Source organism: Rhododendron vialii, chromosome 2a (genome assembly GCF_030253575.1).
Source record: "Rhododendron vialii isolate Sample 1 chromosome 2a, ASM3025357v1".
Lineage (NCBI taxonomy): Eukaryota > Viridiplantae > Streptophyta > Magnoliopsida > Ericales > Ericaceae > Rhododendron > Rhododendron vialii.
The window spans coordinates 18,117,595-18,259,072 of NC_080558.1; the positions used below are offsets into that span (position 1 = coordinate 18,117,595).

Sequence of the window (141,478 nt, forward strand, 5' to 3'; positions counted from 1 at the left end):
TCTATCAGAGTTAAACCCACAAGTTCTAGGGCTGTAAACGAATTGAATCGAGCCGAACCCTGTTAAGTTCGGCTCGAGATCGTTAAGGTATGAGTTCGGCTCGAGTTCGATTCGAGCCTGAACAACTTGGCTCGAGTTCGGCTCGTTAAAATTTTTCAAGGCTCGGGTTCGGCTCGGTTGGGTTCGTTAAGATACTAGTCTGGCTCGAGTTTGGCTCGGATTCGGCTCGGGTTCGATTCGAACTTGAACATCTTGGCTCGAGTTTGGCTCGTTAAACTCAAATGAATCGAGCCGAGCCGAATCTAAGCTCGAATGGAGCTCGTCAAGACTCAGGTTTGATTCGGCTCAGCTCATTAAACTCAAGCGAACCCAAACTCTCTCATTGATCGTATAGAATTTGGGAGAAAAATAAGTATTGAATTATATATACAACCTTAAAAATTTTCACATTTACAAATAGATCCCTATTGAATTATTAGTTAAATTTAAGTATAGGTTCGCGAACCTAACCGAGCCGAATACCGTTAGGCTCAGGTTCGGCTCATTTACGGAACGAGCTTAGAATTGAGGTTTAGGTTCAGTTCGTTTAGCAGACGAATCGAACTCGAACGAGCTCTTACCGAACCGAGCCTCGAACAGTTCGCGAATGGCTCAGTTCATTTACGGCCCTAACAAGTTCGTTGTACTTACTGTGCAACTACACAAGCACTCAATCAATTGTTCCAATACCCTTTCGGTGTCTTATCAATTTCTATTCTTTTATTAATTTCCTTTTGGATACAGCACGAGAACAAGAACACAAGACTTAGCAATTACACAATAACATCAAAGGATTGCATAGTTCAGAGTAAGGTGAAAATTATTCCACAAATGAAGATCGATAGATGAATGAAAGACTGAAAGAGGATAATGCAAGAGCTAGTTGCACAGACAAAGGAATATTGGGGGAATAGGGCCATGGCCAACCCCAGGTCCTTAAAGACACATAAACATGTATCCTACAATTCTTAATACACTAAACTAGAAACTTAACCAAAAACTTCAACAAATCTTCCACACTTTAAACTATTTTAAATACTTTAAGTACGATTTCTATATTTTATCCAGATTTTTTGTCTTAAAAATCATGTCATTTTTTGAATTGAAAGTGTTCTTAAGTTTACAAGGCTCATTAAATGGCTGGCCTCTTTAGTTTTTTTCTTTCAAGACGATAGAATATTGTTAATGTGTTAGTATTTAATTTGTTAAATTACTGCGATAATCAACCTCTTGTTCATAGGAGTTGAACCCTACACCTTTGGAGGCTTGGAACGCTACAAAACCATTGAGCCGAACGCCCAAACCCCAAGGTTGTAGGCCTCTTTAGTTAGTCTAGTAGGAATTCTTGTTGGTCCTTTTGCTTTTAGAAGATGTAGATCCTTACGATGGTAACACTCACCTAAGGCCTCAAGGGCCCCAAGGGTTCATACTTCATACTATATATGGAATGGACGGCCCAATTAACAAATTGGCTCAAAAGTACCCAATCATTACAAATGATTAGAAACTACTATTTGCCAAATCCTCTCCAGTAATTGTCCGAAACAGTTGTTGGAGGTATCTTACAAATGTAGATCCCACAAGGATATTCTTGCCGGTAAGACTATGTTGTATTGTGAGAAAAATGTGGACTGATAGGAATAGTAATTGGAGAGGATCCCATCCCTTCATAATTATAGGCCGAGTTGACTTCGAGAGAGAAAAGTTTTATTCAAAAAGGACTTGTTTCGCAAATTGTTGGGGCAAATTTTCTAAGAACAACGTGTTTATTAATAAACACTAACAAGATGTTTTCTAATTCTAAAGAATTATTAATCAATTGGGTTTAGTTCAGTTGGTCACTCTTGTACATTCCTCATTTAGAGGTCAAGGAGTGAAATTTTGGCAAAAGGCAAGAATCGATAACTTTTTCCCTTAGAAGGGCTCTTCTTTGCTTTCTTTGTTTCTCCCCTTTGATGGACTCATTTCTCGTATTGGTTGAGTTGTTGGGCTTCATTATCTTGTTAACTCTCATCCCATGGTCTGTATTTTGTATTATATATAAATGATGTAAATGATCAGAAGATTTATTTTCGGACATGAATGAAATAAAAAGTTGTTATTTCACTCTTAATGTTACCAAAATGAAGATAGAAACTAAAATTCAACAATAAAATCAGAGAGCATAGTCTTCAAACTTACGTATCCAATGATGTTTGAGTATTCAGGTGAATGAAAGCTACTATTCCGCCGGCCGCATACAATCTCTAATAGTAGTATCCCGAAACTATAGACATCGGATTTGATAGAAAACAAGCCTTCCATTGCATACTCAGGAGCCATATAACCGCTGCATTTAGAAAATAATATGCAAAATCCAAGTGAAAATTTATGTAGTGAAATCAGTAAGCCTTCGTATGTAAAAAAAAAAAAAAAAAACTTTAACTTACTATGTGCCAACAACTCGGCTTGTACTTGCTTCATTTTCGTTTCTCCCAAACATTTTGGCCATACCAAAATCAGAGATTTTTGGATTCATTTCTTCATCCAGCAAAATATTACTAGCTTTTAAATCTCTATGAATTATCCGAAGTCTTGAATCCCGGTGAAGATAAAGGAGTCCACGTGCAATCCCTTCAATAATTGTATAGCGCTTTCTCCAGTCTAATTCTGCTTGCCTAGTCTGATCTGTCAAAATTGGTAGAGCTTAATTACATCTCATATTTGGGACCTGTTTGGGAGGCAGAATGTGCATTGTGATTGTGCATTTTCCTACTTTTTTTGTTTGGGAGTGTAGTGTGAGAATGGATTCTCGATCTCACAATGCATTATGAAAACTACACTTTAGAGGCACAATCTGAGAACTAATTAGATTTTTCATTCTCATTTTGGATTATCTTCCTCAATTTATAATCTATTTTGGGCATTTATCCTTAAATGACCGATTCATAATCTATTTTGAATATTATCCTCCCGAACACTACTCTGTTGCAAAATTTATTATGCTCTCCCAAACACTCTACCATATTCATAATTTATTCTGGCCACAATCCAAAATCAATAACTCACAATCCAAAATGAAAAATGCAAAAATAATTCGGTTCCCAAACGGACCCTTAGGATTAACAAGGAAAAAAGAAGAAGAAAAGATCATGGTGAAATTAACTAACCAAAGAGGAATTTATCCAAGCTTTTGTTAGGCATGTATTCATAGAGCAACATTCTTTCTTCACCCTCTATGCAGCAGCCTACAATCCTGACTAGATTTATGTGCTGCAGTTTTTTAATTAAAATGATCTCATTTTTGAACTCCTCCAAACCTTGTCCTGACTTCCTTGAAAGCCTCTTCACTGCAACTATTTCTTCTCTCCCTGATAGTTTTCCCTGCAAAAATAAAAAAACTCATACAAGCAGGGTTTTTTTTGTCATAAAAAGTTGGTAGTTTTATTTTTATTTTTATAATTCTCAACATAGGAAACTTTTTTAATTAGAATATTGATTTTGATGGCAAGGGTGTTTGGCACGTCGAATAAATTAATCCTAGGACCGAAAAAATTTACCTTGTAGACAGGGCCAAATCCTCCTTGTCCGAGCTTGTTTTCATCAGAAAAGTTGTTAGTAGCAGCGGCTACATAACTAAAGCTGTATAGCGATAACTCTTGTCCATTTCCTTGCTGCCCTCCAATTCCAAGCTCGTTCGACCCTGAAAAATCCGTCGAATATTCTCTACTTCTTGAGCCGATTGTTGGGATCCGATTGCTTGAAATTCTACGTTTTGAGTTTGTTTTGAACCTCCAAAGTATCCAAATAGATACGCTAATGAAGAATATTCCTATCACCGCGAGTAAAATTATCAACAGCTTGGAAATCTTTCTTTTGTTACCTATAAATTTGGAGAGGAACAGGAACAATGTTAGAAACAAAATCTACCGCTAGAATCCATGATCGGAGATTTCATAGTTTACTTTTCTCAAATTTTTCCATCTAAGAAAAAATACGTAAGTTCTAAAAATTTAAAAGATTTTCTGAAATTACACTAACAGCAATTAAAATTCAAAATTCGACCTAATTCGGAATGAGCGACGCGAATGTATAGATCGTTTCCGCCATCAACAAAGCGCTGCATGTCGACCAAATCCCCGCTCCACACCATGCAATTGATTCCGCTAACAAACGCATACGCGTGACACGAACAATTCTTCAAACAATTCTGTCTGCATTCATCGATTTTCTCTACCATCACCAAGCTCGCGAAATCCGGTAACTTCGCCCCCTCGATCTTCAAAAACCCGTCTACCGGTTCCCCCTCCGCCACCCCAATTTCACTACTAATATTTTCACACCCTAAGTTCGTCCTTCTAACACACCCACCTGACCAATTTTCTCCCTCCCATTCACTCTCATACTTAGGTACAAACCCTTTTAGGCAGCTGCATATGGGTTTTCCCATCACATTACACATCCCATATGCACCACACCTATTGTACACTTCGCAATCGTTACTCGGCTGCAATTGCACAGTGCTCCATTTGCTTGTACCTTCATCCCATCTCAACTGCTCTTCAATCCCATCCGGACGTATTCGAAACCTCGTTAGATCAGAGGCGTTCGGCAATGTGTATGTGAAATAGAACGTACCGCTGTTTTCCTTAATAAGCTTAAAACCGTATGAATAGAGAGTCCTCATCGTTGGAACGCCAGTGAAAATTATTCCATTCCAGTGGCCGCTTCTCCAATGCCGATTTAAACCGTCCCATATCACTATCTGTGGCGACCCACGTGGATCGATCCCCATTGAGTATTTTCCAATCGAAGGATCATCTTCACTTTTCCAAGAAGTGAAAACACCCTCATCCAATTGGACATCGATGTAGACTTTCATATCAGGGAGAAACGTATCTGTTGGATCATCAAAACTCTGCCAAATGGCCTTTCCTTGATCACCGATGATTTCACTGCCCGAGAGAATTAGGTTCCCAGTGTCCATGAGAATCGCGGTGGAAGTTGAATTCCCTGGTACAGCCCGGAATTTCGTAGACCAGATTTGATTCCCATATCCATCTCGAACCATTAGATTACCGGCGTTTCCAACTGTTAAAATTCCAAACTCGCTCGAAATGGGACTCTCTCTGTTTGCCACCCAAACAACTGATTGAATTTCAGTTTCATTATACCAAATTCCAACGTACCGGGATACCGAATTCCCAGGACTAAAGAAACCAAGCACAAATTTTTGGCTTGGAGAGGTAATTGTTTCACCATCTCTAATAATCTGGCCCTGTGTTATACTGTTAGCCCCATAACAGAACAATGAAAAATAATAGAAAACAGAAATCAAAGAGTAGAAAAATACACTGTTATGGGTACTTCTGGGTCTAATTCCCATTTTTCCCAAACACTGGATTTCTAGACATTTCATCTGGAAAACATAAATGAATTTGAAGGGGGCATCATTTTCAGTGAATTTAATTCAAAGACTAAAAAAATAACCTGGATTTCGTGTTGAAGATTCTTACTCCGTTTGACTAGCCCCACTTTGTCATTGTTGTCTTGTCTCTTATTTAAAAAGGAAAATGATATTGACACTCCAAAAATTGATGGAGGCACTCCAAAAAAACAAAGGAAAAAACCAATAGAAACAAAATGAGAGGCTGACTTTGATGGGTCCAGAAAAGAATACTGGTTCTCATATGTTATTAGCATAGTCTGAAAGCATTTAATTTTTCAAATGTAGGTGGAAATAATATTTACTGAATTTGGAAGAAAAGCAAATGAATATAAATGCAGGGCAGCTCAGTGTAATCTGTAGCACTTGGAGATAGATATCAATTTAATTTTGGTTGATTTTAGGTCAGATTGTCTTTGCAAGTTTAGTTGACTTGGCATTTATGACGTGATGATGCCAGCTAACGTGAATAATGAGCTGGAACAATAAATTCATTTGTACCTAACTTTATGATGGAGGTTAGTAGTAAATGGGAAATTCCAGTTAGATCATTGTAATAGTTGATCTCCTTTAGTGGTTCAATGTGACATTGACATTTCGATGGCCATGAACCCTTTCAAACTAAGGAAATGATGATTGACTACTTGTTTTTAAAATCACTAAAGTCTGTTCACACAGACAATGCATACACTGATTCCGCACTGATTTTAATGTGGGGTCTACTATAAGTCCCACAGAAACGATCCGAGTGATTCATTAAATGTAAAATATTTTTTCAAAAGCTCTCTCGATAAACCAGCTCAATTCGATATCTATAGGTGCTCGATCCAATCATTTAACTTTTCATACACCTATATGTGTCAGATTGAGCTGATTTTTTGCAAGTGCCTTTGAAAAAATATTTTACATTTAATGAACGATTTGAATTGTTTGTGTGGGACCCGTGGTGGGTCTCATATTGAAATATGTGCAGAATCTGTGCGTGGATTGTCAATGTCAATAGCACATTTGGTTTAGAATATGGCAAGAAATTCATTAATATAATGAACTTCCAGCGAACCCACTGGTGCAGCTATTTTCTTGATAATTTGGATCAGCTTACGCGCAGCCCGACTATTGGTCTACTAGCGGGAGGCTCCAAATAAAGTTAGAGCAAAATTATGTATGAGCCGGTGCAGCGATGACGCAATACGACTATACAGATAACATGTTGCATACAAGACAAGCAAAGTCGGCATCCTTGGGGTGATCTCGTCCAATAGACGCACCACCGAAGAATGACAAGGCACCGCCTAGAAGGGAAAATGCATGTCATCTGAAGAAGAAAAACTGCAAACGGTGGTTTCACTTGCAGCAACTTGCTCCGTAAAATCGAATAGATCAAACAACAACCAAGCGCCGGGCACCCTACGTAGATAAGCGGTCTTTCTGTTGGAGTGTCCGATCTGTGGACTCTCAACCTTCCTCCATGGGAATCTTTTGTTGAATACTACCTCTCAACTTTTGGCAAAAAAAACCTGATAATCTGAAGATAATTACTACATACTAGTCACAAATTTAAGTGGAGATAGGTCTTACAACTGAAATGGTCTCAAAGGAAAAATAACAAAAAGGATTAACTCCTAACATTCACCATAAGAAGGTGAAAGAAGAACATTTTATTTTTACAAAGGACTCAACAATAAACGTTTCTTAATGAAGAGAATTGGCACGCCACATAACATAATTTGATCTGCTGTTATTACAATCACTTAGATTTTGCTGGTTTTTTCATCCACACTCCCTGTTCGTCACGCGGGGAAAATGTGAGCTTTGGGCATCTTACTTTCTCCAAGTAAATCAACTTCGGAAACTGTTCCATCAATTCCTCCCTCCAACCCATCTCTAAGTTGTTCAAGAACTTAAGCCGCAAAATCTCAACTGTCCACTCCTCCTTTTCTTGAACACAATATTTACCTAACTCCCGTAGTGTCCCTCCCTGGATATAAAGTTTCTTCAGTTTGTTATCCATTAGCCATTTGGGTGCATCAATATTAGGGAAACACTGAAGATCCAGTTTCTCCAGTTGTTGGAAGTTCTGGGCTTGCATCTGTGTTTGTCTTCAATGTAGAAGTCTTTCTGAAACAATTAGTTGGTACGTCCAGTGTACGCCAATTGCATCACTTCATGGTGGATGGTGTTGCCCTTGAATCTGCTTCATTATCAGCATTGCTACTTTCCCTGATATTAACCCCATTGGCTGGATTCTGGGTATCCGCACCGCCAGAATTCTGTTCGGTAGATTCTATAGCTGGTGTTATTTCACTGAGATTTTTCGCCATAGAATTGTTTTCTGATTTCTCCTGTGAATCTCCTCCCCATTCTATTGTTAGTGTGAGAAGCTTCTTTAATCAGTTGAGATCCCTTAGCTGAGAATCTCAAGGGAAGTCTTTCCGGCCAGTGAAAATGCTCAATTTCCTCAACTTTGGCAAGTCTGCCAAATCTTCAAGGGTACAAGAGTCTTTTTCTTTCCCCTCCAAATTCTCAACAACAAACCCCTTAAGAACTTCAAGTTCTAAGAGAGTGGAAATCTCCTTGGGCATGTTAACTAGCAAATAGCACTCTGACATGTCCAAGTGTGTCAAACTCTTAAGCAAGCCGATCTCTCCAGGAATTTTTTCAAGATTGGGACAGGCGCTGATATCCAATATCGTGATATTCATGAGGTTTGAAACAGAAGTAGGAAGATCCATAATTTGTGAAATTCTTTGGAGGCTTAGAAACATGAGATGCTTCATGTTTTTCAAGCCTTTTAGGAATTTGGTGTCCTCAACTTCAATATGGTGCCTTTGGGAGGTCTGCCACCTTCCCAAACAAAGAAGGTTGCTATTCTTCATCATTGCAAACAGCTCGGGCTTTTCAAAATCAAGAATTTTATGATCAACGTTGAACAACATGTGAACATTATCCATACCCTCTCCCTTCAGCTTTTCTCCCGCTAATAAGCATACACGGTAAGAAGAGGAGAAATTACCAGTATGTTTCCCCCCTGCATCAAAATCAAAAATTTAGCCCTTCTAGCAAGCGCAATCACGCAGCATGAACAAAAGGATTCATTTGGCATTTGTTAACCAAACAATCCGAAGTGCGCTTTTCAGAAATGGGCTCAATGAAGCCCTTTGCCATAAGCTCACTAAATACGTCGTTTGCCAATTCCTCTGCTGTTTTTTCAGTACCCTTAACTGGAGCCACAAAACCCTCTCCAGTCCACCAATAGAACATGAACGTCTTCTTTATGATCTCTTTTTCCGGGAAAGCAGAAAAACACAACAAACAAACCTTTTGTTTGTCACCGAGGCCAGCGTAAAGTGCCTTGAAATCTTGGAACTCAGAGCTGCGTGCAAGCATTTCATTCTTGCATAAATTGGGCAATTTGTTCAGAATTTTGCTCGCATGTGTCGCATTCCGTTTGTAGGATCACTGTGTGTAGAATCATTAGGACGATGGTTTCCATGGGGATCAGATTCAGAAGGGGAGCAAGGCTTGGGCTTGGATGGGATTTTTTGCTTTAGTTTCGTGACTTTCTTCTTCAATTCAATGAGATCTTCTTGAACATATGCTTCGATGGGACCCTCTGTGGGTCTATATATGCTGTGTTTGACCAAATCATCAAGGCTTTTGAATGTTTTGGAGGCCTCTTCGATTTGTTTGCGAATGTCAGGTCCATCCTTCAGATCAGCATAGGTCTTCTTCACATGGACGATATCTTTACCTATTTTATCAAATAACTGAAAAGTATGGTTCCTGTCGTCATTGCTTTCTAGAGGAGCTGGAGTGGTGTTGGACATGGTGGTGGAGGTGGTGATGGTGGCGGCGGCGGCAATATTAATAGGAAAGCAACAGAGGCTACCAGTGGCCTTTTGAACTTCCATGTTTTGCTTGGAATTAGCAGCATCAGTAGGGATAGAAGACGCTGATGATGAATGGCCATTCACTGATATGGTTAAATAAATTCGGAAGATAATATTATCACTGAAAATCCATCGAGACGTAATTTTATATATATATATATATATATATATATATATATATATATATATATATATATATATATATATATATATATATTTATACAGTCCGTCTCCCGTAAGGACCACCTCATTTTAATAAAATGTGGACCTCCCTTTCCCGATTGAATTTCGATAATCCGAACCGCTCAATGTGTTCAGAACGTGATTTTTAGGGTACCCGCGAGAAATCAGCAAAAAAAATGACCGGGAAGGGCTTCATCCGAGCAGTTTTTGTTTGTTTTTTTATCGAATGGTTCAAACAAAAACTGCTCGGATGAAGCCCTTTCCGGTCATTTTTTTTGCCGATTTCAAGTGAATACCCTTAAAATCACGTTCTGAACACATTGAGCGACTCGGATCATCAAAATTCGATCGGAAAATAGGAAAAATGAGGAGGTCCGCATTTTAACTAAAATAAGGACTCCCTCATTTGAGTCTCTCTCTCTCTCTCTCTCTCTCTCTCTCTCTATATATATATATATATATATATATATATATCTCACCAATATCAACCACTAGATACAGGTTAGGGTGCGGTGGGAACCGAAAAAAAAAAGGAAAAAAATTAGGATATTTTTATCCAGAAAGTTATTTCACTACATGTGGACATCATGTCGTGTTTGAATTATGTCATTTGGGTTTCGTGCCATTTCGATTAGTGTCATTAGCTCAACCAGTCAACCTGCTTAAAATCGTGTCAGTTATGGATTGATGTTGATAACATATTAACTAAAAATATTTAAAAGATTACCATAAAAACATACAGGTAACAATGATACACAAAACAACTTGTTTAATCGAAAAATTCACGCACTTTTCAACACCATCATAATCACATAAATCATAAAACTGACAAAACTAATTAACCAACAATTTATAGTCAAATTACATTTAAAAAATAGCTTAAGTCACGACTAGATATAAGTCTCAAAACCAATTATGTGCTTGCGAATTTTATCTAAAACGGTACAAGTGCACCAGAAACTATGTAATAAGCCTAAAAAAAATTGAAAACTAAAAGAACTTGCGTCAAATACTGAAAAAATAACTCCAATCAGAACAAAAGATGACATGTTGTGTCATTTCAGGTAAATGGGTCGACACAGACAATTAAACGGCTATCTTGGTCCTCCCGAGTTACACGAGTCCCAACCCGTTTTCATTCCTTTTAATTCTTTGTGTTTTTGAGTCGTATCATGTTCGTGTTTGTGCCAAAAGTATTCGACTCAAACCCTCAAAGTTTGTGGTTGGGTTCCTTGCATTCGAAATTCGCACCCCTAGGCCCTAACTTCATTCTTGCAGGATCGCGGCCCTATACGTCTATATACGAATTCTATAGCTGTCAAGAGTAGCAAGGGTTTCGCCTAGTAGTCAAAGCCTGAGACTTAGGAGTTCGCTCCCTCCTAAGGTATCAGGTTCGAAACCTCTTAGGTGTTATCAACTCCTCCGAGGCGAGGCCATACAGAGCTTTACCCTAGCTTTAAATTGGTATCCCCGTAAGTGAGCAGTGGGATTGGTCCTTCGGGATTAGTCGAGGTGTGCGTAACCTGGTCCAGACGCTTGAGTTATAAAAAAAAAAAGTAGCAACCACATACTATACACACACATGCATAAGCTAAACACCAATGGAGGAGGAGGCAAAAATATTGATATCAGACAATTAACTACATCGAGTACCTCTGTTCTTGAAAACAACAATAATAACAGTTAAATGACTCTGGCAGGCTCGATATCACAAAGTCCAATGTCCAATGGGACAGTTACTTCTAGAATCCAATGATACTAAACTAGTTTCTCTGGCATCATAGGTCTAGGATTCTCGGAGTCTGTGGTTTGTGTAGATTATAATTATCTTGGTTCTAGATTTCTCAACTCTGTTAGTATAACATCAAACTCATAGTGTGAAATTAGACCAGCTACTAAACGATCACATATTCGGTTATCGGCAACCTCAAACTTGAAGGCATATTGTACGAAAGTGGAGTTTTTAATGAGGGAAAATGTCGGTTCAAAAAAAGAAGAGGGAAAATGCCAAAGAGAGGAGGGTGGAAATGGTTAATTGGAGAGAAAAAACACTCATGAGAGTGGAGGAAATTTCCCAGCCAGTGGCCAAACGCATAAATACAACAGGAGCCATAGAAACGGTGGAGAAGACGGCTGTAAACACAGAGGGAAAGCAGGAGTAAAGTGGCAATAATATCCAAGTAAAATTTGCAGATTTGATACTTGAGAGCCCCAAGCAATGGGATTCGCAGATTCATTTTTAAGCCGTGGATAATAATTTTGATACATGGTATTATAGCGGAGCCCGTTCCACTCCCACATTTTATAAAATTCACAATCCACACCCCACGATGACAGACCAGCAAAAATGCTGCACTATGATAGAACCCAAAAAGTTGCCACACGTAACAGACCTCAAACACGGCTGCACGTGAGGAGGGATGTTAAGAAAAGGATGAGGGGTGAGAGAGAGGGGAGAAAATTGGAAAATATATTATAGCTAGGAGTTTATGAGGGAAATAAAAATCATTGAGCACTAGCTATACATTGAAAATTTAAAGTCAAAATTAAGTTGTAGCTAAAATTAAGAATTGAAAGAACAATAGGTCGGGATATTTGTGATATGATATGTCAGTAGTTATTTTCCAGATGAGAGAGAGAGAGAGAGAGAGAGAGAGTAATGGAAAAAACGTGCCAAAGCTTTGGAGTTTTTTTTCGAAAGTGGATCAATTAGTTCTTTGATTTACAAAAATGCCACCGAGTTTTTGGGTTATTTTAGTTTTTGGGCCTTTATTTGCATGTTAGGCCTTTTTTGCATGTTGAATGGACTTCTTTTTTTTATAGTATTGGGTTAAAAAAGAATCCTAGTAGAACACAAATACTAAAAAAATTAGAGTGCCCCAAAAATTGGACATTTTTAAGATACCCAAGGCCCAGGCCTCTTAGGGTTGGGCCGGCCCTGAGTAAAAATTCATATTATTGTGTCTCTTTTTTTAATGTTTTTGATTGTGTAAATTCGCTCCCGCTATGCGAAAATCCTAGCTCCGTCAGCGTCAACCGATCGAATAGGTGATGTATTGCTTCGTGCTAACATGATTGCATACCAAAAACAGATTTTTTTCCGAAGCATTAACAATGAAACTCTCATGCAAAGCTTACATTTGTAACTCTCTTGACGAGTTGTTGGTTTTGTTGGTATTTTATTTCCATTGGAATAAGTTTTTATCGTCATATTCTCTCTCTCTCTCTCTCTCTCTCTCTCTCTCTCTCTCTCTCTCTGAAATGTTTTATCGCGCCCCACTGCATACCAGACAAGTTTTTGAAACACGTCGACTTTGATAAAAACAATAGGCAAGGAATTGGCCTAGAGGTTGGCCGTGGCCCTCACATGTCGACTAGTGCTTTGATTAGAACATGTCGACAGTATTTCCACGTTGCGTGCTCATTTGGTACAGTTGTTCTTGTGTTTAAGAAGGTTGAAAACTTGAAATTAAGATTCACTTGGGTTTACTGGAAGTTATGCATAATCGTTAATTTCAGGACTTCGAAATTAGTTGAAGTGCGCACAAATTTGTCCAAATATTCTGTTATAAAAAATTTATAAAGAAGCTAATTACTATAAGCTAGCTCCACGTGAAGCATACTGACATAGAATCATTAATTGTGGAGTTTCATTACGACAAGATAATTCAAAAAATCATAAGATAACCGAAGTGGCGAAACATGAGCTATATGAAAAAAAAAATCCTTAAGAGGCAAGTTTAACGGGAGGGAAGAAGCGTATGTAATTGGGGAATATTTGGGGAGTAATTGGGTGTCCGTAGAATGTCAGATGAGCTTTGGGGCTGGAGTTACTAAGGTAATTCTGACCATTGAATTGGAATTGAAAGATTCTCTGGCCAATTCCCTATGGATTGGAGAGGAGCTGGCTCGGTATGAATCCAGGGTGTAGTGCAGCCAATGGTGAAACCAAGAATTAATTGATTCTTGCCCTGGGCTAACCAAAATTTTTTTTTAGTGGGCAAAACAATGTATAATATGCCTACAGACAATCTCTAAAAAATAAGCCTTGTAATCCATTCCATACAACGCGCATATTGCTAGCCCCATCATTCCATTGACCTCACATATTGTGAATGTCCAGATTGTAACGAGTGAGGATATTATATATATATTTCTTAAGAGTTAATTAATGCAGTGGTTTCTTTAACATGCACAACATGAAAAAAAATGCTCCCATGAAAACCCTTAGAAATCAACAAATCTCAAAAAACGCTACAAATAAATTTTTTTTTTTGCTATTACATTACTAATTTAAACCTAAAAGAGTAAATTGTAAGAACCAACATTTTAAGATTTAAACACATCAACTAGTGTTCTGCATCAACTAAAATAGTAAAAATTTAAGCACATCAATCAGTACTTTGCATTTAGAAATATAAGCTGCCGATTGGAAGAGGATTGAGACGGTACCTGCCATTCGTGAAATTATTTGTAGCTGCCAATTGAGGATTGAGACCTGATTGGGCTTAGGAGCTGTCAATTGGGAAAGGACTGAGGTTCCGTTCCAGAATACCTTTTTAAAAAATAAATACTTATTTTATATTTTCAAACTAAAAAATAATGTAAATGAAAAATAATTTTTGCGTAAGCACGTAATTTTTGAGTTTGAAATTGCTTTTTTAAAAAATAAGTATTTATTTTCCTTTCGGGAACGGGGCTGAGAAGGTTTAGAAGCTACCCGGTTGGGCTCAATGGAATGGTGGGTTGGGCTGAAAACAAAATAGGCGGGGCTAAAATTATTTGTACTGAAATTCTACATATATATACGGGACGGTTCAAGAGACACCCAAAAAAACACCTAAAAAAACATCCCAAATCCTAAACTCATAGTTTCCGATCAAATTTTTATGATCCGAACCGTTCAATGTGTGTAGAATGTGATTTTAAGGGTGCTCGCGATAAATTAACAAAAAAATGATAGGAAAAGGCTTGATTTGAGCAGTTTTTATTTGAACCGTTCAATAAAAAACTGTTCGAAACTGTTCAAATCAAGCCCGCCTCGGTCATTTTTTTTGCTGATTTCTACGGGTACCCTTAAAATCACGTTCTAATCACATTGAGCGGCTCAGATCATCAAAATATGATCGGAAACTATGAGGTATTTTTTTGGGTGTCTCCGGAACCGCCCCGATATATATATATATATACACACTCTTCGCGAGAGGAAAAGACTCTTCTTGAAACGAGTATTTTTATAATCTAGACCATTAATTGCTGAGATGCACTTCTGAAATGCTGCACTAGACCTATGTACTAACCACACACACTCGAAAAAAAACAGTGGCAATCTCGTAGTTTTCGGTCCAATCTAAGTTTAATTCTTGGGAGGAAAATGCGTCACACCCCATGACCATCCAACTGATAGATAATTGGTACCTTCCCATGCAATTTCTAGGAAAGAGAGAACCCTGTTTCACCCCCTGAAACTGCCATCAAAATCCATCACAAAAAACTGCCCTGTGGAACAAACCCTTTGGCCTCATATCTGTACCTTCGTTGGCAGTGGCACCACACCCCTACGACTCTTTCCTATTTAATCCCCTCATTCACCCAATTTTTAAGTCACCATCACCAAAATTCAATAGCAGATATTTCACTAGGCAATGGCATCATCATCAAGAAGTGGTGTGGAATTCAGGGACTTCTTCCCGTCGATGGTGGAGAAACTGGGCGCAGAAGGGTTCGTGGACGAGCTGTGCAACGGGTTCCGGCTGTTGATGGATTCGGAGAAGAGGGTGATCACTTTCGAGAGCTTGAAGAAGAATAGCGCGGCCGTGTTGGGGTTGAAGGGAATGGGTGACGAGGAGCTAATGTGCATGATGAAAGAAGGGGATTTGGATGGCGACGGGAGCTTGAATGAGATGGAGTTCTGTGTTCTCATGTTTAGACTTAGCCCTGACCTGATGAAAGGGTCGAGAATGTGGCTAGAGGAAGTTATGAAGAACAAGATGTTTTAGGCCCTTCTTTGTTTGACTTTTTTGCACAAGCTGCTCTGTTTCTGTGTTTTTTTTTTCTAGTTCTTGGAATGTGACCATTTGTTAGTTTTCTCTTTCAACGTTGGGGTATGAAGATCATTACTGCCAAACTAGATAAATTGGTTGTAGTCTTTATTTTCTTCACTTTTCTTTTCTTTTTGGCGAATCGAAAAAACGATGATGGTCGTGTTTGAATCGCAAGAATTTGGACTATTATCAAATCGTTGATTACATTTTCAGTGTATGTAGTTAGGGATGAGATAAAAAAATAAGATTTGTTGGTCGTCAGTGTGAAAATTAGTAATGGCATTGGAAGAGTCTCCTAGAGGAGTAAAATTTAATTGCGCTCATATAATTTCAGCACCGCAATTCTACATGACACAACGATGGACAAGTCACGACCGGCCATTTCAAAGTAGTCTAAACGTGTATGTTGATTGTAATGTTTGTATTTCGATCGATAACTTTAAAACACTTATCGATATTATCTTGTTAGTATAGTAGTAGTAGTAGTATTGCTTAAGAAAGCAAAACCTGATAGAAGATTTGACAATGGCATTTCTTTCAAGCTAGTCTAGGGAAAGACGCAATCCTAGGCGGAAAACTAATTAAATTTTGAAACTGATCCTCTACTTAAACTACACTTTTGAAATGGAATAGAAGGGATGTATACCTGTCTATGGGAGATTTTTCTAAAGCCATTTTTATGATCACTAAAAATTAAAACTGAAGATTGATCATGTGGGACAAGGCTCTTGTAACTCATAATGATGAATGAGAACCATTCATGTTAAAGGCCTCGTAGTGAGATATGGTTTTTTTACAAAAAACAAAAAAAAAAATGAGCTAAAGATGTGACTAAATCACAATAAAAAAAAAAAAAAGAGTGTATACTTATGATTTCACATGGATAAGCATTGAATTCAATAGACATTTCTCCATCCCTTTGGCCAGTTCTTTCACAGTTCTCTTTATTAAATCATAATTATATACATTTCTACATCCTTTGGCCAGTTCCTTTCGTCATGAAGAAATGAGCTGAAATGTATATATTTCCATCTCTTTGGCCGATTCACAGACGGACTTGTTGAACTGGCTAAAGGAATGGAGAAATGTATATAATTATGATTTAACATGGATAAGCATTGAATTCAATCCAATAAGTCTTTCTGGTATTCTGCCAATTAAGTTGAACCTGGGAAGTATTCAACGGGCTGTTGTCTAAATCAAGGCTTCTTTGCCGAAAAAAGACAAATCAACAAAAAGATTAATAATCAATAAAAATGAGAGTAATGTTCACCTTCATTTAGTGAGAGTGAATAAAATCGGACTCAAAATTTGGGTAAAAATTTTGAAGCCCCGTTCCAGAAACTTTCTTAAAAATAAGCAGCTTATTTCATATTTTCACACTCAAAAATAAAGTAAATGAAAAATAATTTTTCAATTTTTTTTGCATCGTATAAAAGATCTCATCAAGATTTTACAAATAAGATCCATATTGCATATTTTTATATTTTAATAAATTCATAATTTTTTAACTTGAAATTACCTTTTTAAAAAATAAAGACTTTTTGATGGTTCGAGAACGGAGCCTGAATCTCACTTCGGCCTTTAATAAGTACTAATAGGGATATGCTAAAATCAGCTTAAAGGCGGACCGTAGTGTTTGACACGCGCGTACTTCTCCATTGTTTGTCGTCAGCCACTAGTACACTCTGTCAAGTGATACTAATGTGCCTATCTTTAGGACTTAAATGACCTCAAACCCCTGCTCCCCTTCCTCTGGCATAAAATAGTACTGGGCCTATTTTAGTTTGACCAAAAATAACACTGTAATAATAAATAAAACAGTACGGGGGATGCAACCTTACATTAAGCACAGCCATTTTGAGGACAGAAAATTATTGCCCATAGCTCCACGTGACGGTGTTCCAAATCTTTTTCCACCACATGTTATGGGGTTTATACACAGTCTTAGACCCCACAAAAATGTATGGTTGGAAGGCTTGGGACATCACATGGCTAGCGGCGAATCCAGAATTTTGATCAGAGGGGGTCTGGTATAATAGACATGTATATTTTATCAGAATATACTTATTATATCATATAGTTTTTTTTTTCAATACATTAAATTCGTAAATTGAAATAACTTTAACCAAATGCAATTAAAATATTCCAATTATTTTATTTTTTGTTTAGACTACTTCAACAATCATGTGTTTCGTTTTTATTTATGATAGAAATTGGAAAATAAGAATGTAAAATAACTGATTCTTTATTAAATCAAACCAAAATTATTTAGATTATAAGTACCTACCTTTACATGAATAATTATCGCTAATATTCAAAAATATGTATATAAAAAAATTTAAAACTCAGAGTCGAGACCGGGGCTCCCGAGCCCCAATCTAGGTCCACCCCTGCACATGGCGATGCCCAGCAGCATTGATTAATTTTTCCATTTGAGAACCATCGCCAACAACAACCCACTTCGAATTCGACGTTTCCTTCCGTATGCCATATGTTTAATCATAATTATTTAGTTTATATTTCTAATTCTAATTAAAAAAATTAGTCAATTGAATTCGTTGGATAATCTTAAGTAACTTTTTTAGTTTTTGTTCAAAATTTATTCAGATTCCAAGATCATTAATTCTAATTGGAAAAACGAATAATTGAATGAAGTGCTAGCTTACAATTAATCAATTGAGTTAATTTTTTAAGAATAACTTTAAAAAATTATTTGACGGTTCAAATTATTTGTGTGACGATCCTGTGACGATTCGAATTTTTACATTGCCTACACAATAAATAATTGAATGGAGCACTTATGATTAATCGATGTTAATCAATTGAGTTAATTTTTGTTAAAAAATTGTTTGACATAGGAAAAGCAGTAATTTTTGTATCCAAGCCTTTTGATACCCGTTCACGCTAGTGATTAACTTATACATCACCACAAATTTTTTATTTTGTCCCTGTTCAATTTTTTTTCTCTTTTATTAGTTTTACGCCACATTTTTATGTGATATGGGTACGTCTCGACAAGAGGAATTGAAAAAGTAAAAATTTGTGACTTTGAGAAATATCCAAGAAAAAATTCAAAAGCTAATTTTTGAACTTTTTTTTGGATATTTCCCAATATACTTGGGCAAAAGTCATACGTAATTTTTAACTTTTTTGATTTTTATCGTCGAGACCAACCCATATCACATAAAAGTTTGACGTAAAAGTAAAAAATGACAAAAAATATTGAATAGAACAAAATCAAAAACTGCTTAAATTAATTAATAGCTTTAACATAGTTTGTCAAAAATATTACTTGGGGACCGATTGGATAAAAAGGTTTCTCCGGGATCTTCAGACTAGCCTTTGTCTTTTTCTCCTTAAAATAGAAAGCAAAATTTGGTGAAGTATAGTAAAGGGTATTCACTTTGTTTGGTTGAGATTTTAGAAAGTTACTGTATTTTTTAGAATTGAATGTTAATGAGTGGAGAGAGATAGAGAAAAAAAATTTATTAAAAATTGTGCCGAGAATAAAAGTTACTCTCAGAATGGTGAACCAAGCGGAGTGATTATCATTTCAAAAGGAAGAGGCATGAATGACTGTTTTTAAATAGACCGTAGTGTAGCCTTTCAAAAAAAAAAAAAAAGACCATTGTGTAGGGTGCCAGAGTACAGAGTACAGTGAAGACAGGACCACGTAGGCCTGTCAGTTTTGCCTTGGTTGGTGAGAAAGTTCGTTCTTTGGCTCTGTGCGGATAATAGCAAAATTATTTTTATTTTTTGAAAATATCAAATTTAATTCATAACAAGTTTGAAGATAATACAGACTTCATTAAAAACACAAAAATAAATTAAAATTATCAAGACTTCGACACAAATACTTTTTGCAAAAATAAGACCGAAAAAATTTTTAAATTAAAAATCAATGTAAATCCAAATAGTGGAAAATCTCAAGGACAAATTTTATTTTCTAATAATGTGACTTGCGATTTGGTTTTCGGATTCGTAGATCTAGACTTTGCGCCGCCTTACTGCAGATGCTAAACAGGGTCATTTTCGGAAAATCAGTTGATAAATACATCATCTCGCATATACAAATCGCACAGCAGATTTCTAGGGCTCAAACATCCCTCGCTGTCGATCCCTCGAACCCCAATTCGATCCGATCAAATCGCGTTCAGTCAATTAGGGTTTCGATATTTTCACTGATCGGGAGAGATGCCTCAGAGACACTCGAAGAACAACAACGACCTCGCTTTCTTCACGTATGACGAGAAGCGGAAGCTTGGGTACGGCACCCAGAAGGAGCGGCTGGGGAGGGACTCGATTAAGCCGTTCGACGCTTGTTGCCTCTGCTTGAAACCCTTGATTGACCCCATGTGTTGCCAGAAAGGCCACGTCTTTTGTAAAGAATGCATTCTCGAGTGCCTTTTGGCTCAGAAGAAAGACATTCAAAGGTACTGGTTTGCTGTGATTTTATTAAACCTGTCTTGCTTTGAAGTTAGCTTCTTGCATCTCTCCGTTATTTTGAAATTGTTTTTACATATCAAGTTGACTGACCGACTTCATCGATATTTTTTTTATTTTTATTTTTGGGGGGGTGGGGGGTGGTTTGCCTGACGAGCCGATAGGATGTTACTATGTTAGTTAAGTTAGATTGCTACAATGGGTATCGATGCTGTTCCATCAGCTCAGACCCAGAACCTCCCAGTACCTAATTTCTGGTACACGACCAACTGAGCTAGAAGCCCTGGTCACTTCATCGGGTTTTTTTTTTTGCCAGACAAGAGATAGAATGTTAGCATGTTAGTTAAGTTAGATTACTACAAGGGGTATCCATGTTGATCAGGTCGAACCCAGAACCTCCCGGTACCTAAGTAATAGTACACAACCAACTGAGCTAGAAGCCCTGGTCACTTCATCAGAGATGTGATTTTGTGTGGTGTCTGTGGATAATTTAATTTCGTGTTACGATAATGAATCAGTATTGGGTCCCACTCAGAGTTAACCGAAGGTATTGGCTGCTGAAAAAGCTATAGGTACCAACGCCCTCCGTAGGGAAATCGTACAGACGGCCGCGCCGGGCCGTCTCCGGCCATCCGGCCACCGGACGGCCGATCCAAAAATTCTATAAAAAAAAACGAGGGGCCCAACGCGGGAATCAACGGCATTCGATGTGTGTAGGGTGCTTGATCTAAACACCATTTTTTTCGTATATATAGCCCTAGGTGCTTGTCGCAAGTCACCCAGACACAAAGGAACCTCACGAAGCTAGATTATCGTAACCTTGGACGTTCCCGAGTGTAGCAGATAGTATCTCGCACCATGGTGAGTGTTCGATTGAGTGTATAGCTTACTAGGCTCGCGGGAACAAGCAATGCCGTCTTGTTTTCTGGTCTTGAATCATTTATTCGATCTGTCGACTAAGGGAGATGTCTCTCGTTTACGGATTCCCGCAATAGAGTGTCTTGATCGAACCTTGTGCATCTAGCCTTAGAAAACTAGATACGGACCAAAAGGTTCATTGCTCACTTACGTCATTTCGAGTATATACACGAAAAATAGGGTGTTTAGATCAAGCACCCTACACACATCGGATGCCGTTGATTCCCGCGTCGGGCCTCTCGTTTTTTTTTTTTTAGAATTTTTGGACGGTTCGGATCGGTCGTCCGGTGGCCGGAGACGGCCCGGCGCAGCCATCGGTACGATTTCCCTACAGAGGGCGTCAGTACCTATAGCAGGACACATGTCTGGCAAATAGTTATTTTGATGCAATGGTTAGTATTGTGATGGATTTTGCTTCAACTGCTTATAGGAAGAATTCTATAAATTTGTGCCTGCTTATTGGAAAAATTAGGAACTGTGAAGAATAGACTAGATGATGTAGTGCTATGGCTTGTCAGTTCAGGGTTTGCTAGTAAGGAAGCTTGCAAGATGGTTAGCATAAGTTTTCTTAAGTCTATTGGATAACTTTGGCTCATCTGTCAGTTCTATTATCAAATGGCGAGACGAGGATCAACAAATATGCTTTGGAGTAAATAAACAATACCTGGAGAGAGCTTCTTATGCTGTGCTTTCAGTAACTTTGCTAGAAACTAAGTGAGGAAAAGTGGAGTTTGATATGGTTGGGGCAGACAGCTGTGCCAAAAACCTAATAAAGATTGTTGTGTGAAACCTTATGCAACGAACTTTGACCAATTATTTTTGAATTATGCTTATTAGGAATGGTAGATGGTTGGATTTAGATAGTGGAGAGGAGACGGAGGTCGCAGACGACATTTCTGACCATAACCCACTTTATCTTTTATATTTACGTTTTGGTATATGTGGATATTTGAGAGAAGGTGTATATTGGATTTTAGTCGAGTTGAGTTTTGTGCCTAGTTTAGCAGTCAAGCTCTTAGTATGGTTCTCTGATTCTCTCAATCTCAATCAAAAAAGGGTAAATAAAATGACTAACAAGATGCCCAGCTCTCTATAACCAGGAAACACGTTGGTCGTATGCTGCCTTGATGCCTTTAATTTGATCCGCTAAGAAGATTAATGAGTATTATACGGTTGTATTTGCTTAGCCTTCAAATGGAGTTTCACGTTCAACTGCACCTCCCAATGGTGGACTGGTTTCTGCACCTGCTCCCTCTATTCTCCCCATAGATGATTCTCTGTCACCCAACAGTCCAGATTTCCTTCATCCTTCCGATAGTCCTTTCACTACGTTGGTTGTCATCATTAAAATCTATTGAACTATGCTATGTAGTCCCATGCTATGAATGGGCCTCTGGTCGCTAAAAGAACAAGTGGCCCTTTCTTCATGGCAATTTGCCCAAACCGATTATTCGTCTACCTTCAACTCCATAGGAGTTCTAGTTAACACCATGGTTCCCTCCTACTGAACCTGCTGCACTAAATAACGCACCAAGAGTTTGAAAGAGGCCTGGAAGAAACCGAAAAGCATATTTGGAGCATTATTCTCCCCATGAAAAATTGGCCTTAAACATGACCAAATGTGAAATGAACACACAACACAAAGGAAGCAAAAGCATTATGACTAAAATGACTCTCTCTCATACACATAACAGAACTCATGTGATACTTCTGAGTTCTGATTATAATTATCTTCAACATAAATATGACCAAGGTTAACATCTCCATACACACTTGGTGATGCCACCAGAGACTAATTGTGGGACTGTGCAGGATGTTCATTGGCATGGATTTTGGTGGCTGTGTATATGAGTCATATGATAAGACAATATTTATGAGTTAAAACCACTGATTAAAAGATTATTGTCTTAGGCAATATATTTGTTTGTTGATGTATGTGGTATCAGCATATTATGAAGAAAAGGTCATGGTTGTTAATTGTTACCACCTTTTACTCTATGGGTAAATGCTTTTATCTTGCTTGTGATATTTCTCACATGGTCTGTGGAAATGTAATTTGCTGCCCTTTAGATTCATTGAAGGATGTTTGAGGGCCGTTGTGCTGATTAATAATTGGGACTTATTTTGTGCTTTAAAATTACAATGACTGGATGATCTACTGCCTTTTCTGCAATCAAGAAATATTCATTGATACAAGGATTACAATAGTGATCTCAGAAGGATGTTTGCTGCACACCTTGAAATGTTACATAGGTCTACTCTTGGATGATTCATCAGAAATTTCGTTGAAAATGTGGAGCTGGAGAGACGAAATAACGTATTCTGCAAAGATTCTAACATGATTGCTGTTCTGTTTGAGGGGGAAAAATTTCCTTGACAATGTGGAGCTGGAGAGATGGAAATAACATATTCTGCAAGGATTCTGACATAATTACTGTTCTGTTAGATCAAAAAATTCACCCATTACCAATTCCATTGGTTGTGCCCAAACTTGTTAGTTGTTGGCTCTATGTTATTCTGACTTCTGTCTTCCCTGTACATGGTCAGTTACCCATGGAAATCCTAGTTGTGTACTCTGAACGAGATCTACTTATCAGACTCATATTTGCTCCAGACTAGTTGTAAAGAAAGAAGTCATGATGGAATCAATGTTCTCATGTTTCCTTCAATTTCGAGGGAAATTTATTTGTAGCTTAGCCATAGTACTTTTCAGTTAGTGGTGTCCTTTTGGTTTTTGTGTGTTCTGTTTTCCTTGAGTATTTGTGAACACCGCTCTGAAAAAATTGCGTTACAGGAAGCTAGCTGCGCATGTTGCTCAGCAGAAGCAAGAAAAAGAGGAGGAAGAAGAGAAGCTAATGCTACAGAAAGCCAGAGAGCTTGATGCGTTTGATCAACAAAACCACGGTGCGGTCCCTCAATACAGCGACAAGAACTACAACAAGGACAAGAATGGCTTCCATGGCGCAAACAGCGTCAAAACCACCTCTTATGAGGAAGAAGCACTCAGAACCATGAAAGCATTCTGGCTTCCCTCAGCCACCCCAGAAGCAACTGCCAAGGTGGAGGCCCCACCCTCCACAACAACCTGTCCAGAAGGCAAGGAGAATCTCAAGTTGAAAACTCTATTCCCAATCTACTTCACTGAAGATAGTTCTGAGGATAAGAAATCAAAGTCTCTTGAGAAGAGCTATATTTGCCCTAGTTGCAAGGTTACTCTTACAAATACACTGTCGCTTACGGCCCTAAGTTCTTGTGGTCATGTGTTTTGCAAGAAATGTGCAGATAAGTTTATGGCGGTTGATAAGGTTTGTTTGGTTTGCAACAAGGGATGTAAAGAGCGGCATTTGGTTCCATTGCAGAAAGGAGGGACAGGATTTGCAGGCCATGATGATCATTTGCTGGCGACGGATTTTAAGCATTTGGGTAGCGGCTCTGGGTTGGGGCTTGTGAGGCCTGCAATGAAGACATGAAATGGATACATAGTGGGTAATTACACTCTATTGTTGTACTGTGTTTTTCTTCCTTTTGACATGTTTTTGTTCTGTCTTGTGTGCTTTAGTCCAGTTTTAGTCGGACATGTTTATTGTGAGATCAGTGGAAGTACATCATGTTGTAATGGTAAGGTTTAAGCAGTTTTTTTTTTCCTTTCAAAACTTGAAATGAGGGGGAAAACTGCAATAAACCACACTCAGGGATCCTGTTGGGTGTTGTCCCCATCCGAGCTGTCCGTGCTCGGATTTCTTAGATTTCATCTCGGGCGAACAGAGCTCAACTGTCCAACCATGTATTGCTGAGAAGAAATCTGAGCCATCCATTCCCGAGCATGGACAGCTCGGATGGGAATCCCGTATTCGGCTATAGGAGCATATGGTGAGAATCGATCCCAGAAGCTCATCTTGGTAAAGGGAGCACTGGTTCATTTGGGCTTCCTTTTGTTTTCCTTAAAACTCAGGATTCGAAAACTCTCTTTCTGATCACATGAGAATGTTCACACCCATCTCAAGTCTCATTCTCATTCCATAAGAAATACGGCCGAAGGGTTTGTGTAGTGCTGCAAATGCACTATGGGGGGCAAGGCGCCCCAATTTGCTCAATCAAAAAAATTATTCCATTGTGATCTAAACCATTCAATTTGTAACACTGTAAATCATTTAGTAAAAAAAGTAATTAAATTGATCGGATATCATAAGTTCCTCGATCAAACAACAGCACTTCTACGAAAATGGATAGTCAGTGCAATTTAAAAAATGCATTGTGAAACAAATTATCTCAATTCTCTAGGTACCAATGTTTGATCAAATTAATTTTTGGTGCACATTTAATATTTGGCAACCGCTACAAGCTGAATGATTCGAATCATGATGATAAGAATTCGATTGAGCACACCGAGGTGCCTACACCTCTGTGGTGCATTGCCCGCACTACAAGAAATAAACATTGTGACATTCTTTAGAGTTAACGTTAAAATTTGACATCTTTGAGAATACACATTCCAACCTCTCTCTCTTTTGAGAAAACGAATTTGCCAAAATTCTAATGTATGCATTTTTATTCTTTTTGTTGTCGTTTTTAGGTGTTTACTTAACAAAGTTTTGGATTAGAATGTTGGTCACACCCAATAAAGTAATCAAAGTCACTTTTGGACCAAATTACACTCGAAAACATTTTTATTCTAACTAGTCAGGATAGACACTTACCCAAAAAAAAATACTCCGTATAGGATAGACGGTCGTTATTGTCTCCTGTTTTTCCCGTTGGTTCCGGGTTTTAGCTTGTTTAGACCCCCACAAGTTTAAGCAGTTTTTTTTTTTTTTGGTAAATTAACCACTTTATAGAGCAAACAAACAGAATATAACGAGTTTTCCAATACAAACTCTAAATTGGCTACCAACAAGGAGCCTTAACAAGGATATTAATGAGAACCAAAGCCTAAACACCGGCTAACAGAAAACAACAGAACTAGACAAAACGATAACCAGCTAGGAACTAAAAATCCTAAAATTTAAGCCCCAGATATCAGCCAGCAAACGGTTGAGTTTAAGCAATTTGTATGGGTTTATGCGTTATGATGTCATTATCATATCCTACTTACCTAATTAAAGACCTAAAAAAACATCCAACCTACCTAAACACCTGGCAGTTTCCTTAATTCGGCCTGTGACTAATTAATTGTACTTATAATACGGGCATTTGTATCTCGTCCTAATTGGTGTTGTGTTTGTTGTTGGTCTTTTTCAATACAATGATAGGGGTTGAAAATGGTGAAGGTGCTGCTGCCATAAAACGAGAACAAACATATTAGTCTAAGAGCATCCACAATGTAATAATCAAAACTAAAAGGTTGCTAAAGTTAGCAATATTTGTTCAAAAAAGTGTTCACATTGTAATAACCAAACTTAGAAACCTCTTAGCAACTCATTAAATTTTGACATTTGAATAACCAAACTTAACAAGTTTTACCAATAACCAAAACTCAATAACCAAATTCAAAACTAAAAAATTAAAAAAACACCTCACATTAGAATCGTCTCATCGAGACGAATAATTTGGTGTGGTCGGGTGCGTGATTGGAACTCGTTTGTAATTGGACATAGATGCATTGCGTATTGTGGGGGTTTTTTTTTATAGGGATACAAAAACAACCAATGTGGAGATCAAGTTTGTTAGGTTTGATTATGAACTAAATGAATAATCAAATGCTGACGTGACACATTTTGATTATCGATTTTGATTATTCCCATTGCGGATGCTCTAAAGTCCAAATGAAACAACTCCATAGGAGTTTTAGTCCAGTCTAACTTTTCTGTGATGTGTAGAGTCCATTAATAAAAATATTTTAGAGTCTAGAGTCCTTTAAATGAAAAAATTGCCTTTAATGAGACGAGTTTTGTTTGGCTAACACAAAAAATGTATTTTTCATTTAAATTGTCTTAAATGAGACAAGAGCCTTGTTTGGCTAACACAAAATATGTCTTTTTCGTGTTTTTTTGATCTTGTTGCACTTTCATAGGGTACCTTAGAGTTTTATGCACTTTCATATGATTTTAAGGTGCACTTTCTTATTATAGGGTTTTAGTAGTTTAGATATTTTTATAGGGTACCCTAGGATTTTAGGCACTTTCATATATAGGGCACCCTAGGGTTTTAGGCACTTTCATTGGGTACCCTAGGGTTTTAAGCACTTTCAATGCCAGTTAATGTTGGTCAACTTTGGTCAACACCAGCCAATGCCGGTCAACCTTGGTCAACGCTGGTCAATCTTGGGAGGGGTTTTTTGTAAATCCTGGACAGAATATCCTTTAGACTTTAGGGAAAAATATTTATGTCCTTATTATAACAAAAATCCTTAGAGTATGTCCTCCTACTTAATTTGTCCAAGAGAGATCGGATGCGGGGAACACCTCCAAATGCTTCGACCACGACGGCCGCTCCAAAAGAACCGGTAATGTCACCCTCCCTCCCTCCCCTATTTTGATTAGGATCTGGCTTCATAGGCGTCTAATTGGTGAATTTCAAACTCGGCCTTTCATCTCAACAATTAATATTGACGATCAATAGTCCAAATTGCAAAAGTATAATTTCAGTAAATCTAAACGATTAAAAACACTTTTGAACAACTGGAATTATGAGTCTCTCCGGTCCAAAATCCGGATTCAATAAACTTATTTTTACTTTACATTACCTGTGTGCACATCAATACTAGAATAGACTATTAAATTCTACTTCAGTAAAAAAAATTTGCACTGTACATATGACAATTACTCGTTGCAGGTGGTTCAGGCTTTGAATCAAGATGAAAAGTCCTTTGCTGATTGTGTAGAGCTTTTACTTTTATTTTCATCTTGTTTGTTTATTCATGTTAAGCGTTTTTGTAATAGGGTAGCTCATTCTTTGGCTAAGCGCTCCCTATTAAAGCATCCACATCACACTCGTTTCTTCTCATCTCACGCTATAGTAACGAGCCAAAGGATGAAAATGGCGCTGCATCATACTTGTGGAAATCGCATGAGAAATAACCTGAGCTACAGTTCCTCGCTCAAACACACGAGGAACTGTTCATTGGTTTTCCAATAAAATATAATTTATGTAAACTTGAATCAGTCGCAAATCTGAATTACCTGAAAGTCGCCGGAAAACTTGAAACATTCGGTGAAAGAGAGCTGAGACAGTGAACGACGGGCTGTAATTCGATTTTGGACTGTGGAAGTTTTAGGATTTCAACTGGTCGACTGAGAGAGAGGGGTTCAATCTTGGGGGTTGATCGGAAGATCAACGGAGAGGAGATTGTGGAAGTGGGTTTGGTTGCTGGTTAAATATCAGAGAGTAAATTACGCTATGTTGCCGATCAAAAAAAAAAAAAAAGTTACGCTATGCTTAGAACCTAAGGAAAAGAAAAGAAATGAAAGGAAAAGAAAATGGGCAGAAAATAAGAGAAAAATGGAAGGAAAAATTTACTATTTATTGAACTTGAAATTTTTATTTTATTTTCTCTTTCTCTTCTAACCAAACAATGAAGAGAATTTTTTTAAAATTTCCTCTTTTTCCTTTCTTTTCCATAAGTTCCAAAAGAGAGAATGGCAAAGACGATGAGTTTTTCTTTTTCTTTTCCATTTTGTATCCGTGAGTTAATGTGGTGGGTTCCATTGTTTTCTATTTTGCTGCCTCCTTTTTTTAGTGGTAGAAAATAAAGAAACAATTTTTAAAATAAGATATTTTTAATATGGAGAGGTTGATGCAATAAATATTTTAAAAGTGAATAACTAAAGTAATAAAGTGACTTTTTAATGTGTAATTTGATCCAAAGTGTAGAAAGCCTGATGCGAATGCTCTTAGGTGCTAGACCGGAGTATTGGGGAAGTCCTTGACACCGTGCAAGTCTTTTTTATTTTTCTTTTACCTGAAAATTATGCCTCAAAGGCTTTCATTGAAACAGAAAACAGCTCAAACGCTGAACAAGACCCGAGTCCGGAGCCCTAAGTTGGGTAGAAACCTTAACAGACGGGGTATCCATAGGGATTGAATAGAAATCTCTTAAATACAGTAGACCAAACCCTTAGCGGGCAACGAGCGGTCCGCGCATGCTCTTAGGTGCTTATATTGGAGCATTGGGGGAGTCCTTGGCACCGCGCAAGTCTCGCCCTTGATAATGTTGGGTCCTTGGACAGCATTTCTTCGCAATAAAATCAGTCGGGGAATGCTAGGTATAAAAAAAATTTATTCCGAAAACAGAAATCAATGGTTGAGAATCACTTTGATGATTATGTCATACACATAAAAGTGAATCTCAACTACTAGTTAATCTTTTCGGGATATTTTTGGGATAAATTTTTTTTGTCCCTAGCATTTCTGAAATCACTCCCTTCATCCGTGAAAAAAAAGAAGTCACCTTTATATATGCACTTCACATCAGACTTTCTTCTCTGACTCTATTCCATTATAATAGTCTCTCTTTGTACAATTTTTACATTTTTTTTGTTTACGGATATACTCACACAATCGTTGTGTATGTTATGTAACAAATTCTAACCGTTCAGATGTGTTTGAACGTTCTAGATTTTACAAAAACTCTTCCAATGCAAAGTTGAACTCTTCCAAGGAAAAGTTTGAACCAATCTTGACCATTTATTACAATAATGGACGGATTGAGATTGGTTGTGTTTAATGTTTTGCACAACCGTTGTGCATGTAGCATCTTTGGTTTGTTTAAATGTCTATTTCATTCTTGCTTGTAATCCTCTATTCCTACATTAATTAGGACTGTTTCATTCTCGTAATCCTCTATTCGTACATTAATTAGGAGATCAAATGAGACTTTTAAAATATTATCAAAATATTTACTTTTAGATTCTGAAAAAATCTATTAAAGCAATTTAATCCCTTTAGGCCCGTTCCAAAAACCTTTTTAAAAAATAAGCAGCTTATTTCACATTTTTAAACTCAAAAATAATGTAAATGAAAAATAATTTTTCAATTTTTTTTTGCATCGTATAAAAGATCTTATTGATTCAAACAAGATTCATACTGCATATTTTTAGATTTCAATAAGCCTATAATTTTTGAGCTTGAAATTGTCTTCTTAAAAAATAAAAACCTTTTTTCGTTTCTGAAAAGTATCAAACAGTAATAATAGCCTAAAGGGGTTTGCTCAAGTGGGCTTGAGAAAATTATTACTTAAGTGTTTATCCTTCATGATCGCATGTAGGATGCCAAATATTCTTGACCATGGGACTACTAGAGGTTTGTTCAATCATAAACTTCAAGGTCACAGAATTAATCGAGGTAAACGCAAGCTCAATCGGATATGGAGTTATAAAAATACTAATGAGTAATAATGCATTCACAATTGTACAGCTAACGGTTACAAACTATTCCACCGAATAAAAGAACAATAAACGACTTTTAACAAGTTACACAATTTGCAGAATAGCAAGGTTACAGCTGAGTTTGATGTAACCCAGTTTTTCGGGTTTTGCTCGTTATTATAGCTAGGGATGAATCCAAAATTTTGTGTTAGGGGATACACAAATTGGTAAGCTTACCCCATACGTCCATAATTCCTTAATTAATACAATTTATATCGATATGATAATAAATTGGTGACTATATGTGAAAGTATATATTACAATTTAGAGAAAGAGATACATTAGCACAAAAAAGATGGTGTGAAACTCTAAGAAAAAGATCAGACAAATATCATCATAAAAGAAAATCAAGAGTAGTTTTATTAGAACATTATCATAAATTTATTGGGTATAATTTAAATATTTAAGAATATTAATATTTATTTTACAAACTCGAGTGGGGGCACGTGCCCTTGCGGGACCCCGCTTGAGTTTGCCCCTGATTATAGCGTTCAAAGGGACGCGGCGAGAGAGATGAGGATCCCCTAATAAGACCCCATTCTTGTAAACTCTTTATTCTTTTTTGTTTTGTGAATTTTGTTTCCTTTTTTGAATTTTTGTTAGATTTGGATTGCTCAATGAGAGGAGGCTAAAACGTGCAAAATTATGACCAAAGGCAAATAAACTTAATTCACTAAAGAAGGAAAAAAAATCAAACATTAGTCCTTTTTTTTTTGGTCTAAAATATCGTCTTAAACAAACTCTTTTCAACGCCAGACCGTATTTTTAAATTTTTTTAATTCTTCTCGTCGAGATGCATGAATAATTTTGAAAATTATGTCGGAAAGCTCAACAAGAAACTACGACAATCAACTAACAATTTTTTAAGATAGCACAGGTCTTTTGCATATAACCAAACCCAGCCTTAAAAACTGACTTGTTTTTTAAATGGTTAAAAATTTGCTTAGGCGGATGAAGATGCTCTTTATACATCTTGTTTTCCCGGGCAATCATATCTCGAGAAAACTAAGGACGGGACCGACCATCTACCAACGGAGCGCCGGGAGATATATATATATATATATATACGAAAAAATATTGTATTTGAATCGAGCATCTATACATATCGAATACTGTTGATTCTCGTGTCGGACCACTCAAATTCTGTTTTTTAAATTTTTGAACGGCTCAAATCAAACATCCGATGGCCTGGACCCGGCGTGCCGTCGGTTGCCGATCGGTCTTCCCTTTTGTCCGTAGCATCCCTCATCATATCTGCTGCTGAGAAACGAAAATTGACCTGGTTGCGTAATCTTCTTTTCCTCTTTTACTTAAATTGACCTTTGGTATCGTTCGGTAATCTAAACTCCCATATTGACGTTCACATCCTTTTGTTTTTCCCACATTATAATATCTGCTAGGAGTAGTACTAAAAAATTAAGGCTAACACGTGGCACCTACTGGACCGTCACTACCACCGGGTCCCACCCTCCATTATTAATTACCCGCCAACCCTTTAGCCCCCCCAGAAAGCATCAATCAAAGCCAAATGCAACACCTCTCTCCCCCCATTATTCCCTATTAAAATATTGATTTAGAAAACCGATAAAGAAGAAAATGGTTTATTAGACATTGATTGAGATTACAGAGAGAGACAGAGAGAGAGAGAGAGAGACCTAATGGCGGGAGATGCGGTGAGGGAGGAGGAGGAGGAGGAGGAGGAGGAGGGAGAGAAGTTGTTGGAGGGGGTGACGGTGTTGGATTTCGACTTACTGTGCTCGACGGTGGCTATGCGGACCCAACAAGGGAAATGGAGGAAACTAGATGAATGCGAAGGAGATGTTGATAATAATAATAATAATGGTGGTGGTGAATTCGGGGGTGTTCTCAGGATGTGGGAAGGTGAAATCCTCGATTGCTTCGATGATCGACGCGTCGCTTTCCAATCCGCTTGGTAAAATCTCTCTCTCTCAATTTTTTTTATCGGGTCAGCTTTCGCGCACCTCGACAAATCTCACCGTCCGCTTGTGGGGAGTCCAATTAAAGCCGGCCGGAGCACGGCTTCATTTGGACTAGCCCAAAGGAGTTATAGCAGTTAAGAGATTTCGAATCTTGAAATCATCAGCAGTTAAGAGATTTCGAATCTTGAAATCTTAGGGATGAGCAAACCCTGAGATAAGGCATGATATTTGTAATACTACCGCTTAACCTTATGTTTGTACGATTGATTTCAACTGATATGTGGACCGTTCAGAAATTGTAAGTTTCGATTGCTGGAAATTCGCTTCCATTGGATTTGCAATCCGATAACTTGTCTGATCCGGCAAATCCGGCTTATAGAGTGAGGAGCATGTTCGGGGCGAAATATGCTTCTGGTGTAATCGGGGGCATATCTGTTTCCAACTTTTAGTGTAAATCATCGAAATGGGTTTTGACGGAAAATGATTTTAACACTACCCTCTTGTCCTTTGGCATTTTTTTTTTCATGAAATTACCGACTTACATTTTCTATAGAAAAAGTGACTCGAGGCAAGGGCAGTTTAGTAATTCATGTGAATATGGAGTGGTAATGGATAAAAGGGGTGTGTGGAAATTATTTTTCGTTAATATATTCACATGGTATTTATAATTGTGCCTCGTTTTGCAAGCCTTGTATATTTGTGTAATGTGTTGGTAGTTTTCATTATAATAAGATCCATGGGCGTGGTAACTGTTAGCGTAAGGTTTAGACTTTAGGCAAGCTTATTATAATTTGATATATCTAGTTTAGAATAAGTTTGCAAGTAGGCTCTTGCAGGAATTTCCACAAACATTTATACTCCGTCCAATAATAGGAGCTTAAAACTAGTATTTTGGTGGTCTGAAATGTTTTTAACAGAACATTGTTGTCTAGTCCTATTAATAGGGTTAGTTGATTAGTACTAGTTTGATACACAGGAACACAAAGAATTATATCTCATCTATTGATCGAAGTATGAATTTTTATTGTGAGGAAAACTAAACCAAATTACATTTTCAATAAGACGGTGAGAAGTGGATTCTTTTGAATTTTAATTTGCTAGAGCCCAAGGAGGAGGATTAGAAGCGACGGACCACAAGGGTTTGTAGCCTAGTGGGCCATCTCATGGCTCACTCCCACGGGGTTTGGGTGACCATGAGTCACGGGTTCGAGTTGTGCTAACGACGCTCTCTTGTACTTGGTCCTCCTGCGAAGCTTGGTTGTGGTTCACTAGTTCTTGGTGGGGCGGTAGTTGCTTTGACTCTTTGGCCCCTTCCGGAGCCCGCCGTGGGTATGGAGTCCCTATGGTCACGCTTAGGAGAGGGTTGCTATGCTCGGTCACCCTTCACCATTCTAGCTTAGCCAAAAAAAGAAAAAGGAGCGATGGGTGACAGCTAAGCTATTCGGCTAGCACTCGAATCGATAGACCACTGATCTCTTTCTCAGCCGATGGGGTGACATTCCTCTCATTTCTGAATCCCGCGAGGGACAAAAACTAACAATTACACTTGTCAGACAACTCAGCTCATTAACCGAAGGAAAGAGGGCTCAACCACCCCGCCATTCCTGACCCTTATCCTGAACCACCACCTCTTTAAGGGATTGATTTAACTGAGTGGCTTAAAAGCTCCTCTTTTCCTCGAGAAGCAATTAACAGTTGTGAAGTGGTTTGGCATCTCAAATTTTGTTTTCAATCCTAGTGGGACAAACTTGGGGAGAAAAAATTGGGGAGTGGGTTGTGTGCGAGAGGGAGGGGTGCCACCTAAAAGAGAGATACTAAACTTTTGATGAGGACTGCGGATTAAGAGTTTGGAAGATTTTGAGGGCTTACTACATTAGAATGTAGTAAGGTGAGATATCTCTTCAGAATATGTTTGCAAATTGCATACAAACAAACATTTAGGCTCAGTGAATATGGATGTGGATTTCAAGGAGAGGGATTTGACATTTATTCTTCTAAAACCCATCTTCCTATCCAGTTCCAAAATTTTATCCAAACCTCTTCATGTTTTCTGTTGATAAAACCCCTTCATTTTGGATTTCACAAATATCCAGACTGAGCATTCTGTTGATCACATGTTAACTGAGATTGTGCATTTGCAGTTGTCCATGCTATAGATTTGGAAAGAACATGGGACGAGCTGGTTTCGGTTCTTGTTTTGTTCAGGTATTTTTCCATGAGCAGTTGTTTTGTTCGGGTGTAAAAAGTAAAAACCGTTTTCCATATGATTTTAGTACCAGTGATTAGCGCCGTCCTCCTTTTGACATGATAGTTTGTGTATGAATTAGATGGAAAAAATGGATACTTTAATACATACGAGGAGTCAAGGACATGACTTGGCAATTTCTTTTTCCATTTGTTTTGTTTTGGAACTTTAAAGCCACATTTGGTTCTTGGAGTTGTAAAGGGGCGAAAATATACAAGAAAAATGTGAGAGGAACTACATATTTTTTTCTTACTTTTTTGTTAGGAAAATGAGAAGAAATTTTGTTGATAACTGAACTGGGCTAAGCCTTGTGTTCCAATGATGGTTTCATGTTCAATAAATCGATTTTTTTATAGACATTTGTAGAAATACCAATTTTTTTTTTTTGGGTAATTAAAGTTAGAAATACCATTTTTATTTAGCTCTACATAAAGTTTTAGTAAAAAAAGGGCAAGGGCAAACCTAGTGCACGAGGATCCCACCATTACGAGTTTTGGGGAAGGTTTGATGTACATAGCCTTACCCCTTGCAAGGAGGAGGTTTCCGCGACTCAAACCTGTGACCTCCAGGTCACAATGGAGCAACTTTACATAAAGTTTTAGTATGTAAAGTAATTTCATTTTCCGTTTCCCTTGATGTCCAATATCAGAACATAGGAGAAATACGCCCAGCACGTACAGAAATTCATGAATAATCTGTTTTTTAAGTTGGTATTCTCCCTCATTGGGGAAAAAAAAACAAGAAGAAGTTGGATTTCTCCGAATATCCTTAAGGCACATGATGATTCCCCTGTTAAAGTATCAAATTCTCAATCCATTTCAAACCAGTTTAAACTCTACTGATTTGATGAATATGCTTGTAATAGTCGGTGCTGCAAGACTGTGCGCATAAGTTACTAAAAATAATGTTTTCTCTGAAACAGAAAGGTAAAGGAGTACGTGTTAATCCCAAGAGCAGTTACAAAATTATTGTTAAGAACTGAGGAGAGTGATTTTTATTTATTTTTCCTTAAGTTATCCCTCTCTTTTGTGGCTTTGATTAAGTTTGATTTTTTCATTTTGAATCCATGCAGGGGATTGTGTACCTCATGCTTGCTGCCGTTGCACTTCTCAACTGTATAGCCTTTATTGTGACCAAGAGACATTTTTTCCTGTATTTGGGTGTTGCTTTTACCATATCAGTTGGAACATACCTTGGCTTTCACCGTACGCAGATCAGAAAAAAGTTCAACATCAGAGTATGCATCTCTATCCAAGGTTGCATTGATTATAGTTTGTCGGACTGCTATTGTTACACTTTGTCACTGATTGTACGCCGTTCGAATTGATTACTTCCAAAATACTTTTCCCTATGATTGTTTTACATTTGTATTTGCATTCTTTGTAACCTGTGTGTTGTCATATATGCATTGTAAAAGTACAACTACTGATCTCCAATTACGTAAATGTAATATTGTCTGGAGTCCAGGACCCTCAGACAGCCATTTTGACTCTGGTATTGGGCATTATCAAGGAATTGAATTTGCTCATTTGCATGTGGTGTATTCTTATTGAGATGAGTCTTTTCTATTTTTCCCTCATTAGTTAAAGTAATTAAGAAATCTAATCAATGACCATAAGCTTTTATTATCATATTTGGTTTATCCTGATATATCTGATTAATCAATAATACTGTTTTGCAGGATAGTGATAGTCCACTGGATGATTGTGTCTTCCATCTAATATGCCCTTGCTGCTCATTATCTCAGGTTTGTTTGAGACAAATCATTACATAGGAATTGAACATATGGTAAAAAGCAAATAAAGGGCTTCTTCAAATTGGTTTACATTTGCCAACATTTGTATCTTCCAAACTGTTTTGATTATATTCCTTGGGTAGTTAAGGTTATTGTGATCTGGATCAGGAAACTAGAACATTGGAAATGAACAATGTCCAAGATGGGACATGGCATGGTAGGGGTGACACAATATGCGTAGGTGGATATGGTGAAGGCAGCAAAGCATTCTTTGAGCTACACCCACCTCCTATTATTTCAACCAAGTCTGCTGATCCCGCCGTTGCACAAATATGTGGGGATCGTTCATGGACTTCAGAAGTCGGGCATTCTGCACCTTTGGCCTCACAATCCCAATAGCAGAGTTCCAAACAATGTTTGGGGTTCACAATATTCCTCCCCACAAGTAAGGAGTATAAAGAAGATTTCTTCCGCTGCGTTTGGATATTAGATTTGTCGAGCAATTTTTGGAAGGACGAGTAAAGGGTAAACGAAAGAGGCTAAATTTATTTCTCAGTTGGTGTATCTGTTTCCTTTCATTTGGTAGATGCCATTTTAGAATCCCTGATCCTAATCGTAGCCTTTAGTGTGCTGCCTTTGCAAAAGATCATGCAGTTATTCAAGTATGGGGGTGATTGGAAGACGCCCTGCTTGGTAATGTATATACAGTGTGCACCAATACTATGCTCGTGCATCATTGTTGTAATGTCTACTAGAGTTTGGAGTAGGGTTTGTCCTTTTAGTTTTTAAGGTTGGGATCCAGTAATTGAATGGTATTGACTTAATATGATCATGTGGTCTTCTGCTTGTCTTGAATTTCTAGTTCTCTGCAAATACTTTTCTGGAAGATAAATAGGCAAAGAAATTCAGTTGTTGCACTCTTTATAGACCTTGTTCGTATGTTAGCTTTGGGATAGCTATACAATTTCAGTTGTTGGTTGCTTTCTTTCTGGAGCTTAAAGGCAGCAGCTCTTTAGATTTACATAGGGCTATTATCTTGAATTTCTCAGGAGATTCGATTAGTTAATATGGGGGCCCTGCAGACTTGGGCTGAACAATAGGGTGCTAGTCTGTTCAGCCGAAGGGCACTGGGGTGGATGGCCGTCTTTAAGCTGGACCACTGTAACACGCAAGGCAATGCGAAGACACCCGTGCCCAGTGCGCGGAATTTCGGGCATGCTGCTACTACGCCGAGCAAAGTTGAATAAGATCCAAACTAGTATGAAAGGCCTGCATAGATGGCACCACATGAAAACCGGCGGGACAACTGAGCCACATTATAGTTGGCGCCAGCATGTTGATTTGGTTAATGTCATGGAAGGTGTCTTTTGGAAAATGGTTACTACTGATGTCACGGAACGTGAGCCAAGCACAAGCTTGCTTGGAGGCCAAGTGCGTTCCTAACTAATTCACACAAAGTGCAAAAAAGATGCTTTGTACTTCTATCTCCATGACTGAGTACTCTCCCTTCGAAGAAAGACTGACTTTGGTTCGGAGTGCCTACCGACCCAACTCCAGTTGGTAGGCAGTAAAGAGTAGATTGTAGTGTCGCAGGTTGATGAGAGGGAAACGCATCTGAATGCCACCTTCTATGCGGAGAGTGTCGGAAGACGACTACGTCTTCCCCGCAGTCAACGTGGTTAGTCAAAGAAAGATTGCCACTTTCTATTTCAGATCCAAACAGTTCAATCCACATTTGCGAGCTATTTGCGCTGCTATTGTAAAATTTGCTAAGAGCTCTACCGATCGAGAAGCTCTTCAGCATGGCAAGATGATTCTCATGCAGCTCACAAGCGGCCTATTTCCATTTGGTAGCGTGAGGAAAATGGAAGAAATGAACATTTGAAAGGGTTACAATTAGGGCCCGTTCCAGAACGTGAATAAGAACTTATTTTTTGTTCAATAATAAGGCTTGTTCCACAAAAATAAGAATAAGGTACTTATGTTTTCAAAATTTATATAAGTACCAAAGAGCGCCGGGGAGGGAAATCGTACCGACGGCCGCGCCGGGCCGTCTCCGGCCACCGGACGGCCGATCCGAGCCGTCCAAAAATTCTAAAAAAAAAAACCGAAGGGGCCAATGCGGGAATCAACGGCATCTGAGGTGTGTAGGATGCTTGATCCGAGCATCCCTTTTACACCGTCGGTACGATTTCCCTCCTCGGCGCCCATTACTCATAGCACAACTCCTTATTTTTTAAGAAGGCAATTTCAAGCTCAAAAATCATGTGCTTACGCAAATAATTTTCTTATCAATATAGATATTGTTTGATAGATCTCATTGAGATCTTTAATACAGTGCAAAAAAAAATTGAATTTTTTTTTCATTTACATTATTTTTGAATTTGAAAATGTGAAATAAATTTTTTATTTGGGTTTTGTGGAATAATCCTTCTTATTTTTCTTTGAAAATTTCCAAAATAAGTACTTATTTTTTAAGAAGGTTTCTGGAACAGGACCTTAGTATTACTCTCTGAAGTACATTCCTTCTGTCCTATTTTAGATAATACTCTGTCCGAAGAACTCAACTTGAAATGCAATGATGATTAGCCTTCCTCTGATTTTTAAACAAAAATTGTAACGCACAATTGTTGGACTCCAATGCAATTTTTCCTTGCCCCATTTCATGATTCAATTTGAATATATGGATATTTAGGGCAAAAAATCCACACACAAAAAAAGGCTCAACATTTTCTCCTTAATTCGTCAAAGTGGATAAGAATTATGGGACATTCAAAAGCTAAATAATTGACCAAAATTTTGGATTAGAGGGAGTACGGAAACTACCAACTATGAGCCTGGCATTGTCAAAATTATTTCTACACGTGTTACTCTTATATTATAATGTGAACAAATTCGATTATCTTTGTTGGCCTGGCTCTATTGGAGGTAGAATAGGGGATGCTGCCAAACAGCATCCTACAAAATAGATACAGAACCACCGGTTCGGCCATTCAGAATTAAAGAGAGATTTTTGTTCGATTGGGAAAAAGAGCCTTGATTAACGAGGTTAGTTTTGTCATTTTGATGGAAAGGTTAAACAATAATTTTAGTGCCACACTCATTTTCACACCCAAACACACACCCGCCACTCACATGAGTGTGTGTAGTATGTGTGGGATCCAACACTCATATGAGTGGCGGGTGTGTGTTTGGGTGTGAAAATGAGTGTGATACTAGCACCACTCAAGGTTTTCAACCTTTTTTGTGTTACTACAATCAAATCAGTCGCAGGAGTCAGGATTCAATAATTAATGAAAAATTTATATAAATGGTTCTTCTAGTTTCATTCGAGTCTTATTTTCATCTCTAAGTATCCATTACAACTTTTTTAACCTTTAAGTTTGGTTTTCGTACCAAATTGATCAAATTGATAACTTATGTTAATCAAATTGGACAGAAAAAATGTGATTGATGGCAGTTTGGACGTTGCAATTCGTACCAAGTTGGTCAAATAGATGGCGTTTGCCCTTAATCTGATTTTTTTCGTCCAGCTCGGTTGACAGACATTATCAATTGGACCAACTTAGTAAGAAAATCAAACTTGAAGATCAAAAAAGTTACAATTGATATTTGAAGGACGAAAATGAAACTTAGATGAAATTAGGAAGAACAATTCTATAAATTTTCCATAATTAATTGAATCTGGGGCCACCCACTTATTCTATCTTCCTCCGAAACAAATTGTGGGGGTCTTGATTATCAAAAAAAAAAATGTCAGGGGTCTTGACTCTTCAACGACTTCTTCATTCTTCCCAAATACTCCTGCCATCCTTTGCAAGTAAGCACTGCACTGCACTGCACTCACCACAGATCCGATGATCTCATGGCATTAGACAAAGATATCCCCATCTTCAACATCTTCTCTATAAATCACTCCCTTTGAAACACCCATCACTCTCATCTGCTCGACTCTCTCTCTCTCTCTCTCTCTCTCTCTCTCTCTCTCCCATAAAAAACAAACCACAAAAATGTCCACCAAAGCCGCCTCCATGCCGTCACATAACCCCTCCACCTCCGGCACCCACGAGATCGTGCCCACCAAAGACACCGACCCCCCTTCCTCCTCCATTTCCACCAACCCAGTCCAACCCCCGCCGACCAACGACGACGAAGAAAATTCAAAGCCAGTAAAAGGCGCAAATCAACGAGAATCCGAGGACGAATACTCCAAGGCGACTTCTCTGTGCTTTCCTTTCAAATTCAAGCACCGAAATCCAAAACCCAAATCAGTTAACAACGGTAGCAGCAACGAAAACGGGCCAAATGACGGCAACGCTGACGGCGGAGGTGAGATTTCTTTTCTTTTCTGGGTTTTAGCGTGTTGTCGGAATTTTTGTAGTTAAAAGGATGGACTCTAGAGCTAAGGGGGAGGCGGGGGGGCTGCTGTCCCGGCTTTCCGGGCCCGCTCCGGTCTCGCTCCGATGATCTGAAACGTTCATTTTGTAGAGCTCGTCGAGTAGAATAACTATGCAAAAAATCAGCTTAATTGAATATCATTAAGTGACTGATCGGAGCCCATATAACTCTCGGTCCATGGGTTACAATGGATTTGATTCAGTGTTTCGGATTCATTCTTTTTAAGATAAAAAGATTCCGATCAGGCATTTAATGATATCCAATTAAGCTGATTTTTTACATAGTTATTCTACTCGACGAGTTCTATAAAGTGAACGTTTCAGATCATCGGAGCGAGACCGGAGCGGGCCCGAAAAGCCGGGACAGCAGCACGCTGCTGCCCCCTTGGGGCAGCAGCCCCCCGCCTCCCGAGCTAAGGTGGGCTTGTCAGAATAGGAGGAGAAAGAGTTTCCAGGGCGGCAAACATAAATAAAATTCTCGTATATAAAGCTCTATATAAATGAACAAATTTATTTTGATTCAAAATGAATTGGGCCTACGTTATGTTGTTTTTTGAGCTATATTATCTATAAACTCACAAATTTAAGGAAGATTTCTTTTACTTTGACTATATATGAACAATTCAGTGCCAACCGTATGAAAGAAAAACCAAATTAAATGTTAAAAGAAATACAAAATTTTAGTTCATTTTCCGAGCCCCAAACCCCCTCAAGTCTCAACTATAGGTGCAGCCGCCCCTGTTCCACAATGCTCTTTATAAGCTTGCAATGGCAGGGTCTGTTAACAAATTTGGAGAGGAAAGGAAGCCTTGGAACCTATGTCTGTGTTTAGAACTATAATCGGGGACCTTACCCCAATTTTTGCTCAAAATTTTGGTATGAGGTGTACCAATGGATAAACCCAAATGTTAGCACATATTTAAGTAAAATCTTCCTAAGTGGCATAGTTGTAAATTGTGAAGAGCAAAACTAGGCTTCCAATATTTGAGTATACCTTGATTTGGTGAAAATGTTGAGTAAAACTCAATCTGGTATGTGTTTGAGTACGGAGTGTTTAGAGGGGTTTTACTCAAAAATTTGGTTCGGAGTCCATTAAAAGAGTAAGGACTAGAGATGCTGTCACGCTCCGTTCCGGAATAGCACCTCATCGGCCTATCCCCGATACGACACGTGACAACCAGCTACTAGCAAATCCAAGAATAACGAACAACTACAGTTCAACAGCCACATTTTATTTACGTCAAAAAAAAATATTTTTCATTTACAAACTACAGCGGAAGTCTGTCAAGAAATAAACTTTACATAACCAACTATTATCCAAAACTAAACTAAGCAAAAATCATCTACGGGCCAGAAGACAAAGACTCCCACAGGCCTCAACTACGCACTTCTCGAGCGAGTCACAAAATTCAAAACGCGACTTGTAGTGGACACCAACCTATACCTGCAAAACTAGAACCCAAAACGAGTTCCAGGAGTGTAAATGAGACATGGATGTTGTTCAATATAGACAATAAATCCAAGTTCATCATTAATTAAGCATTAAGCAAATAATCGACACAAAGTCTTTAATCCGACACAAAGTCACTGGCTCGACACAAAGTCATAATTTTGGCATAAAGCCATTGAATCGACACAAAGTCAAAGGCACGATACAAAGTCCAGCCGTTGGCCGTGTTGCCCACCGACACGAAGTCACAGTCCAATATCACAAATTCAATCCAATTGAAGAACATTTATGAATCGAACACTCACCTCGGTCTCCAACAAAAAGAAAACCAACGCAGTCACTCCCTACGTGGAGCTGCGGTACTCGTCGTCGTCTCCGAACCTAACAAATATTCCGCACATATGAGCTCAAAGTTTAATTCCAAAAGCAAAGAAGTAAATTCATCAATTTGTACCTCAATGCCAAAAATCTCACAAACACACTTTCTAGCAGAACCATTGATCGAATTCTGACTATAGCATTCTATAGGTTTCAAAAAATACTACAAGACCACCACCACTAGCAAGAAGACTTATAGTCCCAAATTGGACTCCGAATGACTAAGATATTCTCAATTGAAATTACACATCTAAAACAGAAACTACAGACCCAGCAGAACAGTCTGCGATCGAATGCTCATTAAAAATCACATACTCAATCTTTTCCAATAATTCCAACACCAAAACATCACCAATTGATCAATGTTTGAGACTCAACAGCATCCATAGTCAGTAAGCATATTCAATTATGACAAAATTGATGAAGAACACAGCTACAAAACCTGCCAAGAATTTCAGAATCACCAAACTATTAACTTCGGAACCAAAACTGATTTTGCTCAGACCAAACTAAGGCACAATCTTTACAGATTCAGAAAGATATACAAGTCTAGTTTCGGAATCAAGAAACGGTGCGTAAAACCGATACCCGGGCAAGAAGTTATGCCCGTTTTTCCAACATGTGTCTGGGCTGTCAGCACAGACGCGAATCTGACTGCAGCCCGGTTCAAGATTTTTATCTCTTTCCAGGTTTCTCAGAAAATTCTGAAATTTTTACAGCATAAACTACACACAAAGACGCATCTACAGTAAAAATACCAGAAAATAACATGATCGGTATGTCAATGGTAAAAATTCGTCAAAAACAGGACAGACTCAACTCTGCTCAAAACACAGTTATGCATATTCATATGTTATACACGAATTTTCAGGAATAAACTCAACTCCAAGCTCAAAAACCTTCTGCTATGGATTCAATCCATCTCTAATTACTTCAATCAAGTGCATACTAGATGTAAAACATGAAACCTAACATGAAAAACATGAAATTCAGCCTTGAAGGAGATGAAAATCACCTAATTAAGCTTCAATCAACCTAACTCTAATTTTCTTCTTCTTTTCTCCTTCTTCTTCCTCTTCTCCACGCTGCTCTCTCACTCTCTCTCTCACGTTGGAACAACCTGATGGGTTTTCTTTCTTTTTTTCTTTTTGTTTTCTTTGTTTTAAAGAAACACTCACACACACAACACATCAGCACACACACGGCACTCATGCACAAATTTTTTTTTAAAATTGCACTTTAGTCCTTTAAGTTATTAAATATAACATTTAAGCACCTCAATTAAAAAGGATGTTATAGATGCTCTTAGAGCTAGAGTTTGTATGTGGATCCAATGGTGAATCCTACAAAAAGTGCAGCCCTTGCAACTCTCTGGATATCTCTTCTTTAGTGTTTGATGCTTTGGTTTGTTCTTTATTGTTTTTGAACGGCGATTTTTTTTATTATTAATCATTGAAAATAAATTACAAAGATTGTAATGCAGGGGTATTGCCCCTGTAAAATCTTAATGACCAAAGAAAAGGACATAAAATTTGCGACGCTATTGGTTGGTTTTGGTTTACTCTTTCCTTTTCTTTTTCTTTTTAATGTACTTGTTCCAAAAGAATTACTATGATATGTTGCCTGATATTTCATTTTGCTTTTCCATTTTGTTTCCTAGTAATAGTTTGCTATATGCTGCGATTACAAAATTTGATTTTAGGTCTTATGACTTATGGGTAGGAAGGAAGTTGATTTTGTTAATGATAAAGATTCGCTTGAAAATTGTTTGTGATTATTATTGATGTACGTATAATGCTTCTTACGTGTTTCCCTGCATCAGGAGGCCATAGTGTGCCTAAGCAGCTTTCGAGATTGGTCGAAGCAGATCTGAAATTCATTGAGAAAGCATCCGAGAGGATTACGGCTTGCCAAGACGACATCAATACAGTGAAAGAGAGGTTCAACAAGCTCAACCCAGATACCGGAAGTGAAAAAGATTACAGGGACTTGAAGAAAATTGTCAAGAAATTAAAGCATAAGATCTCATCCCAACACAAGGATGAGCACGAGAGCCATCTGTGGGCGGATGGTGGTGCAAAGGCCAACGGAACTAGTGCAGACTTTGATTTTGATCAAAAACTTAACTTGACGAAGAATGCGGCGTTTGAGTTAACCCTTGCGTTCAAAGAATTTGAGGCGAGTTACCATGAGCTCAGCATGGAGTTGAAGCTGTGTCTCCTTAGTTTCTCGATATTCCCGGAAAATGCTGGGATCAAGAAAAGGGTCATGATATACTGGTGGATGGGAGAGGAGTTTGTACCTCCCCTAGAAGCGAGCAACAACAATATGACTGTGGAGCAATTTGCCAATGACTACTTTAAGAAACTTGTTGCAAAGGGATTTGTTGCGCCCGTGCACGAAAAGCGCAGGCATGGGGAGTACATATGCAAGATGGACCCTTTTGTCCGCTCTATGGTGATTAAGCTTGCCAGGAGAGCTAACTTCTTCGATTTTGATGATGTGGGCAACATTACAGAGGATGACTATAGTTCTCTCTGGGCCTGCTTAATGGGCAAAGGTAAAGGGTTATCTAATATTAAGTGTTTAGAAAAACTTCATGCCCTGTTCAATCTTAATGAAGATATTCTTGAATTCACGCCCGAATTGTTTGCAAAGATGGAAAACGTCAATGTTCTTTATTTGGGAAGGTGGCAGACACGGGCTGTGCATCACATAGAGGTTGAGGACACCAAAACTTTAAAGATGAAAAATGCAAACGTTTTGGATGGGTTGGAAAAGGCCAAACACCTTAGGTTTTTGAGTCTTCAAGGAATATCTAGAATTGTGCAGCTTCCCGAGTCCATTTCGAAGCTTGCGAGTCTTACGATCCTTGATATTAGGGCTTGTCACAACCTTGAGGTGATTCCAGAAGGCATTGGGTTGCTCAAGAATTTGACACACTTGGACATGTCGGAGTGTTACCTTTTAGATCAGATGCCCAAGGGACTTGCATTGCTCTCCAAACTCGAAGTCCTCATTGGCTTTGTGGTTGGAGATTCTGATCCAAAAACCTCCTGCAATCTTGTGGATTTGGCAAAATTAAAAAACCTCCGCAAATTGTGCATTCACACTGGTGACGATGATTTTCCATCAAATAAAGATCTGGGTGCTTTGAATGAGTACCAAAAACTTAAGAAGCTAACAATCGCGTGGGGAAGGGGCTCTGCACGATCTAAGGCTGCTGAAACTGACAAGCAAGATAACAGTGGAGGAAATAGAAAGGAAAACAAAAAGAAAGACCATGATGAAACCGAACAAGGTACTGAAGCTTCCAATAAATCGGTTCAAGGATCTCTAAGAGGAACCTCTACCTCTAAGCAATTGCCAGGCACCCCAAATAGAGGAAGTGGAGAAGACAGCAAAAGCAGAGATATTAGTGGTAAGCGATTGCCAAGGGCGCTGACTAAAGGAAATAGAGACGATGGGAAAAACAAAGATGGCAGTGAACCAGCAACACTGGCTGCTGAGAAATCAAAATTCCAAAACTTTGTGCAAAGATCGTTAACTTTTAACAGAGTCCCAGAGGCGCCAGCCGAGCCGGTGCCTCCTGTGCTTACCTTGGGACTGACAAAACTGGACCTTCAGTGTTTCCCCAAGATGACTCCACCAAAATGGCTGAGCGCTAGCAAGATGACGAAGTTAGAGAAGCTCTATGTCAGAGGAGGCAAATTCTCTGATCTGGGTCAATTCCAAGATTTTGAAGGCAAGGAGAAAAAGGACCTGTGGTTGGAAGTGAAGGTACTACGTCTTAAGTACTTGATTGAATTAGAGATGGATTGGCGACAACTGCAGGATTTATTTCCCAAATTGGAGTACTTGGAGAAGGTAAAATGCCCGAGACTCACTTTATTCCCATGCGACGAGAGCGGATTTTGGATGAAGAGAAAATAAGGAGAGCAATTCAAACAATGTATGCCAAGAATAAGCTACGGTATGTTATTTCTTTTGGGCTGTTCTTTCGAAGATAGTTCTGCTTCTTTTAATTCCTTCACTTCAACACTCTCCCCGTTCTCTCTAACTCAGAGCCTCTCTCGAAAGGAGGAAAAAAACGAAAGAAAGAAAAGAAACCCTAGCCGCCTTGCTCTCTTCGTCCCCCTCCCTCTCCCATGGGTATTCGTCACCCTTATGCAGCGGCGGGAGGAGGGCTCTGCCCTTGGGTGTTTCTCTCCCTTCTCGGTGATGGTTTTTCTCACTTTCAATAACCTCTGCTTTTCAGCGAGGGTTCAAGTTTTAGAGTTTCTTTGTGTTTTTCCTCTTTCCTTTTTCTCAACTTCTTCTTCGTCACCAAAGTGCCGTTTCAAGTTCCGACAATGGTGGTGGTGGTGGTCCAATGACAAACTTGATTGGCTTGCTTGCCTTTGCTACTAAGGGTGTGTGGGTTGTGTTTTCTTGTCTTTGAATGGATTTCGTGGTGCCATTACTTTGTTTTGAATCCAAGCAACACTTGGGGGCATTTGGTCTCTATCTTTGACTTGCACTATAGCCGAACTTGTTTTTGGTGTGCTTTGCAGTTTGTGTTAATAGCTTTAGCCTCGTGTCTAGATGATAGACATCGGTCTGTATTCTATTTTTATGTGTTTTATTTGCTAGAAGCCTCGTGTCTAGACCATAGACATCGATCGGTCTGTATTCTATTTTTATGTGTTTTATGCGCTAGAAGTGTTTGTTGTATTATCATTGTATTTTCTGTTGGAATCCATTGTAAGTGCCGCGTTGCTTTCCTGTTAATGGATATATTTAGTTGATCCAAAAAAAAAAAAAACTCCTTCACATTGTAAATTGTTTCATGATCCTGCTGTTTGTATTAGCTTTATGTGTATCGATTGGCTTTCCTATGTGTTTTTATTTCTTTATTTTTTCTGATAGCTACTTTTCATCTTCTCCACTACTTCCTCAAAGAACTAATACTCGTAGGGCTGAGCAAACAAAGATCTCTTATGACTTTTCAACAAATTCTCAAAATAATTTAAAAATTGCAATTTTAATGTTTATATTATTTACATATATATCTTGTAAAAGGACGATGCAACACTTCTCAAAGAGCTCATAATATGGGGTCTTTTCAATTTTAACTGAAGTACAGCATCTTTAATTTATTATTTACACAAATCTTGTAAAAGGTAGAGACGAAATTACAATTCGGGAAAAAATTACAAAAGCAAACAAACTATGTTGACTAACTTAGATCTTACAAGGGTATATATGTACAAGCACAACTCCTCAAAGCAATCTTTTGAATACCTACCTAACATGATACCGTTTTTGTTATTGGTATAGTACATAAAAGTATTGTCAACTAGCATTTCGAACTTAGTGTTGTATGTATATACATGTGTTAAAAATCAAAATAACTTCTTTACGGAGCTTTTCTTTAACTGAGTTTACAGAGGCCCAATCGCGCGCATCTAAAGTATTTTTGTACGGTCCGGATTGAATTTTGACTGGTAAAAATTAATTGTTATTGGTCTTTTACTGGTCAAAATTGAAAAGCAATATCAACCATTGATTGCGCGAATGGATGGGCGAGATACGGCTCCTCTGTGAATAAGTTTTTCTTGTTAAAAATGTAATTAGACCTACCCATAAACTTAAGGAAAATTTGCTGAAAAGGACAGGATGAATTCTGGTCTGATTTTTGGTCAAGACTTCCGCCATTCTTGTCGTCGAGTCTTCTAAGATGGAGTCGGTAGAGTTTCCGTCGTGTTCCACCACATCGGATGGTTGAACCACAGTTTCCGATCAGTTCTAGGTTTTTTAGTCAAGGTTCAGTTGTATCGGAAATCTTAGGATCTCGCTCTGATACCATGTGTCGAAAAGAGATTTGAGGATTTCACATCCAAAACTGATCCTACAATTTTTCCAATTGACAACTGACGCCAACCCAAATACAAGTCAAGTAGCGATCCTCATTCAAATAACCTAGATATTTCGTTTCTTTACCCCATTTCCTTCTTTATCATTCCTGGATAATACAAGAATTCAGGCATTTCAAAAGATGAAACACGAACAGATTCCAAACAGTTGGAAAAAACAAGAATATGTTCTTGGACATCCCAAGAGCTAGCCATACAGAAAACCAACTACCACTACAAACAACAAAAGAAACAAATGACAACCAAATCAACAACCCCTATTCTTCAATCAAGCTTCGCCATCCGCTTCAATCCTCCTGGCGGTGTTGCTCATCGCTCTGGGTACTCTCGGGTACTCCTGGGTTTTCCACAACCTGTTGTTGCTCCCTCTGAGGACTCTCGGCCGGTACTCTTCTTGTTCTTTGATGATCCGATTCACGAGCAATCTCCCCCATCATTCTTGCAGCCAACGGAAGCCCGGCGCACTTCTCTATAATCTTCTCTTTCAGTTCCTTAAACTCTCTTTCAATTGGATCCTCCTCCTCCTTCTCCTGTATGTTAGAATTCTGCCCATTAGCAGAGGCAGAATTCTCTTCAATCTGATCCTGTACCTGCTGGTCAACATGCCCATTAGCAGAGGCAGAATTGGCAGAATTCTCTTCAATCTGATCCTTCTCCTGTTGGTCAACATGCCCATTAGCAGAGGCAGAATTCACTTCAATCGGATCCTCCTCCTGCTGGTCAACATGCCCATTAGCAGAGTCAGTATCCTCTACGGTCTTCGCTTTCTGATCCTCTGCCACTTCTTCGTCAATTTGCCCAGCTGAATCTTTGAAAATCTTCCAGCAGTCCTTGGGATCTTTAAGCGGCTTGACTATATGCAAGTTCTCCTCACCCACCATTTTTATCACTAATTTCTCAATCCTACTGGTTACGATAACCGCTCCCCCGTACCCTTTTGGCAATCCGTAGGCGAGCTTTTCGCTACATTTGTTTTCGTCTGCCTCCAAAGACGAACAGAAATTTGTAGAGAACTCCTCGTACATCTCTTCTTTGCACCACACATCATCTAGTACAATCAGGTACCTCTTGCCCGTTAACTGCAGGCGAAGAGCGAAGAGAAACCCTTTAAGCCCGTGTTGGCGGGCCGACTCGATGATCTTTTCTTCGACACCAAGACACATCAGCATTCTCTTTACAATCTCGATTCGACGATCAAAATCGTCCTCTGGTTGTTTCGACGCGCACACCCAGATTCTCGGAAGGAAGTGTTTCTTCACTTCCGGCTTGTTGAAAACCACCTGGGCTAGCGTCGTCTTTCCCACTCCTCTCATCCCAACGATTCCAATCATACTAAACCGACGATCGTTGTTTTCTCTCCCCGAAACGAGGAATTTCTTAAGGGATATGGCCTTGTCGTGAATCCCATGAACCTTATTTTCGTCCACAAATCGATCGCTCCATCGAAAATCTTCAACTTCTTTGCGCGAGACGGGTCCATTGCTAGCCGGTAAATCTCCAGTTCCTCCGGTCGAAGCAGTATCATCGAGTTCCTTTGCGATATTTTTCAACTCCTTTCCGTAATTGCGAACAAAGCAAAGGGATTCCCAGGAGTAATGGTTCTTCTTCTTCGAGTGAATTCTCCACTCGCTCAACAAGTTGTCGAGCTTGTAGAGCTTTTCCCTTGGCTTTAGTACTTTCTGGTTTGGACCTCCAAGTGATTTCTTCAAATCCTTGAATTTTTTATAGAGATTAGCTAGTCTGGCTGGGAGATGTTTCTCTCCCCTCGCTAGTTCTTCAAGTGTTTTCTTGAGTTTCTCTACTAGGTACTCTTCAATTTGATTTTGATCAGCCATTTCAGAACTCCTCTTTGAGATCCCCTTTCTCTTCCTCTTTTCCCTTCTATGGTTCAACTGTTTCAAGGGTAGAGGAGAATGGTCTGGTTATTAGGAGTCGAGAAGACCATAAAAAGGTCGACTTCATCAAGTCTTTTTTGTTTTTTTTTTGTCTTTTCCTCTCTTCTTCTTCTTTTTTTGATTCCAATTTGGCAGATCATGATAGGACACTGTTCTTCACCTTTTTAAAAGGGAAATGTATCATTTAACAGAAAGTCTATAGCCACAGCACGCCGTGTGGGGTCCACTCCGGACCCTGCACGGATGATCAGAGCCGTTCAATAATAAAAAAAAAAATCGAGTGGGTATTTTAAAACATCAGCTCGATCCAATATGTGTAGGTGCTTGGATCAAGCTTCTCATCTTTATGTACACCAGAAAACCAATCTTTCCATTTTTTTCCGATTTTCCAAATATAAGAAGCTTGATCCAAGCACCTACATATATCGAATCGAGCTGGTGTTTCACGAAGCCCACTCGGTTTTTAAAAAAAAAATTATTAAACAGCTTGGATCATTCGTGTGGAGCCTGAAGTGAGCCCTACAAGGTGTCCACTGCATTTTTGGTGCAGTGGCCGCAGCGCTGCTCATTTAATTTGTCGATTTCTCTGTCATAGACACAAGTGGGTGGATTTTTATTGTGCATGTGGGCCCATTTTCTACATTAGATGTGGGGTCTATGTCCCTATTGCCATGTGAGAAATGAGTTCGAACAACCATGACAATAACGAAGGAATTTGAGGAAGATTTTAGAGCAACGAGTAGAGAGAAAAATATAGAGAAATAAAAGTAATAATTTTGGAGAAAGTTTATTGAAAATCATGCGCAGAGAAAAATGTTGTGTTTAGAGATCCAAACTGAACAAGGCCTTATATTTGTTGGGGTATCTGATCCATTGAACTGATTAAATTAAGGGGCCGTTCGGCTAAATAAGCTGTTCGGCTTATTTTTTTTTATCTTTATTCATTTTTTTTTGCATTTATTAATTTTTCGTCAATTTTTTAGAAATTATTGCTTCGTCATGACGAAATAAATCTAAAAAGTAAAAAATTACGATTGAAACCTAATTTTTTTGAATAAAGACAAAAATAAGCCAATAAGCCAATTTTTTCGTCTTTATTAAAAAAAATTGGATTTCGATGGTAATTTTTTATTTTTTAGATTCCTCTTGTCATGAAGAAGTAATAATCCCTAAAAAATTGACAAAAAACTAATAAATGCGAAAAAAAAATTGAATAAGAATAGAAAATAAACCAAGTGATTTATTTAGCCAAACGGCGCCTGAGCCATCTTTCCATGACGGTATTTTCCACACGTTTGTGTGATTATAATGTTAATTTAATCCCCAATTTCGAAGCCTTAGGCTTGGACCTCGACTCTCACTCGTGTGCTGGTTGTGTTAGAGTCCGTTCCAGAAACCTTCTTATTTTATAAGTACTTATTTTGGTGCTTTATTTCACAAAATCCAAATAAGCAGCTTATTTTCACATTTTCAAACTTAAAAATAATGTAAATGAAAAATAATTTTTCAATTTTTTTTGCACCGTATTAAAGATCTCAATGAGATCTATCAAACAAGATCCATAGTGATAGGAAAATTATTTGCGTAAGCACATGATTTTTGAGCATGAAATTACCTTTTTAAAAAATAAGTACTTATTCACCATTTTGTGGAACACACCTTATTATTAGACAAAAAATAAGTTTTTATTTCGGTTCTGGAACGGGCTATTCTATATGACGAGGCTTTCTCTCAACTTTGCTTTGATTACAGATCGGCCCAATAGTAATTTGGGCCTCAATAAATGTGCATCGCAGCTAACAGCCTTGGACCAGTAAGAGCATGGTGCTTGTCCGTCATGTAAGCATTATCCGTGCAACCCTTTTTCTAAAGATATTTTTACTATTTTATCCTTTTACAGAATTTTTGGGCGTGCAAATTTTTGGTGTGAATTTCCGGAGGTGTGAGTTTGTGAGGGTATGAATTCTAGGAGGTGTTATTCGGCCCCAGTACACCTCTTTGCAGAATTCACACCAACATTTAAAATTTAATACAGAACGAAATTGAAAGAGAAACGAGAAAAGGAAAACAATGCAATCTCTTGTCACTAGCAAGTAAGTCCGCATATTTGTTACTTTCCCGTATGACATCCTTCACCGATGGGTCACCGGCCAGCTGCTGAAGGAGAGACTTGAGGTCAATTGTTAAATTGAAAAGGTGATGGTTGCTCGTAGCGGATGTGATAAGAATGATAACATTTGAAGCTAGCATCCGTTTCTATTTTCAACATTGTTGTATTTATTCCCCACAAGGATATTGAGACAATGGAGAATGGCCCAAATTTATGTCGCTGAGTTCAGAAATTGAACCCAATTTGCAGGAAATTAAAACCCGTGATCATCCAGTTGTAGCTCTTTTGATTAGTTTAAAAAGGTTACAACTATTTATATAGGGATCCCATTTAAATAGGACAATGTGGCATCTATTTTTTTTATTTTTTTTTGAGGAAGAGTAAGAAATTCATTGATAATAAGAATGGGGTACAAGAAACGCAAACCTTATAGGGAGATAGCGGAGCAAAACAAAAGCAAGAAAAAGCCTACTCTCACTAAAATTGCAAAAGTAAATAAACGATCACATATGGAAGGAAAACTACTTCAACATCTGCAAAAAAAACTAATGAAGAATAACAAGCAGAAAGAGGATATTAGTATACCACACGATGCTGTGGTACTCAAAACACGAGTATCGTTCCAAGTATTCTCAATGGTATTGCAATCTTTTGCGCGTAAGGCTTGCATACTTTTTGGTATGGTGAGAAATTGAACATCATCAATATCCACCACTATGTGGCATCTGTTGCTTTCAGGCGCTTTAATGGCGTATCCCTTCGACAATCTATTGAAAGCAACTTCTCTTCGACGTACGCTTCCTCATTCTTAATTTCTTACCCCTAAAAAGACCAGTAAGTCTACTGGTACAGCAAAATCCTACAGATTTTGCGTACAAATTTGTTGTGGGGTTCATTTTGGGTCTCACACAAATGCACAAAGCCGTTCATTAAATATAAAATATTTTTTCAAGGTCCCTCACGAAAAAATCATCTCAATCTGATACTTATAGGTGCTTGATCTAATCATCTAACTTTTTATTTAGATTCTAGGATAATGAAACATTATATGATTGGACTGAGCATATATAAGTATCGGATTGAACTACTTTTTTGCGGGGGCCCTTGAAAAATTATTTTACATTTAATGAACGACTCGGATTATTTGTGTGGAACCCATAGTGGGCCCCACAACAAATCTGTACGCAAAATCTGTACGATTTTGCTGTACCAATAGACTTACAGACTTACGGAAAAAAAGACACGCACTATTTCACTTTTCCGCCACTTTATGCCCTCATTCCTTTTCCCGGCAAAATTTCACAAACAAATTAGGAGTATTTCCTTTCAAAAAAGCCGAGGAAACCGACCGGAAAGACCAGCCGTGCGTACCGATGGCCACGTAGGGCTCACACAGATGATCCAAGCCGTTTAATAATAATTATTTTTTTAAAAAACCGATCGAGTGGGGTGATGAAAAATCAGTTTAATTTGATATGTGTATGTACTCGATCCAATCTTTCATTTTTCTATTCAAATTTCGAATTCGTGAAAAAATGAAAGATTGGATCGAGCATCTACACATATCGGATTAAGCGGATTTTTCATAGGCCTACTGGTTTTTAAAAAAAATTATTGAACAACTCGAATCATCTATGTAGGGCCTGGAGTGGGCCCTCATGATTGTCGATACAAACCATTGGTCTCCCCGGCCAATTTCCATTGCAGCAAGACTCATTTCCTTTATTTCCTGTTTCCAGGCTTGAGCTATGGGAAAAGCTATGGGTACATATGAGCTTGTACATGTCATGTACATATGGGTTTTGTATGACTCACATTAGATCCCACAAATATAATTCGTGTCCATAGAACTTTTGGTAAATGAGACTAACACAACAACAAAGATTGCCGGTCGTCGGTAGACGTGAGACCAGTAGAAGCGGCGACGGCGACGAAATCGATCGATGGTGGCTTTTTAGTTAGTGTTTCCGTCTTCCTCCCGCTGCTATTACTGCCAACACTGCTACTCCACCGACGTGGATGTCGTGTACAACGACAGGGATGCGAGCGACAAGGACGTGGATGTGGAGGACTTCGATGGGATGCGTGAAGAGATGAGAGATTGTTTGTGGAGATAGATCTGTTTTGAATTTGGTGATAATGGAAAGGGGTTTCGTCCCCTATGGGAATAGTTGCACCAGATAAGGAAATCCTAATTTTAGTGAGAATAACTCAGCAGCCACATGGGCTCTATGGATCCTACTGTCATTTTTGGGACACTTGTGTGCGGCCACGTGCATGTTGAGCGTCATTTTTGACATCTGTGTCACCTACCTGAAACGGTTACGGGTAACGTCACGGGGCTCATACTTAGCACTGACTTATTTGGAGAGCAAGTACATTCCCCTTTTGGGAATGACTTCGGTATCCCCGGTCATTTTGGGGACACCGTAACTTTTGGCATAACAAAACCACTATGAGCATAACCAAAATCTATTATGAGTATAACCAAAACCATTATAAGCATAACAGAACCATAGCAAGGCATAACTTGATTGTTATGCCTTGGTTGGGTTTGGTTATGCCTTGATTGGTTTTTTGGATATTCCTTGGTTATGCCTTGTTTGGGTTCTGTTATGCTTGTAATAGATTTTAGTTATGCTCATAATGGTGAAGTTATGTCAAAAACTACGGTATCCCCAAAATGACCGGAGACACCATAGCATCATCCCTCACTTTTTATAGCCTAAAGAAAAACCTTAAAACGTCATTTCTAGATCTGAGATCTACTATACTCTCTATTACCCTTTTCTCGCTCAGTACTCCCTCCGTCCCAATTTGTTTGTCCAATTTCGACATACGTGCCTTTTAAAAAATTGTTTATATCTTACAATCTATAATGTTTTACATAATTTCGAAAACGTCGTATTTTAGATCTAATTGAGATATATCAAACAAGATCCATATTGCACATAAAAAACATTATAAATTAAAACATATAGACAATTTTGTAAGAGGTCCCAAATAGTAAAAAGAGACAAACAAATCGGGACGGAGGGAGTATCTACTTAGGTGTCAAAGTGACTTCCCAATGAATTCAGCATGACGGCTATAACCGGTTCCCTACTTTGTAGGATTCCTAAGAGGACAAGGAGGTAATCTTGGAGAATTCGACCCGCCTTACACCGAGCGAATCACCACCCCACACTTAATATACTCCCTCCCTCCCAATTTATTTGTCCATCATTCTATTCTAACCGATTAAAAAATTAATTATATCTTTAAATCAATGAATTTCATATCGAATATGGATTTTATTTGATAGATCTCGATTAGTTTTGTAATACAATATTTTTGAAATCACACAAAATATTATAAATTATAATATATAATCAATTGAAAAGTGAAACGAATTTTAAAAAAATAATTAAATTGAGACGGAGGGAATGTATAACTGGATGAGCAAACTCTTAAATAAGTACATTTATTTTGTTTAATTACTAATTTGGTCTGTCAAATCACGTGGACACAAATCAAAAAAAGTCAAATTAAGAACATAACCACGAACTTTCATAAATGGTTAAAAGAATAGAAGAACTCGAAACAAAAAAGAACGGTTTTTTAACCGTCCAATTCCATAGCCTAAACTAGCTAGAACGCTGTGAGCCATTCACATTGTTTCTGTTCGAATCAGACCCTCTGTTTCCGCCTCGTGCGCGGTAGACCATCCTACGTAGTATTGCGACTTTGCTACACCCACAAACACTTACGAGAGGGTCTGTGCCGTGCAAGTGTTTTTGATTATAGACTTATCGCATACCACTGAATTCAGTCGCATGCGATCTTAGAAGCGTAGAGTACGAGAGATCGGGACCATTGATTTTCCGCCGTTTGATAATACTATCACTCTCTGTGATCATCGTGCCGCTGCTTGTAGCAGTGGTCTCGCTTTGAGTGGGCGTACAGCAGAGTAGACGGTCCAGGACGCTAACGGGCGTCTTTGTGCCGCTAGCTACTGCGTCAAACTGTGACTCGTCAGTGTCCGTTGCTTCTGTCTCCTCCATCATTGCCAAGCAACTCAACAGCTTCTCCTGCAAAACCATTCCTTCTACTTCCAATTAGATCTGTACTCTTTGTCTGAGGATAATAATGCCACAAGGCAATTAAATCTACATATATACATACATACTCTATGATGTATGTATAGGCGTACGTAAAGTTGTGCGAAAATGTTACCGTGCATGAAAGACATCCATAGATAGGTCCATGAAAAAGTAATGAATGGTTTAGATTCATCAAACCCCAAAATGTGTTACAAGTTTAATTTTTTTCAATCTCATATGGATTTATTTTTGTTATCTTAAATTATTGTTAAGCATGCGCTAATTGTTTAAGATTTTATCTCCATTTTGATGAGAGTAGTTTAAAATGTAAAACAAAAATTTTAAAAAAAACTCAGAAAAAAATTGAAAAATCTATTTGTCTTAAATTATTTTTGTTTTGAATTGATCTTTTCAATTTTTCAGTCCTTTTATTGACACCCGCTGAACATATGGTCGATAAGCTAAAAAAAATCAAAATATAGTTCAATGCACTTTTTACTTTTTTCAGTACTTTTTCACACGCTTCTAAACATTTCTACAAATTAATAACAGCCCAATATGTTGTTTTTAGCAAAAAAAATTTAAATTTAAATTTAATTTTTTTTTTTTTTACATTTCTAGATTCCAGTCATCTACACGAATTACTTATCTAACAGTTTCATGCAAAATAAATTTAAGTAATTATTAAAAAAATTAAATAGCTAAATTAGAGAAACCACCATAAAAAAAAATAAAGGGACCAAAAAAGTTGAGGGGCTAGTTTAGGAAAAAAGATTTAGATACAACTCACATGACGTGAGACGTACAAATACACAGAAACCATCCATATGAGAAGACGTTAGAAATAACTGCGTATCAAAAAATCTATTTGTAGAGAACCAAATTACATAGAGTTGGTTGGCTAAGTGGTCTTGGCCTGAAACGTAAGTGTTTGTTTCATCTTAAGATCTCATATTCGATTCTCCTTGCCAAACTCTTGGGCCACCTCAACCCACCACTGAAACGGTTGTAGGAGGGGCTGTAGATTGAAGTGCGCGCAAGTTGACCCGAGACATTTTTCATTACAAAAAAATAAAATAAAAAATCATATAGAGTTGATAACGATTCTTACTTTATTTACGTATTCACAGGAAGCAATGGCAGCTCGAAAACAGGGGAATTCCATAGGAAACAACACTTGAGATGCGCACAGGAGAGCTGACGCTGCGATTATTGACGGTTTATACTCTAAAACCTTCATTTCTGTAATCAAAACAATCACTAACATCAGAATCCAACCCATACATAACACACTTAGTCACTTACAATTAATGCAATTTGATTACCATAATGAGATTTGAAGATGAACTCCGAAGCTCGATCTTTCAGAGATTCAATTGACAGCGGATGTCGAAGCTCGAACGAGGAAAGGAAGAAGTGCAGGAACGAGAATGGGGTAACCGGCCGCATTCGCCAGTTGAGAGTGGAGAGAACGAGGAGCTCCATCCGGCGAATCGATTTCGCGTCGGAGATGAAACCTTCATCATCCCTCTGTTTCACATTTGCAGATTCTGTTAGTAATAATTCTCCTCCTAGCAATTAAGGTCATCGGATACCACTTTTCGTACCTGTAAATCGGAGAGCAACAATTCGGTGTTCTTCATCTTCGCAGCAATCGACAGACACGAGATCGTTAGAAGCTTAACCATCCACCGATTTCTCTGTATCTGTTAAATGACTCTCGTTAAGTGATCGATGCCGTTTCAACTTAACGCAAATAATCGCACGAAAAATAAATCAAGCAAGAACTCATAGAGACCACACGGAGATTTTTATCAAGCTTCATAAACCCAAAAACTAGATCTTCCATGCCTAATTGCCAATGCATTATGCATATGTGTGTTTGTCTACACATATTTCTTCAGGAATGGGTAGAACTTTGTTTTTTTTTTTTTATCACCAGCAAGTATCTGGACAAGCTATCGCGCAGCTCAAATAATCCACGACTAATGGCTAGAACTTAATTCATACAATAGTTGATAGTGGCTTAATGAAAGTTGGAAGAGTTGAACCCAAGACTAGATGAAATTGAAACGAGCACCCATCCACTTGGGCTGACTTGCAAGTTCGTATACATTTTTGTATGTGCAGTCAATAGATAGGTATATGAATCGAACGTACCAGAATTTCTTGCTTGGAGATGAATCGATCGATGTAGCTAATGGCGAGGTAAGGTATGAAGGGATCGAAATTGCATGAGAACTGTGCCTGAAGAATCGAAAGGAGCTCATAAAATCGAACAAAGGGAGAGAAAATTTCGCAACAGTCGAAGGAATAGTTGATTTTACTCCTATTTGTTTAATTTTACTACCTTTAAGATGAAAGAAACAGCTTCGCGACGAACAGAGATGTAAAAGTCTCTGGATTTGGAGCTGTGTGAGAAGTAATGCGAAGGAATGTGATGACATTCGTCGGCGAAGAGAGCTGGAACGGTGTCGGTTTGGTGTTCCTTTAAGCTTGTTAAAGGATTAATCTCGAGCTCAAACTCCATTACTGGTAAGTTTTTAGAGAGAGAGAGGGTTCCCAGAGCCATTGGATAATGTGGAGGAGGCGGAGGGAGGAGTACTCACAGAGAAGAAATAAGAAAGAGAGAACAAAGCAAATGATAGTAGTATTCAAAGCTAGAAAGTTCGAAAAGTGCAGATGCTAAACGTATATGAGTGGGCATTGTGTATCAAATGTGTGAGATCGAGCTAAATCCACGTGGTTCGCATGTGCGAGTGGGAGTGCAAATACGAGCATGAAAACTTGTTGACTCACTTCTCAAATTACTAAAATTTATGAAAGTGAGAATTGAGAGCGCAATCGCATGATATTGTTAAAGGATTATGTGATTAAGATGTAGAGTCCTTTATTAATGTTAGTGTGTGTGTGCAAAATTGCATTTGTACAAAAAAAAAAAAAAAGTGTCAATTTAGCGTTTTCCTATCTAGAATGGATGAGTGGTTTTTTTTTTTTATTTTTTATGGGCAAAAGTAAAATTTTATTAGGAAAATGGATTTTAACCAAAAGTTAAAAAATACAGCCGAGGAACAAAGCTCAATATAACACCTGAGGATCTAAAGTGCTCAGATTAAACAATAAACAACACAAATACCCCGAAAATGCCTAAAAAGCCAAAATCAAACATTAAAGCCCAACCCAAAGCAAACCCAAAATCTAACCATAAGATCAACGCCGCCCACCGATAAGACGGAGCTTCCACCACTACGTGCCGGTCGGCCACCACCAAAATCTGCCTAGGCACCACTGGCCACTCCCAACAGAGATGCATCTCGGAACCTAAACACGCTAATCTGCCGCGGAAGCTACACCTTGCGGTTAGGTGAGTACTGGACCATCCAATTAACAATGACCACAGCGGGAGCCACACCGACCGCTCCACCCAACCCTGTTAGAACCCTTGCTGTTATGCCAAGATCGGTCAACCCAATAGAAAACCAACTGGGAAACACCGGGCCAGAGGAGAAACGGTCTAGAACGGGGAGACAAAAGACGAGTGTAGGGGGTCGAAAAAAAATAGAGGGGAGAAGGAAAGACAGAGGATCAAAGAACCATACCAGAAACGCCGCCCTCGTTAGACGTCCGTAACCCCCGTGATTTGCCGCCGTGAAGCACAGTAGATCGGCTCCCAAAAAACATCTAAAATTAGCTTTAGATTTGAACTCTCTCTCAGATATCAGCTCTAAAGATTTTATATAACTTTTAAAATTACATATTGGGTCTTCAGACCTCAAAAATCAATTGAACTGCGCGTAATCTAGTTCGAATACTCTAAAAAAAAAAACTTCTAAAATTACTTATGCCACAATTTCTTTGTAAAAATTAAGTTAGTTAATTGGTGTATATATAAGGTGCAATTACTTTCTTTAATTTAACAAAACCAAGGGAGATGTTGGGAAGTTGGTATTGATGTCTTGGTCAATGCCAAATGGTTTGGACAGTGTGTATCCCATTGATTAAACGTACCATGCTAGGAAAAGTCATTGTTAAACATTTAAAGTTGAAGGCCTGCTTTATTTTATTGTCTGTGGTAAGGTACAGGAGTGGAAGTTCAAAAAAGAAAAAAGAAAAAAAGAGAGGAAGGTACAGGAGTGCTTATGACTTATAAAATTCTTCAAAAATGATCAATTAGAACAATTTTTTTTTTAAAAGGAAAACGTAGGCGGATTTTGTTTTTTCTTTGTTTTTATAGCACAAATTCACCTTTATTAATGTTTTCATCATGTCATGCATGCGTTCCTCTCTATTTGTACTCACATTATCCACATTAGGGTTTTTTGGGTCATGAATTCGTGAGTAACTTGATTATGTAGTAAAAAAATAGATGAAACAAAAGATTAAAAGATTACGGGTAATACACAAGTTCATCGGACGCCTTCCAACTCCACAAATTAGCCAGAGATTCACATGTTTCAGATGGTTTTTTTCCATGTTTATAGTTGAGTGGATTCAGAAACCTTGTAGTGCAGAGGTGCACTACAGGACTGTATGGCATCATTCAAGCTGTCCCAAAGTGTTTTTAACGGTCCGGATTGAAAACAAACTCTTCCAGGGACCCTGAAAAATTTTGTTTTTCAATTTGGACCGTTGATTGTTGATATGGAAGGCTGGCGTGATGCACTACAACCCTGTAGAACGGGGAGGATCTCAGGATCTGCTCCGGATAAAACACAACTTATAGAGGTTTTCCACATTCTCTGTCCTCACTCGGTCCGGTACAAGCGCTGGTGGGTTTCGGAGGAACCTTCCCCACTACCTAAATCCATCACTATGTACACGAAATTGGCTGGTCCTGCAGTGTTGTAGTTATCTATGTATGGCTCACCATTTTTTACCAGCCATAGCACCAAAGTTTCCTCGCCTTTTTTGGCCTCAAAGGATTAAATGCATTGAACCCACTACATCAGAACAGAGAGGCCTCTCTCCATGAGCAAAAGAGCTCACACGTTGGATTTTGACTTTCTTTCTTTCTTATTTTTTGACGGTGAGGGGGTCCAGGATTAATTTATGCGCACCTCAACTACTCCTCTCTCCAGTCCGGTGAAAGGCAGGTCATTCAAAGTTAATCTACTAAGGGCGCGTTTGTTAATTTGTAACATAAAAAAGGTAGAATTATCTGTGGGGAAAAGTTTATACCAGTTGCGCAATGATAATAGTTTATTCCTGACCCAACGAAACAGGAGATAGGATTGTGGTTGTCAATTTTTTAATGAATATATTAATGTTTTTTTTAAGAAGGCAAGAGGGTAATTTCACCTACCAAACTCACATAGGCAATTGCTGACTAGAGAGAAGTAATATTAATGTTTAACCCAAGCGATACACACGTAAAATCTCCTGACAACCCTCGCGAAATGAAAATTAATGCTTTGGACGCATATCCGGAAGATGCTTCGCGAATAGTTCCGAACGCATCTCTGTCTGAATAATTGTGTCTTGACATTTACGTTTTGTAGCAATGACAAAAGCCAAATATCAAAACTTGATGAAATGGTTGTGTTGCATGGCCAAGTAACCTATCGGATTGGGAAATCTTGTATTGCAAGGCTCTGCAATGCATTCTGTAGGGTACACATGGGCAATTAATCTTGACAATGAATGGTTAGATATAATCCGAGTTTTTACAAATTCTATCCGTCCATGATTTAGATAACAATCTGAAACATCTATTGCCTAGATGGATGGTCGAATTGACCGCACTACACGCACTACACTTGTAGTGCTAGAGGTGCCCTAGAGCACACCGGGTCCGTAACCTTTCATGCCCGTACTAAACCAACTGGGTTAAGAACTGTTTATTTTATAGTAGTAGAAGGGAGAAGCATTTGTACTGTGCCTAACAATGTATCCAACACAGGTCGGTCAATGATTCTAGTTGAAAAACTCAAACATCGAGGTTTTCATTTACTACTGTTGTATTAATAATACTCCTTGTACGTTCATTGTTGGAATTAAATTGTTTAGAATTATGGACAATTGTTCAGCACAAGAGAGAGTCCCACCATCTGGGAGCTAGCACTACTGAAATCTCTCAGAACTTTCTGGCTGCAGCAGTAATATTCATATCCTTCTGATTAACATATGCCGGCCGCAGATAAGTTGCTCTACCGCCAAGTGACTCTCGTGAGTGACATAAATGTCTCCCGCCCGGTCACACAGCTCAAAGATATATTGCAACACTCAATATCCCGTACCAAATAATGGAAAATGCTAGGAAGAAAATTTATGATACCCCTGGTCCCGATATACGTGACCAGGAATATCGTAAATATAAGCTAGTTATGCAGGGGGACTGTGTGACACATGCAACTCCTGGTCTGCTGGTCCTAATATATATTTACCCTATTGGGGTTGGGGTTTTGGGGGGGGGGGGGGGGGGGGGGGGGGGGGGGTTTACACTATAACAAGTTGATCAAGTATTTAATGAACTCCCATGAAACAATTCTATTCCCTTAACCAAATCTTGGCTCTGCCTCTGTATCCGTGCATTTTGTTACTCCCTTTGTCCCTTTTTAAGTGTTTATTACGGTTCTGCGTGTCATTTTCAATGACTTATATCTCTCGACGTATATTATGTTTTATGTTTTTAAAATCCTTGTGTGATAGAAATAATCTGGATTTATCAAATAAGATTCATATTGCATACTTTTTTAGCAATATACATTGAAGGCTATAGACAATTGAAAATGGCACGTAGAACTATAAATAACATTTAAAAAGGGACAGAAGAAGTATTTCATATCAAAGACAAAAGGGATCGACCCAAAATCCCTAAACTGATTAGTTCTCACTTAAGGCTCCGTTTCGGAACAAAAAATAAGTCCTTATTTTTTAAGAAGGCAATTTCAAGCTAAAAAATTATGGGTTTATTGAAATCTAAAAATATGCAATATGGATCTTGTTTGAAAGATCTCGATGAGATCTTTTATATGATGCAAAAAAAATAGAAAAATTATTTTTCATTTACTTTATTTTTGAATTTGAAAATGTGAAATAAGCTGCTTATTTTTTAAGAAGGTTTCTGGAACGGGGCCTTAATTCCTTAATCCACTTCCAAAATCGTGGTCCCCTTTTGCATCATTATATACAATTCTACATCTAGAAATACAATGGAAGCACAAGCAAGAATCACACCTAAAGGAAGCCCAACAAACAACTTAATTCACGCGTACCCAAAAAAAAAAAAAAATTTATCTTCCTAAAGCAAGAGAATCTTCCATGTGAAACGTTTATTCAATTATGAATTCATCTTTTTCAGATTAGTGTGGACAACTTTATTTCCACTGCTTATCAAAAACAAAAAGCTTTATTGCCCCTAATTAAAAAAAAAAAAACTAAATATATAGGTGCTTACTCCATGCTTTTTGTTCTGCTTCTTTATTCACTCGTCTCTTTTCAGTTGTACTAGACATTATTTTGACTAAATCTTACTTAGTTTACTCGCTCTTTTCTTGTTTGAGTTAAGCAATCTCATGAAAGTGGACAATTTTGCAAATAATTTCTCATTATAACCCACAAAGTACAAGCCGACTAATCAAGCCGACTAATGAGTAACATATACTTTGCATTCCCAATCGATAAAATAGTGATTCATACAATATTTTATGACACATTTATCTTAAAAGGAATCGATAGGCATAATAGCTATAAGCCCATCTAATTTAAAAGCTAAATATTATATATATATATATATATACATATATATATATATACATATATATATATATATATATATATATATATATATATATATATATATATATTGTGATCATGTCTTGATTTACAATCAATATGATTTTCATTATCATTGATGCTCTCGATGAGTACTGTTAGCAAATGAACAATTTCAAGTACTATCTAATTAAATAGGGTCCATAGAGAGACAATAAATGGGCCTAATAGCTGATTAGAGAGGGCTAAGATGGACTCTTTAAACACACAAACCAAACTCTCGATGTGATTCAAGTAAAATTACCCACTTGCTCTTTCTTAAAAAAAAACAATGCTATAGACACATCACTCTATCACACTCCGACAAGATTACTCTCACATACGTGTGGGCCCCACACATTAATTCAACCTTACTTCTCCTTCCACCTATTATTTTTGTCTCTTGTTCCTCAAGCTGCCACTGAAACCCGGTTATAAAAAACAAAAGAACTTTGTGACTTTGATGAGGTATGGCTGATTTAATTTAAATTTTTACATGTCACAGATGATTGTCAATATCATTGCACCGTGGTTAATTAAACTATCCTACCTACCCTGGCCCACAAAGGCCAAATATTTTATAGGGTAACTGGAGATTTGGCCGGTTGTTACCTTCAGAACTCCGGAATTAATCAAGATGCATGCAAGCTGGCACGGACATTTGATTACTAAAAACAAAAACAACAACAACAGCATGGCCTATCACTATACAAAAGGTATTAATCACGTGATGCACGAATATAACCAGTTGCCAATAAATATATACACTTAAATATAGCAATTTATTTACCATATTAGAAGACATGAGAACGATTATATATAAAATCAAAATAAGATGTGATGAAGAAGACATGTGGGGGGCAACAAGAAGGAAGAAGCCAAATACCTTTATTCTTCACCCTTGTGATCAAGATTGCCCTTGAGAATGTCCCTTTGTATCACCACCTCTTTCGTTTGTTGTTTGCTTTCTTTCCTAGTGAGTGTCTTCTTCTCTTTGAGGTCCCAATGGATTCTCTTCTCTTTTCATGCATTGATGCAAGAGAAAGCCTAAAGCTCATAACAAGTCCAATTTTCCCTCTCCTGCAGACACCATTGAACTTTCACTTTCTTGGGAAAATTGCATAGTAATCCCCAGAGTTTAATACTCGTCCCGAAATCGAGCCTTTAGTTTCAATTTCTCCAACTTAAAATGCACCGTTTTGATCACACTACAATGTGGATGGGCAGGTTAATTACATAATTGTGGTGCACTTAGATAAACAGATGGGGGGTGCATGCAGGGGCCCGGGCCCCTGCACACCTCCCAATTAACCACTAAAACTATACTCTTTATTCAGGTTAATTTAGAAAAGCTTTATAGAATCGGCCCCTGCAAGTTTCTATATATGTTTGAAAAAATCCCTAAAATTTCAAGTTATCTACAATTTTTGGATTGTAGTTATAAAATTATATGCGGTTATGTATATACAAACAATCTCGTCTTCTTCTGAGAACTTGCAGGTAGTAATAGTTATATTACAGACTATAGTTTTTGTTCTCAATGTAAAAATATATGTGATTCGGGCCCCTATTTTGTTTAAATTATGCGTCCGCTACTGTGTGTGGTTTTAAGTTGACTGATTTTGAAAAAACTCTAGGCCTATTATGTAATTTTCCCTTCCTTCTTGCGTACCTTTCTTTCATCTAGCTAGTTTACTTTTACTTAATCATGATTATTGAGGGTGAGGATGATGGTCTCGCGGTAAAAGCCTACGCGTAGTTTGAAGATTAGAGGAGGCTATGAGTTCGAGTTGTTTGACTCTATTGACAATAGTTGGGATTTAACTCATGAGAGAATTAGACAATTAGTCTTAGGCCATGCCTTGAGTTTCTTACCCTACATTTTTGCAATAGCCAAAGTAGGGGTGTCCGAGTCTCAGGCACCCCACCCTTGCATGTAGTTCAGTCCCGCCCCTCTTTTTGTGAGTCCACATGAGAAAGAGGCTCATGTGCATGTTGACGATATAATGATGATAAGAAAGAGATGCGCTTGTCGCATCCTCTCTATTAGAAAAACAAATTTATCGACCCAGCTCAAAAGGGTTCCAAATTTGATAACGCGTTAATTACTATCTTGTGGGTAACATTTGCTTTGTTTTTCTTTTCGCCAGAAGGATTTTTTGGAGAGAGCGAGAAAGAGAATGAGAGACAAAACTGTATATGGTCATATGGGGGCCACGACCCCACGTTGTTTTGGGTCTTTTTCTTTTTCAAATTTTGATGTTAATTTTACTTGATTTTTTTTTTGGTTGGTTAAGAACACTTAGATATTATATTTTGTGTTAGTGGATGTTATTTAGATATTTAAATGCTTTAAGAATGTATTCATTTTGGGTCCCAAAACCCAATCTCTCTCTACGCATGGTCTCTTATAAGTTTTTCCTTCTCATTTCTCTCTCTCTCTGTCCACTCATTACCCAAAAAACCTCCTCAAAACCTCAACCAAACAAACGAACTAAATTCCCGAACCTTGAAATTTCAAAATCTTCTTATTCATAGTTCGGCCCTCGGATTCACAAAATCTTAGTTCCGTCCTTGTAGAGAATCATGTGATAGTATGAACCACGCCTTCAGCCCTTGCACATAGCAACATTATTACAGTAGGTTTTTTCTCTGTGTGAGACAATAAAGTGGTCCTCTTTTCTCCTTTGGTAATATTCAAGAAACATCCATTATTTATGGGTTTTGGGAAGACATGGCAGAATACCCTACCGTATTAATCTGTCTCCACGTATATATGCACATTTGAGAGAGAGAGAGAGAGAGTGTGTGTGAGTGTGTGTTACCAGCAAAAGAATGTTATTGTATAGGCATCATATGAGTTATCACTTTGGGGGCATATGTTTAACAGAGGAGAAATGGAGAATGCAACAAAAGCTCATATATAGTCATATATAGCCAACCCAAATACTTTGAGAGAAAAATGATACAGATGAAATGGGTGTGCATTTGGGTGTGTAAAATGGGTATGGCTGTAGAATTATTGATCCAACAAAAGGTTGGACTCGGGACAGGTATAGGGTACGTTCAAACTTTGGCGATGTCAATTGTAGACTACTGTTGGTATGCCAAAATTTATAACTCAACTAGCAGTCAAAATGTTGAGCACGGTCAACGTGGAGAGGTCAACAAGACACGTATTTTTTCCAACGTTGTCCCTCGAAAGTTTCAACTAGAAATAGATTTAAGATCGTAAGACAGGAAGCTTAAGGGCAATGATAAGAATGGTAGGAGCATGGATAGTTGTGAGGATGATGGTCTCAAGCAGCTCGCTTTACCTGTGTTATATTTCTGGAGAAGAAGGTGCATAGTGGGTCTCATGAAAGCACCCCAGATCAGAGTTGTAGGGAAAAATATGCGGAATTTCCTACAAGTAAATCATGAAGGAAATAATAAGACTACAGCAAATATAATCCAAATGCGCAAAACCACAAACCAAACGAACACAAGAAATTTTTACGTGATTCCCCCAAAATGTGAGGTACGTCCACGGGACCGGAGTCTGATTTTACTATCAACGAATGTCTTACAAATGGGTTTATTAAGAGATGCAAGATCTTACAAATACTCTAAGGTGTATCCAACAATCACCAATACAAAAAAGAGGAAAGATCTCACCAAATGATGAACCAAAACCCTCCAAAGTTGCTGAATAGAGAGCCCAAATACAGGAGCCGAATCTGTCCCAAAATGCATGAAGATGCCGACGAGATTAGGAGAACAAAATGGCCCTTAAGCTTCCACTTTAGCACCGTCGAACACAAAGCACACACTGCGCCCACGTTTCTTTTCTTTCTTTCCAAAGGCTACTGATTTCTTGTTTTCCCAGGAGATAAAAGACAAATTAGCTTCCAGGAGAAGCTTACAAAACATGTGCTTCAAAGTGTGTAGAATATTCCACCAAAAACTAGCCCACAAAAATATAACTCTTTTGGGCCAAACAAATTATTATTGGGCCAACAAATATTGGACTTCCACAAAAATAACAGAAGGAGGAAACCCATCAAGAGTTTCACTAACCCTTCTGCTATTCATAAATTGAAAAGGAGATTGAGAAGGTCGAAAAGTGAGATTAAAAAGACAGAAACTTCTTTGAGATTGAGAAGGTCGAAAAGTGAGATTAAAAAGACAGAAACTTCTTGCGAAGCTTGGGGTAAAGGCCGTTAAATTGAATCATAGAAATGTGAAGGTCTCATCTTCTTTCTTATCTTTCAATGACATTCGGAACAAGAACTTCATTCTATTTAAGAGAGCTAGTAAGGCGATGGATATAGGTGCCACTTTGGGAGTTAAATTTAGAAGGGAGGAATTTTTAATTTAAGGTAATGTGAAACTAGAGAAGGCCGAATTAGCAGAACGGCTCTGTGCCCTCGACGATTTGGAGGAAGAGGTGGTCTTGAGTATGATGAGCACTTCGAGGAAGGTCTCTCACTCTTTGGAATTTTAATTCCATGGTCCAACGGCCTCGGATGTGGTTTGTCTTTCTTGGTCTTCGGCTTTGTCCCTTTGGTTTAAGCTTTTGAGTTTTTGTTTTCTTTTCGAATTTTGGGTTGTTTTGGTTGTAAGTTGGTTTGGTGTTGTGGGTGTGAGGTTCTTGTCTTAGTGTTTTTTGCCGTTGTGGCTTTTGGTGTTGGGTTGGTGTTGCGGGTCTGAGGCATTTTTTTTTTTTGGTGGTGTTTTGGTCAGCTCATTGCCTTCCTTTTGGTTTGCTTCTTGGGTGGCTTATGCCAGTGTAGTCGAGATCCTTAAATGCTTTGTAATCCTTTTCAAAGATTTATAAAATCTCTTTTGCTTACAAAAAAAAAAGTGTAATCGAATTCATACTATCATACCCCCATGACATTATATATATTCTACACCTTGTAAAATCTATAGCCGATACATTTTAATTCAGATCTTAAATTTGTTAATCAAATACAATTTTTTTAACCAACTTGAAGAATTTATATTTCTATTTCGACAATCGATCATATTCCGTCAAACAGATGGATCATGAATAATTTTTAAAAAAGATTTGTCTTTTTTTCATGGATTGCTTTATTCTGGCTAGAAGTTTCCACTTTATACTGGGAGAATTCAAGAATTCCCAAAGAGGTCCATAATGGCAAATCTACCAACAAAAGCTAAGCAAATCTATCATTTAGCTTTGGACTGACGCTGGCTTGAGCTCAAGCTCGTGTCACATGTCCTAAACATGGGACAAAGCCTTTTGGTTTTAGGGCCATGGGCTGCATTACATGGCTTTGATGCTGAGATAATGGGTCACATTTGGAGGGCTTAACCCATATAATAAAATGATGGGCTATGGACAAAGTAGAAAGACTCAGCCCATTTCACTTTACATACTGCCGTGCCTCTTAGGGCATGAGATTTGCTGAAGTTTGTAGGAACACAATTCATTTGGACTCTCCAGCCCAGTACAATTAGGAAGCTCAAGTTGGGCCATCTTGTGATTTTTTCGGGGAAAATGACGGCCAATGACGTGTTTTGATAATTAATACCTGCTAAAGACATTTTCAGCATTAACAAATGTTCTCAGCATGTCTTTGGTGGGTATTAATTAACAAAACGCATCTTGGGCCGTCATTTTCCCCTTTTTTTCGTAATAAAGTTACAATATATACAGTTGTTTTCAGGTCCGGACGCCATACGGTTCGGATCGTCCGGACCTCCCATTTTCCTATCAAATTTCGATGATCCAAGCCGCTCATGTGATCAGAACGTGATTTTAAGGTTAATCGCTTGAAATTAGCAAAAAAAATGATCGGAAAGGGCTTGATCCAAACAGTTTTTTATTGAACGGTTTAGTAAAAAACTGTTCGGATCAAGCCCTTACCGATCATTTTTTTTGCTGATTTCTCGCGGGTATCCTTAAAATCACGTTCCGAACACATTGAGCGGCTCGAATCATCGCAAATCGATTGGGAAATGAGAAATCCGAACCATAAGAAAATCCGAGCGACTGGACCTGAAAAGAACTGTGTATATATATATATATATATATATATATATATATATAGTGTCTTAGGCATTGGATCTCCTCTATCCAATCCAACGACTGTGGAAAAAACAAGCCAATAAAAACGGATTTCCACCCCTCCAGCCCAATTCAGCCCCATTTCGTTGTTTCGTTCTAGAGAGAGAGCGAGAGAATAGAGGTGACTACATACGAACAAGCCACGCTGAGATTGAAGACGATGAACGTTAGCGCTAAGGTCTCTCTCTCTCGTTCATGTGATTTTCGAACTGATTTATGTGATTTTTTGTGTGGTTTCAATCGATCTCGGGATGGCTAACGACGAACGACCAGAGCTACGATCAGCCCTAAGGCCTCTCTCTCTCTCTCTCTCTCTCTCTCTCTCTCTCTCTCTCTCTCTCTCTCTCTCTCTCTCGCGCGCGCGCGCGCGCGTTCTCTATTAGAAACCCTAACAGTATGTCTTCGATTTTCGAAACCCTAAATGAAGAATAGGGGCTGATTTTTGTGATTTCTTTTGTGGTGATTTCTTTCGATCTCGGGATGGCTGATTTCTACTGATTGAATGATTTTCGAAACCCTAACAGTATGATATCCGATTTGGGGCATTTACGGTCCGGATTTGTATCTGAACCGTTGGATTTTCTTATGATCAGTTACTATTTTGATTGGTTTTCGTGTGTGACTTATGCTGATTTTGGCCAGAGAATTTTGAAGTGGGGTTTGTTTGGTGTTATCAATATATCATTTAGAACTGTGATATGTATGTATATCAATTCTTTTTAGGTTCAGTCGCCCAGATTTTATTATGGTCCGGATTTTCAGATTTGTTTGCCCCTATTTGTTGGTTATAATGATAAATTAACATGGAATGTGTACTTAGGCCTGAAAACATTAGATGGTCAATTGGCAACTAATGTTGCCGCCTTAGTACCTTAAAAATGTGGTGTCGTGAACATTTAATTTATCTGAGCCACTTTATTTGTCTATGATGAATTTTTTTTGAGCTGTTGGGAGAGTTTGCCCCTATTTTCAAATTTGTTTGCCCCTATTTATTGGCTATGATGATAAATTAACATGGAATGTGTACTTAGGCCTGGAAACATTAGATGGTCAATTGGCTACTAATATTGCCGCCTTAGGCTTCGTTCTGGAAACCTTCTTAAAAAATAAGTACTTATTTTGCCACTTTTCATTCAAAAATAAGAAGGGTCATTCCACAAAACCCAAATAAAAAGTTACTTTCACATTTTTAAACTCAAAAATAATGTAACTGAAAAAAAAAATTTAATTTTTTTTGGACCGTATTAAAGATCTCAATGAGATCTATCAAACAAGATACATAGTGATAGAAAAATTATTTGCGTAAACACATGATTTTTGAGCTTGAAGTTGCTTTATACAAAAAATAAGACTGTTGTTATGATAATGAGCGCTGGCGGAGGAAAATCGTACTGACGGCTCCGCCAGGCCGTCTCCGGCCGCCGGACGGCTGATCCGAGCCGTCCAAAAATTCTAAAAAAAAAAAATAGAGGGGGCCCGCGCTGGAATCAATGGCATCCGAGGTGTGTAGGGTGCTTGATCCGAGCACCTCTTTTCCATGTATATATGATGATGCGGCCGTCGGTACGATTTCCCTCCCCGGCGCCTATTGGTACCTATATAAATCTTTCAAAAATAAACACCTCCTTCTTATCTTTGTGGAACAAGCCTTATTATTGAACAAAAAATAAATTCTTATTCCATTTCTGGAACGGAGCATTAGTGCCTGAAAAATGTGGTGTCGTGAACATTTTATTTATCTGAGCCACTTTATTTGGCTATGATGAAAATTTTCTGAACCAAAACCACCTATCTAAATTGAAAAGTTATGAGTTACTTGTAATTGTAGCTGTGTTGAACATTAGGGCTGATCGTAGCTCTAATCGTTCGTTTCTCTTTCTCCCTCTCACTCTCTGGCAGTGGAACGAAATGCAAAAATGGGGCTGGAGGGGTGGGAAATCCCTTTTATTACCCTTTTATTTCCACAGCCGTTGGATCTCCTCCATCCAATCCAACGGCAAAGATACAAATCCGGACCATAAGAAAATCCCGACGACTATACCTGAAAAAAACTGTATATATAATGTGTACTAAGGCTTGAAAATATTAGATGGTCAACTTGACAACTAATGTTGTTGTCTCAGTGCCTTAAAAAAGTGGTGTCTTAACATTTCATTTATTTGAGCCACTTTATTTAGCTATAATGAAAATTTTCTGAGCCAAACACTACCTCCCTCAAATTTTTATATTACTTTTATTTTTTAACTGTGTTGGACATTTGTGTGAGTGTGTGTAAACATTGTGTGACTGTGAGTGTGTGTAGACATTGTGTGACTGTGTGCAGTAATCATGTTAAAACAGTCATGTCCAATTCAAGTAACAGGAGTACTATTCAATCTCGTCACCCTACATTTCAAAACAAGATATGTTGGTGTGGGTTGAGAGCTAATGTGCATTTTTCAAAGTCAGAAAAGAATTCTGGAAAGTTCTACTATAAGTTTCCAAAAGATAAAGAAAAATGTGAGTACTGGGAGTAGTGCTATCAAATTGGGTGTTATGAACCTAACCCACATGTTGCACCAGAGGTGAAAGTAAAGAATGATGCACGTGTTGAAGTCATGGAAGTCACCGTTGCTAATTTAAAGTATATGCTGATTGTCTTTCAATTCTTAAGTGGGCTAGCCTTGATAGTGGCTATCATCGCACTTCTTAAGTAAATGTAATTTGTATTCGTTCGGATTTGTTGTAACCGGTAGTTTAAAACCTTAGTTCTCAAAATGTATTGTACGTTTTGAATGTAATGACAAATATTCTATTTGTTGTATTCGTTGGTTTTTTTTTTTTTTTGGTTGGTAAATGAATTTGCTTGACTTGCTCTACACTTTCTAAACATTGGAACAATACGGTTGGTTTTCTCATTGTGTTATCACGTTTTGGTCCCATGGTAGCAAACTTCTACGTTGCAAATGCATGAAACAAAAAGTGGTGTCTTTCCAAAGGTTGGCCTTCCAAAGGTTGGCAACCTTGCAAATCAGGGATTGCATTTTTAAAAATAACTGTCATTCTCATTTTCTCAAAGGGACCACAGCACTGCCAATTAGAAATGCTTTCCAAATTAGAGTTATCATTTTAAGTTTTAATTACTAGTCGTGATCGTGCCGTTAAACAAGTTTTCCAATGTTCAAAATTCGTGGTTCAATAACCAAACACTGTAGAGGAAAAGATGGGTAGCTGAAAATTATACATACAAAACAGTACCAAGTTAACTGCAGGTGCATAATTCGTATCAATTGTACACATGGCTCTGCTCGTACCCTGTTATAACTTCTCTCATCCACTATCCGTTTCATTCCAGAGAAGAAAAAAGATATAAGACACCATTCAAGCAACCAAAGTTCATTGAGATTACAAAAATCTTACCACTTAACGCCTAGAATCAAGTCTCCAAAAGATGTTACCAAAACCCATTCGAAATACTTATCAAGGGCCTCTTCTTTTCTTTTTTTTTAACATCTAATAGCACAATTTTCATGAACTTCATGAAATTAGCAGTCAAGCACAACTAACGGAAACCTACAAGCAGTACAATTAGAATTTGGAAAGAATCAGTGCAAGTGGATGGTCTCACTATAGTTCATTTTTAAGAAAAGTAACAGAATAAACATAGACTTCCATATATTCATTCAACTGAAGAATTCAAATAGGGAATTCCAAAATGCCCATTTTCAACAATTGCCAATTCAAGCTGGAAGGTGCCAAGGTAGAGTCATTCAAAGCAGCCAAGCTAGAGTCATCCAAAGTGGTTCGTCATTGCATAGGTACATACTGCATATTTAAGTAGATAAAACTCAAACAGTAGATAAAAAAAATGCTTTGGATAAAAAAACATTCAAAAACAAACACTTACACTCATCGTCAACGTCGTCCTCATCATCACTCAACTTGACATCTTGTGAAGACCTAGTAAAAGAAGACAACAATTAAGATGTATTCCGTGCATAAACAATTAAATTTATAATACAAATTAACATCCACTTACATGTTCATAAGCTTTGGGCAATTCCTTCTGTCATGCGACTGCCCCGTTAATTCACAACCATTACATTTCCTCCTCTTCTTGACGGCCTTCTATTTTCCTCCTTTCAAACGTTTACCACAACCCTTTGCCCTAACTTGAAGTGGTTATTTCAAACTATGTTGGCTTTCGAGAGAAGAAGGCACTTAAATACGACTCGTTGAACCATCTTTGCGAGAACTCCTCATCAATGCAATCTTCTTTTGACTAGATTCCAAAACTTCTCACACAACTTCACTTTCTTCTTCATCTAATACAACCTCATCAATAATTGTACAAGCAAGTTGGAAAAGCCCTTGTCGCCTTACAAGAAGTGAACTGTTATATATTTTTCTCACACCACTACCTAAGTCATCCATCACCCTGCCCGCTTTTGTTGTCTTCATCCACCTCTGCAAGATATATTCAATAGGGAGTTCCCTAATTTGTATTCTAAACAGGTACGTCAACAGGTGCCGACTAGGAATTCCATCGAATTCAAACATTTTACAGCTACAACTAACATGGTTCGATGACTTATCCATCGAAATCTCACAAATTCTCGCACCTTCCATTTCTTCTCTCTGAACATTCCACAAACAACGATGTTCATTCTCGCGTATGAACGTAACCACATATACATTAATTTGAAAGATTTCCTCTTGAAACCTCTCAAATATGCACCATGTATATATTTCACTCATTTTCTTTTCCATTGTCCACGAAAAATTTTAGCCCGTTGACTACTAGTCATATGGGCAGAAAACATATTGTTCGTATATGCGGGAACCCATCTATCACGAATTTTATACATGTTCTGCAACCATTTATTACTAGACAACTTAGAGTTTTCTACAATAATTGCCCATCTTGCATCGAACTCTCCAGGTGTTCCAGAATTCCATATACAATTCTTCAACTTATCATAATGTTCCTTATATGACAGTACACCCATTTTTTCAGAATATTTGCTCACAATGTGCCAAATACAATATCGATGAAATGTATTTGGAAGAGCAGAAGCAATTGCTTTTGTCATCGCCGGATCTTGATCAGTTATGATCATTTTGGGTGGTCCACCTGGCATCGCTTTTAACCATTCATTGAAGAGCCACACAAACGAATCAGTTTTTTCATCACTCAAGAACGCACAACCAAGAAGTGTCGTCTGCCTATGGTGGTTGACCCCCAATATAGGTGCAAATATCAAATAATATTTGTTTGTGTAGTACGTAGTATCAAAAACTACCACGTCTCCAAAATATTGATATGACATCTGCCCAAAAACAATGAGTCATTCTATCATTGTCATCTCTCTCAAATGTGAACCTAAAGCCCAGATTCTTCTGTTGTTCCATCTCGAAATGCTCATACAATATGTTTGTGTCATGAATATGTACTACATTCTTTCTATCTCTTTTATCATTATAAAGATCTTGTGCTAAAAATTCAACATTTTCAATACCTCCGCCTGCAACTCAAAAATACTCATTTGTTGGCAAGTTGGCACATTAGCAGCAGATAATTGTTGCGTTAAAGCTTTTTGTGTGGCTGATACTCGGCGATGAGATTTTAACAAATACAACTTTCTTGGCGTTATAAGCTCATGGTTATGACCCTCGATAAATTTTGATACAACAAACACTTTACATTTTCTCACGACAGCAAATTTTGCACCACCTCATTTTTAACTTGCGGAGTGTAAATTTCTTGACAAAAATTCATAGATAATTGACACGGTTGGGATGGTGACGGTGTTACCGCTATGTCATCCAAAGATTACATTCTAACAATCAAAATAGAAAAGAATTACTAATATGCAAACAAACATTTACAACAAATATCAGTGTCTGTGTCTTCCTTTATGCTATAATATGCAACAAATTTTTGAGAGAGGGAGAGAGATACCTCGGTGGTGGTGCTGAAAACAAGGGGGTTGGATCAACATTGGTTCGATCTTGTTCTTCCATTTTATCAAATTGTGAGCTACTTATGGATAACCTACCAATGGCAATCAATGGCAGACATTATCTCAAAAATTACAAAAAAAAAAAAAAATCAATTTAATTGCCCTAGCACAAATACTAGAATTTTTCCCTTTCTTTGAGATCAACTACTACAAATAGTAACCAGTTTAATTGCCCTAGCAGAAATTATCATCTTTGATTTATAAAAAACAGTTCCAACTTCCAACATCAGTAAGGACATCTTCAAAAACTTTTTTTTCCCATATTGCAAAAACAGAATCATTCACTCGCATATCCGAGAAAATGCAAAAAAAATCACAGAGAACAAGAATGAGAGAGAGAATGAGAGAGAGACCTTAGAGCTAATCTCGACTTTGGATTTTCGCCTCTGTGTACAAATCACAGAAATTAGCCCTAAAATCACAGTTAGGGTTTTGACAATCTTAGAAAACGAGAGAGAGAGAGAGAGAGAGAGAGAGAGAGAGAGAGAGAGAGAGAGAGAGACGCTAGCTTCGGTCGTCGTTCGTCGTTCGTTGTCTTTGCTTGGGTCGCTTGTATATCGTCGCCTCTGTGTACAAATCACAGAAATTAGCCCCTAAAACGAGAGAGAGAGAGAGAGAGAGAGAGAGAGAGAGAGAGAGAGAGAGAGAGGGAGACACCTTGGGTCATCGTTCGTATACAGTCGTCATTCGTCTTCTTCGCGTGGGTCATTCGTACACAGTCGCCTCCTTTCTCTCTCTCACTCTCTGGCTGGAACGAAATGGGGCTGAATGGGGCTGGTGGGGTGGAAATCCCTTTTTATTAGCTTGTTATTTCCACAACCGTTGGATTGGATGGAGGTGATCCAACGGCTAAGACACAAATCCGAACCATAATAAAATCCGGACGACTGGACCTGAAAAGTCTTCAACAATCCTATCAAACCAAAGTTATTAATATTATACTGGCAAGCGTGTCATTTTCTCTATTGGCATGATACGTATCGATACCCGAGTGTATTTTGTTACCATTCCAGATCAACCGCAACATATACTTCATATATATTTTTAAGAGTTTTTCTTCTTTTTATCCTCTAAACTATGCTCATTTTTTCTACTGAGTCCATAAACTATTAATTTAACAATTTCATCCCCTTCACTATCAAACCGTTACCTACTTAGTCCAATAGATAACCGAAATTAGCAATTTGGACGGAAAATGCCACGTAAGGCCCTGTTTGGAATCCTGTAGAGCAGAAACTTGATTATGAGAGCTCAAAAAATAAAAACTAATTATGACCCTTTAGGATAAAATGATCAAAAAAATAAAATATTAGCACTGGTTCAAACGGAAAAATTGAAGCCCTTAATTTTTTAACTATATTTTTAATATATAAACAGTCGAATTCTATATAAGAAGCTCAGTCTTTTTGAAAAAATATGCATGTGTCAGCCTCTATAAAATGCCACATAAAACCCTGATATATTAATAATGAGAGCCCTAGAAAATAAAAATTAATTATGACCATTTAGGATAATATGATTAGAAAAATAAGATTTGCGCACCGATTCAAACGGATTAAAAATTAAAGCACTTAATTTTTTTGACAAGATTTATATATTAAAAAATATGATTAAAAAATTAAATATTCTAAATTTTAATCCGTTTGAACTATGCGAAGATTTTGTTTTTATTTATCATTTTATCCTAAAGGGTCATAATTAATTTTTTTCTTTAGGACTCTTATAATCAAGTATTTGCTCTACAGGATTGCAAACAGGGCCTTACGTGACATTTTTCGTCCAAATTCCTAATTTCCGTTATCTATTGAACTAAGTAGATAACGGTTTGATAGTTGATGGGATGAAATTATTAAATTGGTAGTTTAGGGACTAAGTAGAGAACATGAGCATAGTTTAAGGGATAAAAAGAAAAAAAAACTCTATTTTTAATATAGTTGCAAAAAAAAAACTGAAGTAGAGAAATAAAATAAATTCGGACAATTAGATATACCTTAAAATTAGTCTTAGTAACACATTCAGATAACCAACATATTATAGACTCCAAATTTTGTTGAATTATCTTAAAATTCAAGCCTTTTTTTAAGCAAAATAAAAAATACTCAACTTTCTTTTTGTACTGGCCGAAATTTCGGTATAAGCTTGATAGCGACCGGTACAAGCCAGTATTTTGGGCATTACGAAACACCTCGGTATGTGTATCATTTTATGTCCGATACGGTGCAAAATTGTCCACATTGTTTCAGACGCTATATTTTTTTGCCCGGTTACCCAAAAAGGTATGCAATTTGGGACGAAGGCGATGGGACTGTGGGATTATATTAGAAGGGGTTGGGAATGTGGAGAGCTGGAGAAGAAGCATACCCTATTATATGGGAGTGTAGAGCATCTCCAACAGCCTCGCCTCTTCTTTTATTCGGACGAATTGGCCAGCCAAACGGGTCAAACCCTTTTTCTAGCAGTCATGCTTAGTTGGTTAGTTTGACTTCGATGGCAACTTCGACAAGTGAATTTGATTTGGGAAAAAAATGAAACAATTTGATCAGAGTTTTAATCAATTAGGTTTCGTTTTCGTTGACTTTGATGAAGATCCGACCTTCAAAGATGCTGCAAAGCACAAATCTCACTCCATTCATTTTGGGATGTGGATATATGCCCATTCGGATATGTATAACGTGGATTTTGCGATTGCATTGAGTAACCTAAATGCGTAGATTGTTGGGGATTGCATTTATTTGGTGGCTAGTCAAAGTAAAATGGCATTTTATCAAAACAAAATGGGGAGACTTAAAGAATCATCATCAAGTGCTATTCTTTGTGAGTTTTCATCCAGCACGTTTTTTGCACTTATGATTTCATCCTCATTTTTTCATAATGCCAAAACTATCCCTATATATATATATATATATATATCACAAAAGAAGAGGATGAGAACATAAACCTCCAGTCCCTGCATTAAAATTCGTGGTCACCATTTGACCCAAATTCAAAAAAATTCCATATTAGTTTTCAAAATCCCATAAATCTCGCCCATTTCCTCCTAATCCCTCTCTGAAATCTCGAAACAATATTGTTCAAACCTCCTCCGTGTGGTTCTTTTCGGAGGAGATTCCAATTTCTCCAATGTTGCATGGACCAGGGCCGTCTTGAAAGATCTCCTATTGTTCAAAGGATTAGGCTTCTCCTCGCTTTTGGGGTTTTCTGGTTGTGAAGTTTCCATCTCGATATCGCTTGGATTTTGGGTCTCTGGAACAATGGAACCATTTAGGGGCTGTTATCTTCCAAATCCATCACCACATCAATATTGAGATTAGTTTTTTGATCCTCTTGCATGCACATTCAAGTTATTGCTCTTTATTTTCTTTGTGTTTCTCTCCAAATGGTCTAATTCCTCAGCCGAATGAACCAGCGGTACGGAGGTGGTTCGCTCATAACCAACGGATTCCAAATCCATCACCAAATCGGAATCTCCTCCGGTTTGAACAAGCCCGGAATCTCCTCCGATTTGAACTACGGGTTCGTCACACCCAACAAGCTGGGCCGTGTTCAAGCTTGGTATCGAAGTGCAAGTGCCTAAAGAGGAAAGGTACAGGCTCGGGCTTTCGAATTTTGTCCACGCTGGGATGTCATGAGAAGGAGATGGATGAGGTTATGGAAGGGTTTCCTTAGATGGTTGGTTCGTTTGTAGCGGGTTATTTCTTGTGTTTTTTTGTTTTCATGATTTTTCATGTATTCCGATATGAATAAATACGTTTTTCGGCCACCGGTGAGAATGTCATTTGCATTCATGTGTTTTTTTTCATCGTGTATTCATGTTTTTTATGTTTATTTATGTGTTTTCATGAGTAAAACATGTGTGTATTCATGTTTTTTCATGGTGTATTCATAAAAAACATGATCGATTAATTTATTCATTTTTTTTATGGTTGATTAGAAACATGGTGTAGTCATGTTTTTCATGTTTTTTTGATTAATCATTCATGTGTGTTTCATGAATAAAACATGGTGTATTCATATTTTTTAAATAAATCTAGTGTAGTCATTGTTTATGAAAATTCACAAAAAATAAGGATTTGAATTTTCACAAAATTAAGGAGAGAGAATGGTTTAGAATATATTCATTAAGGATTTGAAAATTGAAAATTTCCCCCATTCCTATCCATTAATCATCCCATGATTTTAGGTAACTATAATTACTATAATCCCACTAATTTAGCAAGAAAATATACACCTACATATGAATATCTTATTAAAAGGGTAATATAGGAAATTTACCATCTGAAAGGATGAAAACATAACTGTTTAAAAAGTACTGGATGAATACTTACGTGAGATGAAATATGGGGATGGATATTTAAAAACTCCTAACATTTTACCAAGTTGTTCACACTAATCAAGTTAGGATGATGCTATGGTGTCCCCGGTCATTTTGGGGACACCGTAATTTTTAACATAACTTTACCATTAGGAGTATAACTAAAATCAATTACAAGCATAACAGAACCTAAACGAGGCATAACCAAGGAATATCCAAAAACCAACCAAAACGTAACTAAACCCATCCAAAGCATAACAAATAAGTTATGTCTTGCTATGGTTTTGGTTATGCCTTGCTATGGTTTTGTTATGCTTGTAATAGACTTTGGTTATACTCATAATGGTTTTGTTATGCCAAAAGTTACGGTATCCCTAAAATGACCGGGGACACCGAAGTCATTCCCATCAAGGGGGATTTATTGGTTAATTTTTGGCAATAACTTATTGATTCATGGAAATAACTTGACATTTTTCAACAATTTTTCACTCACATACTTATTGATTCGACGAAGCAACTTGACATTTTTCAACAACAAAATCTCCTTAACTTATTTCCTACCAAAAACACTTAAGATTTTAAATAAATAAATAAACACCTACCAAAAATGCTCTTAATACATAAAGAAAAAGTTTTGAAACCATCGGGAAATACTATGGTGTCTACCCTTACGGTGTCTCCCATCATGCTTTTGTGTGGTTCCATGTTATGCTTTTGTGTGGTTCCATGATATGTCATTTTGTGGTTTAGTTATACAAAAAAGATAAAACATGGGGGACACAAAAAAAGTGAATTACAAAAATTAAAAATGTTATGCCATTTTTGATTTTATGTTATGCCATGTTATGCTCTCCGTGTGATTCATGTTATGCTCATGTTATGTCAACTTGCCAAGTGGTTCCCGAGTGGTAAAATGACATAACATGATCCACATAATGACATAAAATGTTACTCAATTTTGTGATTTTGTTATAACGGTGTCCCCAAAAAAGAGAAGACACCATAGCACTATCCCATCGGCGTTATCCATTTTCATATCCTCCTATTATTGGTCCAATACCCATCAATTTAACACCCAGCTTCTCACCTCATGTTCTTTCTTCAAAGATTGTATTGAAGCACTACAAGAGGAAACGATACTATTACAATCCAGATATGATACACATTCAACCACACAAAAAAGCCAAATATCCATAGAAAATCAAAATACATTTACCATTTAACCATGGGCATTATGATCCAGCCAAATATCAGGACTGGTTGACCCGATCCATCTTCGCCTCCGACCCAGCAAATTCCTCCCCGCCCGGTACAACCATACCCGGATAAGCATTTTTAACCGCGTAATAAACCGGCTGATGCATACCCTCATATGGATCCATTGACGCCCCGGGCCTCACTCCTCCACCATAGACTTGACCCATACCCGAAACCATCTGAGGATACCCAACTGGTAGCTGACCCGGTGGAGGTGGAAATGGTTGAAATGGCGCCCGGATTTGAACCGGGTGGATTGGAACATTTCCGGGTGGACCCGCATTTGAGACATAATAAAAGGGAACATGTTGTAATGGGGGGCTCGGGTAATGAGGATCCGGAACATAACGCCACTGTGGGTTTCCTGCGTACCCGGGTGGCAACCCGTCTGTCTTTTCAGTGGCCTCGGTATAACTCTCAACCTCAACCGGAGCCTCCTTCCGGTTGAACACACGAACCGGGTTGTCGGGTTTGGTCTTAACTGGCAAAAGCTCCGGGTTCGGTGGCACCACCAACGACGAGGTCGAGCAAAACGGGGACGAGACAACCCGGGCGGGTGAACCCGGATCCGAATTTGAAACATTGTCGGCCAAATTCAGCCGGGTCTTCCACTTGGGCTCCCTAGGCTGCTCATCCAGGTTATCCAACCCGAATAAATAATCCGGAACTTCGGATACAATAGAAGACACTTCGGATCGCCCACGGTCCAAACCCGACCCGCTTTGTCCATTAAGGGCATCGAGAAACCAGTGTTCCCTTTTAGTCGACCCGTCAAGTAACGAGCTTATACTACCCGCTCTAGAAACGACGTCGTTCAAGAACAAAAATAGCCGGAGTCGAGCCGATCTGGAGCCGGCGTTGTTAAGGGCAAAACGGTCATATTCGTCCATCATGTTTTCGATATCTTCGTCGGAAGTTACGGTGATGAGGGAATCTAGGTCTTCGTTGGGGAGCTGGTACTTTATGCTCATGTTGGTTGTACCTGTGAATTTTGTTTTTGTTTGAATAGCGAAAAAGAAATTTTATCTTCGAATGATATTTACAAAAAACAAATAGAAAATATAGACTAATTAAAAAACATAAATAATATAACCTCGTCTAAACAGAAAATATGATAATAAAACTTAAAAAACATGGTAAAATGATTATTTCTAATAATATTTTGACTAAGAACCATGACGGCATCACAACTATGTACCTGTGAATTTGGAGAGCTTGTGGAGGAGGGAGGAGTAGGTGGCGGAGTGGCGGTGGACGGCGACGATGCGGGTGTCGCCGCCCACGTAGCGGAGCTGGTTGTCGTGGGGCCGTGGCAGGATTTTGCCACCGAAGCTGCACATGAACCGTACACGTGGCAGGTGGGTGTCGTCGTCGGTGATGGGGCGGGGTGAGTCTGCAGTGATGGAGTCGAGTTCTGTTGAGTGAGTTGTCATTGGTGTCACAGGAAGGAAGGAGAGAGAGAGAGAGAGAGAGATTAGGGTAGGAGTAATATTGTAAGGTTGGATTCTGAGCTGGAAAAAGTTACTTTTAAAGGGCAAAGCAGACGAATAATCGTTCGAGGACAACTTGATTGGAGGAGGGGATGGTTAGGGAAGTCTCCCCAAATTGTAAAAGATTGTCTGCCTATAAGAAAATTTATTCAACTCATTTGGGCATAGGGCGGCAAATTTGGGCATAGGGCGGCAAATGAGTTGAGCCGGACCGAACTCCGAAGTGTTAATTCGACCTCGGATCGTTTAAAAATTGCATGAGCTCAAGTTCGGCTCGAACGAAACATACAAGTTGAGCTCAAGCTCAAATTGCAGCTCAATAAAAAATATTTAACTGATAGTAAAATAGAATTGTATGAACACATTTTCTTGGTTGCGGCTAATTCAAGCTGAGCTTTGTTTAATTCAAGTCCAGCTCATTTACAATAACTTGAGTTGGTTTGTTAACGTAATAAACCAAGCTAGCCTCAAGCTGCTGGTAAATGAATCGGTTGGTTAATTTCTAGCCTTTTCTGGCGACCTATCACTGAGCGAATGATTTTACTACAACGTGTGGTTGTAAGACGAGTAGGGTAGGGGCATGCCTCAAGTAGTCTTGGACTATATCTCAGCATATGGAGTATTGGGTTTTCAAATATCATCATTGTGAAAAGGAAAATGCTAATAGGAAGATAGCTAAAATCAATTAAATTGTCACATTATCTCTTTTATGTCTCGTCCATAATGGAATATATTAGGACACCACCAGCTAAAGATGTTATGGCAGTGCCAAGGAGCGATTATTCAAATGTTGCCGGAGTACAATAACTAGTGCTCTAAAGGTTCTTACCTGGGTGGCACACGCGTTAGCGTGCGAGTTATGATAGAATTGATACCAAATGTGTGGTGAAAAAAGGTCTTAAAACACCATGTGACCGTAAGTTTTTGTCAGGTAAATAACTGAAATTGACTTATATAGCCCTAAATAAGTGCAAAAATAACTGAAATTGACTTATATAGCCCTAAATAAGTGCAAAAATAAATTAACCACTAGTGGTACGTAGTTGAGTAAGAATTTGTCTTGCATGAGGAGGTTACAGTGTGATGGTTCTTTGACAATTTCAGGCAATGGAACAGGGAGTCTATTGTGATCCAGTGGGTGGTGGTGGGCTTTTGCGTCATGGTCGGTCGTCAATAAAGTATCATGTCACCATCAATCCCCCTTTTAATTAACATGACTATGAAAGGCCCCAAAAAAAAAAAAATAATCCTTGAAAAATTCCTAAAGAGATCGATTAGCAGCCAAATAGGAGTAGGTACCCTATTTTGGTAATCCCTGACCACACTGATCAAAGCAATATTTCCTTGCCAAATAAGAGTAGGTAAATTTCTTTTGGTTCGATGATTAAGGGTGTTCGGGCTAGGTTATGAGCACATTGATTATTCTCTTTTTTTTTGGTCTGGTCAAAGGGCATTCACACCGTGACTAGAGGATTTACAAGAGATTTTTTTTTCTTGCGGTCTTCCCCCAAGAGACTGCAAATTTTGAACTTAGGTCGTCTGGATTTACAGCTCATCCATGTTGCCACTTGAAATGCCAGCCATTCAGATTGATCAAAGGCTGAATTCCATAATATTACTGTCACATTATTTTCGTGTACACTTGACCCCTTAAAAATAAAGTAAAATCTCTCACAAAATCTTACTATTTTTTTTTCTTCTAAAAACTATATCAGTCTACCATATCAAATGCAACTCATGCTTCTTTTTACTTTCTTAACTAGGTTGACACCTTATTCTACGACAATTATATATGCGATTCGAGCCCAAGAATTGATAAGTGATCATCCGAAACAGAGTACAAGCATTAATGAAACACTAGTAATTAATCACCCCCAACTTGACTTTACTATATATAATACTCCGTATAACTCTAGCTCTGTTCCTAATAATGGCAAGACAATTTCACCAATAGATGGAATACCCTAAGATAGATACAAAATAATTGGTCATAATTAGCTGCAAAAGGGGATGAGGCATGGACTTGGCTATGTGAAGAAAAATGAAGATAATTGAGAGGGTCTAGCTGTTCACTGTGGTCATTCGTGCAGACATACCTTTCGGTGAGCTATTTGGCATGTGGGATATATGTGTGTGTGTGTGATGCAATGACCACCTATTTTTATTTATTTAATAACGGGCGGCACTATTTTATGTGATAGGAAACATAATCAAACCTTGAAAATCAAAGTGAGATCGTAATAGAAGAATCATTTAACATCCAAAGATAGGATTTGAATGTAAACAAAATCCACAAGAGAATGTGAGGATGACACTTGACAGCCTCTATCAAAATCTGAACCGCAGAGAAGCCACGTACTTCTCTACCAAAAATATACCTCTATTTCAATGCAACATCAGCCATATTATCACAAAAGGCAAGGTACAGAGATATTTCGGTACAGATGATCTAGTGTGCAAGCCGTGAGGGGGAAAAAAGATCAGTTAATTAAGAAGATGATATTTTGAGTTATGTCTGACGAATGGGTTTCGCGTAAAATTCAAACTCGTGACTTTGTTTAGATGATTATTCGTCATTATATCTCATGAAAAGCTTTTCTGTTTATGAGCATGATTTAAGGCTATTAACAAGTACCCTCTGATTCAGACTAATAAACTAGGGGCGGAATGACTTCGGTGTCTTCCCTAAAAAAGGAGATACCGTAACTTTTGGCATAACCGAACCATTACAAACAGGGCCGGCCCAAGGGATTTGGATGTCCAAGGCGGCTAAATTGTGGGGTGGTGCCCTGTGTATTTTTAGAATTTAACAATAATGATGGAAATGTTTCTTTATATTACTATTTTAGACTATATAATGCATGTTAATTGCTTTGTCATTAACGGCCAAAGTGGTTGGCTTGAATTCTACTTGACTTGGTTTCAAAACCTGAGAGTTTCAATAGTATTATTTTTGGGGAAAAACATTTCAAAAGAAAAAGTTGCCCATATGACTCAAACTTGAACACTCCACATGGATTAAAATCAGCTTATCATTAAGCTAGCAAAGACATTTATGTTATAAAACGAACAAATAATATATATACTAATTGACAAATAATTAATATTGGAGTGCCTCTAAAATTTGAAATTTTTTAGATGTCCAAGGCCCAGGCCTCTTGGGCCTAGGCCGGACCTGATTACAAGCATAACCAAAACCAATTATTTGTATAACCAAGGCATAACCAAAAATTGGTTATACATATAATTGGTTTTGGTTATACTTGTAATGGTTCAGTTATGCCAAAAGTTGCAGTGTCTCCAAAAGGTGGGGAGACACCAAAGTCATTCCCACATTTACTCAACTTGGCACAACTACCTAGTTTAGGGGAACGCAACTTTTAACATAACCGAACCATTGCAAGTATAACCAAAACCAATTATATGTATAACCAAGGCATAACCAAAGTCGTTCCCCTAAACTAGGTAGTTATGCTTTGTTATGGTTCTGTTGTGCTTGTAATGAGTTTTGGTTATACTCATAATGATTTTGTTATGCCAAAAGTTACGGTGTCTCCAAAATGACCGGAGACACCGAAGTCATTCCCGCTGAAATTTGATTTGAAAACTTCATCGGATGAGTAAAAATTATGATTTGGCTTAGAATTTTGCTCATCAATTGAGCTGATGTCAAAACAATTTTTAATTTTTTTTTTCAAAACATATAAGTATTTTTCTTATCAAATTAAAGTCCACAATTGTCCAAAAAGAAAAAGTGATATGGAACCGATGGGGTATATTTGAACAGTGATGCTCCAATGGTATAACTATTACTCCCTCCGTCCCACTTTGTTCCGCCTGTTTTCTTTTTGGAACATCACAAAAAATTATCGGGAATGACTTCGGTGTCCCCGGTCATTTTGGGGATACCGTAACTTTTAGCATAACAAAACCATTATGAGTATAACCAAAATCCATTACAAACATAATAGAACCATAACAAAGCATAACCAAAATCACAGTACTATTTATAACAATTTTTTAGGACGTCCAAAAAAGGAAACATGCGGAACAAAGTAGGACGGAGGGAGTACTATTTATGGATCCGGATCCCATGATGAGAGAGGTCGACACAAATGCACATGTAGCAAAAATGCGCTACATGTTCTTATGTACGCATTACCGTTGAAATCTAGGTATAACTACCTTATTGTTGAGAAATTGGCCATACCGCAACACATAAAATGTGCGAAGATCAATCAAGAAAAGCTACACAGATTTTTACGTGCTAGTTCTCCGACCGTATAGTTGAATATATTAACAACTCAAACTAATTTTCACGATGTATCAAAAGAAGATAGTGTACAACAATTGCGTATAGAAGAAAATTACGATCTAAGATTTACATTACCAATTATTATGATATCCGATTTCGGGAGCTCTACATGCCCCTGCACCCAACAATTAGATTGGCAAGTTGAATCTCGAATAGTCAGCTAAGCGCAAGCCAGACGGAATTAGACTTCACAAACCCAATACCCAATATGGCAATATTATATGTGCTTTTATCATGCATGTACTGCAGTTCTTTTTAGAAATCCACTGGGTGGGACCGTGGGAGCTCTTTAGCCAGTGAACATCAAAGATGCCTTGACAATTAGGTCCACAGGCACAGTGTTGCTAGTATACTTCACAAAGCACTTACAGAACCCTGGGCTCATACAAACAAATTTTCACGTGAAATTATTGTCTCTCAGTGTGATAAATACATGGCCCATTTCCATTTCGCAAACGAAGACGTAACACGAGCATAAGTTTTACCTTTCTAATTAAGAGTACGTGTTCTAGTCAACTTACGCCCACACCTTAATTAATACTATGCAAAAACTAATCCCAACCGTCCATTAGCGGGTCCTAACACAAGTTTTATGACAACTAAAGTATGCAAAGCATTAGTTATTTGATGATTACAAAATCCAAATTGAAAGCTATATTTTCTTTTATGTTTAGGTAAGTCGGTTGGGACCATCCTTGTCATGCTAATGTTGGTCGGTGTGATTGACAATGACATTTCGAAGAGCAGAACACCACACACTGATAGTGACGAAAGTGCAGAGCCAAAAAAAAAAATTATATACATGCATAAAATAAAAAAATAAAAAAAGTAAAGAAAGCCAATTCAACCCTTTTCTTTTCGTTTTTTTCTTTCTCTTGGGTGGTTGTGCCTAATTTGACATCTTTTCTTTGGACTACAAAAGAAGCTTTAAATGGTCGGAGCGGCTCCTTTACCAGCTTACTAAGCATCTCCAATGGGGATGGAAAATGACTATGGATGAATAATTATTTTAGAATTAAAAAGTTGTTAAAAGTTAGTAATTGGCTATAAAATAGGATTCACCCATCTCTAATGATGAGTTTTAAAATAGAACCAAAGAATTCTAAATATGAACTAACTTTCCCTCCACTTTCTTTTTCCCCAATATAATTCAACTACTACTTCTGTTCAAAAAATAATTGTTGTGTTCGTCACACGAGAACTTTAAAAAAAATTTGTCTTTTATTCTTTAAATAATTTAGATAGGTTTCAAATTTTCCAGCCGTTTTTCGACGAATATTAGGTAACTCTGGCAACCTTTCTGATAGATGATAGTTGGATTTGGGTAAGGTGACAAAGATAGCTATAGTCATTTGGCGATGAATGTATCTATCAAATACGTTTTTCATTCCCATTGGAGTGCTGATTTTTGCATCTGAGGATGGAAAATGACTATTCATCCCCCACTGGACTTGCTCTAAGGATCACCCAAATCCAATGTTTGTGCTATTGTCAGTCGGTCAACTCACAACTCACCGTGCTCTTTTTTCCAGTCTTCCTCACCGTGAGAGTTTTATCGGCGTTATCAGGTCGGCCTGGCCTTGTCGTTTGGGTGTCACTTGTTCGAGCCCTGACAAGGTTATTGTTGTGGGGCGGAGATAACTGTTGGTGTCGCTTTATGGTAGGGTGCGGTTGTTGCTGCTACGGTGATCTGCGATCTCGGTGACCGAATTTAGGAGTGTAGATCTGTTTCTGTAGATTTTGGTTTGTTTTTCTATGGTGTTTGTTTTTTTGGTTTTCTATCCCTGATGGGGACGTTTCCTCCCCTTCGAGAGTTTCCATGTGTTTTTTTTTTTTGATCCGCTGTTTCCATGTGTTTGGTTGTGTGATTTTTCTGTGGCGAATGTTGTGCCAAGAAGGTTTATGTGTGGGAGTGGGATTCTTTCTTGTTGGCCTCTTCCTTGTGGTTTGATTCGTCCGTTGTGTTATGAGAATATTGCTTTTCTTGATATACTGTTTCTCCTATCAATAGAACCTCCTAACATTTTGGAAAAAAAAAACTCACAACTCATAACTATTTATCTGAATCAGTACTTCTGGAAATTTCGCAAAGAGGTTATTCAGACTACAAAAAATGTCTTAATCAAATATCGTAAGCTACATGAATTAATCACATTTCTACGAGATAAAACGGCCGGTTTGAGATTCGATACTGTAACTATTGTCACAAAAACTGTTGAACGCAAGACTTCTTAATTTGCAGTTCGTCCCAGCAACAGCTTTAATTAGAGGTGGCAATCTCAGCCCATATTTTTTAACCCGCCCAAATCCGTTTACTTATAGCCCAACTCAACCCGTCCATATTGTTACATGAGTTTAAATGGGTTCAATATGGACTTCGTGGTTTTGCTGATTTTCTTTGGTATGTAAATATGTAATGAACGTGTAGTCATGACTCGTGTACAGCAATTGAGATCCACAGAGAAATTGAAGAAGTAGAAAGGAACTGAAGTTCAGTTGCAAACGAAATTGAAGAAGTAGAAAGGAACTGAAGTTCAGTTGCAAACGAAGACAAGATAAACTTATTTACGGAGGTTCCGTGAACGATGTTCACGAAGCAGTACAATTTCAGTCATCCATTCGGGCAATTAATTTTTTGAGATTCGTTTTCAATTATGATCGGTCACAATTAATTGTTACCGTTCAATGTTCATAATTAATTTTCAATCCGGACCATTCAAAAACATTATTGGTTTAGAGAGAGAAACTGAAGCAGAATGACCAGAGGGAGAAATGTTAACGATAGTGGGTGCAAAGCTCGAATTCAGCGCCCATCAGCACCACTTCCCGCTTTTTGATCGGCTCCATATCGCTCAGTGTGCAGGCTGGAGTGAATTCTAAGCTCTAACAGGGCGGTAATTTTGGAAAATGACAGACCCATCGGTAGATTGATTTTATGGAGCGGTCATAATTGATTTGAAACGGGTCGGGTCGTATGTGAGTTGGGTTGGGTGGGTTTGGACCATAATTTTAAAATTTTTCGATTCTTCTCTTTGAATAGAACCAATAATCGACAAAAAATTGACGCGAAACGTACAAATTGAGTTTTAATCATAAAATTTTACTTTTCTGAATTTCCTTATTAAGGCAAATTAGGGGGGAGGGGCTGGGAAACACACACACAAACACAAACAGGTCGGGTTGGGCGGGTTTGGGTTTGGCTTGACCCATATTTGACCCGACCTGTTTCAACCTGTTTATTTTTTATCCATATTTGACCAACGACCCATTTTAACTCTTCCAAACCAGCCCAGACACGCCCGTCTGTCACCTCTGCTTTAAACTATCAGTCTTAGTGAGAGTTTATCTATCGAACTTGTCTTGAAGGCATATTTACAGGCACATGTATATACACGGTAACATGGTTATACAAGCACATATCTCCAGTGCATACAGATAAAAATAGGAGCAGCTCCTCTCAAGACCCCATCCCCACCATAGCCGTGAGGTGTTGTGACAGGTGAGATACTACCGTTTGTTTATGTATGATGCTCCTTGGTATGTCACTATGGGATTTCTGTTTTGTATCATTTTTATTAATGATATAGAAACTTTTCTTTGCTGATAAAAAAAAAAACCCATCCCCACCATACCCCTCAAGACCCCATTTTATGGGCTCCACAACACGGACAACAATGGTCCGAACCGTTCACCTCGTAAATCTCTCGTCGAGAATTAGTATGCAAAAAATTAATTTCATTGAATATAAAAAGACACACTAACTAAGTCTCAACAAGATACGCGAGGTGAATGATTCGGATCACCATCCTTAAACCTCTTGGCTTGTGGAGCCCACAGCGTGGGGTCTAGAGCACTATGGTGGGGATGGGTGGTCTTGAGGGGAGCTGCTCCCGATAGATATAGGTCTTTATAAATACATATATATACCTGTCTGTGTATTGTTGATTTGTTGTTAAACTCAGCAAATCGTCTGACAGGAAAATTACATTTCCAAGAGCAAAGTTATCAATCTCGTACCATACCGGCCTAAGTGAAACTCCCCAATCTATGAGGGCCATTCCTGTCCAACATTCTCTCTGTTCAAGTGAGAACTGAAAAGCAACTCCAAAGAACGTCCAACCATTCTGTCCACTCTCCAACAGAGGATTAATTCTGTCCATTCTGTCTAGTGAACTCAGCTTAGGACAAAACCAGAGACTAGTCACAGAAAAATTTAGGGGAAAAGAAGGCAGAATGAAAATGACCCTCTACTGGAACAGAAATGCTACTGGAAAATGTCCCAAATCCACAAATTTGTCACACAACATATACTTTGGACACAATGAAAATCAACTGGAAAATAGATCACGATAAGGAAAAAAACAAGCTACACTTCATCTCTTTCTTTCCTTCTTTATTCTCTTAGCTTCTCAGAGGAACGGTTTCGAGGGAACATCAAATTTTTAAGGAAAGTAACAAAATAAATACAAAATTTTCCTCGTAAAACTGATGGCAAGGCACATAGCAAAAAAGCCAGCTGAAAAGTTGTAAAAGGAAAAGACCTAAGAGACTAGATAGTTGCTTCTCAAGATTGAGATACAGTTGTGGTTTACAATGTTAAAATTTTGTTATCGGAAAAAAAATTTATAAAAAGAAAAATAAAGGACAGCCAAAAATCTACTCACGGGGCCATAAGCCCTTCAATTGTATAAGAGAGTGACTTTGCCCAGTCGGCTTTGAGAAGCAGTGTTTGTAGAGTGTGCATCACATCGTAGTCTGGATCGAGCTTCCGCTGCCAACCCTACAGAAAATATAGCAAACATGAAGACCAGAACAAGATATCACTCCCGACCTGTGACCAATTCAGTTTTAACTACAACGTAGTGTGTTTACCCCCAAACTACCGGAAACATCGGTTTTTCATGGAGTAAAACCAAGCAAGGCGGAGGAAGCAATACACAAACCAGAAAAAAAAAAAGGTTCAGTCAGTTTCGATCGGTCCAATCGGTGTAGATAAGGTTAATCTGTCACCCACTAGTAACAAAAAAACAACTTATGCAATGACATTTAGGACACGCTTCCCTAATAAAGTTAGCAAGTCAGACATGGTACCCATTTTAGAAACTCATTCAGTAGCTTGTGACAATTTTCAATCAGAAGTTTGTGAGAAAAGCATGCACAAGAGACCTTTGTTGATATGTTTGTGCACACAGGCAGAAAGAACCATAGATAAGAGTCTTTTGACTCTATATCAAAAATAGCATAGTTTAACATCATGAAAAATTAGCACATAAAAAACACATGTTTAACCAAACCAGTTTTGTGTTTTTTAGTTTATGTAGGTATATACATCTTTGGGTCTTCTTGTATTTTCTTTACTTGGTTTTGTTTTGTGTACAACTTTTTTGTTTTGTTAGGCCTACGGGCCAAGCAGTTTGATTTTTATCAATATAAACTGCATTTGTTTGTCCTAAAAAAACCACCAGTTTTTCATGTCTAGATTCTAGATCACGAGCTGTGAAGCAAGGATACTTCTAGATGGTAGTTGTGTCCGTATCGAATATGGATACTCCCAGATATGTATCCGAAACGTATCCCAAATATAAAAATAAATGACTTGGCATTTTTTGAAGAATAGAATACTCTAGATCACATATCCAAACTTTTAGGAAACTAAAATTGCAGCACTTCTTGCGTATTGTTAAGAGTAAAATTTTAGGGATAAGGAAAATTATAAGAATTTTGACGATTTACTTACTCTTCTTTATAGTGTATTGAATATCCTTATCGTGGTGTATGTGTGGTTTATAGCTTCTACATTTTTAATAATCAAACAAGTAACCAAGTAAACTTGAAAACAACGCGAGGAAAATAGAACGGTTTACCACCATTCTTGGGATTATGCATAGAAAAATGCCATAAAATTTTAAAATACATTTTAAGCTAAGGTGTCCTAGCCATACCCATCCTATTTCTTCTAGATTTTCTCGAATCGCCGTGCCTAGATCGTACCGAATCCGTATCCCGTATCGCTATCCATGCTTCATAGATTACAAGTGATGTTTACTTGCATCCATGACCCACCAATCATAAATGTTTAAGCCAAAGAACTTGTAAAACTTGGAGGCCAACAATACAAAAGAATACTATTGGTTTAGATTATGACCATGGTAAGGTTACAACACAATCACAGACCTAGAACTTGATACGAGATATGGTTCTACCCAAGAAGAGTAACAGTTCGTATAACTCAGTTCCAACTGAAATAGAGATTTATCCCTGCACAGGCTTTTCATTATCACAGCAAGCAACAAAATCCTCTGGTATGATATCCCCTACAGGCTACCATAATTCCAAGTTGAGCAATGGACGTTTAAATCATCTCCTAGTTTTCCATCATATTTTCTTATTTACTTTTCAAAAATATCTCCTTTCATTATCACTCAATCACGGTGTTTTCAGATTGAAAGACTAAAAAAAGGAATGGACGGAGATGGTAAAAACTGGTAATATGCTTAAGAAACAGATCACATTAACATCTACTAATAAATGTGGAAACCTTCAGCCAAATTTTTCCCATCTGTCCATTCACTGCAGGGTGCTTAATCCACATGTTATGGGGAAACTCCCTCCAACGACTCAGAGTCTTTTTGGATAATTTCACTTGTCAAGGAAAATCAAAAGAAAATAGCACTGACAATAACTCTGCAAGTACCATACCATTTTGGTCAGGGGTACAGAATACTGAACGATATTTTGACTCAGGTTCCACAATGATGAAAAGATAAAACAAACAAAAATGAAAAGAAAATCACAGTGAAAATCACAGCGAAATTTATCTAACTGGGGACTCAAAACAAAAGGAACCCTTGTCAAGGAAGAGGTAGTAGAATGGAACCAACATTACCATTCAAAGAAGAGAAAGGGAACCAAAAGTGAGAAGTCTAAAAAACAACAGACATGAAAGCAACCAACAACAAAGCACAGAATCTCAATCCTAACCATTTAAAATCTTTAAACTGCAGTGGTCGCTGAGATTTATTTTCATTTTCTTCCTACTTTACACAAGGTAAACCACAATTGCACAGCTAAAAATGATAGAAGATATTACCTCAAGAACCAAAGTGGTAACCATCACAGTGCAGACATTGCCATCTATATTCACTTTATGACGCCTAACTTTCTCAAGTACTTGCTCCATGCACTCTGCAGGATGGACCACATCACCTTCTGGGGTACCCCAGAAATCAAATGATTCTTTCATTTCCTGTTTAAAAAAACAATAAGGCAACTAATAAGTGCAAGAACTCACCAATTGTGGTTTATCAGATCATGAATGTGGTATTATTACAGGCAGACTTAAAGATACAAATTTTAGAAAAGAGAATTCCCCACGTAAATCGAGCGAGACACCTAAAGCAAAAATAAAACACAGTTGATATCAACCAGAATCACCACTTAAAAACTTCAACAGCCAAACCTATAACCATGAAACATGGAAAAAAAAAATGAGGTACGCATTACCTTGATGTAGGCCTCAGGGTTTGGGCAGTTCTGTTGCCTAGACAATCTGAGTGTGCACTCTGCTGCTGTGCGGCCATCTCTGCGGGCAACAGCCTTAAAGAATTCCAGCAAATTCACTCTGTCGCTCTTAGAAAGTTCAGCAGTCATGCCTACATCAATGAAGATGACATGAGGCTTTGATTTAAAGAACCGTTTCCTAGAAGGCTTCGTTTGAGCCACCCGAACAAGGATATTTCCAGGATGCATGTCCGCATGAATAAAGTTGTCCACCTGAGAAAGGGCAAAACAACGTTTTGATACCATAACCATATGAGATGGATTATTCAGATAGCAATAAGGTAAGAAACAGACACTTGCCAACTAAAATAAATCAAGCATTCTACAATACAATTAAAGATCAAGTGTATAACATGTCTGCCATGTGCAGTCGAACATTAACTTAGACATTATTTGGACTTGTGAAGTTACCACATAACTATGCCTGGTTTCGTAATTAATATTACGGTCTTGCTAACCTCCACCTAGTAGGCGGAGGATAATATGTCAATAAATTCAAACAAGTTCGGATATCAATGCATATATCACGGATATTAGTACACTTTCACAAATATCAATCCATCTTTCTCGGATATCGATGCACTTTTTACCTATTATCCTACACCCTTTGGGCTGATGTTAGAATAATCCTTAATACTATACATGAAAATCATCATAAATCTTCCAAACAGTATTACATCATACATAAATATAAGTAGATTATTAAACATTAATATTTTTCCTGTCCCTGAGTCCTTGCCCTTGGACATCAGAAATAGATTACTTTGACACTTGGACAATAGCCACAAGGGACATCAGTCTCCTAGCCTATGCGGCAACGAGAAATAATAATCACTCTTGGTCAGCTTAATCCCCAATCCAAGCCACCCGGAATAAAACCCAAGATGTATAGCAATTGAAGGATTAAATGATAATCCACAAGTGGCTTCATTAGCAGTTATGCCTTCATAATGAAATCAATCTCAAATTGACATTCAATTAGCCCTTCACGCGAGGGGATAGAGTATAGTCAAGGGTTACATCCAAAAACAGTTAAAGCAAGCCTATAGGCACTCATATGCTTTACTTTAGCAATGTGATATCATATCATCATCTTGACTCTTGAGTCTTGAGCAAATATTCAATAAACTTTAAAGATAAACAACAAATAAACTGTGCAACCACAAACTGCCAAAAGCATAATTGACTACAACTGCAAAGGAAAATTTTAGTAAAAACATACCAGAAGCATCTTTAGAAGTGCATGAGTACCAATGTGTGCCAGTGCACTTTTAATCCGATCATGTCCTTCAAGCTCATCAACATAGTGAGCCACACTTTCCCCTTGCTCAAAAGTTTCCACCAAAACGGCAGGATGCACAAGCGGATAAACAGGCTTTGGAAAAGAAACATCCTTCCACCGACGGAAATTATATATAAAACGGCTCAAATGGGCAGCTTCCCTTGCAAGGTCAACCTGAGACATCATAAAAACTGCAAACTGCTGGACACTTTCGTCCAATCTTAACCAGCTCAGGGTAGGAATGAACTTCGAACACTTTGCCGCTATATTAATTATCTCAAAATCCCTTCGAATGGATTCACCGACTCCAGGGTGTCTAACTTTTACTGCAACTACAAGAGGCTTGATCTGTCGACCACGATACTGATACTTTAATGAAGCTCGATGAACTTGAGCAATACTTCCAGATGCAACAGGTTTCTCCTCAAAATCTTCAAAAATTTCAGAAAGCTTCCGACCAAAAGCTCTTTCAATAGTCCTTTTTGTATATGCAAAACTGTGTTCAGGAGCTTTGGTATGAAGCTTTGAGAGTTCAGTGCATAAATCCCTTGGGAATAAATCTGGTCGTGTAGCTGCCCACTGGCCCCATTTAATGAACGCCGGGCCTGCTCTTTCCAGTGTATGATGAACAACCTCAAGCCATGTCTTTCTAAATCGAGGCCCAAAAGAATCAGCAAATGGGGCCATTACTATGCAGGGTGAGAACAAAACTGCCAAATAAATTGCTCTTAGCAACAAGACTATTCCTTCAAACAAATCAAGCAATAATGAGGTCACAAAAACATGGCCATCCGCTGCACGCATGTACAAGGTTTTCTTTGAATGGAAGGGATCTGTTTCTGCTGATACTTGTGCTAATGCTAGATTACCACATGTCCAGGCAAATATACCAGGAACAACCATGTAAGAGCGGCTTAATGCCAAGCTAACTGCTTGAGCGGTCCTACTAATGGCAAGGTTAGTTCGGGAGTTTTGAGAATACATCTGTGCGAGTCTCTTCCAAGCAACTTGGGCATGATGTGCAACTGCATTACTTGCAGGAAAGACAGGAAATTTCCTGGAGAAACTACTTTTGCAAGACATATTCCTGTTAACCATGAATGAATTATGTCCCCTATTAGGAAAAACATATTGAGAGTACAGTCTGGAGTGAGGAGAGTGTAACCCTGCTGTAACAACTGCACCATACTTCCTTCCAGAATAGAAGCTCCTCTGATTTGCAGAAAAAGTATGTGCCACTGTCCTAATTTTGTAAAATGTCAAAAGCCTGCATTCCAAGCTATAGTGTCAATAACCGCCTGCAAAGATATTCATATATTGATGCTGCATTTACTATAGTTAATTTTATCCATTCAATATTTAAATGATTGACACACTCTAGCATCTTATTTCCTCAGCATGTAACTAACTTTTGTTCATTCAGGCCCCGTTCAATTGGTTGGACTATTCATCTGGGATGATAATCATGTAGTTTAAGTGATCCATCGAACTAAAAATGAGGGGATTATCGACACCATATTCCAATATGTGCTATATGTCCAAGTTTGGTGAGACTGGCTGTCCAACATATATGCAATCCCTCCACCAATAGTTGCATTCAAATGACGGGGATGAGGTCCTGTAGAATTTGCACTCCATCCCACGTCTAATCCAGCCAATCAAAAAGGCCCTTGGATCAAAACCAACTTTAACATAACTCTTCCATGCTTTTTCTGCTAAGTCCACCATGACTCTTTCAGACTATTACTGCCATTTTGGAAAAGGCATATGTAGAAAACTCCAATCCTTATCCCCACGGAAAAGTTATTTACTGTTTTCGCTCAACAAATCCTGTAACTAAATATTGCTTGATGGAAATCCAATACGTCGAAGAAAATTAGAATCTAGACAAGAACTAGCCTAATTACGTGAATAAAAACGAAGACAATCATCTCATTACAATTTCTATGAATGAAAATAGATGTGGCATGTGCACCAAAAATTGTCAGACAGCATCATCCTCTTCACTGCTGGAAAGAGTAAAATTTATTGAAGAAATTCTGGGTTCTCCAATAAAATGGGAATCATCAAACCCAAGTACTTTTAGGCAAACCACTCAACAAGAAAACTGTATTGCCCAAAACGGTAACAAATACGAAAATTAAATGAATAAAAAACTTCCATGCTCACGAATTCGATACTTCACAAGCAAATTTCAAACACAACAGCTTCGGCAAACAACCTCTAAAAACCGCCACCCTGGGTATAACCACAGGGTTATGCATTTAACAAGCGGTTTATTTTCCTTTTTCCTACACACAGTAAATTTTTTTGATAACTTAGGGTCAGGGGTCTGGCCCAGCTTACGCACACCTCGACTAATCTTGGGGGCCCAATCCCAAAGCCCACTTGCAGGGAGCCTGATTAAAGCCAAAGCAAAGCTGCATATGGACTGACCCAAATGAGTTGATATCACCTAAGAGGTTTCGAACCTGAGACTTTAGGAGACCTTAGTAGGGAGCAAACCCCTAAAAGGTTTCGAACCTGAGACATTAGGAGACCTTAAGAACCTAGGTCCCAGCCTCCCAGGCCTTGAGCGCCAGTACAAGGTGAATTTTAACAGGCATCTTAAGCCTATTCAGCAGGAGAGAGTAGCATTTTGGAGCAAATTATGGGCTCTCCAATCAAATGGGAATCTTTTACCCAACATGCAAATACCTACCTAAATTCCACAAATTAACTCTGTAAACAAACATTCCACGTACTAATTCATTCAATAAATCACATGATTCACAATAGCTTTCGCAAAACAAACCCTAAGACAAATACAGCAAATAATCAAAAAAAAAAAAAAAAGAACACTTAAAAACCCGAAAAACCCTAGGAAGGAGGAGGAAATTGACGGACCTAGACATGGCGAGGATCGATATTCAATGGGGCTGGTGAGGAATAACAATAATAATATGCGAAGGCGGTGGACTTTTTTCGCTGCAAGCATTTTCCGTTAATTGTGGACAGACGACTCATCAAGCTCCGTCACCACCACCGTTTTGGTTCAGGTTCATAGAGAGAGAGAGAGAGAAAAAAGAGAGAGGTCGGAGACTCGTGTGATGGTGATGGGGCTGGGACGAATCGAGTTTATTTTTGAAGACCTAGAGGCGGCCACGGGGGGGAGAGAGGGAGAGAGAGAGAGAGAGAGAGAGCAGGGAGACAGCAGTGTATGTGGGCACGTAGATCGGTCGAACCAGTGAGGTGCAATGGTGGTTCGAAGAATATTGGGAGAAATTTTTGAGTGCTGGGCAGGTACCACGTGACAGTACTCGTCGGCGATCTTCACAGTCCAAACGTATTTTAAACAATTCAGATTTATTTTCTCTCTTCCCTTCCCTACCACTCTCTCTCCTTTTTTTCTTTTTCTAAAAATCAAATCGTTCAAAACACATTTAGACGACTAGTACCGTCCGACACCTAAAACTTCTCGAATGTTGGACCGGTTTGAGTGATGAGTTATGGGTTCGGTCCCTTGAGGCTGGCTTCTACGCGGTGTAATTAAGGCAACGTTCGAATATCTTGTCAACCAAGGCAGAAAATTTTAAGGAAAGTCTATGGTTACATACATTCATTCATGTACATTTACCACATACATATGCACTATAGATCTATCTCGAGTCCTTCAAAAAAAATCCGAGCCACTCTTCTTGTTCAAAATAGTTATTTACGATCTCTGTAGGAAAATAACTCAATTTGATATTAGTAAAGACGTTTACGAAACATTCAACTTTGCTTTAGAATTCAGGCATGAATTCTGTAGAAAAAGTAAATGCTTTGTAAATGTCTTTACCGGTATCGGATTGAGTTATTTTTTTACAGGGATCGTAAAATAAACTATTTTGAACAAAATGAGCGGGTCGGATCTTAGTTGTAGGACTCGAGACGGGTCTAAAATGTATATGTATGCAGTGTATCTACATAATTGTATGTACCTATAGCAGCTCTAAAAATTTTAATAGTAGTAGTAGTTTAAAATGGGGAAAATTATAGTGACATCGTCTGGGATTTTTTTGGCGAATACACTAAACCCCCCTTTGAATCCCAAAATTGCATTCCCATCCTCCAAGTTTATAGGTGCATAACAAATTCACCCGAATTTGTAAGTTGATCTAGTTGGTCGGGTACTTGATTGAGTTCATTTAAGGTAAAGAATTCAGCTCTTGTCCGCGTCTAACTTATTAACTCGCTACTAACATACATTGTGTTATTTCTCGTCTTCTCTCGAAAAAGAAGCGGTTGGTTAATGGGTTAATGTAGGGGATTAAATTTTCTGCCTCTGCTAATAATGCAATAAATATTAAGATTGCACTCTGAAGACTATATAACCCTCCTTTCTGGCTAAGTTCCTAGTGTAAAATGAAGAACCGATAATCTATGGGTGGAGTTTGGTCAGAATGTCCTCCGATGGCTAAGTCAGCAATGGAATCAAGGATACTTGCTTGTGCAAGACATAAGTAGAGGAAAGAAAATAAGCAAACAACTAACTGAGAACATATATATATATATACACTCTTTTTTCACTTTTAGTAAGTTAAGTCAAACTCGTACGATTATTATTTTCTAATTTGCACGGATTTTGCACCTGAATTTCGATATCAAGCCTAGCATGCAAGCATTACTTGGTTACTCGTAATTGATTTTGGAAAATTTAACTTATTAGATTAGCTAAGTTATTTTTCCTCAACTTCAACTCTTTTTTCACTTTTAGTAAACCAAGTCAAACTCGTACAATTATTATTTTCCTAATTTGCACGGGCCTGAATTTCAATATGGGAAAATGACGGCAAATGACGTATTTTGATAATTAATACCCGCCAAGGACATTTTCAACATTTACAAATATTTTCAGTATGTCCTTAACGGATATTAATTATCAAAACACATCTTGGACCATCATTTTCCCTTTCAATATCCAAAGGTTCTGGACACAATTTGTCTCAGGAATTGTGTTTTTAAAATTGTGCATGTAGTATTGCTTAAGTACTAAAGCCATGATCACGGGATGTGTTGATAATTTGGATCTATAATAGGGCTTGGCCCAGTGAGAACAGATATACGTATAAATTATCACTTCATGTAAAGGCCCTATCCTACGGACCCAGCTAAAGGGAAACACGTCCTTATTTTGGAAGTGGTTTGGTCATCGTTTCAGGCCCAAGTGTTCCCAATGTTTCCATGTTGTATGGACTGGGCATATGGAGTACAATAAAAAGTTTAGAAGACAATCCTGTCCCTAACTAGTACTAGTTTTTTTTTTTTTCCCCAATATTGTATACTATCAGCTGGGATTAACTGGAAGTTAGTAAGTTAGTCCACAGTGGGTTCTCACATAGGAAGGACCATGAGATGCCAACCGGGCTAGAGCCCATTGGCAATTAGTACTAGTTTGTTGTACACATGCTCAATACAATCGTATGCAAGTGTTCGCCCTGTATTGCTATGCTATGAAGATAAAAAAGATATAGCAGAAGTAAAATGGGATATCCGTCCCATTGTATTGGAACTCACCATCTCAGTCATCCTTTCCTTCCATTTCCTTAATATGGGGAAAACCCCATTGAAACATATAAAGATGAGTGGTTGACAAATAGTTAGATCCTTCTCCTCCATTTATTAATTTTAATGTATTGGGGGTTGAGTACTTGGATTAATCAGGATTGTATTTGTTGATGAAGATTAAGCCCAATGCACAAGTTAATTGGAGAATCGTAAGACCGAGGACGCACAAAAGAAAGTTCACAAAAATTAGCTTCGTAATTGTACTTTGCCACCTATCTATGCACTTTAAAGGGTGAGTTAGTAGAGTGCGGGGGTGTTCCAGGTAAGGTTCTTTTCTTTAAAGTTTCTTTTTTTTCAATTTTCAAGCTTAAATATAATAAAAATGAAAAATAACTTTTTGATTTTTCTTACACCGTATAAAAGATCTCAATGAAATCTATTAAACAAGATTCATATTAGTAGAAAAATTATTTGCATAAACACATGATTTTTGGGCTTGAAATTACCTTCATTTTTCCAAAACCTTCTTTTTCTTTAGTTGGAACACCACCTGCACCCCGGCAGTTAGTGTTGGAGATTTTTCAAAATAAATTGGATTTTAGTTTGGAATTTTTCGAAAAGGTACTAAGTGAGGATTTTGTGAAAGGTTGCTACACTTTTTCACATAAGTTGTGACTTTATGTAAATAGTTGTAATACACATTAAATTGGGGTGTGTTCGTTTGGAAAGATGTGATTGTTAGAAAGAAATGTGAGTCATGGGGTGTCTCCAACAGGTATGATCCTTCCTAACTAATCGTTTAAAGGGTGCCTACTAACAGACATGTTCATTTCTATTTATTGTCTTTCAAAGACATGATCCTTCCTCACTGGTGTCTTCGAAGGACATGACCATTCCTTATGGTTGTTTACTAGAGACACAACCTTTCACACAAGGGTGCCTATAAGTCTATAAATAGGCCATTTGTAAAGTCATTCTAAAAAACCAAAACTTCCATACTGAATTGCTTTCTTTCTTTCTACTCATTCTCTCCCTAGAATTGTCAAACTGATATTTTGTTATTTCAAAAGTAAAGTATCAGTTCTTGGTTCTTTTACATTTGCTTAGTGGATATTTTGTCTGTCTTCGTTTGTGCAAACGCAAACAGAAAGAACCTAGAGTTCGGATTCGATTTGTAACGCCCCGAATTTTGGGAACGTTAAATAGGCAATTTCATTGAAAAACTAAATGGAGTCTGGCTCAATATTACAGAATATTCTCCAAAGAGTAATCTTATTCAACAAAAGGAGGGTAGACTAGGGTTCCTATCTACTGCTCCGCTTCTTCCTCCATCCTGGCCAGCTCCTCGGCTCCAAAAGTCTCCAAGGTGTAGAGTTCACCATGTTCGTCTATAAGATCTGACACATTATATCAGCGTCGCCACCGATATAATATGTCAGGGTCACCAAAGGTAACACCGTGAGCTACAAAGCTCAATAGAATAATCCTATACCCACCAACCCTTAACTTACAAATAGCAGGTCATAGATATAGCACACGACTCATGATTGTCACATAACTCATGCATAAATGAATAACAATGACACATCCACATTCGCTATCTTCCTAGCGTTGGTGTCCGTGATTTTCTGAGTTTTTCCTACGCGACATCTCGTAAACCGTGTCTCCATTTTTCACATTTCATAACGAATTCATTATTTCGAAAATTCATTTTTAACACACCCAACCTCGGTTCCGCCGTTCCGGTCTCCCGAGTATCCTCACAATGGTTTCGCCGCACCGGGTTCCCATTGGCACACAATTTGCATTGGCTCATCTCCGCGGATAATCAAGCCATACCTCACCATGGTTCCGCCGGTCCGGGTTCCCATGGGAATGCACACAACCTCACAATGGTTTCGCTATTCCGGATTTCCATTGGAACACACACAAAACTCACACCACACAATGGGCTACCACGTCCGGCCACATTGCGGTTTCCAAAACATTTCACCATTTTCAAAAACACGCCTTTTTTTATTAACCACACCCTAGGTGTCATGTTTCTACTTTCTCGATTTCCATGTCTCGTTTTCATGCATAGTGACCGCGTCGTTCCGTGTCAAAAATATATTTATAAAACTGAGAATTAACTACTACTCCGTAGAATAGTGGTCAAGTCCGAGTATCGTTCAACGGAGACATTATGACTGAGTTACGACAAATTCGATTAATTTTTAGATTAATTCGAGCAAAGGAAGTTTGGTTGTTTGAATTTGGAGAATTTATTAAATCTAAGAGAATAAATTAAATGGAAAGTTTGTAACGATTGGAGAGAAAATCTAGGGTTCGAATCCACCTCGACCGTGTAACTCCAACATGTATAGGCAAGATTAATTATTCGAATCAGAAGGGATTATTACTAGGACTTGCAAACCCTAGCAATAATCATCTAGAAAATAATTGAGTTGTTAAAAGATATAGATTATCCCATAGCACGGACCGTCTCAAAAGTACGGTCTGGCCGCCTAACGGCACGACCTGTCTTACGAGTATAATCTATCTCAGAACTCCAACTACAATCGATGAAAACCATTGTATAACTCGTATTTGAAAGCATGCATACAAATACTCAATAGATTAAAACCATCAAAATCATTCCATTCAATTGAAACGGAAAGGGTTCTTAGTTATACAATCGATCCGAATAATAAACCTAAAATCCATACATAAAATAAAGTTACTTGGTGCGAAATTTCATCTTCCCCCTAAACAAGGAATTTAGCCGGCCATGGAGAAAGAAGATCCGCTTGAAGTTGAAGAACGAATGAAGAACATAGAGAAAATCTCCTTCAACGTTTGTATTCTTGCCGTGGATCTCTCCCAATAGCTGCTAGGAATAAAAAATAACGTAACCTAATAATAAACTTAAGTCTCCTTTTATAGTTGGCCCAAAACAATAAGACTTAAAGACGTAAAAGCTGATTTCTGTTTGCAGCTTCTGCTGTCCGCTGGTTCGGACCAGCAATTACATTGGCCGGACCAGAAAAACAGCTTGTTCATATCGTGCTCCAGTTTTGGTCGTTCGGACCAGCATAACCTTGGTCCGGACCAGATTTTCAACTTTCACCTTTTTGCTCCTCTTTTCGCCGCGGATCTCTCCGGAACATCCTTAACTCACGATTATTACTCCAAAACCTGTCCGAATGCTCCGTAGGCCCTAAAACACTACAAACCAATTAAATCTCGTTAAATAACATTAGATAAGACCAACAAAACCTAAGTTAATGGGAATAAACGGGTGCTTTTCAGCACCTATCACGCCCCTCAACTTACACTTTGATAGTCCCTAGCAAAGAAAAGAACTAAACAACTAATGAAAGCAATGAAAGATAGGACATTTGAACCCCCGGGTGCTCCGGTAGGACGAGTTTAGTCTCGTAAAAGTGCGAGGGTTATCAGCAGTAAACACCCACAAACATAAGGAACCTTTCAACACAAAAATCGCAACCTGTCATGCAACTCATCGACATATCAAGCAGAGGACACAAAGCTACCACAAAGATATAGCAAAGCAAACATAGTTCCAAGTGCTAATAATTCAAGAAATAAACTGTGGCACTTAAACTTTGCGTGTGTGAATACGGGCCTCAATTATATATGAACAATAACCAACCACTCTCTCTGGACCGAGCCTCGACTTCAATTCTCACCGTGTCATGCACTCACAAATAAAATCACTCGAAACAAGTTGCATTATGAACTCTCAAGTGTGCGGTTTGGAGGATACGTCAATGGAAAGCAAAGAACTCCGCACACTATGACACGAAAAGACGCTTTATATAGTTGACACACAATCTCATGAACAAAATGCCAAGCATTGGAACTCTCCACCATCAATCCTCACCCCAACACCCCTAAGATCAAACAGGACTTTATTCAAGGTCAAAGCATTAGGAATGTGATAATGTATCAATAATGTATCAAGGCTAGGGTAAAAATAGATTCAAATGTGAGAGAATAGGAGAGTATTTCAACTAAACGGGGCAAATATGCAATGTGCACCCCGCTAACATTAATTCAACTCCACCTTCCTCTCCTTCCAACCTTTCAACATTTTTCAATTATACAAAGCAACCATTCCTCCTTTTTTCAACTTATCGGTGCCCCTTTTTCTCTTTTTTTTATTGGATTTTGTTGTGTTTCTTTTTTTTTAAAGGGACACCACCAATACTCCACAAAATTCAACAATCTACCGAAAAATTAACCTTTACATTCTCGCCTTTCTCCAAACACAATATGGAAGGTGGAGCTAACCAAGAAAATGCTAAATCTGTAAGGCTCAATGTGGCTCGCAAGGGATACATGTGAACACAAAGGAAAGAACTAGCCCAAATATCACGAAAGTGCCTATAATCCTCTCCCAGGGGTGTAACATCTATGTGACAAACCAAAACCAAGAGATAATGTTATGCATTCAAGTTCCAATACTCGGCGACCAAAGATGATGAGATTGACAGCAAATGTGTTTCTTTCCATGACAAACAAAGAGTTTAATTGACACCACTCCAATAACAGATAAGGCTCAAAAGCTCACAAGGGTACAAGTCTCCACTAATCATAGCCTTTAAGAACAGTCAAATCACAGCTCACAAGCAATCAAAGCCCGACGTGCAATGTGCAAAAATGCTAAAACAAAAGCACTAGCAGTCCAGCAAATGAAACTACTCTGCCAAAGAGATATCGAAATGGTAGCAGCATGCCTATACTCAAGTAATCAACAAGCGAGCACAACAGACAACAATCTCATGCAGAAAGGCTCCCATTTTTTTTAATTTTCAGTTTTCTCAACTTTTTTTCTTTTTTTTTTTCAAGACTCTAAACAAACTACTAAAGAAAGCACCCGAAGTATTCTCCGCCCCCCAACTTAAACTAGTCACTGCCCTCAGTGATTGCAAAGGCACTAAAAGAAACAAGGCAATGGAAAGAAAGAGGGAGGAAGGATATCACCTCGAGTGGAGAACTAAGCAGAAAAGATATGGCAGCCGAGAGGCCCCCCAACTTCAACGAAACATCCTACAATTTTAGTCCTCACAAGAAACAGAAAAAACAAAACAAAACAAAAAGAAAACAAACTAACAAAAATAATTACAGAAAAATGCTTGACAAAAATTAAAAATTAAAAAAATTAAAATCCACCGCTTTCTTCACGCGAAAGACATGGGTACTACTTTTCTCCCTTGCCAAAGACTGTGGTTCCCTACTTGTTGGAAGAGCAATATGCGTAGGATTCAACGATATCTTGAGAAGTGGTGCCATCATCTAATAGGCTGTCACTCCCTCTGGGGCTGCCAGATTCCTTACCCACCACTCAGCTTATGAAGCAATCTCCGCCAAGCTGGACACTAAAGTCGGATGGTTCAGACAGATTTCTCGCTGCTAATCACAAGCTAGCTTCCCGTTTAGCATCCATGCCCCAATAATCATCGGGCTATCACTTGCATCCCAGCTGCCACTTGCCTAACGGACTAGTGCCGACACCAACCGACACCATCGGGTCACCTTGAAAAGACATGCCTGCCTCATGCCTTAGTTTCCACCGGTTGGCTAGGGTGCAAGGTGCCACCACTAGCCAAGCTTAGCAAGACCCAACCTCCTAAGTACTACATACATAGCTTTGACAAGGTGGCTATACCAGATCGTTAGAAGCCGTTCGAGCACGGCAAACACTGGAGGTATTTCACCCTCCAAAAATTTAAAGTTTCCTAGACCTCTATTGAAAATACGAGACTAAAAGAACCTTGGGTTGCCTCCCAAGAAGCGCTAAGTTTTATGTCTTCAGCCAGACGTCAAGCACTCCAAAAACCATCCTTCAACAGAGCATTACAATCCAACTTTGCATGTGAACACGCTGCCGAGACCAAAGGAGGTCTCCATGCTAATTCCGGTGAGTGCGCACTACACGGACCTAATGGTGTGATAGAAAGCAAATGAGGTGGCAACTTTAAATCATTTTTTGAAGGAGGGCTAGTCATAAGTGGAACATCATCAAACAAAATTGGAACCTCGGAGTCAACCTCACTCACCTTAGACACATCATTAACAGTGAGAGGTGGATGTACCTCATCATTGGAGTGGTGTTTTGCAGTGTTGTACACATTCAACTTAAGGGTCATATTCCCAAAGGTCACCTCCATCTCCCCACTCCTCACGTGAATATTAGCATTGACCGTCGCTAAGAAGGGGCGACCAAGAATGACGGGAGTTTGCTTTTTGAGGATTTGCATCGGTTCCGTGTCAAGTACTATAAAATCCGCTGGAAAATAAAAATCGTTAACCTTGACAAGAACGTCCTCAACTACCCCACACGGCACCTTAATGGATCGGTCTGCTAACTGAAGGGTGACTGACGTGGGTTTCAACTCCCCAAGCCCCAATTGTTCGTACACCGAGTAAGGTATCAAATTAACACTAGCCCCTAAGTCTAGCAATGCTCGCTCAATGACATGGTTCCCTATTCCTATGGAAATAGTAGGGGTGCCTGGATCTTGTAACTTAGGAGGAGCAATCGATTGGAACACTGAGCTCACTTGCTCGGTGAGAAGGACCTTTTTCGATACATTGGTTTTACATTTCCTCTTTTGAGTACAAAGGTCCTTCAAAAACTTAGCATAAGTGGGGACTTGTTTGATCGCGTCTAGGAGAGGAATGTTTACTTTCACTTGCTTAAAAACCTCAAGAATATCCTCCATAGCCGCACCCTTCTTGGGGAAAGGAGATGGGGCATTGAGACATTGTGGGAATGGGGCTTTAGGCACATAGGGTGGTACCTTAAAGCCTCTTGAAGTGGAGGTGGATGGTGAGGGTGTGACTGGAAGGGTTCCATTTTTACTTTGTGAATTCTCCTCCCCAAAGTTATCTGGGTCGGAGGGAGCCAAATGTTCCTTTGGTTCCGCTTTCTCTGGTCGGGTTTCAACCTCTCTCTTATTGCGCAAAGTCATGATTACCTTAGCATCAGCAGGAGGCGGGTCATGAATCACAAACTGTCCTCTAGGGGGTTGGATAGGCTGACCGGGCAACCTACCTTCTTCCCTATGATTGAGTGCATTGGCTATTTGACCCACTTGGGTCTCTAACCTTGCGATGGACTGTGTGTTGGTGCGCACCTATTGTTGGGTGTCATTTAGTCTGTCAAGCGCTTACAGCACCTTTTCCTCAAAGGATAGATCCTGTGAGGATTGGGGAGGTGCTTGCTACTGATTCGGTGAGAGATAGGCCGCAGGGTTAAACTGTGTGTTGAATGGCCTAGGTTGCTGGGCGAAACTATTACCATGGTGTTCCGTCTTCCATGACAAATTGGGATGTTTGCTCCATCCCTGGTTATAAGTAGTGGAAAAAGGATCATTACCCGGTTTGGAGAAACCCTGCGCATTGGCATACCCTTGTGTAGCGTTAACCTGTTCTTGCACAAACAAAGGGAATTGTGGTGCTGCAGGACAGTCAACAATATAATGGGCCGGACTAGCACATAAAGAACATGCCTCCTGATAAGGTGGAGGCTGTGAGGTGGCCGATCCCTTGGTGAGAAGTTGTTCAACTTTCTCAGTCAGTGCATCTACTTTAGACTGGAGGTCATGAGATGGTTTAATCTCGTACATACCTCGTGGCTTATCAGAACTAGTAATGACTGACTTAGTTCTCCTCTCAAAAGAAACATTTTGCAAGGACCCTTCGCTCATAGTTTCAAATAATTGCCAGGCATCCTCTTCATTCTTAACCATCACAGAGCCTCCACATGAGGCATCAACCATCACACGATGCTGCGGATGTAGCCCGGAATAAAAACTCTGTACTAATTGCCACTTAGGTGTGTCATGGTGCGGACACTTACGAATGAGATCCCCATATCTCTCCCAAGCCTCATAGAACTGTTCATTCTCAGCTTGTTGGAAAGTGGTAATCTCCTGCCGAAGTCTGAGTGTTTTTCCTATGGGGAAGAATTTCTTAAGGAATGCCGCACTCATTTGCGCCCAAGATGTTATAGAATTAGCTGGCAAAGTAGTAAGCCAATGTTTGGCATTCCCTATCAAAGTGAATTGAAACAAAATCAATCTCAATGCATCCATCGGAAAATTATGAATTAAAAGCGTGGAACTAAGGGCTTCAAATTCAGTGATGTGTTGATATGGATCCTCTTGAGATTGCCCTTGAAACTAGGGAGCATTTAGAGTGTACCAGGCTTAATCTCATAGTTGTTAGCCGTGATTGCGAGTAATCGTACACATGATGGTGTAGTGTAAGCCGTGGGGGCGAAGTGTGAGTTGAGAGGGAGGGGGTCAGGTATCACAACCCTCCTCTCTCCATTAGGATTATCATCTGCCATTGTGACTAAGATAGTATTTCTATTACCCCTACGTCTTTTTTCCAAGTCAAAATTAAGAGGTACGAGTTCAGGTTCCTGTGATCGACGACCAAGCATGCAAGTTTAATACCCCTTGATTGTAAAAATGGGGTACTCTAGACACAGACACCAATTTGCCAAAAATAAGAACAAACTCACAGTGGGTCAACGAAATCGCTTTATATCACGGCACCGCTTCTTCACAGTGATCTTTGCTCGTTTTGTCGCCTCGTACCTGTAGCTAAGACAACCAAAACTAACAAACAAAATAAAAATAAATACCAATGAACTAAACTAAAAACTAATTAAATTAACGCAACCGTGCAAACTGTCCCCGGCAACAGCGCCAAAATTTGACCGCGTCGTTCCGTGTCAAAAATATATTTATAAAACTGAGAATTAACTACTACTCCATAGAATAGTGGTCAAGTCCGAGTATCGTTCCAACGGAGACAGTATGGCTGAGTTACGACAAATTCGATTAATTTTTAGATTAATTCGAGCAAAGGAAGTTTGGTTGTTTGAATTTGGAGAATTTATTAAATCTAAGAGAATAAATTAAATGGAAAGTTTGTAACGATTGGAGAGAAAATCTAGGATTCGAATCCACCTCGACCGTGTAACTCCAACATGCATAGGCAAGATTAATTATTCGAATCAGAAGGGATTATTACTAGGACTTGCAAACCTTAGCAATAATCATCTAGAAAATAATTGAGTTGTTAAAAGGTATAGATTATCTCATAGCACGGACCGTCTCAAAAGTACGGTCTGGCCGCCTAACGGCACGACCCGTCTTACGAGTATAATCTATCTCAGAACTCCAACTACAATCGATGAAAACCATTGTATAACTCGTATTTGAAAGCATGCATACAAATACTCAATAGATTAAAACCATCAAAATCATTCCATTCAATTGAAACGGAAAGGGTTCTTAGTTATACAATCGATCCGAATAATAAACCTAAAATCCATACATAAAATAAAGTTACTTGGTGCGAAATTTCATCTTCCCCCTAAACAAGGAATTTAGCCGGCCATGGAGAAAGAAGATCCACTTGAAGTTGAAGAACGAATGAAGAACATAGAGAAAATCTCCTTCAACGTTTGTATTCTTGCCGTGGATCTCTCCCAATAGCTGCTAGGAATAAAAAATAACGTAACCTAATAATAAACTCAAGTCTCCTTTTATAGTTGGCCCAAAACAATAAGACTTAAAGACGTAAAAGCTGATTTCTGTTTGCAGCGTCTGCTGTCCGCTGGTCCGGACCAGCAATTACATTGGCCGGACCAAAAAAACAGCTTGTTCATATCGTGCTCCAGTTTTGGTCGTCCGGACCAGCATAACCTTGGTCCGGACCAGATTTTCAACTTTCACCTTTTTGCTCCTCTTTTCGCCGCGGATCTCTCCGGAACATCCTTAACTCACGATTATTACTCCAAAACCTGTCCGAATGCTCCGTAGGCCCTAAAACACTACAAACCAATTAAATCTCGTTAAATAACATTAGATAAAACCAACAAAACCTAAGTTAATGGGAATAAACGGGTGCTTTTCAGCACCTATCACATAGACTCCGCGGTAGGACTTTCTACATAAATCATTCATTGTAATCTTGAAACTAAACTAGCAAGATCATTCAATTCTATATTAATAATCATGCTCATAACCATCTCAAATATCAAACACGAATACTTCTAATCAAACGATAAAGTCTTGACTTTTGAAAATCATTCTTTCTTCCTTTTTGTGAAGTTCTAAACAACATATGCTTTTCCGAAAAATAAAGTCGATATGTTTAACATACTCCCCTTCCTTTTCATCTTTTTAGAAAAAACACTTTTCAAGTTTTTTTTTTATGCATTTCTCAACATACAAGCATCATACATTTACATTTAGAGTTTAACGGCTAAGAGAACGTTTATGTATACTTAGAGATAGGAGTTAAGATATCCTTCGTTATACATAGAGATAGTGAGTAAGATTTGTAACATCTATTTATCTTTGAGATGCTTAAATGTTATATTTAATAACTTAAGGGCTAAAGTGCAATTTTCTTCCAAACTGTGGTGCATGTGTGCCGTGTGTTTTGTTTGATGAGGTGTGTGTGATTCATTGAAACAAAAGAAAAAAAAAAAAAAACAAACCCAAAGGAAGTTCTGATTTCTACGTTAGAGAGAGAGAGAGAGAGAGAGAGAGAGAGAGAGAGAGCAGCGTGGAAGAAGAAGGGGAAAAGAAGAAGAAATTGGGGTTAGGTTGATTGAAGCTCAATTAGGTCTTTTCATCTTCTTAAATGCTGGAATTTCCTATTTCTCATGCTAGGTTTTTGTTTTGCATCTAATATGCTCTGAATTGAAGCCATGGGAGAGGGTTTTTGAGGTTGAAATTGAGTTTTTATTTCAGAAAATTCGTGTATATGATGAGCATGCATAACTGTGTTTGAACAAGTTAATAATTTGTCCTGTTTTGACGAATTTTTCTCATCGACGTTCCTATCATGTTATTTTCTGATAATTTTACTGTAGATGCCTCTGTGAGTTTAGTTTATGCTGTAAAAATGTCAGAATTTTCTGAGCAATGTGGAAAAAGATAAAAATCGTGAACCGAACTGGTGTCTGATTCGCGTCGGTGCAGACAGCACAGACACGTGTTGGAAAAACGGGCATAACTTCTTGCTTGGGTATCGGTTTTACGCACCGTTTCTTGATTCAAAAACTAGACTCGTATATCTTTCTGAATATGTTTGGGTTGTGTCGTGGCTCTTTCTAGATTATAGCAGTTTTTGAATTAAAGTTCAGGTTTTGGTACTTCTGAAATTCTTGACAGCTTTTGGCTTGTGTTTGTCATGAAATTCCTCAAGTTTAAGCATACTGGGTGGACATGGGTTCTCATGAGTCTTAAACATGGATCAATTGGTGATGTTTTGGTGTTGGAATTATTGGAAAATATTGAGTATGTGATTTTTAATGAGCTTTCGATCGCAGACTGTTCTGCTGAAAACTGTGAATTCTGCTTTAGATGTGTAACTTCATTTGAGCGTATCTTGGTCATTCAGACTCCGTTTAGGACAAATTTTATATCAAAATTCATGTACCGGAGGTGTACTTTTTAATGGTGGTAGTCTGACGACCTGGTTCTAAATCAATAAGAAGTTATGGTCGAAATACAACAGGATGGTCATGGTTTCAAATCGATTTTAAGAGTTATATCATATTTATACTCTTACGTTGAGTTGGGGGCACTTCTAAGCCTTAAGATGGACATATTTGTATTCGTTGGGTATTGTCTAATACCTTATTAGTTTTATAATTTGGTATCAAATGATTGTTAAATGGTTTAGGGGTGTTGGTGGCATTGTTAAGCTCATTTGACACTTGTTAGCATGGTGAATGTATTTGGGGTGTATCATATATTTACTTAAACATTTCAAGGGATTCATATGCTGATATGGTAGCTTGTGGCTAGGTAACAAGCCGGTCAAATAGGAGGTGCCGAAACCGTAAGTTTGGTGTATAACTCGGTCGATGCAAAGGTGAGTGTGTCTGATATGGTTCTTCCCAATAAAATGTTGCTGTGGTGGTGAATGTATATCTTGCTAATCGTAGTAAGCTTTCGATATGGTTATCTTTAATGAGATATTGCTGTAATGGTGAGTGTATATCATGCTATTGTTATTTAGCTTATGATATGTGAGTATTTGATTCATAGATGTTGTTCTATATTGAATTGAACTTGAATTTTGGCTTAGTGCCCGGTGATTGGCTTAATGCCAAAAGGCTTTATGCCTTAAACTATTGGCTGTGTGCCCGGTGATTGGCTTTATGCCATAAGGCTTTATGCCTTAAACTATTGGCTGTGTGCCCGGTGATTGGCTTAATGCCATAAGGCTTTATGCCTTAAACTATTGGCTGTGTGCCCGGTGATTGACTTAATGCCATAAGGCTTTATGCCTTAAACTATTGGCTGTGTGCCCGGTGATTGGCTTAATGCCATAAGGCTTATGTCTTAAATTATTGGCTATGTGCCCGGTGTTGCTCTTAATTTCTCGATAAACTGTTGACAAGTTGAGATTATCTTTTAGCTGTTGGTTATTACTGTTATGTTGTAATTGGAGGATGTGGTGATTATATCTGTTACGTACATTTGAGTATCTCAGATATGTTGAGAATTTATATTTTGGTTGTTATTTATTCGGCTGTTGCTATATTTTGTTGAGCATTTCTATATCTCACACACTCTGGCTTTCCTTTTTGGTCTGCCAGGTAGCAGGTTGCGTAGAGTGGGTCCACTACCGGTCAACGTGTTGAGAAGTGTTTGGGCTAGCGTCAGATGATGTGGATAAGCGAGTTGGTTGTAGGTAGTGAACTAAAAAGTTAATTTATATAAGTAAAAAATATGTTGTTGGTGGATGTGTTGAAGTTTAGAATTTTTAAAGTATTGTAAAACTATATTGTGATTTAGTTGTGCGAGGTCCTGGTTGGTTGGTCGATACGTCGACTCATTTTTATGTTAAGGTGATAAGTCTTCCGCTGGGTGTTATTCTGACAGGTTGTGAGGTGTGGTTCGGTTTTGGTGTGGAATGTCACGTGGTCGCGTCGACTCGGGCCCACATTGGGTGCCGTTTGCGGGGCGGGGCGTGACAAGATTAATCTACCTTGATCCGAAACTAGTCGGGGCCGAATAAGCTAGTTGGAAGATTTCTACGGGCGGTGAAACTCGCAAATCTAGACCAAACTTTGGATGGCAGTAACTCGGTCAATATTTGGCCGAATATGATCTTTCTTGGGTCGAAATTGAAGCTCTCGAAGTGCTCTACAACTTTCGTGAAGAAAGTTGATCCTAGAACTACTTTAGGTAGGAGAAAAATGGTGATAAAGGAAGAGACAGTATGCTGTCTGGAAATGGAAATCCGAGATTTTTACTGAACTTCGGATGCCAATATCTTTGTCATTTCTTCACCGATTGAGGTGGTTCTTGGGTCTAACTTGAAGGTTTCGAAGTGCTCCACAACTTTCCCGAAGGGAGTTGGTTCTAAAAACTACTCTAAGCAGGAGAAAAATGGAGATTTGTGAGGGGCAGTAGGCTGTCTGGAAATGGAAATGGTTTCTAGAGAGAAGTGAGAGCAAAGGAGTGAAGGTGTGAGTTGAAACTTGAAGTTAGTTTGCTATTTATAGGCAAAAGTCTTGGCTCCCTCTCCCTCCATATGGCCGGCCCCCCTCCCTCTCCCTTTTCCTATGGATTTTGCTCCATTGAGTTGTCATTTCATGTCTTTCAATCGTGTCATGCCTTCCATGACTTGTCACTTCCATTTGTAGGCCAAATCTTAGGCCATCATGAAGGGTTTTTGACTAGTCTAGTCCTAAAAAGAGGTTGCTTGTAAGAAAGGACATAATCATGGGCTAGCTAATTTGTACTTTGGAAGACTGGAATGGGTTGGCATGTAGTAAATAGGCTTAGGGCTATTAAGGTTGCTTGTGTAAGTGTCCAAAACACAATCACACACTCCACCTCCCTCTCCCATTCGGCCTTTCTCTCTCTCTCTCCATCCGGCCCTCTCTCTCTCTCTCTCTCTCTCTCTCTCTCTCTCTCTCTCTCTCGTTCTATGTATAGACATATATATAAGTACATGTATATATTCATCTAGGAAAGTAAAACCTAAGATAGTTAGGCTTAAGGCTAGGACATAGGTGTGCATGCATGCATGGCTAGTCTTGCTTTTTTCGGAAGCAAAATGATGGGATTCTTTGTATGATTTGTCTTGTCATGCTTATTGGCAAGTCAAAGGTCTATTAACCAAGGGATAAAAATTCCCCTAACAATTATGGACCGAGGGGTAAAGAAATATTGGTAATAATTAGGGTTTGAAATGACTTGTCATGGGGTATAATGATTACCCCTAAAAGTCTAAGGGTTCAATTAGGGTTCAGGGGTTCAAAAGGCTCCAAGACGGTCAAAAAGGTCCAATTAGGGTTCGAAAAGTGTAACTAGGAGAAATGGTAGTTTGGTTTGTCCAACTAGTTGGTTGGAAGCTAACTCTACTAGCCACGTAGGACTCTTAGTCAAGAAAAGATAATTTAAAGATTTTATCTAACTCGTTAGGAAAATATACAAGTGTTTTTATAAGCATAATTGTCTTTAGAAAATGACTAGATTGTTCGGCGTGAAAGATATAATTTTATAAGTCTCAAATCTAATTATGACGGATTATTAAAATTAAAAAGAAATTTTTTAGTAGCAAATCCAAGTAATTAAAATAAAATTTAAATATTTAACAAAATTTTTATTTACCAAAAATCAGGGTCGTTACACGATTTATCTTGAAGGCGGATTTGCTGTAACCCGGTGCACACCTTCTGGTGGGGGCAAATACTGTCTTTAGAAAAGTGTTCTCCTAACGTGACTCGAATACTTCTACTGTTTCAAGTTTGAAGAAACGACGGCCATCACTTTCATCATATTGACGATCGGATTTTCAACAGTTAGTAGAGTGCACCCTGGCTGTACAAATTCTAATTTTTTATCCTTTCTTATCTTAAGAAAATTAAGAACAAGTTGACCTCTATTTCTTTTAGATATCACAACTTGTTGTTCTCATTATACATATAGAAAGATATACCTAGATTAATAAAAAAATTCAATTTATGGAACATTATATATAGAACTTGCGTTGAGATTAAAACAAATATAGGAGAGTGGAAAAGGTTTTGAAAATTTTGTAGTGATAAACCCAAGAACAACTAGTATTTATAGGTAATAGGAAGTGAAAAAGTGATAGAAACAAACAATAAATACATATATTCGAATCGTACAACTTTCCATGTTCAACATTTTGAGAAAACCAAAAGTAAACCTAAAATTTCGTTGAAACCAAAGTAAAAAAAAGCTAAACCTAATATAAAGAAAAAAAACAACGTAAACCTGAAACATGAAGAAAACCAATGGTAAAAAAGAAAAAGAAAGAGAAAAGTAACTATAAAAAAGGAATTTAAAAAAATGACTTCAAATTTGAAGTTTGTTACTAAACCTTCAAATAGCAGATAAATGATACTAGTAGAAATTTGAAGGGTGCATGTGTTAACTTTTGGGAGAAATTCGAAGGGTGCATGTGTTTAACTTTTGGGAGAAATTTGAAGGGTACATTTGTCAACTTTTGGGAGAATTTTTTTGGGTACCGGGTGGGTACTACGTGGCCGTGCCCACGTGGTGTCCAAGCAGATTGAAACTCTCTCTCTCCTCTCATCCCATCACTCTCTCTACTCTTTCTCTCTTCAAATCCGAGCCATCCAAAACCGAAATAGACAGCCCGGATGCGCTGAATGGATACCACGTGGTACCCACTCAACACCCCAAACATCCTCAACTTTTGGAAGTTCTACATGTTGTACCTCCTAAAACACGGTTGAACCTTTAAAGTCTCTTAATTTTTGACATTTTTGACATTGAAAGTTCAATCTAAGACATAAAAACAGACATTGGGGGTGGACTTATTCAAAACTTTGTAGGGAGCTAGCTTTGTCTTTGGTCGGTCGAGAAGACAGAGACGGGAGTTATAGAGACAAGGAACGGGACCCCATTTGGTCCTTTTGACTAGGGATAGGGATGGATGGGTTTTGTCGCACCCGGCCCTGACCCTAATAATACTCCTACCACACAATCTCAACCCGACTACGTAATTTAAATCATTCTCATTCTGGTTGAGGGGCGGATCTACTAGCCCCGCCCCGTTAAACCCATGGACAGAATTGTTTTAACATACGAGAAAAATGGGGGAAATAGTTAATATATACTATATATAAATAACATGGTATTTTGGTAGAGTCTCGTTTTAGTAATAAGAGTAAAAACATAATATTGGCGTAAAGTTTCAGGGTAATCTCATCCCTGTTGGATTTCAGTGTTCCAACCTAAAACTAATTGGCAATAGGTGAAGTTCTTTATAATATATCAGCCAAGTTTGGATGGGAGCGATGTGGAATAAAGTTTAACACTCCCCCTCATGTCTAGCTCATATGCAAGCGGAGGTATAAATTGAGGAGACAAGAAAATTTGACCCAGGCGACGATGACTCGACCACATGCGGTGAGGCTATCCAAGACATAACTTTGATATATATTTGAGGGTTTCAACCTAAAATCAATTAACAATACATTGAGTAGCCTCTATGATATATTAACCAAACATAAGTGGCTTTAGAAGAGTTTTTTTTATTTTCTCCCAACCCAACCCCGTACCAAAAAATTTGGCAGAAACCCGCCCCAATCGAGATATAGGTCGGTACGGGTTGCCTAGCCTCCTTCTGACATGTCAACATAAAAAACAACTCTTATATCTATTGCATTTAAAAAACGAGGACATTATTCAATACTCAAAGAAATTTAAGGCACCGTCAATTTATACTCAAAAAAACGAGGACATTATTCAATACTCAAAAAAACGAGGACATCGTTATGTGGTGGTTCCACAATAAAATATGTGAAGTTAACATAAATGTGTAGTAGAGAGAAATTTAAGGCACCGTCACTTGGTGACCCAGGAGCAAGGAATAATTACTCAAAGAAATGAGAGGGAAACTACATTCAACAAACACACATTGGTTGACGTATACATGGCGCATGGCTTACGTGAGAAAAATTGTAGTATTACGTGTTTCGGGATTATGGTAGATTGGTAGTACAACAGAAAGTCTATTGGCACAGCAAATCGGTGCACAGATTTCTACGTGGGGCCTATTAAGGGTTCCACACAAGTGATCTGAGCCGTTCATTATGTTTAAAATATTTTTTCAAGGGCCCATGCGAAAAATTAGCTCAATCTGATACCTATAAGTACTTGATCTAATCGTCTAACTTTTCATTCTTTAAAAATTTGAATGAAAAGTTAGATGATTAAATCAAACACTTATAGGTATCGAATTGAGCTGATTTTTTCTCGGAGGCCCTTGAATAAATGTTTTAAACATAATGAACGGCTCAGATCACTTATGTGGGACCCTTAATGGATCCCACATAGAAATCTGTGCACAATCTGTACACCGATTTGCTATGCCAGTAGATTGGTTTGTAGTACAATAGTTTGTCAAAAAAAAAAAAAGTTGCCAAATGAGTGAAGGCCTCTCACTTTGTCACCAAATTGAGATCATGCAACATTAATTAGAATGGTTGGCAGACGCAGGGAAAATTAATGTTTCCTTGTTTTTTCTTTTTGGGTAGATAGCGAAGGGTGTTCGGGCAAGTTTATACATTTCTTGACTTATCTCCTTCCTGGTCCCGTTAAAGACAGGTCATTCGTGCTAAAACTAGAAAATTCACAAGATTTTTTTTTTTTTTTTTTTGCGACTTGACCTTAAAAATTGTACTTTGATCAATTGTGCGAATAACAAACCCATCAACCAAGTAACCAACCAGACTAACCTTGACTTTTGAGGCTAATGTTTTCTCTTTCTACTATGTATTATTGATGTTGGCAAGCAATGAACCTGGCCACATTGGCCCACATAGTTATCTTAATTTGGTAAAAACTTAAATCATAGGAGTAGTAACTTGAAGCATGTTAATTTTTCTTCACCACCTCATTTGTTTGTTGTCCTTTTCCTCGATTGTTGTCGGAGAGTGATGGTTAGCAACCTTGTATTTTGTTAAATAAAAAATACCCCCTTCGTCCACATTTGTTAGTTCTTTTTTGAAATTTGTGCAATTTTTTATTACTTATATTTTTTTTAATATAAATCTCAAAAAATATGCAATATAAATCTTGTTTGATAGATTTCAATTAGTTCTATTACACAAAATTTGCAAATCATGAAAACCATTATAAATTAAAAAATATTATCAATAAAAAATGACACAGATTTCAAAAATGGACCAACAAATACGGACAGAGGTAGTATATGTGAATATGAAAACTGCAAAGGACTGAAAAAAACCCATTTGCCCATCAAAACATAACCTAAATTTACGTCAGCTCGAACCTCCAAGTACTTTGAAAGGTTGTATTTAGATTATCACTCTAAAGAGATATATATTTAAGGGGGGAAAAAGAAAGCAAATACTAAAATTAATTAAAAGTCTTCAACTCTTCCTTTTTTTTGAATTAGCCGACCATCTACATATCTTTGATACAAACGGATACAAACACAGTCTTCTAGCTTCAGTTGTTAATCATTGATTATTGCTCCATTAAGCATCATTGAACACCACTTTAATAAAAAGTGAAGAAACTACTACGTACAGTAATTATCAAGGGCAATCGGAAATGATTTTGTCACTTTCTTTTTTTGTTAACGTCACTCTTCTGCAAATGTATTTTTACACCGTAAGAGAGTGGCGTTAATAAAAAAGAAAGTGACAAAATCAACAATCTAAAACAATCCATATCACCATAATTTGGAGCTACAAGTTAAATAAGCGCGAGTGTTAAAGCGTTTTGGAATATGCGAAACGAAGAGCAGGTTTCGTAAGCAATCCCTTTACCAGGTGGATCCCACATGTACCTTATCCTGCCGGTTATCAATTGCCACGTTTCTTGCTTAGTCAAAGGATTGTAGCCCCATGATCACAAATCACCGTGCATGCTTATTTATGGATCCGTCTTTCTATTGTAGCACACAAGAGAATAAGAAAAATACATATTTATGTACCTTTTAATACATATTCACACTTTTTATTATCAACTCATTAGACTGATTTTAGAATTTTCCTTTATGGATTAGTCCGTGAAGCGATAGTGGCCTTAATTACAAGTGGCAGAAATTACAAGTAAAGATTCCCTCTCTCCGGCAGCTGTTACCGGCGTTGTCGCCGGGGTTTGACTGTTGGGATCTATGAAACCATTTGTCTTTTGTACCTCTTAATTACCTCAACTATTGGAAGATTGAATTGGATCTTAGATACTCCAATTTGATGGAAGCCCATTTGGGCAAGTCAAAGAGAGAAACTGATATTTTTTTCAAGAAAATTGATGGCTATCTACGTTATAGAGATTAAATTCCTGCTCCCATGAGTTTTCCACCACCGTAGTTATGAGCCCCACCTATTGATTTTAGGTGAAAGTACATGGAGACCCCTTCAATTGTGCCTTTTTTTCACGAAAACCTCCTAACATTTAAAACTGTCCATACAGACCCCAAAAACTATATGAAATGAAAAATTGGCCAACTCTGTTAACGGAATGAGGAGAAATGACGATTCTACCTCTTAAAAATTGTCCACACTGACCCACTCATCTATAAAAATTGTCCATGCTGACTCCTCCATCTTAACAATCTTTTAGACAGAATGGTGCTGATTGGTTAACAATTATAGTTGAGGGGGTCTGTATGAACGATTTTAAATATTATATGGTCTCTGTGGAAAAAAAGTGATAGTTAAGGAGGTCTCTGTGTACTTTTACCTTGATTTTATAAACTAAATTCAAATTTTGATACACATATTGATGTTCGATTGAAGCTAATTTTTTGTGCAAATATACTACCCCCTCCATCTTTTTTTTAGAGTCTAGTATTCCATTTTATAAAGTTCATGGGTAAAAGTTTGTACATTTTCTATTTTGCCCTTAAAAGTAGATTCTATTTTGAAAAGCTAGTGAGTAAAAATATAATGATGATGTCTTCATAGAGGGTAAATAGGAAAGATGGAGGTAAAAGTTGATATGAAATGTCTAATATCTTCATAATAAGTTGAAGTTACCAAACTGAACACCACTTAAAAAGGGAAGGATGAAGTATTATGTGAGTCCTACAAGATGAACAATTCAGATTATACCAATAAATGCACGGTGAAATCCACAACAGTGGTGGGTGATGGAAAACTCACCATTTCCACCGCGGGTGGAGAGAATATAATCTCTAGGTTTTATGAAGGATAGGATTTCGGGAGACAATCTAAAAATAAAAGAGTCTTGTGTGTCTCCTATTCAAGCAATTAAAATTGGGGTAATATTTTTCCTGGTTGGTAATAGTAACAAGAAGCATGAACAAAGTATGGCTCTGTTTGGAATCCATGAAAATAAAGAAAAATGAAAATGAGAGAAAAATAGAAGGAAAAATTTATTATTCATTACACTTGAAATCCTTATTTTTTTTCCAGAAAAAGAATTCTTGTGATGATAAGCTTGATAAATTACACGAATTCGTTTACATTCACCAGGTCTGGGATTCCAAACTTCAACATGTTGCCGCATGAGTAGCTCCCTCTCTCTTCTCTAGTAGTACTGCTGCCATCGAATCCGATGTATGTCGAAGTCGAGTCCAACGGTGCCGGGCTCGATGAAGGTGTTGACAGAGTTGATAAGCCCGAACCGAGGCCGATATTATTGCCCTTGTTCCAGTGGAAAAGACCAGACGGAGGAGGGTTTGTGATGCTTTGGTCTGACCCGCAATACCCGAATTTCAGCGGGGGTAAGCAATCTCCCCCCAAATATGAAGGCATTTCATTGCTTTGCCACTCGTTCAGTTGACAGCTTACGGGGCTGAACGCGGTAAAATTCGATGAGAATTGATCCAGATTTGGCTCCATGACTTGGGCTTCACTAGGAAATGTAACATAAGGTGAAGTCAGTGTGCTACAATTTGAGATTTCTTGGACCACCGGGGCCAATTGGTTCTGAACTTGATGAGGATTGCCAAGAGAAGTTGCCATCCTTGAAAATTCTGGGTTTAGAAGGGGTTGTTGGACCCCGAAAAGCCTTGAAAGATCGATTTCACGTGGATTGTAAAGGGAGGATATTGCTAGAATTGAAGAGAGGTCGAGAAGATCGAGGCGAGGACTGTGAGTCACCGGGTCGATTCCCATTCGGAGGAGCCTTTTCCTGATGTTGGTGTTCCAGTAATTTTTTATTTCGTTGTCGGTCCTTCCGGGCAAGCGAGCAGCAATGACAGACCACCTGTGCTCAAACAAATAACAAACACGTTACAAATCAGACCCTTTTTTTCGTAGATCGCTTATTATTCGGTAACTTTGAGCACCATTGTAATAGCGTGTAGTGTCACCATTGCACTCAATATTTTGCTTGTATTCCACTCATGACCATACTTAGGGTGAGTTTTCCCGAGAGACTAAAGGGACTTAGCCCGTTTAGTCTCGTAAGGAAACTCACCCTAAGTCAACTTTATTGATCCTACAAGTCGCTCTTGTTACTTCTTAGTCATGAACACTTCGCTCATAATCTCGTACAATGAGACAATTATAATCTCAATTGAATACATAGAACTTGTTAGAATTTCTTGGAAGGTTCCAACCTAAAACCAAGCAGGGTGATTTAGATAAGCGACGTAGGATTAAGTCTAAAATAACTGAAAAAGAAAAATAACTTACTTGTTTCCTAATACACTATGCAGTTGGATAATAGTTTGTTCCTCTTCAAAAGAGAATCTACCTCGCTTGATATCGGGCCTAAGATAGTTGGTCCAACGTAGTCGACAACTCTTTCCACACCTCTGCAGCCCTGCAGAATTGCAAAAATATTAGATGTCTACAATTGAACTCGAGGAAGCCTGAAAATGCATACAAACATGATGTAACCATGCTAATAACAAGCAATTTTGTGAGTAATCAACATTGGCTAGTGCCATACTAACACAAGATGCCACTGTCGCACCATTTGAGTGAATTCTGTGTAAAACGTAAATTTTCGTAAACTATTTTTCTTCGCGGAAAAGAAAGATACTCTACCGGCGTTCTTTGGAAGTGTCCTCCAATTCCCGTACCCATGTTTCTGAATGTAATCTACTAGCTTCTGGTCTTCCTCTTGGGTCCATGGTCCCTTCTTCAGCCCATTTTTCTCCAAACAAGGTGTTCTTCCCATGGTGTTATCTAACTACTATGTCAATGTCATATACTGTATGGAGAGAGAGAGAGAGAGAGAGAGAGAGAGAGGTCCGTATGGGAAGTACTTTTGGGTGTGTATATATAGGTAAGAGAAGGGTAAAAGAGAACAACAGGGGAAGGTCAACAGATTCGGTGCCGTCCATTTTATGTAACAAAGGCAACGTGTCCCCTTTCTTTGGAGAAAAATGTGAAATTTCAACCTTTCTTTCACTGTCTCCCGGTCCTCTATAGATTTGTAAATTTACAGAGGATCTACAAAGCAAATATGAAATGTCCTTCCTTCCTTCTCTCTCTCTCTCTCTCTCTCTCTCTCTCTCTCTCTCATATACATCTCACAACACATAGTACTCTCTCTCTGATATACATCTCACAACACATAGTAGTACTCCATCATTTTCCGGCGGGGTGGTCCTTGCTGTCTAGATTTTTATCAGTTGTCAACAATATTTTGAAGGGCACGTACCCAATCTTCGTAGACAAGTACCCAAGATATGAGGGTATAATCTCTCTTTTTTGCTACTTATAACCGGTTGTCCGGATTAATTTGCACACACCTTGATTATTCCCGACCTTAAAGTTAATGACCGTGCAAAACTCCGGTGATCCCAAGATTTGAAACGTTTGACTTTCATGAGATTTAAACTTACGACCTCTGGGGGACACTCCCTTTAGTTGTTATCTCATGTAGCCAAACCCCTCGGAGTTGTCCATGTGATCCTCTTAGGGTCAAAATCAGACTATCATGTCCAATTTTTAGGATTCAAAATACAGAATAATCCACATAAACGTAATCAAGTAGATTATTGAAAGGCAGGGGCTTGACTGAATCATACCTAGCTACTTTTTAAACGCAATTCGTTCAACATTTTATTTTGTAACCAAACCAAATCATTACCAAATAAGTTGGTCTCAGCTCGTTCGAACTCTACTCATTAGCTAATAAAAGAGCTTGAGCCAAACTTTTTGGCTCGTTTAGGAATTGAACCGAATTCGGGGTATGCCTTAGCATGGCTTGAGTAAGCTCATGAACACAAAATATATAAATTCGAGCTCAAGCACTTGTTTACATAAGCTCAACCTTTTTTGATCGGGTTATGTAAGCTTAACTTGAGCTTGGTGCGGTTCAATCAAAACACTTGAGCTTGGTTTATTTATTTTTTTAAGAAAACATAAACTTACCATCGATAGAAAATAAACAATCCAACCAAACGAATACCAACCATACACACAACCCCATAGGACCATCAGCACAACACAACTCGGAAACACTTGAGCTTGGTTTCTGAAACAGTACGAGCTCGAGTAATTCAATTGATACGTGCAACTCAACAAGAACATGAAAGTTAGCTCAGGTAGGGGTGCACACGGTCCGAAATTGGTCCGGTTCTCTAGATATCCCCTAACCAGACTATTCCGAATGATTCTAAAAAATTACTAACAATCTAACCAATATATATGTAGAACCTGTCCAGATCCAAACCAATAGACTGGTTCGATTTTGATTGAGTTCCCGTTCTACCCTATTAGCATCCAAACACTTCTTCACAAAATTTGTAAAATCTGTTATTGGGGTTCCTAGCTAATTCATTAAAGACTTCCTAACAAAAGATATGTTTATGTGCCGATCAAAAGAAAAAGAGATATTTACTCTACATAGCTAATATTGTATACAATGGAAGGTTAGCGGAAAATTAGTGTGTTAGTAGCAACTAAAGGGGGTTCAATGTCTCTCCATAGACTCGATCCCCAGACCTCCCCTTTGCAAGGCAAGGGGTACAACCAAATGGGCTAAGAGGCAAGAATAACTTAGGAAAAAACATTAAATTACTAAATCAACATGGTTAATTATATATTCCCGTATCTACTCCGTTTGACCAAAAAAAATTATATATGCGCGTACATATACATTGATATTTTAGGGTCCAGTTCTTAAATAGACAACTAGTAACCAAAACCGAAGTTACAAGTTCTTATTTTTATGAATCGCACAACCAGACCACATAGAACGGTTCAGTCCGAATCAAATCAGTTTAGCAATTATATCGATTTTTTTAAACACCCCTAAGCCCAGGTGACTGGGTGCTTGATGTTGTTTTTTTACAGAGGCGGGAAAAAGAAGAAGGTTCAACTCAACAATGATAGCTACTGCTACAACTCAGTAATTTCCCAATCATGAGCTTGCAAAGCTAAACTCAATGTACTTGATGACGATGTAGGAATCAATTTCTCTTTCTTTTTTTTCTTTTTTTTGCCAATACAGTATACATCAGCTAGAATCAGCGGAGAGTTAATAGGTTAGTCCACAATGAATTTCAGAAGCTATTCATAACTTTGAATCCCAAACGCCCACGACGGGGCTCGAATCAACTGGGCTAGAGCCCGTTGGCGTAGGAACCAATCTCACTTATACATCAAAGTCTTCCATAAGTCTTCAGTTATAATCTAGTAATAATTGTACTTACCTGGAAATTAAACCGATACTAATACTTGTCATAACAATGTTGGGGACCACAATCAAAGACTCTGTAAAGCCAATCAATAGCGAGCCGCGTCGCAATCCGTGAATTAATAGTTGTGTGCTTTACCAGCACTAAACCCGTTTACCTTTTGATGTGACAGTCTCTAATTAAAAAACTTCTAAATTATCACTCTTTATAACCTGTTCGCCGACTCCGCGAGCTGCTAATAGAGGCCGTTACGTAGAGTGTCGGTCACTGGGTAAAGTTTTTTTGGCTTCCTATATGGTTACACTGTGGTGCTTTCAAAATTTTACACGCATGTCGGTCGATTCCCGATACGTATGGGAATCATTTTTTGTCTGCTTTATAGCCAATAGGGCTCATAGTCGAGGATCTAGGGTTTTGTGTGAGAGTTACGGGTCATAACAGATTCATTGCATTATCCTCTTTTAAGATTTTTTTTCCCATAAGGTTCCCTGCGCTTTGTGTTGTTTCGTATGCCGTTGTAATATCGTTTCCTGTACATTTCAGTCCTTCTAGTCAGACGAAAGAAAAACTTCATGTATCCAAATGTTCCACTCAAGAATTCAATTGCAAGTTCCAGAAGTCATCAAGAATACTCAATCTAAAGGAGTTGATAACGGTTGGAAATTTCGAACCCGAGCTCTTAGGAGAGAATAGATTCTCAAGTCATGCTTGGCCACCAGGCTAACCCCTTGCGGCTAATCAATGACATATGTTACCATTCATCTAGTCACTCCCACTTCCCAATCTCCTAACTGAGAGCTAATAGTATTTAACTTCAACTATGTCAGCACATCATATTTTAGATGGAAAATCTGGGACAAGTGTCCAGCATTATTTGGCTCAAATCACAGACAATTAGGCGCCCGCTTTTTCAAGTTTTATGTCAATGGAATCCAACGTATTCACGTGAAGACATTCATGGGCTTTGAAAATCGAGTATATGAAGGAAAATTTATTTGGTGGGCTAGGGCTCCACGGTGCCCAACATCCTTACTCACCGGTACTAAGTTTATGACCTCACGTAAATGTGTGACAGATAAGAGTGTCGGGGCACCCCAAGACCGCTGAATTACTCAATCTCTGTTGAGAATATAAATAATGAGACCACGAAAAAAATTATCACCAGGCCGGTTCATATTTACTCATTCGAACATTTTTTGCTACTTGCCCAAATGGGCGTTATTCCTGGCAGGGCTACAAACGAGCCAAGCCAAGCTTTGTCGAGCTCGAGCTCGAGCTCGAGCTTGGCTTGTTTACTAATCGAGTCAAAAACTTGAGCTCAAGCCGAGCTTAGCCATTTACTAAATGAGCTCCTTTAATCGAGTCGAGCCTCCCTTAACGCGCCGAGCTTTTATCGAACTCGTTTACTAAACGAGCCGAGCTCACGTACTGCTCGGTTTATTTGCAATCCTACTTCCTGGACATAGTTACTATATATCATAGAATGCAACTTTAAGTCTGCCTCAATATTTTTTTGTTCTGAACGAGCTAATCCCTAACACCATATGACTATTAAAATGACCATGATCTCAGGCTAATGTTCCCCCGCTTGGGATCATGCAAGCACCCGTGGCACTGGCACTTAAATTATCAACATGCCTCGGAAGTGTTTTTTTTTTTCCGAAGACTTTATCAAAGAATGCTTATATCTTAGCCTGATAAGGTCTTCTTGTGGATTGTTACAAGAACAAGTTGACTCGCAGACATGTATACACGCGTATACTTGTATATAGGCAAGAAAATTTTATATCAAATTGGTGTTGGTTCTGGTGTGGCCAAGCAGACTTTTTAACAGCGACTTCGCGTTGTTTAGAGCTATTTTAATAATCGAGATGCAAAGGCATGCATATGGTCTAACCATTTGTGAATGCCATGCAATTATATTATAAGCAATGTGCTGTTTTACTATTATATAAGAAAGCCCATGCATATTGTTTAACCACTTGTGAATGCCATGCAATTTATGGGTCCTTTCATTGGCAACCAAGTGGGTTGTCAATAAGTTAAGAAAACGGAAAAAAACCACACACTACAATACACATTTTACACTTTTTAATATGGAGTATATGTTTTATGTACTTCTACACATTTTAACACTCTTTAAACGTTAACAATAGCTCAGTGGGCTATTTGTAGCATTTTCCTTCGATTATTCATCTTGGCAATCTCATGCATTGTTATTTATTACCATGTAGTCTTACGCCTATTCTCCAATAGCTAAGACTGCTAGAGTGAAGACATGATGTTGTCGTGTTGCGGTCACCTGGCTCGTTTTGGGTGTTGAGAACTTTCCCAGAAAATGTTGTTGCACGTGAGGAGCTTTTAGGGGGATGGATGGTTGAATGCTCTGGAGAGATTGATGATGAGCAGAGCGAGAAACACATCGAGGATTCAAGAGCAGATCAATTCCAATCTGAGATCCCGTTTGGTAGTTCTTGCTTACTTCATATCTGAATCAAGACACAAAATAAACAAAGATTCAGAGACAAATAAACAAATAATGAGTAAGATAAGCTAATAAGTAAGGTTGCCAAACGGGCCTGAAAGTATGAGGAACTTGTTATTTTACTAATCATGCATATCTTTCATTTCTGCCAAGGATGTTGGTGACACGTTCAAAGCATGAGTTGGGATAGAATTCAATCTATGCAACAGACAAGGGAAAAGACTTACCATAACAGACAAGGGAAAAAAGCAATAAACGAAAGAAAAAGTGTATCTAGTGTCTGAAAAGAATGTATAGCAGTCTACAACGGCCTTTTAGTAGAGGGATCTACAGCATTATACTGTTCTAGGGATATTAAAGAGAGGTTATTTTCATTGGAAACTTAGACCCGAAGGGAAAACATTACACTGATATGATTCTGAAACATGCGTATACCAACTGCATGCAAAAGCTACTAGAGATACAAAGTGTACATAATTTCAGTCAAACAAAACATCAACTGATCAATCAATCCCCTGGAGATGAAGTTAGGAAAGGATCCCAAACAAGCTCAAGTGTATACTATTGACGTACCAAAATTGGACATTGAGCAGCCAAACATGAAACTACCGGACAGGGCACTCAGCATAGTTTCAAGAGAATGAGATCACCAAATATTGACCCGCCCTTTGGCCATTTTGCAGATGCCGCAATTGAACTGATTGAAAGGTCAAAATAGTTGAGTGGGACATGTTAAGACATTCTACTAGTTACATTTTGTGGCAAAAAGACATGGGACTGAGATGCAGAGAATAGTTTCAGATGGAAGGGAAACCACGGATAGTGGGTGAACAAGTTGCTGTATTGGTAATGAACAGGGGTACCCTCCCTCAACAAAACTAAGAGTAGAGTTTTAGATTCACTATCCTCATAAAGTAATAGCAACAAGAACCCCCAAGACTGCTAATCCTACTATCCATCTTTTTCTACAACAGCTGATACTTCCATCTTTTAAGGACTTCAATAGCTTTGTCGTATAGAATAGCCGTACTTCGAATACTTCAGCTCAACCACCCCGACCTAATCTTCTGATTCCCTCATCCATAGCTCTACAATTATTTTGTTAATGCCTCCACAGCTCTGTTAAGCACTAAAGTCCATAGCTTACTGTAGCACTTGATAAGGTGGTTGACATTCTCCACACCTGATAGAGTTGCCAATTGCCTCCCAGAGCTTCTTCTCGCTTGAATATCTTCTTCTACTGTCTTGGCAATCTCTGATGGTGGGAGAGGGATTTCAAAGCACACAAACACACTGGAGTAATTTCTTTATTACTTTTTTTTTGCTCGGCATAATTTCTTTATTACTTAATATGCAATTTCTGATTCCTCTCTGCTGCAATTGAAGTAATCGGGATTCAGTTAACACAAATCAGAGACTCATGCCCACAAGTGTCTTGATAGCTTAGCTCTGACACCATCTTATCCGGGCTCACATAATAACTTCGGAGGGAGTATTATTTAACAAGAAGATTTTAAACCCTAGTATCACAAGTTCCAATCTTAATCATCAAGTAACACTGTTCGAACATAAATTTCAGCTCAGTTCCCTTCACCTTATTCCCTCTCATCTTTTTCTTTTCGTTTTGCAAGATGCTAGCCTTCAATTACAACACCACCACAACAATGAGCAATTTTCAGCCTAATTGTCTCTAACTTGTACTCACTACTTGGCAGCAGAATTGTCATTTTGTCATTCTTCTTTTTCTTCAATGTGGATAGTGGAGATTAAGAAATCCAATATCTGTCATATTCATTACTCACTAATCGCTATAATCACCAGCAAAACCAGTCACGAGTGAGCAACAATTTACCAAAATGCTTATTTCCTACTTCTAACGTAAATTCTTTGAGTCTTCAGGAACTATTCTGCTTATACATTAAGAGTAATCCAGTTCGTTTTATTTTTGCAAAAACATTATCATATGCATCCTATTCTCCGAGTAAAGAGTCCAGTTGATCTTCATTTTCCTCCTCTTTTACCAAAAGTCCCATTAAGCAAATATCAAGAAAACAAATTTCGATCTTCCTTAGCACCATCCAAAGACAATTGATGCCAGAAATTTCAACAAATGCAACAAGAAATTCCAAGCTTCACCCAAAAACAAAACAGAAGAAAGAAGGCGGGGAGAAGAAAAAAAAACTAAGCTACCTGAAATATCCTTCAAAAATAAAGTGCATTTAACTCAAATATTAATGAAGTCATCCTTAAAGCCTCTTAGTATGACTAACTAAACTTATCAAACAAAAAAGTAGAGCAGAAATTTTCACATACATAAAGTCATCCTTATAAGCCTCTTAGTATGACTAACTAAACTTATCAAACAAAAAAGTAGAGCAGAATTTTTCACATACGTAAAGTCATCCTTAAAGCCTCTTAGTATGACTAACTAAACTTATCAAACAAAAAAGTAGAGCAGAACTTTTCACATACGTAAAGTCATCCTTAAAAGCCTCTTAGTATGACTAACTAAACTTATCAAACAAAAAAGTAGCGCAGAATTTTTCCCATACGTTGTTCACCAGTTTCTATGAATTGGGAATTCAGGAGGAACACAAGGCAAACTGATATGCAGATGAAAGTATGCCTTAGAAATGGGAATTCAGGAGGAACACAAGGCAAACTGTTATGCAGATGAAAGTATGCCTTTTGAATACCACGTGACAAGTTGGAATTAAGCACTTTCTATTCGCTATCTCCCAAATTAATTTAAGAGTACAGACTTTTGGCTTCCCAAATAATAGCGGTATTCTTACATATGGTGCTTGGGGCGAATCAGACGTCTTAGTATTCAATCTTGAGGAAAATGAACATGTCAAAAACTAGTTAATGGATGAACCAAGAATACAAAGAACCACAACATCATAACATCACACACATTCAAACTAGTTGTAGCTCAGGACTTGTATCTTCGTGACTGAATCTTACCATGAGAACCCAAGCTAGGCCAATGCCACTTAAGAAGAAGTAAGAAACTAAACTTGTCTTTCCCTCCAGCAAAACTCGTCTTTTCCTCCGGCACGAAAGTTAACGAATCTCATCACAAAAATCTTTTCCAGTTACCTAGGTCAAAAAAATGAGAGGATTCTAGCTCAACATGGTATAGCCGTTTTAAATTTAAGCCACATGTCAGAAGAACCTACACTACCCAACCTCAACCGACCATCAATAAGAGCATCAACTTCCTCTTCATAGGAGTTGAACCCACAAGCTCACTACACTTAGAGTAAAACTACTGCTACACAACCGTCAGGCCAACTGCCCCAGTTTATTATTGCCTTATTCACATGCAAAAAACCAGGAAAAAAAATGCAATAAGAGAAATTTATCCCGTGTTGTTTCGCTCAATAGGATATTCTACATTGAAAAGTAGAAGAATGAATCATTGAATTTCTGCGGTCTATTGAATTAGTTTTCCTTGCTGCAGACATAATGAACGAACATGCAACGGAATATAGTAGAGTTTACGTGATTTGGCATTCAACTAACTCCCTAGCAACCCAGCTAAGCAAAAACAACAAAAACAAAAAGTTGCCTAGTAACTTTCAAATAGATCAACACAAAAAACCAAAGAATTTACGAAACGACCCCACCCCACGCGTAGGTATGCGTGTGAAATGGCTGTGGGGATTCGAGGTGCATGTCAGCTAACAGCTGTCGGCCCAGAGTAGCCACACCAAGGGGCGGCTCTCGGATTTTTGTTTACAGGTGACAAAAACATAAATAAATTTTTACTCTCTCCGTCCCCACTTTTGGTCCCACTTAGCACTTTTTGTTGTCCCAAAAATATTGTCCCACTTCAAAACTAAATGGGCAATGTTGAATGAATTTTCTCTTTTATCCTTCACATTTTGAATTAGCAATTCTAACAAAGTAAAAAAAATAAAAATGAAATGATTTGAAGATAAATGAAAAAATAAAATGATAAGAAATACAATTATCTCTGGATGATGCTATGGTGTCCCCGGTTATTTTGGAGACACTGTAATTTTTGGCATAACTTTACCATTATGAGTATAACTAAAACCCATTACAAACATAACAGAACCCAAATAAGGCATAACTAAGGAATATTCAAAAAACCAACCAAGGCATAACCAAACCCAACTAAGGCATAACAAACAAGTTATGCTTTACTGTGGTTTTGGTTATGCTTTGTTATGGTTCTGTTATGCTTGTAATGGATTTTGGTTATACTCATAATGGTTTTGTTATGCTAAAAGTTACGGTGTCCCCAAGATGACCGGGGACACCGAAGTCATTCCCTCTCTTCAATAACTTGAAATCTGCAAAAGAGACCAGCAACTAACAGGAGACGGGGGAATATATACAAAACTCTATATAAAATAAAAGTATTTATTACAGTTGAAAGTTTATTAGGCCTAGTTTATTTTGTTTTGTTGTGATATTTATCTACTTACTTACAAATTCAAATAAATTTTCATTTACTTTGGGAATGATTTAATGCCGACAGTATAAAAAACACTTATTTATATGTAAAAAATTGCAAAATTTTGGTACATTTTTTGAGTCAAGTGGATCCGTTTGCTTGAAGCCCCTGGTTTACTAGTGCCGCCGCACCTGCCACACCCTGCATTACCTAAAAAGAAAGAATTTACGAAAGAGACGAAATGTAGTTGAAGAATTTACTAACCGTAGGGGCCACGGGGGATAGATAAGCTCTTCAACGACATTGACAGCAGCGGAGAGATCACGACAAAGATGAGGCGGCGATGGAGGCCGCGAAGAGCGGAAGCGGCGGATTGTGGGAAGTCCGTGGCGGGAAATTTTGTGGGGAAATTTTTTTCAGTACATCACTGCTTTTTTGAGATAGCCGAAGAAGAGAAATTTCGCACCCACTAATTTCATGGACCGGGACGAAAGAAACTTATTTACTGAACGCTGCAAAGCAGCTCTTTAAGAAATTGAGCGATTTCAGCCATCCATTTTAACAATCAGTGGTCCGAATTTTAATTAGAGAAATAATTTTGTCATTCTTTTTTTGTTAAACAAAAAAAAGAATAGCAAAATCAATAGCCTTTAATTAAACTATTCACTGGAACAGTTAATTCTAGCAAATAATTTTTTTAAAATTCGAATCATCCAAAATACTTTTGAACGCACGCGATTAATCTCCGTAAACAAACTCGGGTTTGTTCTGTAAAAAAAAAAAATTCTGGGACCGGGACACGTGGCTTGGATTGGTTTTTGGATGAGTTGTGGAAGTGGGCCTGAAATGAATGCTGCAATATTGAGCTGGCTCAAACTGGCCAAGCCTAGGATCAAAAACAAAACTGGCCAAGCCCACGAATCCGGGGCTCTGCTGTGAGCAAACTCATTACGTGAGTAATGAGCAGACGCAGTCGTTTAAAAGTATTTTTAACAATCCAAATTTAAAGGGAAAAATTCAAAATATTTTCAATCTTTATACCAGAATTCAATTAGACTCCTAATTTTTCAAAAATTTCAATTTTACTCCCAACGTTATCTTTCGTTAATCGAAACGCCCCCTTCCGTCCAAATGACTAACGAATTTCGTTAAAGACTCCGTTAAATATTATCCCGATCGAATTTTGATGATCCGAGCCATTAAAATACGTTTTGAACATATTGAGCGGCTCGGATCATCGAAATTCTCTCAGAAAAGGGGAGGTGCAGACCAAAACAAAATCCGGACGTTTGGACTTAAACAAAATTCGGATCGATCTGCACCTCCTCTTTCCCAATTGAATTTTGATGATCCGAACCGTTCAATGTGTTCAAAACATGATTTTAAGGGTACTCACGAGAAATCAACAAAAAAATTGAACGGGAAGAGCTTCATCTGAACAGTTTTTTATTCAATAGTTCATAGTTCAATAAAAAAAATTGTTCAAATGAAGCACTTTCCGTTCATTTTTTTTTGCTGATTTTTGCGGGTACCCATAAAATCACGTTTTGAACACATTGAACAGCTCGGATCATCAAAATTCGATCGGGACGGTATTTAACGGAGCTTTTAATGAAATCTGTTAATCATTCGGACGGGAGGGGGCGTTTTGATTTACGGAAGGTAACGTTGGGAGTAAAATTGAAGTTTCTGAAAGGTTGGATATCTAATTGAATTTTGGTGTAAAGGTTGGGGGGTATTTTGAAATTTTCCCAAATTTAAAACACAATCTTTCGCTATTTCCTAAAAGAGTTTTAAATCCGACAAAAAAAAATTATTTTAAATTTGAACCATTAATTATTAAATTAGATAACTGCGATTATTCACTACGGGACCATGCTTCCCTCCCAAGCCCACCGAGGAACTCGAATCACCAAGAACTCAAGACTACTAGTGGGTTGGGATAAAATTACCTAGTTTATTTCCAAAATACAGTAGGGATTATTACTGTCAAAAAAATGTATTTATCTTTTTGTCAATTTTTTTTTTTGATTATTCAATCTGTCTGGACAATAGGAACCGAATGCTAAGACGACTTTAAAGAAACTAATGACAATGGAAAATTGTACTCCCTCCGTCCTCATTTTTAAGTCCCTCCTTTCATCTTCATTGGATGGTAAATTGATTATATTTGCAATGGGTAGTGATAATGCCATAACTTGTTTTCGTTAGTACCAAAATTTCAACGCATAAAAATTTTGTACACTGCACGTGATATAAGCTTTTTATGTACTAGAATTTTGACACTAACAAAAACTGATATTACATTATTCTTAATATATTTTATAAGCGATATGGATATTATTTAATAGTTTTCGATTAATACTATTCAATATAGTTTTCAAAATTATCTAAAACTTCAAAGATTACAAGGCATGGTAATAAATTGAAAAATGGCATGAACTTCCGAAAAGAACTACAAATTTGGGACGAACAGAGTACTTTGTGAACATCCGATCGTAAATTTAGCTTGAATCTAATTGTGATGATACTGTCGAAGAATTTTAAACACGGCCCTAAACAGCCTAGAAATTCCAATGGTGGAAGATAAGATCTCCATGTCGGAAAACTTATCGGATAAAAGAAAAAAGGAAAAGTCTTCTCGTAGATTTTCGCCATCAGATTTTCCTGTCCTTATCAAAACCCACCGTGAGAACAGACACCTGCCAGTCGCCGCCAACAGAAACAGTCAAACAGACCACCAGCTCCCCCGTTTCCCTCGCAAACTCCGCCGGTCACTCGCCCATCACCCCCAGCCGGTTGTTGACTTTTCCACTCTTACCTCCCTCGAAAGAGCTCACCCGTGTTCAAAACCCATCAAACCAATCAACGTTCTCCCTCTCTCTCTCTCTCTCTCTCTTGATCACGTCTGTATATAAAAACCCTTGGTCCAATCATATTTCTGAAGACTTAGATCTGAAACAAACAAAGCAATTCCGTTCTTATCGGGAGTGATTGAATTCGAAAAAGATTTTGAGATATACGTACGGTACAGAGATATACTAGGTGTGTATGAGCTTGAGGTACATGAGCAGGGTGGTGTACCAAGGGGGGATGAGGGTGATGCAGCAGGGTATGAAAGACCAAGCTTCGAAGTGTGAGTCCTCGACAGCGGCGCTCAAGTCTATCAGGGATTCGACGGGTTCGAAGAAGTCGAGGCGGTTATCTGGCGCACTCGATTCTTCTACTACTGGTTTCAAGGCAGCCGATATCGAGAAGCTGAAGCGGGCCGAAGAGTCTCTTCGGACTGTCATGTACTTGAGCTGTTGGGGTCCCAATTAAACCCCGTCCTTATTTCTCTTCTTTTTTGTTCTTTTTTTTTTTAATCTTCCAGAAAGGTGGTAGTAAAAAGTTTGAGAATTTTGTACAGTAGTTGTCTTTGATGTATGGATGTAAATATAGATAATCTTCATCTAAATTCCAGTGCTCCATTATTGGATTTTTCGTTGTGTGTTTCCGTAAAAGGCCGATTAGATTTCTTAATCGATCTCAAGTATAAACAGTGAGGTCATGAGTTTGTTTGATTGGCTAAACATGGAATCAACTTCTCCATATTAATAAGAACCTGATTCAAGGGATACCATGGACTTTGGAAAAGCATCTGTCTCAGCCTTCTTTAGCAGCAGCAGTGTATGGCATATGGTGGGAGCGCAATTATCGTACTTCCTTCGTTTCAATTTAATTGTTCTTTTTTGAAATTCGTGTTAATTTATAATTGATTATATCTCATAATTTATAATGTTCTTATATTATTTTAAACAGTATTGTATTATAGAACTAATCGAGATCTATCCAACAAAATTCATATTGGATATAAAATTTGTAGTAGGCCAAAATATCCTTTAATTTGTTCGGAAGGTTCAGAGGGTTCTTTCGTACTAAGAACCAATAGGGCGGGTCCCTCGATTCGTCTGTAACGTCACTACATGTTGTGGGAAGGCACTCTGCTATTCCGCCGAGCATGTGCCGACCCCTAGAGGCTCTCTCAAATGTATTCCCTTCCTGGCATGTTTTACCGCATGATCGCTCGGTAAGACCTTAGCTCGTTCCGCGGTGTAAAGTTTTCGTTTGGAAAGGTACGTTATCATTCGGGAAAAGATCTCAATAATAGTGCTTGCAAGTGGGAATCAAAGAATCATCTATAAGCTTTCTACTTATGGCTGAAAGTGACATGATCTAGAAGCTTTCTACTTGTAGCCAAAAGTGATATCATCTACTTGTCCAAAACTCAAAGCCTTGCCTATAAATAAGAGATGATACCACAACGTAAAGGATTTAATCTCCCTCATTCTTACAAACTAAAAAAGTGACAAGGAGAGAGAAGGATAGAAAAATTTGAGTAATAATTGAAAATAAAATTTATTAAAAACTGTGCACGAAGAAATGGGTTTGGTTCTAGAGTCCCAAAGCGAACACAACTCTAGAGGGGTTGGTCTTGCGGTTGTGCAGCGTCACGGTGTTTATATTTTCTGAAGTTCACACTGAATGACCTGCGTGCAAGTTTAAATGTTATGACTTCTCTTACTCGTTAAGGTTGGTGAATTTGCTTGAACTCAATCCAAGCCTAGCTAGGCCAATTTAGCTTGGGCTCAAGTCGTTACAATTTCATTCTAACTTGTGCTCCAACTCAAACTTGTTTAAATCATACCCGTTTCCAAAAATTAGTCCTTACGAAAAGACATGAAATTTTTAATTCAAAAATTAAAATACTTCGGTGCATAAATTTTAAGATATCTTAACACCAAATTCAAAAGCCAATGAATTATCTAATTTAGTGTCAAGGAATTCAAAAAAATTATACATGGAAGCCATTTATTTTTGTATCCTAAAATTGCACGTATTTTCGCAGTGAACTAAAAGAGAGTGTCCCACTAACTAAAATGAGTACTTAGTTTTTGAACTAAAAGTGATGTTTTGTGAGAGAAATACCAGTTTCATATCAGAAAATAAGTACTTAAAAAATAAGAATTTTAGCGGAACGGGGCCTAAGATTTTGGAACGGATGGAATAATAAACAATTATGAACACACTAAAACTTGAGCTACTTGCTTTGACTCGGCTCGTTTCGCAAATGTACTTACAACTTTTTTCTTGGTGGGTGGACATGGCACAAGCCCATTAGGCCACTGGTGTTATTGTTTTGGGGAGAGAGAAGTACATGGGCTTAACAACATAAAAGGCAAAAAAGCCCACACAATTCTGGGACTAGAAATACACAAGTCCATACGAAAACACCAATATCCATCTCAGCCACACACAGAAATGCCTTAGCTACACACAGATAAAACTTGCCCCAGTTCTGCTTTTCTTCTGCATCCACCAACTCTATCTTCATTATGATTGCACTAAAGAATTTCAAGTGCAGTTACCAATCCTCGTTTCTCTCCAGTCATTCATTTCCCCAATGGTGTATGAAATCGAAAAGCGGATTTGCACCGAGGCAGGTTGCTTCTACTGCTGCACAAGTTAGAAAGCTGGGAGTGAGGGCTTGCGCTGGTGAAGGAGAGAAGAAGGCCGAAAGACGAAGCTTCTTGACTCTAGAAGAAGCCGGTCTGGTCGAGATTTCCGGTCTTGGCACTCACGAGCGCTTCTTATGCCGCTTAACCGTAAGTATAACTATCATCACTTATTCAAAGAAATTAAAGTGCTAGCACCGCATAACGGGATTCATTAGTCGAGAAGCATTGCTCCATCCTTTCACATCAGTGTAGTGTGAAAAAACGATTCTGTTCATCCTGTTAGTGGAGCATATGCACATTTTTATTGTGTCACATTGCAATATATACCGATGAAGTCGAAATTGTTAAAAATGATAAATAGATTGGATTTGAAAATCTCGCGAAAAATGATCAAGATTCAAGACTATTGTTTCACGCTAGTCATTAGTCCTGTTGTGTTGCTTGCGGATGTTTTTGGACTTCTATTTTCATAATACACAGTGATTGAACATCCACCGAAGCAGCTCTACTATTGATGGAATTGAAAAACCAAACTAGATTTTGGACTTTTTATCATGAAGACTCGAGAATCAAATGAATATACGGAAAAATTCAATCCGTAAAATTCGATCAATTTAATAATTAGAAGTATTCGTGACTCTACCGAACAATCCCGAAAAGTGACACAACTGTTCATCCGAACAAGTATCAACAACACAGGCCCAACTAAGGCTGTAAACGAACCGAGCAGCTCACGAGCTCATATTGACTCGTTAAGTAAACGAGCTGAGACTTTCGGCTCGTTCGATATAAGCTCGGCTCGATAAGTTTCCCCTCAACTCGATTAAAGAGGCTCATTTAGTAAATAACTAAGCTCAGCTCGTTAAGGCTCGAGCCGAGCCCGAGCTCAAGTTTTTGGCTCGTTTAGTAAACGAGCTGAGCTCGAGCTCGACAAAGCTCAGCTCGTTTACAGGCCTAGGCGCAACCCTATGCAAATTATTGCAAATAGCTAATCCATAAAAAATAATAACAAAAGTAGTCCAAAAGATGGTAATCTCTTTTAAGTGACCTTGTCTTTGCTCATTGTATCATGATGCAGATATCATCACTGAATCTACTGAGAGTGATATCAGAGCAAGAAGGGTGTTCAATTGAGGAGCTGAATGCAGGGAAGGTGTGTGATTGGTTCATGAAGGATAAGCTCAGGAGAGAGCAAAAACTGGATTCCGCTGTCCTTCAGTGGGATGATTCTGAATTCCAGTTTTGAGCAACTTGTTGAGGGCTAATTATATAGTTCTTGGAAAAAGACCACTCTGATCAAATTGCTTTGGAGAGGGTGAATGACTGTTTTGACCCCTCGTCCATGTACTTGTTGTCCTTTCGTGGAGGCCTTAGAATACTCGTTTTCAACACATTCGCCCATGGGTGCTTTTGGCAAAGATTGGGAAGAACCTTTTGGGTAGTAACGTGATCTTTGTGATTGGTGCCAACCTTTGGAGCAAGTTTCATTAGGAATATGTTCCCTTTCTATCTTTTTTTTCTCTCTCTTTTTTTTTTTTTTCTGTTGAATAAAAGAGCAAAATCTTTCAGAATAAGAAAAAACGAAGGCAGCATCATTTCTTTTGTGTGTGTGTTCCCCCCCCCACCCTTTTTTTTTTTTTCTTTTGTTTGGAACGTCGAGATGGATATAGCGTTTGTGTGATTTTATTTGTCTGATTTTCGTCAAATTAGGTTATATATTCATGGATACTTCAAGTCGATTTGATTTCTTATCAGAAATAACAAAGTGCGAATTAGGCGTAGCAAGAACATAATACTACTCAAATACACGTCGACTACTCACTTTACCAATGCGTATTTGCCAGATTTCATTATCGAATGACAATAGCTAGTTTTTCTAAGATAAAATGTGAACATCAGTAATTCAGTATGTTGGAGATGGCTGTAGGGGTGCTACTGAACCAAGTTTGAAGGGAGTCGCCTCCCATATATCCAGTCTCCCTCCATCCAGTTTTCCGTCCAGTTCAGGCTATTTGTGGGCCCTTTTGGGGATCCAGAACAATGATCGGAACCATTCACTTTTTAGAGCTCGCCGAGTATATCGACAACCACAAAAATCAAGTTGATCGATCGAATACCGTTTGATATGATTTCGAAATGGATCGCAAAACATCTATGGATCGCAAAACACTCGGAAAAACTCCTAGGCCGTAGGCGCGCAATGGTGCCGTCAATAAAAGTAAAAAATAAATAAATTTGTGGAAGGAAACCAAAAAGAGAAAAAAAGGACATGCTAATCTATTTCTCCTCTCTCTTTTTTTTTCACTATAAATTCTTGGGAAAATGACGGTTCAGGACGTGTTTCAATAGTTAATACCCGTTAAGGACATGCTGAGAACATTTG

General features: G+C 38.2%; 14 protein-coding genes and 2 long non-coding RNA genes across 19 annotated transcripts in view; 7 read left to right on the plus strand and 9 right to left on the minus strand.

Annotated features, from left to right (window-relative positions):
- The window catches only part of LOC131311644 (G-type lectin S-receptor-like serine/threonine-protein kinase B120), a 6,393-nt gene extending 784 nt beyond the window's left edge, over positions 1-5,609 (minus strand). Inside the window, exons 1-5 of the mRNA XM_058339172.1 lie at positions 4,084-5,609; positions 3,579-3,901; positions 3,189-3,402; positions 2,469-2,706; positions 2,221-2,368 (exon numbers count right to left, since the gene is read on the minus strand). Coding sequence (XP_058195155.1) covers positions 2,221-2,368; positions 2,469-2,706; positions 3,189-3,402; positions 3,579-3,901; positions 4,084-5,437 — 2,277 coding nt within the window. The 5' untranslated portion in view covers positions 5,438-5,609. The remainder of the gene's footprint in view (positions 1-2,220; positions 2,369-2,468; positions 2,707-3,188; positions 3,403-3,578; positions 3,902-4,083) is intronic.
- Positions 5,610-7,881: 2,272 nt separating this feature from the next.
- LOC131317242 (disease resistance RPP13-like protein 4) lies at positions 7,882-8,851 on the minus strand. Its single transcript, XM_058346804.1, has 2 exons — positions 8,581-8,851; positions 7,882-8,492 (listed from the first exon to the last, which is right to left on the minus strand). The coding sequence occupies exons 1-2, from the start codon at positions 8,849-8,851 to the stop codon at positions 7,882-7,884; spliced, it is 882 nt and encodes a 293-aa protein (XP_058202787.1).
- Positions 8,852-14,975: 6,124 nt separating this feature from the next.
- LOC131311653 (calcium-binding protein KRP1-like) lies at positions 14,976-15,667 on the plus strand. The gene has a single exon (XM_058339180.1). The coding sequence runs from the start codon at positions 15,183-15,185 to the stop codon at positions 15,534-15,536; it is 354 nt and encodes a 117-aa protein (XP_058195163.1). The 5' UTR covers positions 14,976-15,182; the 3' UTR covers positions 15,537-15,667.
- A 3,846-nt stretch (positions 15,668-19,513) lies between these two features.
- On the plus strand, positions 19,514-24,598 carry LOC131311660 (E3 ubiquitin-protein ligase CSU1). Its single transcript, XM_058339191.1, has 2 exons — positions 19,514-20,017; positions 23,740-24,598. Exons 1-2 carry the CDS (start codon positions 19,779-19,781, stop codon positions 24,413-24,415), a joined length of 915 nt encoding a protein of 304 aa, XP_058195174.1. The 5' UTR covers positions 19,514-19,778; the 3' UTR covers positions 24,416-24,598.
- A 7,217-nt stretch (positions 24,599-31,815) lies between these two features.
- Positions 31,816-37,082, plus strand: LOC131311664 (cell number regulator 5). Its single transcript, XM_058339205.1, has 5 exons — positions 31,816-32,240; positions 34,389-34,452; positions 35,565-35,729; positions 36,174-36,239; positions 36,396-37,082. The coding sequence occupies exons 1-5, from the start codon at positions 31,966-31,968 to the stop codon at positions 36,624-36,626; spliced, it is 801 nt and encodes a 266-aa protein (XP_058195188.1). The 5' UTR covers positions 31,816-31,965; the 3' UTR covers positions 36,627-37,082.
- On the plus strand, positions 34,459-35,536 carry LOC131311672 (uncharacterized). The gene is made up of 2 exons (XR_009195538.1): positions 34,459-34,854; positions 34,892-35,536. It is a non-coding gene; the product is annotated as an uncharacterized LOC131311672 (long non-coding RNA).
- A 2,911-nt stretch (positions 37,083-39,993) lies between the features above and the next one.
- Positions 39,994-47,274, plus strand: LOC131311679 (uncharacterized). Its single transcript, XM_058339222.1, has 3 exons — positions 39,994-40,556; positions 44,275-46,425; positions 46,518-47,274. The coding sequence occupies exons 1-2, from the start codon at positions 40,238-40,240 to the stop codon at positions 46,383-46,385; spliced, it is 2,430 nt and encodes an 809-aa protein (XP_058195205.1). The 5' UTR covers positions 39,994-40,237; the 3' UTR covers positions 46,386-46,425; positions 46,518-47,274.
- Positions 47,275-48,380: 1,106 nt separating this feature from the next.
- On the minus strand, positions 48,381-50,346 carry LOC131311687 (probable disease resistance protein At5g45440). Its single transcript, XM_058339233.1, has one exon. It carries the CDS (start codon positions 50,200-50,202, stop codon positions 48,655-48,657), a length of 1,548 nt encoding a protein of 515 aa, XP_058195216.1. The 5' UTR covers positions 50,203-50,346; the 3' UTR covers positions 48,381-48,654.
- A 5,460-nt stretch (positions 50,347-55,806) lies between these two features.
- LOC131311696 (putative cyclin-D6-1) lies at positions 55,807-59,160 on the minus strand. 2 transcript variants are annotated; one of them, XM_058339256.1, is made up of 6 exons: positions 58,805-59,160; positions 58,615-58,701; positions 58,062-58,154; positions 57,780-57,984; positions 57,566-57,696; positions 55,807-56,442 (listed from the first exon to the last, which is right to left on the minus strand). In XM_058339256.1, the coding sequence occupies exons 1-6, from the start codon at positions 59,024-59,026 to the stop codon at positions 56,161-56,163; spliced, it is 1,020 nt and encodes a 339-aa protein (XP_058195239.1). In that variant the 5' UTR covers positions 59,027-59,160; the 3' UTR covers positions 55,807-56,160. The 2 variants fall into 2 exon arrangements, with proteins under 2 accessions (XP_058195239.1, XP_058195229.1); XM_058339246.1 differs by having other exon boundaries at positions 58,062-58,160.
- Positions 59,161-75,015: 15,855 nt separating this feature from the next.
- Positions 75,016-79,735, minus strand: LOC131317243 (protein FAR-RED IMPAIRED RESPONSE 1-like). The gene is made up of 6 exons (XM_058346805.1): positions 79,619-79,735; positions 79,362-79,552; positions 76,224-76,316; positions 76,008-76,078; positions 75,719-75,786; positions 75,016-75,591 (listed from the first exon to the last, which is right to left on the minus strand). Exons 1-6 carry the CDS (start codon positions 79,733-79,735, stop codon positions 75,016-75,018), a joined length of 1,116 nt encoding a protein of 371 aa, XP_058202788.1.
- A 1,944-nt stretch (positions 79,736-81,679) lies between these two features.
- Positions 81,680-83,492, minus strand: LOC131311707 (uncharacterized). Its single transcript, XM_058339266.1, has 2 exons — positions 83,052-83,492; positions 81,680-82,835 (listed from the first exon to the last, which is right to left on the minus strand). The coding sequence occupies exons 1-2, from the start codon at positions 83,284-83,286 to the stop codon at positions 81,847-81,849; spliced, it is 1,224 nt and encodes a 407-aa protein (XP_058195249.1). The 5' UTR covers positions 83,287-83,492; the 3' UTR covers positions 81,680-81,846.
- Positions 83,493-92,015: 8,523 nt separating this feature from the next.
- Positions 92,016-99,729, minus strand: LOC131311716 (uncharacterized). 2 transcript variants are annotated; one of them, XM_058339275.1, is made up of 5 exons: positions 99,387-99,729; positions 96,441-97,767; positions 95,162-95,431; positions 94,749-94,904; positions 92,016-92,438 (listed from the first exon to the last, which is right to left on the minus strand). In XM_058339275.1, exons 1-5 carry the CDS (start codon positions 99,392-99,394, stop codon positions 92,319-92,321), a joined length of 1,881 nt encoding a protein of 626 aa, XP_058195258.1. In that variant the 5' UTR covers positions 99,395-99,729; the 3' UTR covers positions 92,016-92,318. The 2 variants fall into 2 exon arrangements, with proteins under 2 accessions (XP_058195258.1, XP_058195266.1); XM_058339283.1 differs by having other exon boundaries at positions 96,441-97,798.
- Positions 99,730-107,857: 8,128 nt separating this feature from the next.
- LOC131317244 (uncharacterized) lies at positions 107,858-110,391 on the minus strand. Its single transcript, XM_058346807.1, has 3 exons — positions 110,244-110,391; positions 109,286-110,091; positions 107,858-109,174 (listed from the first exon to the last, which is right to left on the minus strand). Exons 1-3 carry the CDS (start codon positions 110,389-110,391, stop codon positions 107,858-107,860), a joined length of 2,271 nt encoding a protein of 756 aa, XP_058202790.1.
- A 2,132-nt stretch (positions 110,392-112,523) lies between these two features.
- On the plus strand, positions 112,524-114,958 carry LOC131311729 (uncharacterized). The gene is made up of 3 exons (XR_009195555.1): positions 112,524-112,688; positions 113,879-113,945; positions 114,676-114,958. It is a non-coding gene; the product is annotated as an uncharacterized LOC131311729 (long non-coding RNA).
- Positions 114,959-122,432: 7,474 nt separating this feature from the next.
- On the minus strand, positions 122,433-134,005 carry LOC131311734 (transcription factor MYB102-like). Of its 2 annotated transcripts, XM_058339308.1 has the most exons (4): positions 133,729-134,005; positions 128,986-129,172; positions 123,724-123,853; positions 122,433-123,292 (listed from the first exon to the last, which is right to left on the minus strand). In XM_058339308.1, the coding sequence occupies exons 2-4, from the start codon at positions 129,104-129,106 to the stop codon at positions 122,530-122,532; spliced, it is 1,014 nt and encodes a 337-aa protein (XP_058195291.1). In that variant the 5' UTR covers positions 129,107-129,172; positions 133,729-134,005; the 3' UTR covers positions 122,433-122,529. The 2 variants fall into 2 exon arrangements, with proteins under 2 accessions (XP_058195291.1, XP_058195283.1); XM_058339300.1 differs by lacking the exons at positions 128,986-129,172; positions 133,729-134,005 and adding an exon at positions 124,081-124,538.
- A 4,855-nt stretch (positions 134,006-138,860) lies between these two features.
- Positions 138,861-140,676, plus strand: LOC131311748 (uncharacterized). The gene is made up of 2 exons (XM_058339318.1): positions 138,861-139,242; positions 140,174-140,676. The coding sequence occupies exons 1-2, from the start codon at positions 138,973-138,975 to the stop codon at positions 140,339-140,341; spliced, it is 438 nt and encodes a 145-aa protein (XP_058195301.1). The 5' UTR covers positions 138,861-138,972; the 3' UTR covers positions 140,342-140,676.
- The last annotated feature ends 802 nt before the right edge of the window (positions 140,677-141,478 follow it).

What these genes read in the sequence shown, in the direction of transcription:
- LOC131317242 (XM_058346804.1), bottom strand. Translation starts at nt 8,851, where the DNA reads ATGCTTGCACGCAGCTCTGAGTTCCAAGATTTCAAGGCACTTTACGCT. An exon ending in TGAAAAGCGCACTTCGGATT is followed by an intron (nt 8,493 to 8,580) that starts GTTTGGTTAACA and finishes ATTTTGATGCAG; the next exon opens with GGGGGAAACATACTGGTAAT.
- LOC131311653 (XM_058339180.1), top strand. Translation starts at nt 15,183, where the DNA reads ATGGCATCATCATCAAGAAGTGGTGTGGAATTCAGGGACTTCTTCCCG.
- LOC131311660 (XM_058339191.1), top strand. Translation starts at nt 19,779, where the DNA reads ATGCCTCAGAGACACTCGAAGAACAACAACGACCTCGCTTTCTTCACG. An exon ending in CAGAAGAAAGACATTCAAAG is followed by an intron (nt 20,018 to 23,739) that starts GTACTGGTTTGC and finishes ATTGCGTTACAG; the next exon opens with GAAGCTAGCTGCGCATGTTG.
- LOC131311664 (XM_058339205.1), top strand. Translation starts at nt 31,966, where the DNA reads ATGGCGGGAGATGCGGTGAGGGAGGAGGAGGAGGAGGAGGAGGAGGAG. An exon ending in GTCGCTTTCCAATCCGCTTG is followed by an intron (nt 32,241 to 34,388) that starts GTAAAATCTCTC and finishes GTGCATTTGCAG; the next exon opens with TTGTCCATGCTATAGATTTG. An exon ending in TCGGTTCTTGTTTTGTTCAG is followed by an intron (nt 34,453 to 35,564) that starts GTATTTTTCCAT and finishes GAATCCATGCAG; the next exon opens with GGGATTGTGTACCTCATGCT.
- LOC131311679 (XM_058339222.1), top strand. Translation starts at nt 40,238, where the DNA reads ATGTCCACCAAAGCCGCCTCCATGCCGTCACATAACCCCTCCACCTCC. An exon ending in CGGCAACGCTGACGGCGGAG is followed by an intron (nt 40,557 to 44,274) that starts GTGAGATTTCTT and finishes TCCCTGCATCAG; the next exon opens with GAGGCCATAGTGTGCCTAAG.
- LOC131311687 (XM_058339233.1), bottom strand. Translation starts at nt 50,202, where the DNA reads ATGGCTGATCAAAATCAAATTGAAGAGTACCTAGTAGAGAAACTCAAG.
- LOC131311696 (XM_058339246.1), bottom strand. Translation starts at nt 59,026, where the DNA reads ATGGCTCTGGGAACCCTCTCTCTCTCTAAAAACTTACCAGTAATGGAG. An exon ending in TGTTGCTCTCCGATTTACAG is followed by an intron (nt 57,985 to 58,061) that starts GTACGAAAAGTG and finishes AATGTGAAACAG; the next exon opens with AGGGATGATGAAGGTTTCAT. An exon ending in CCTGTGAATACGTAAATAAA is followed by an intron (nt 56,443 to 57,565) that starts GTAAGAATCGTT and finishes ATGGTTTTGCAG; the next exon opens with GAGAAGCTGTTGAGTTGCTT.
- LOC131317243 (XM_058346805.1), bottom strand. Translation starts at nt 79,735, where the DNA reads ATGGATTTGGAATCCGTTGGTTATGAGCGAACCACCTCCGTACCGCTG. An exon ending in AAAAGAACCACACGGAGGAG is followed by an intron (nt 76,317 to 79,361) that starts GTTTGAACAATA and finishes TGCCATTGGTAG; the next exon opens with GTTATCCATAAGTAGCTCAC. An exon ending in TTTTCAGCACCACCACCGAG is followed by an intron (nt 76,079 to 76,223) that starts GTATCTCTCTCC and finishes TGGATGACATAG; the next exon opens with CGGTAACACCGTCACCATCC.
- LOC131311707 (XM_058339266.1), bottom strand. Translation starts at nt 83,286, where the DNA reads ATGACAACTCACTCAACAGAACTCGACTCCATCACTGCAGACTCACCC. An exon ending in CAAGCTCTCCAAATTCACAG is followed by an intron (nt 82,836 to 83,051) that starts GTACATAGTTGT and finishes CAAAATTCACAG; the next exon opens with GTACAACCAACATGAGCATA.
- LOC131311716 (XM_058339275.1), bottom strand. An exon ending in ACCCTGAGGCCTACATCAAG is followed by an intron (nt 94,905 to 95,161) that starts GTAATGCGTACC and finishes TTTTTTAAACAG; the next exon opens with GAAATGAAAGAATCATTTGA. An exon ending in TTACCACTTTGGTTCTTGAG is followed by an intron (nt 92,439 to 94,748) that starts GTAATATCTTCT and finishes TATTTTCTGTAG; the next exon opens with GGTTGGCAGCGGAAGCTCGA.
- LOC131317244 (XM_058346807.1), bottom strand. Translation starts at nt 110,391, where the DNA reads ATGGCAGATGATAATCCTAATGGAGAGAGGAGGGTTGTGATACCTGAC. An exon ending in CAACTATGAGATTAAGCCTG is followed by an intron (nt 110,092 to 110,243) that starts GTACACTCTAAA and finishes TCACTTTGATAG; the next exon opens with GGAATGCCAAACATTGGCTT. An exon ending in ACACACAGTTTAACCCTGCG is followed by an intron (nt 109,175 to 109,285) that starts GCCTATCTCTCA and finishes ACCCAACAATAG; the next exon opens with GTGCGCACCAACACACAGTC.
- LOC131311734 (XM_058339300.1), bottom strand. Translation starts at nt 124,213, where the DNA reads ATGGGAAGAACACCTTGTTTGGAGAAAAATGGGCTGAAGAAGGGACCA. An exon ending in GACACTTCCAAAGAACGCCG is followed by an intron (nt 123,854 to 124,080) that starts GTAGAGTATCTT and finishes GCAATTCTGCAG; the next exon opens with GGCTGCAGAGGTGTGGAAAG. An exon ending in CATAGTGTATTAGGAAACAA is followed by an intron (nt 123,293 to 123,723) that starts GTAAGTTATTTT and finishes GTTTGAGCACAG; the next exon opens with GTGGTCTGTCATTGCTGCTC.
- LOC131311748 (XM_058339318.1), top strand. Translation starts at nt 138,973, where the DNA reads ATGATTGCACTAAAGAATTTCAAGTGCAGTTACCAATCCTCGTTTCTC. An exon ending in GCTTCTTATGCCGCTTAACC is followed by an intron (nt 139,243 to 140,173) that starts GTAAGTATAACT and finishes ATCATGATGCAG; the next exon opens with ATATCATCACTGAATCTACT.